At 40.3% G+C, this 144,179-nt stretch overlaps 1 protein-coding gene across 3 annotated transcripts; it reads right to left on the reverse strand.

The window, feature by feature from the left end:
• Positions 1-2,828: 2,828 nt before the first annotated feature.
• On the reverse strand, positions 2,829-80,172 carry LOC140209932 (receptor-type tyrosine-protein phosphatase R-like). Of its 3 annotated transcripts, none has more exons than XM_072278606.1 (10): positions 80,094-80,172; positions 72,182-72,432; positions 30,736-30,919; positions 23,887-23,971; positions 21,300-21,379; positions 19,560-19,697; positions 16,587-16,697; positions 14,791-14,948; positions 9,003-9,116; positions 2,829-6,118 (listed from the first exon to the last, which is right to left on the reverse strand). In XM_072278606.1, exons 2-10 carry the CDS (start codon positions 72,316-72,318, stop codon positions 6,010-6,012), a joined length of 1,116 nt encoding a protein of 371 aa, XP_072134707.1. In that variant the 5' UTR covers positions 72,319-72,432; positions 80,094-80,172; the 3' UTR covers positions 2,829-6,009. The 3 variants fall into 3 exon arrangements, with proteins under 3 accessions (XP_072134707.1, XP_072134708.1, XP_072134705.1); XM_072278607.1 differs by lacking the exon at positions 80,094-80,172 and adding an exon at positions 79,779-79,896 and having other exon boundaries at positions 2,829-5,201; XM_072278604.1 differs by lacking the exon at positions 80,094-80,172 and adding an exon at positions 79,779-79,896.
• Positions 80,173-144,179: the final 64,007 nt, after the last annotated feature.

Here is a 144,179-nt window from a genome sequence, read left to right on the forward strand (position 1 = left end):
TGGTTTTGGATAATTACTATTACTGCAATGTTATAAACTGTTTAGAATGATTGTTTTTCTTTTCTAGCAGCTCAGTCCCAAATTTAACATCCTTTTCATCTTGTATCCTCACTCTATTGTGATCAAAACTCATTAAACTACTATCTTTTCCAACCTTTCATCACTTCAAGTTTCACTTCAAAGCTTTCTTCTTTATTTATTTTAGTTTCCCTTTCAGCTTTCAATCATAATTGCTGTTAAATCTGTTTGGTAAAAAAAAGATAAAATATTTACCGCAAAGATACTATTTTCAGTTTTAATCTAAAAAAAAATCAAAAATTATTTTCTCGTTTCTTATATCATCAGTTGATTCAGCAAATTTCAAATGTTTCTGGATATATTAACCTTCTAAACTAAATCACACTCTGAAGAAACAAGTTTAAAAGTTTAATAGCTGTGCTGTGACTAAATTCTGGCAGAAAATCAATCAAATACAACTGTTTTGGGAAGTTATTATCTTTCTTATATCTCTTTTTTCCTGTCTACTAGCTGAAGCATTTCAACTGTAATGTTGAACAGTGTGGAAGAGAAGGCACCTGGCTCAGTTCGTGGTTAGGGCAGAGACAGCTAAATGGGTATCTGGAGCATGACAACTGGGTTCAGTACTGTGAGTTTGGAAATGTTAAGATTTTACTATGTAAGTGCAATCAAAACTTTCCTACATGCATGGACAACAGGAGTTACTGTCACAACTACACGGATTTTGTGTACACCAGATAAGCACTGGAGCCCCTCAAAGACATCTGCATACTCTGCCATGAGTGAAGTGTGGTCATCTTTGGTCCATGAAATCACTACAAAAACTCTTTCCAACTGGTTGAGCTTTTCACATGCATGCAGACCTAAAACCGGCTGTATTCTCTTTTCCACAACCAGTAGCTGTGCCCTTAGGCGCTGTCCCTAGTGCTTGAAGGTCACTATGCAACCTTCTTTTAGCAGAATGTTCTCTCCAGTATAGCCTGTTACTTTTAACTTCACTGGGTAAATCCTGCCCTTTACTTTGAGTCTTTGACTCCATGGATAACAGATTCACGTGGGCTCCAGTGTCAAGCTTGAATGAAGTTACTGTCACATTCAGAGTCACTGGAACAATTCCATTTTGTCTTACCAGCAGAGAATCTACAAAGACTTCCTCCATTTCCTCAGCTACCATGTGCACCTTTCTCTTTGTAGCCCCAGCTTTGAAGCATCTTACAAAAGAATTCTTCTTCTCACAATTATTACAGAACTTTCCATGAGCAGGACACATCTTTGGAATGTGTGCCTACCTCCACATTTTCTGCACTTACTGTTTGATCCTACCTCAATGCTTTGCTGTTGCTTTGGGAAATGCCTTGTGCTCTGTCCCTCTGTTTTCACAGTATGCACTATTGCTTCTGCCCTGTGCAGCTCTTGCTTGTGTGGTCTACATTTCCCCACACATATTCACAGCCTTTTCTGGCATCAAATCTTTTTCACAGATCAGGCTTTCTCAAAGTCCATTATCTGGGATTCCGCAGACTATACTATCTTCGATTAGTGAGTCTCTCAAATCTCCAAACTCACAGTACTTTCTCAGTGTGTGAAGCTCAGCTAAGTATCGGGCAAAGCTAACACCTTGTTTCTGTTCACAGGAGAAGAACTTGCATCTTTCAAACGTGAATAAAGTTGTCAATATGGTTGTTGTGATGTATCTAGTGTGGTAGTGTAGTGGGTAGTACTTGTCTCTCTCACTTTCAGCTTCCACTGCTGGCTAACAGTCTTGCAAAAAGGAGAGCTAGATGTGTAAGTCTCTCCCTGCTAGTACATAGCCTTTTCAACAGCAAGCCTCATGTAGTGCCTCTCACTGGCGACACACAGCAACTGAACTCTTTTCGGACTCAGGCTGAACTACAGAGTACGGGGAGGAGGTCTGGCTCCTGCACATGTAGCATGCAGGCCCACTAGTGTGTGGCCAGCCCTGGTAAACCAGATCCCCAACTGTAGGTAAATAGCCCCACTGCCTTGTGAGCAGCCTCAGGCGAGACCAAGTTCTATGGGAGTAAACCCAGACAGCAAATCTGGAGTGGAGACCCCAAGGCAGCTGGACATCATTGAACATCCTTCCGGCAGCTCCTGCAGCCAAGCTGGTGCCAAATGTATTGCAAATGTAAGCTTTCCTCTGGACTACATTGATGAGGTTGAGAGGGGGACCTTGCCGACTGAGCATCTCAGGATCTCTATACCTTCTGCCCACGCAATGATCATCACCCATTGTCCTTTGAGACAGATGGATGCCAACTATAATTAATTATAGTTTTTGAAAATGTTAGGCAAGAAAAAACATTTTTACAATTTTAATTCTCCATCAGGCAAAGCATATGCAATTATCATATTTATTTATGATAATCACATTTAACATGTCACATGTTTATACTTAGCATTATAAAGTATAAGCATATTATTTCAATATAATAATTATCAGCATATTTTTGAATATTTAATTAAAAATTTAGCCATAACATTAAATGACTGAAGTTTCAGATTAATTTTGGATTTACAGTCTAATTAGGAGTTAAACTCTGGGTGATTAAAAATAAAGTTGAATTCTCCTGTGCTTGAAAATGACCATGTTGTAAGGTGTAATCCATATTATTCCTAATTTGCTTTCTATACTTACCTTTCACTGTCAATGAGACACGGAATTCAATGGACTGAACATTGGAACCAATGGACAAATTATATAGTTCTCTTTCCATTGTAAAGTAAAACCAATAAGAAAAATTCAGTAGAATTTTTAAATAACCAGCCTACTCGAGGGGATTGTATCCTTTGTTTTATTGCAGAGTATACAATCTTACATTTTCATTTGCAGCATAGGCATTATTGAACATAATACAATGCAAACATGAGTGTCTTATCAGTACAAAATTCTAGCAGCAACACAAGTAATTCAAAATAAAAATCATAACTTAATCTAAACATTCTTCAATGTAATGGATTCTGAAAGTTTAAACAGAAGATTATTAATTCCAATGTGCAAAACAGATTTGGTTTCCAAAAAATAAAGTTCCTAAAAAACCTAGATCATGCAGAATAGTTGTCTTCATTCAGTGAAGTACTGAAATCTATAGTATATATAAAAACTTTTTTGTTGGAATAGTATATAAAACGTACGTATTTTAATTTGCTGTAAAGAAAGAATATATAAAGATAAAGTGGACTTTGTTACACAGTTTTGCAAAAAAGACGTAATTATATAACTTTCAGCCTCTGAGCATTGCAAAGCATTGTACAATCCATAAATTGTAATGAAGGCAACATAACGACCCGGATCTGGGCCGTACACTCCAAATATCCGGACCTGCCTCTCGTTTTTTTTGTACTACCTTACTTTTCATTTATTAAATTTTCTATTTATGATTTATAATTTAAATTTTTAATATTTACTATCGATTTGTAATCCAGGGAACGAAGTGCAGAATCAAATATCGCTGTGATGATTGTACGGTATAGTATCAATTGTTTGGCGACAATAAAGTATAATGACCAATTTGCATGTAGCCAACAGAAAGGAATGTGATAATCCATATAAGTATTACTGAATGAGGTAAACTATTTCCCAGGATCAAATAGTGTCAAGAGATGTTATACCTCTGCTTGAAAGGGCATAAAAAGCCATGGTTTGTCATCTCATCCATAAGATATCATGTCATCAGTGCACTACCCCTTTGGTACTGCACTGAATAGTCAGCCTAATTTTTTGTATTCCAGTCTCTGGAATGGAACATTAATCCAAAACCTCAGACAGAAGGACAAAGACTACCAACTGAGCCATAAATATGCATCATTCACATTAGTTTTCCATTTATCCTGGGAATAAAATATGAAGTGTAAAGCTCTATAATTTAGATAAAAGAATAGGAATTACAAATTAATGATACATCTGAATAAATTTCATTTCAGTAATTTTTACCACTACTTACTAATAGGTGTGGAATATGTACAGAGTGTGGTATTGGTACACCTCAGCAAGACATAACAATACTTTTATCTGCAGATTTGCAACATTCACAAAGTTTTGAATTTAGCCATTATAAGAAATAAAAAACATTTCTATAGGCTAAGATCACCAAAGAATGTATCTTAGGAATGTTTATGTATCTTTCAACAAAGAGTTCAGGAAAGATAGTGGTTAAGACATAGGATTTGATTGGTGACTTATTGGGGATTAAACTATAAAGGAAATGATGAAAATATATTGCAGTGTGGTTGCAAAGAAAATTGGTCCTCTTTATTAAAATGTCAATAGCTTGCACTTTTAAAAATACAATTAACTTGAACTACCAGCAATTGCAAGGTAGAACTGCTGGATAATCCAAATTCTTATTAGGCCCAATCTGCTTTTGATTTGATAGGGTACCACTATAGTATCATAAATTTTAAAAATAGGATGTTGTAAAATATAATGCTTGAAGCTTGAAAATTAAGATCTTTCTAAACTAATATTCTATTGGGCGTATTTTCATGCAAGATATTGAAATGATAATTTATTAAGTGATTCTATTAGGAAACTTATTTTTTGGAAATATCGCTGAACTTTTAGACATAATTACAGTAATTGAAAGCAAAATGTGAAAAAGCATTGCTACCGAGGGGGGTATCAATGCGTTGAAAGGCTATTTAGCATATGCCATAAATTAGTCAATGCTAAAATGCTGATTGTCCCTCCTCTGCTGATTGTTTTTATCTAACTAAATTGCACTCAACCAAAATGTAGTTATTGTAGCCAGGAATGGATTCTATTACATATATTAATAGGAATAAAGGTGGACATGATTGGAGATTTTTTCTTAGATGGCTATTTCAGGGCAGCAGGTGCAACTTCCTGATACTGCAGAAAATGAATGGTGTAGAAGTATGTCAACAATCTGACTTTGGCTCAAACAACTGGTAGAAATGTACACATAGAGCCACCGGAGAACAAATGAAGTGTATATCAGGTACAAATAACAGTATAACTTAGCTCTCTTGACAGACCTTTACAAACCTTAGCATCATTGGAAATTGAAGTCCAGTAGTAGAATTGGAATTTAAATATCTTTAGTTTGCCTGAAGTACCCTCACTGCTCATCCTTCCACTTAAGTTCTTCTTATACTGTATGTGATAGAGTCCATCTACTTCTGACCACATTAACTATGTTCTGGTGGAGTATAATTTTGCTAGTATTAGAGAAAATGTAGCACTCTGGGATCATTGATACAAATATATCCAGTATTCAGTACCATTTTATATCTGTTCACTAAATGTGGAAATGAACGACTGATAAAAACTATTCAAAAAAAATTAAGAAGTTCTTCCTTGACATTGTACTGCCTCACTGCTCCATTGATGGCCTTTAAAGCTGGGTTGAAACACTTCATTGTAACCCCTTGATGGGACTAGAAAATGCAACATACTAAAACAACTTCATTTCCATGATTAAGCATATAACAGGTAACTATAGCTCACCATAATTGATGTTCATGAGCTTTTAGTAATGCATGTTAATGAAATAATTTTAAAACTGGCTGAATATTACAGACTCCATCTATTAGAATTTCAGAGCTTGTTTCTGGATAAACAAATTTTCCTTAATTATGTTGTAATTGAATTTCAGGTTGTTTGTTCATTAATAAATTAACTATAAAGCATAAAACAGATGTGATAAATTCTCACAAGAATACAAGAGAGACTTGTAATCTGGTGGGGACTTCTGGACCAAAAAAACAACTGGGGAAGTGATCAGAATCTTGATCTGAAATGTGCTTCAGTATACCACTCATCCATCATGATATACAGACCTATGATCTCCAGTTACTATCTTATACTATGGATAAATGGAAATCTATTGCAGCATAAATATCAGAATAATGCAATTGCAGAAGCATTTTAGTTGTCATATATGGATAATCTTATACTTTTTTCTATTGAGAAACTTTATTTGGAACATCCACCAGAGTGAAGAAAATTCACTTTGAAACTGATGATGGATCTGAAATCTGGGAGTGATTTTTCTGATAGAGGTATAATGTTTGATGCAAGAATTGATACTGCTCACTAGTCTGGATCATTCCACCCCTAGAAAAGAGAAGGCAGACCATTCATTTAGTTGTCATACATGTTCAAAATAACTTAGGTAATAAAAGGTCACTGGAATGGAGGAAATGCAAAAGATTTACAAAATTAGTTCCACATTTTAATAGGAAAATGTTAATCAAAGGAATTTTTTACACAGGATATGCAGGCACATGGAAAGGGGAAAAAATGTACAAGATCTTGAATTGTGATGGATATTCACTTCTTGGCCAGAAGGCCTTTTTCTCTTTCTTTCTTGGTTGTTTGTTAATCTTGCTTTCTAAACACAGTATCTGCCACTTGTAGGATCACAAATGGTAATTAAATTTCCAACTAAGAATTGTTTGACTTCTGGTTGTAAAGAGAAGTCATTCTTGAGTTCTTGAAATGTAAATGGAAAGCACTAATCACCGCAAGGTTAAAACAAGTATTGTCTAAAGACCAGATTTGCAAACGAGCTTTGTGGATGGTAAACATTCTGTCTGGGAGAAGTAAGGTTTAGTTCTCTTTATTACTGCTGAAGATTCAGTATAATATAATGGTTTGTTTATTTCAGGTTGTTTCAAACAGGCAAGCTGACTCTTAAGTTGTTTGGTTCAAGGAAGCTTGCAGAACAATTGGATAATATTATTTAGCATATCAATAACTGTGATGTGTTTACAGTTGTAAGGTTTATGTGTTCATGGAAGTTAACTTCACAACTTTACAACATTAATGGTAGGGAGCTGAAGAACTATGTCTCCAAAATACCTTTCGACCTTTTGTGTTGAAAGAAAATCTGACAAAATATCATATTTGTGTGAAATCACCCAAGTGGTGAAAAAAGGGTGTAAGTGTAGAGCAACACACAGAAATTGCTGGAGGAACTCAGCGGGACAGGCAGCATCTAAAGAAAAAAAGTACAGTTGATGTTTTGTGCCAAGACCCTCATCAGGACTGGAAAAAAATGTCCAGACCTTTACTGTACTCTTGCTCATAGATGCTCCTTGGACTTCTGAGTTCCTCCACCATTTTGTGTGTGTTGCTTCGATTTTCAGCATCTGCAGATTTTCTCTTTAGAGAGAGGTTCAGGCTTATTAGGAGTGGTTGAAGAATGAAAGTAAGATGGGGTAAATAGAATCCATTCTAGCTTCTGTTTCCTTGATGGGTGACTTGCTCTTGACATCATAATGTTTTTTTTCATTTATAGGAATTGTACCTGTGTTTCGGAAATCCTTTGAGTGAAACAAATGCTCTGTGTTTTAGAAACAGTTTGTAATTGGGAAATGAATGTTTAAGATAGAAAACCTTTGAGTTTTAAATGTGTTTTAAGAACAAATGGATTCAAATGTGTATCACTGTAAATAAATCAACTTTGTTTTAAATTACTTCATTGGCTAGAAGTATCTTCACCTTGGTAGGAAGGAAAGGCCCACCTCTCAAATAGTGGGCATTGGCAGCTAAAACTCTCCATGGAAAATAAATAGGGAAGTAATCTTTGATTGGGTAGTTACAGTATTATCCCTCCCTTTAGTGAGATTATTTGTGGCTATTTATATCAGATAGGATTTAAGATTTTTTTTTGAGTTTATAAGCTTTGTAGTCATTAAATCCAATGCAATCACAGAATCTCTGTGCAAAAGAGTTCAGATGTATTGCATAGAAATTGTAATTTCTAATGAAAGGAAACATGACATGAAGAATAAAAGAAAATGAAGAGCAATGTATAAAGAATTAAAGTGCTGTATCTGCAAAACATTATAATAGCAGGTATCTTAAGAGAATTTTGGACTTCAGATGTTCATCAGTCTTCTCTGAAGTATAATTTCACTTTAATTTTCTTATATTAGAAGAAAAACTAGAACCCCCCCCCAAAAAATATGCTAAACAAAGACTAAAACTCTCTCCCATAAGACTGAACCCTAATCCTAACTAGAATCCTAATTGTACCACCATTTACTGGCTCCGAAATCAAATAATTCTTGTTATGACATCAACAACTCACATTTGTCACTACTTGCCATCTTTTTGTCCATTCTCTTAACCTGTCTAAATCCCTTGTGTAAATCTTGTAATTCCTTTCATGGGAGATTTTTAGAAGAATCTAAATGTGCTTGTATATGAAAAATACAAAAAAGTGGTCAGATTTGCATATGCACATTTCCACGTTCTTGGAAACATGTTCTTAGGCATGTTACAACCAATAAAACTTCTTTAAAAAAGCTGTCACTATTTTTTTAGGCAGCCACAACAATGACTTTTGTCGCAGCAACTTTCCTGAAATATAAATTATCAAATTACTTTCTTTTGATATTAGTTAGTGGATGAACTTTGACTAGGGAAACCTTCTTATGTTAAACCCAGCTTAACATGGAGACGAAATAACTGTGACAATGGTGATTGCCACCAGTACTCCATTGACTACAAAGCAAGATTACATGCAAGATAACAAGAGTTCAGAAAAGAACTCTTAAAACCACAATTCTCCATCTCCGAGATGTGTATTCTATAAACTGAACTAGGCTAACACTATTTTAATAAAGTTTAGAAATCAAATGGATATGCACTCAACATAATATGACTTGACTTGGAAAGTTTGTTGAAGAAAACTATTTAAGATTTTTTATTGTCATTCTTCAGTATACAAGTGTAATGAAGAGCAAAATGGTTATTACTCCAGATCCGGTTGATTGGTACGAGAATTTTGAAAAGTGATATGGAGTGCATGAGGTAATGCCTGAAATCATGCTGTAATATTTAAAGCTTGAAGCAAAATGAGTTGCAGGTTACTTACAAATATGTGACATTAATGCAAAAAAATTACTCTAAACTATAATAGTTTTAACCATAAAAACTCTTTAGTGTACATTATAGATACCTTATTTTTGTTACGAGCAACACTACTCACCTGTCGATCCGCATTTGGCACACTATCCCTAAAATGTCCACTTTGTTGGTTTCTTTTAATTGTTGGCATCCAATACTTGTGGCAATGAAACAGCCTGTCCTCCCAATCCCTGCACTAAATGCAAAGGCTACTGTTATTACTAAATACATAATAGATGAATTAGACTTAATAAATATTGAGTTAAAAGATGGAGTTAAACTAATTGAGGTTACTCAAATAAAGGACCAAGGGAAATGGAAATATTGAACTTAGTAGATACTGAGTTTTATTTTGGCCATGAGGTACAGAAAGACCATGATACTGTGATGCCAAGCAAAGCTATCGGACGATTGATGCTAATGAGAGAGATAAGAAAGACAATTGAGAAACATTCAAAATGCTAATAAGAGAGAAGAGAGGGACTAACAGAAAAGAAACACAATTCAGAATATTGACAGACCGGTTGCTTTGAACCTGAACTGTTTGAAGTTTGATGGGCAGGTGATACCCCAGCAGGGGGATAAAAAGAGCAGGTTTGCTAAGGCACGCAACACGCCACGAGACCACGAGACCCTGGAAAGAGCAGTGTACCCCCACAAATGGTGGGAGTTTGGAGGTCCGGTTCGCGGGAACCGACCAGAGGCTCACAAGGTGTAAAGGTACAATCGGTGGGAACCTGGGGTGTGTGTCCGCCCTTGCTTGGGTGCCGGATTCACCGTGGAAGAACGATCGTATCCGGAATGGAGGGGTCACTGTCGGTGACCACAGCGGGGATTAGAAGACATAAAAGTGTCTGCCCGAAACCAACTGCGAAGACATCAAAGGTCTGCCTGAACCAAATGTTCTCTCTCGTTCTCTCTCTCGTTCGCTCTCTCCCCTCTCTCTCCCCCTCTCTCTCTCTCTCTCCCCCCTCTCTCTCTCTCCCCCCCTCTCTCTCTCCCTCCTCTCTCTCTCCCCCTCTCTCTCTCCCCCCCTCTCCCCCCCTCTCTCCCCCCCCTCTCCCCCCCCTCTCCCCCCCTCTCTCCCCCCCTCTCCCCCTCCTCTCTCCTCCCTCTCTCCCCCTCTCTCTCCCCCCCTCTCTCCCCCCCTCTCCCTCACCCCCCTCTCTCTCCCCCCCTCTCTCCCCCCCTCTCTCCCCCCCTCTCTCCCCCCTCTCCCTCCCCCCTCTCTCTCCCCCCTCTCTCCCCCCTCTCTCCCCCCTCTCCCCCCTCCCCCCTCTCCCCCCTCTCTCTCCCCCCTCTCTCCCCCCCCTTCTCTCCCCCCCCTCTCTCCCCCCCCTCTCCCCCCTCTCTCCCCCCTCTCTCCCCCCTCTCTCCCCCTCTCTCCCCCCCCTCTCCCCCCTCTCTCCCCCCCTCTCTCTCCCCCCCCCCTCTCTCCCCTGCTCTGTCTCTCTCTCTCTCTCCCCCCCCTCCTCCTCCTCCTCCTCCTCCTCCTCCTCCCACAACGGTACAACAACAGTGATTACTGCGAACTGAACTGAACTCTGCTTCACTTAAGAATGATCATTTTACCCCTAGACTGCGATAGAGCTTGGTTGATTCCTATTACCCTATTTCTGTGTATATGTGTGTATTATCATTGCTAACCTGTTACATTGATATCCTTACGATTAGAGTACTGTATTACTTATGTCTTTAATAAAACTTTATTAGTTCCTAGTAATCCAGACTCCAACGAGCGTTCCATTTCTGCTGGTTTGGCAACCCAGTTACGGGGTACGTAACAATACCGATACATGCAAAATGCTGATTTGATGTCAACACTGCTGCTTATCAGAGAACCATTCTCTGAACAATGATCTCTCTTCACATTGAATATGATACTAGTTAATACTAAGTGCTAGTTACATAGTGTTCTGGCAAGACTTTGAATTTATCAGGGCTTCTGATCCATGGAAGTTCTCAGATAGATATTCTGCGTGAAAGATCACATGATATTTCTGACCAGTTTCTCCTATCGCTTGCCAGCTTGTACTCTGTAATCCCCACACCCCACCTTCTTATTCTTCCTTCTCCCCCCTTCCTTTCCAGTCCTGATGAAAGGTCTTCGCCAAAGTATCGAGTGTTTACTCCTCTCCATAGGTGCTCCTTGGCCTGCTGAATTCCTCCAGCATTTTGTCCATGTTGCTCATGTGATCATAATCTGTAAATTCACTATCCTTCTTCCTTGCTCAAATGCTCATTTATTGATGTCTCCGCAATGTAAATCTCGTATCAGTCATATCAACGTATAAACTGGAAGTTGCAATGTGTAATTGAGTCTTTTCATCATTACTGCTTTTTTTTAAAACTTCCACTCCTGCCTCAGTGAATTGCAGATTTAGGGCACCTTAAAGGAAAACAGGACATTGATAATGTGTTGGAGGAGAGCAAAAAGGAATTGGTGCAAGCTTATGCATCTGAATTTTATCAGAATAGATTATTGAAGAGTAGGATTTGAGACAAAGATTAGGCAAGAGATTATTTTCAGAAGATTCAGTCCTACAAGTGACTGTGCAATGGCCTCTTATTTAATGACGTGTAGCTTCTCCCTAATATGGATTCAAATAGGTATGCATGGTTCTTCCTCTATTATTGTCACTCCCTTCTCATGTAAGAAAACACAACTGTGGTACAAACCATTTGCATGATTTCTATTCTTGCAAAAATAACTGGAGACAAGTACTGGGGGGATGTGCATGTGAGATTTAAAACAGCACTGAGTCTGTGAAAGTGAGATAAAACGTACAAGTATCAAGTTTGGGTTGTAATTGAGAGAATTGCTTGCAGATTTAAGGGTGTTTGGTGAATTGAACCCTGGTCAAGTCTAATGATGTAGTCAATAGAATTGGGTATTAGAAGATGCATTCTGTAAAATTGACTTCTTGGGTGAGATACTTGAATTTCTTGTGGTCTTGTATCCAGAACCCTGGATAGAATTCATATCACTGACCTTCATAACTATCTGCTTCATGGATTTCTGACTGCGTGTCTCAAAGGGCTGCATCTGTCCTACAGATACAAAATAGCTTTTCTCTTTTCCTCCTCTGTCATCCAGGTCATGAATACAGTGATAAACTCAGAGTGAACTCACTCAATAGTGTGCCATTATTAATGGCTGATTATTCCTAGTTATCATTTAACTAGGAACCAATTCATTCTTTTAGGTGTAGGCTAGTACATCGAACATTACGGGTTGCTCTGCCAACCTATATAAACCTAATGATCATGAATTAGCTCCTCCCTCCTACACAGCCCATAAATCCCCATTTGTTCTTACATCCATGTAGCTATTAAGACTCTGTTAAATGTCCCTATTGTATCAGCCACTACTACCACCTACCAGTTTCCAGACATCTATCACTCTCTGTATAAAACATTCTACCTCTGACATCTCCACTAAACTTTCCATTACTCACCTTAAACAAATATCGTCTGGTATCTATCCTCCTTCCCTCCAAAAGCTCAATCTTTCCCCGCAATAAAACATGCTATCTAAGACCATAAGGCCATAAAACCTTAAGATATTGAAGCAGAATTAGGCCATTTGGCCCATTGAGTCTGCTCCACCATTTCACCATGGCTGATCCAATTTTCCTCACAACCCTAATCTACTGCTTTCTGCCCATATCCCATCATGCCCTGACCAATCAAGAACCTGTCAACCTCTGCCTTAAATACATATAAAAGCTTGGCTTACACATCTGCCTGTGGCAAAGAATTCCACAGATTCACCACTCCCTGGCTCATGAAATTCCATCCTCTATTCTGAGGCTGTGTCCTCTGGTCTTAGACTCTCCCACCATAGGAAATATCCTCTCTACATTCACTCCATCAAGGCCTTTCACCATTCGATAGGTTTCAATGAGGTCACCCCTCATTCTTCTAAATTCTAGTGATTACAAGTCCACAGCCATCAAACGCTCTTCATGTGACAAGTCATTCAATCCTGGACTCACTTATGTGAATCCCCTTTGAACCCTTTCAGCACATCCTTTCTTTTATATTCTAGTACTCTAGAAATGAATGCATGTGCCTTCCTCATCATAGACTCAACTTACAAATTAACCTTTATTAAATCCTGCACAAGACTCCCAGATTCCTTTACACCTCTGTTTTTTGCATTTCCTCTCCATTGAGAAAAAAGTCAACCCTTTCATTTCTTCTACCAAAGTTCATGACCATACACTTCCAATACTATATTCCATCTACCATTTCTTTGCCCATACTGCTAATCTGAGGTCCTTCTGTAGTCTCTCTACTTCCTCAAAACTTCCTGCCCCTCCACCTATCTTCATATCATCTGCAAACTTTGCAACAAAGCTATCAATTCCATCATCCAAATCATTGGCATATAGCATAAAAAGAATCTATCCCAACACAAACCCTGCGATACACCACTAGTTACGATCAGCCAATGAGAAAAAGCTCCCTTTATTCCCAATCGTTGCCTCCTGTCAATCGGCCATGCTTTATCCATGCTAGCGTCTTTCCTGTAATATGATGGGCTCGTAGCTTGTTAAGCAGCTTCATGCATGACACCTTGTCAAAAGCCTTCTGAAAATCCAAATACACACCATCAATTTATTCTCCTTTGTCTATCCTGCGTGTTACTTCAAATAATTCCAACAGATTTGTCAGGCAAGATTTTTCCTTGAGGAAACCATGCTGATGATGACTTACTTCATCATGTGCCTTCCAGTACCTTGAGACCTTATCCTTAATATTGACTCCAACATCTTCCCAACCACTAAATGGCCTATAGTTTCCTGTATTCTGCCTCTCTCCCTTTTTGAAGTGACATTTGCAATTTTCCAATCTTCCGGAACCATTTCAGAATCTACTGATTCTTGAAAGATCATTACTAAGGCCTCCATGATCTCTTCAGCCACCTCCTTCAGAACTCTGGGGTGTACACCATCCGAACCAGGTGACTTATCTACCTTCAGACCTCTCCGTTTCCCAAGAACCTTCTCACTAGTTATGGTAACTTCACACACTTCATGACCCCAGATGCCTAGAACTTTCACCACACTGCTAGTGTCTTCCACAGTGAAGACTGATGCAAAATACTTATTCAGTTCATCCACAATTTCATTGTTTTATTTCTGTTGCTTTTTAAAAGCTTTTAATCCTCCGACTTCCCACTAAATTTTGCTCTAATCCAGGCAGCATCCTGCTAATCCTCCTCTGCATCCTTTTTAAACCTTCCACATACTTCCTCTACTGTTTCAACCAGAAATGAACACAATGCTCCTAGAAGGATCTATGGATGTACTAAGGGATACAGTATGTTATATTTAGGTGTTTCTAGATCTAATCATATAGACTTTGCTAATAATGTACATGTAGCTAATTCACAGCAACTTTCATGGTCTACAGTCGCCACAAAGTTCCTTTGTAGTTTGCACTGCACAGATGGGTTGCGGTCTCTTTGTGAACCATGTTTACCCCTCTGCCCCCCACCAATATCCATTTTTGTGGATTATCCAATTTAACCTTCCAATATTTAATAAGCTATATTTCTCAAAGCTACTTAGGATGAAATCCTATTTCATAGCTGATAGCCTTGTAAATAGAAATACGACGATTCAGCACTTCCTTTCTTGCCAGTGTCGATTTTCTTTAACACAAATGTATAATATAACACTGAAGGAAAAACAGTTATTTGCATTTTTGTAAGTTATCTATAACTGATTAGCAAAAAGTAATCAGATCCATACTTTTAACAAGCCATCAAACTGCTGGAACAGCGTACTTTTATGTTGTTCCTTTCCCACATTTTGTATATTTGCACAATAATCAAGAATCTGACAAAAATGGTTTCTCACCTGCAGTGGACTACAGTGGGCCCCCTGTTGCCAGCAATCTGTCTGCTTCCTTCCACCTCTTGTACAAGATCTAGAAGTGACTGTGCTGTATCTGGAGTTTTGTGATCCGGCCAAGATGAGTACCAATAATGCTTTACACTTCGAGACTGTTTGGAATGCTGGAAAGAAGAAAATCAATTGATCCTCGGTTTCATGAAGCCTTCTTTCTAATATCTCTTTGGAGATAACTAATGGTCTAAAACAAATAATTTGCTCATATTTTTACCTTCATATCTTTACCCCTTTTTGCCCTGCACACTCCTGCTGAAAATATCAGCCAATGATTTTGTGATCTTGACAATGAATAGTGCTTGAAAATATCCTGCAGAATGACATCTTTTGTTTGAAAATCAAAACCACACTAATTCTCTATCCCACTGCGCATCTGTAGCCTCGCACACTTGTACAACGAAGTCCAACAGAAACTTGAGGAGCATTAGAGGAGAATGCAATGGGAAAATGTGCCCAGGCAAGCCTCCTTTCTCTCACCTTGCACTCTGCCATCCTGTTGCAGATACACCTATCTGGCCATCCACACTATCATCGTTTTATAAACTTCTATCAGGTCACCCATAGCCTCCTTTTCTCCAAAGAAAAACAGACTAAGGCAACCTGATCTCTCCTCAAGCCCTTCAGTCCTGGCAACATCCCTTTGAATCTTTACTGAATCCTCCCCAGCTTAATCACATCCTTATGAAAGGACAGTGACCAGAGCTGTACACGATACTTCAAGTGCAGACTAACCGATTTTTAATAGAACTGTAACATGACATCCCTGCTCTCTTGGCCCTGTGGCCAACGAAGGAAAGTATGCCTTATGTCTCCCTCACCCTCCTGTCTAACTATATTCCCATTTTCAGGAAGCTATGTCCTTGTACATCAAGGTATGTCCATTCAGCAACACTGTCCAGGACCCTGCATTTCAGTGCGTCTGAACATGATGGTTTCACATTTCAAAAGGCATCACTTTGTATTTGTCTGATTTAAATTACATATACCATTCCCTTGCCCACTTTCTCAGTCAATCTATATCCTTAGATTAACTTCTGCACTGTCTGCTCTTCCAGAACATTTTGTGCCATCTGCAACTATAATAATCATGCCACATACAGTACATCTCCATCTAAATCATTAATATATAAAGGCCCTAGCAGTAAGCCACACCAGTAGTCACAGGAATCCAACACTCCACTATCACTCTCCGCCTCCTTCCTTTACAACAATTTTGTATTCTGCTAGGAGGCTCATCATGGATCCCATCCCATGTAGTCTAACATTCTGTATTATTTCATCAAAACCTTGATCTTAAACCAAGGGTTTCCATTATTCAAAGAAGCAAGCATTTCCCTGGCTTTCCGTTTCTCTTAACCCTTTCAAAAAAAACCTTCAAAATCCGGTGAAATAATCATTGATCTTGTGACTGCAAGCCAGACATTTCGTCAATAAACATGACTACTGTAGTATCAACATAATGTCAAACCGTTCAAAATGTAATTTAGTTCCATTCCCCAGAATTTGATCTTCCTTCAATCAGCTGTTCAGCCTATTTTGAAGCATTGTCCTGTTTCTGTTTTAATTACAATCCCAGTGCATTCAACACCTCCAAGTGAATAAAGCATTTCTTGTTCTCTGTCCCAGGCATCTGACATTTAACATTATATTAATTTCTATTTGTTTTATCCCCATCAATTACTACTTATTAACACCATTTGCCACTTTTGTTGTTAACTATACTAATGTGATTATTTTACCAGTACCTTAATGCTTAGATCCCGAACACTGTACCCATCGCACTCTTTCACGCTGTTTACAACAAGATCAAACCTGCCAAAGGAACCTTGCTTTTCCGGCCAATAGACAACACATTTCTGAAATGCACAAGAAAAATGACATCAAGGTAAATAAATGCATTAAATTTATATAGTACAAAGTTTTCTGATTAAGACTTCCCAGTAATAAAATCTTAAATTGTCGCCTTGTACACAGGATTAAACAAGGTACTTTAAAATTAAGTATAAGCTTTAATAAAAACTTTCGTATTGCATTCAATATGGGAACTGACTTTACCCTCTTTTCAAATTTGTTATCACCTGCTACATCGTAAAAGTAGTATTCCTTCCAGCCACACACACAGCTTCCATTCACTTGGGCGTATTAGACAAACGCTATGGGACTCTTTGGCTCATGGGGGAGCCCCGCCCCGCCCCGCCCCACCTTGTATAGGAGGAAACTCCATGCTGAAAATGACTCTTGCCTCTATTTAAAATTATTTCAAAATAAACTTGGCTCATGACTGCTGGAAGCATTCTGCTGCATCTCCATGAAACCCATGGACAGAGCCTCATGAATATCTGAAACCAAGGATCACCACCTCCTCCTCAAAGGCAGGAAGAGTCTGTTAAAAGAACCGATCTGTCCAAGTGGCCTTGAGTCACTGCCAAGTATTTTGGACTTCAGAAAGGAGCAGTGACAAAAAGATACAACCTTGATGGCAATCAAGATATTGTTCCACCTCTAATGTCATCTCAGAAGTTCAAATTTCAAAGTAAATATATTATCAAAGTACAAATATGTCACCAGATACAACCTGAGATTCATTTTCCTGCAGGTATACTTAGCAAATCTATAGAATAGTAACAATGTCAGGATGAGTGAAAGATCAAATAGAGTGCAAAAACCAACAAACTGCAAATGCAAATGAAAATAAATAGTAGTAAATAACGAAAACATGAGATAATGAGAAAAAGAGTCCTTAAAGTGAGGTTGTTGGTGCTGGAATATCTCAATGGATGGGCAGGCTAGTGTAGTTATCCCCTTTGTGAGGACAATATATGTGAGGTTGATGTTCTGGAGCATGTTGATATTAAGGCAGAGGAGGTGCTGGAGTTATTAAAATACATTAGGATGGATAAGTACCTGGGGCCTGATGGAATATTCCCTAGGCTGCTCCACAGGGCCTCTGTGCCTCTGACTAGGGTCTTGATGTTCTCGTTGTCTACATGAATGGTACCGGAGGATTGGAGGGAGGCGAATATTGTCCCCTTGTTCAAAAAAGGTAGTAGGGATAGTCCAGGTAATTATAGACCAGTGAGCCTTACATCTGTGGTGGGAAAGCTGTTGGAAAAGATTCTTAGAGATGGGATCTATGGGCATGTAGGGAACCATGGTCTGATCAGGAACAGTCAGCATGGCTTTGTGAAGGGCAGATCATGTCTAATAAACCTGATAGAGTTCTTTGAGGAGGTGACCAGTCATATAGATGAGGGTAGTGCAGTGGATGTAATCTATATAGATTTTAGTAAGGCATTTGACAAGGTTCCACACATTAGGCTTATTCAGAAAGTCAGAAGGCATGGGATCCAGGGAAGTTTGGCCAGGTGGATTTAGAATTGGCTTGCCTGCAGAAGGCAGAGGGTTGTGGTAGAGGGAGTACATTCAGATTGGAGGATTGTGACTAGTGGTGTCTCACAAGGATCTGTTCTGGGACCTCTACTTTTAGTGATTTTTATAAACGACCGGGATGCGGGGGTAGAAAGGTGGGTTGGCAAGTTTGCAGACGACACAAAGGTTGGTGGTGTTGTAGATAGTGTAGAAGATTGTCGAAGATTGCAGAGAGACATTGATAGGATGCAGAAGTAGGCTGAGAAGTGGCAGATGGAGTTCAACCCGGAGAAGTGTGAGGTGGTACACTTTGGAAGGACAAACTCCAAGGTAGAGTACAAAGTAAATGGCAGGATACTTGGTAGTGTGGAGGAGCAGAGGGATCTGGGGTTACATGTCCACAGATCCCTGAAAGTTGCCTCACAGGTAGATAGGGTAGTTAAGAAAGCTTATGGGGTGTTAGCTTTCATAAGTCGAGGGATAGAGTTTAAGAGTCGCAAGGTAATGATGCAGCTCTATAAAACTCTAGTTAGGCCACACTTGGAGTACTGTGTCCAGTTCTGGTCGCCTCACTATAGGAAGGATGTGGAAGCATTGGAAAGGGTACAGAGGAGATTTACCAGGATGCTGCCTGGTTTAGAGAGTATGCATTATGATCAGAGATTAAGGGAGCTAGGGCTTACTCTTTGGAGGGAAGGAGGATGAGAGGAGACATGATAGAGTTATACAAGATATTAAGAGGAATAGATAGAGTGGATAGCCAGTGCCTCTTCCCCAGGGCACCACTGCTCAATACAAGAGGACATGGCTTTAAGGTAAGGGGTGGGAAGTTCAAGGGGGATATTAGAGGAAGGTTTTTTACTCAGAGTGTGGTTGGTGTGTGGAATACACTGCCTGAGTCAGTGGTGAAGGCAGATACACTAGTGACATTTGAGAGACTACTAGACAGGTATATGGAGGAATTTAAGGAGGGGGTTCATATGGGAGGCAGGGTTTGAGGGTCAGCACAATGTGGGCCGAAGGTCCTGTACTGTGCTGTACTATTCTATGTTCTATGTATTCAAGAGCCCGATGGTTGTGGGTAGTAACTGTTCTTGAACTTGGTGGTTTGAGTCAATAGTTTCATCATCTAAATGTGATGGCAGGCAAGTGGGATGAAACTAGAATGGAGATGGAAAAGGTGGATAGGCCCCTTATTCCTAATTTCTCCACAATAATCCCACAATAAAAAACTCCCCCCCCCCTTATTTAATTATTTTTTCTTTGTTTTACGAACACTGGGAAACTACGTACTGTTATATAAATCTCACAAATCCTTCATTGCAAAGTGAACCAATAAATCCATGTACCTCATTTTTTTCTTTTAGCTTTGTTATCATCACAATTATTGGACAATCTTCTTGCCATACCATCTCCCAGAAGTCATTTACTGTATTTACCATGGGGCCCTGAGTAGCAATGTAAGCTTTCTCTTTTCCTCGATATCCCTACATCAAAAAGAAAAAGGAAGACAAATAAAGTCCGATGCAATTTAATAATAGGTGTAATGCAAAAAATTCTAACTAATTTACTCAAATAGCTTGAATACAATAGAAAAACTAGAGGTTGACTGTATATTCACATTTACAGAATGCATTTGTAAAAATAGCATTATGTAGGAAAGAAATGGCATGTCAATAGAAAAAATATTATATAAAAATGAATTCCTTATCTATCCAAGTTAGAGAACAGATCTATTAAAATAGGAAATTTAAAGTCAAATTACAAACAATGGATGTTTCAATTTAAATTGAGGAAGGCACCTGACATATTAGAAATTTAAAAGGAATTGGTTGAAAAGACTGAGGTGACTTTGTAAAAGTTGGAGACAGATTATGGTACAAACAATCCTGAATATCAAAATTTAAGTAGTACTGTTGCATTAACTGAGAAGGTTAAAATTAGACAACAATATCTACTCTGCTAATTTGAGTTAGAAGGCTAAGAAGGCTTTATGGACATGAGGAGGAGGAATTTCTTTAGATAGGGAGTGGTGAATCAGTGGATTTCATTGCCATAGGCACCTATGAATGGGTATATTTAAAGAAGAGGTTGTAAAGTTCCTAAACAGTAAACGTAAGGGGTTTCTTCTTTTATGTTATTGCTAAGGCTAATAAAATGGCTTCTTTGTTGTGTTAAAAATAAAATGGCTTCTCTTTGATATTAATTGCTGAGACAGTGGTTCCCTCTCTAGCAGGTTGTTTGGGTTATATTACTGATAATGAGAATTGTATTCATTTGTTAACCAATTGGAATAGATGTTATTCTTTCTTGTGTGTCTGTAAGCTATTGTTTTTTTGCGGGCTTTGGGGCAGAAGGCGCGATGGGGACAGGGAGAGGAGACGCGATGCTGTAAGCCGGGCGACAGAATGAACCCCAAGCGGGAGTCCGAGGCCCAGGGTTTTCAGGAGGAGAACCGAAGAGGAAGGACGTGCTGGACGCACTCTGGTCGACCACCGTGGTTGGTCCCTGGCGGTGGGTCGAGGGGGTCGGAGGAGATCACATGGTGGAAAGAAGACCCCGTTCATTGAGTTCCAACGGTTGTGCACAAAGTGGTTGAACTTTGATAAGTTTGGCGCCTTTTACTTTCCTTTTATATTTTATCTCTATTTGTTACATAGTTCCAGTAAGATCTATAAAGTGTAATCATTTAGTCGTATATGGCGTGTTGTCTGTTATTTGACAGGGTGGGGTACATCACACAGCATCCTCACAAACTTGATTACCCAGTTTGGCCGGGCCAAAAGCTGTTCCCCCTAGACGAAAGTGAGCTGAGCGAGCCTGAAGCTTACCAGGAGGCTGCATAAAGGTATCAATGGATATAGAGAGAAGGCAGAAATTAAAATGGAATAATAAATCAGTCATGACAAACTGGCACAGCATACTTATTGGGTCAAATGGTCTAATTCTATCCCTCTGCCTATGGTCTTCGTGTTTTATCAGTTGGAAGTAAACTTAAATTGAGTAAAAATGTGTACTGAACACTGGAAGATTTCCAATAAAAATGATTTTCTATTGTATAGATTAGTGCGAAAATAAAGTAGTCTCACTCTTATGTAGTTAGCATTAATATAGGAGCTTAGGAGATCATCACGGTTCTCTGATGACAGGAGGACTCGGGTCTGTGTATCTAAAGAAGGAACAAAGTATTTGTTAAAAAGCATATCAGGAACATCACAGTTTGAACACCACCACACAGAAATCATCCAAGGTCTGCATAACTGTTTAAAAAAATGATTCAAAATACAGTGGACCTTTTCCCTCTGGGACTTGGGGCGAGGGCAGTGATCCTAACTGGAGAAAGTAACTCACTAACGCTGTGATTGCAGGTCTGTAGAGCCTAAATGTACTGACATGTTGAGGGTGGGGTTGTTCACAAAGTACTATGTGCAAAATTAGTCTGGCATGTCTTGGACTAATTCCGACAGGATAAAAATTCCTATTGAATTTCACTTTGATTGGACAACTGAGTGAGAGAAATGTCAGTGCAAGTTGTAACTTCGGGACTTAATTCTGGCAGGCAAAATTTCTTCAACTAGTTCTGTTGGCATAGTAAGAGGAAACCTTGAGTGGAACTGAAAATGCTTGATGTCTACAGCAGAAAGGCTTAATCTTGATCACCTCAAATATAACACATGACCAAATCCAAATCATTAATAAGGAATAATGAGGAAAATATATTAGATAACTGTGTTTCTCAAAAACCTTCATACTTTTGTAATTTGTACTTTGGTACAAATGCTGACAATTGATCTTATCATAGAATGCAATCTAAATGCTCACTCTGACACGAAAACTGGTTGATACTTGTAGAAGAAGCAGATAGAGCACTGCTTAATATTCCATTTACATCACACTGGCCTTCACATTTCACTCAACCGGTTCACCTGAACAAATACGGATTTTCAACTCAGATACTTCTGTCTTATTCTGTAATAAGAGTTTCATTCAAATGGGATGTATATAAAACACCAGAAGATGACTTTATGGAATCTTTGTCAGGTTTAATATATAAGTTTTACTGTATATGGTTTACTTTTCATATTGCTGGGGGATTAAATAATGTATTTCCTTGTTGATATTCTGTATAGTCAAGATTGAATTCTTATTTTATTGTTATCTGATTTCTGGCCTGATAGTTGGTTAATTTGTTAATGAAACACAGTACTGAGCTTTTGTTTTTGCTAATGATCTGATTTTTGTTCTTTAGGACTAGTTTTACAGTCTATGTGCTGTAAAACTACATATACTATAAAAACAGCCCTATGCTCACATTTGATAAATCCAATAAATTGACTTAATTTTCCAAACATATTTATGTTTGTAGATCCAACAGTATCCTTCTTTGTTTATTTAAATTTCTTCATAAGTTATTGTGTGTTATGCGTTCTATGGGCATGCGCTTCGCACCCTGGTTCAGATAAACTTTATCTGGTTTCTATATACATTATACAGTTACATGCGTTATATACATGTATGTAGTTAAATGGCAATAAACTTCACTTGACTTGACCAATGCGCTTACATAATGCCATAGCCTAGAACTGGGGAAAGGCACACAGGTTGCTTAAAAAAAATAGCAGCCTCTGTAGAGATTTTAAACCTATGTGTAGAAAAATAAAACAAAAAAAAAACAAAATCCACAAATATTTTGTAGGTGTGATCAGCACAGAAAATGGAATACAAAAAGCTGGAGGCCAACAAATATGAAGCATCAGTAGCATTGTTCATTTCTCTACTTGTGCAGCCAGGCAGAATTTTTATCCCAGTAGGATAAAAGTTAGGATAGGTGTGAGTTTGGATGGAAATTGGGATCAAGGGCATTTGCATGTAATTGCATGTAAATTACATGTAATTTACATGTATTTTTCTCTGTGATGGATGTCATAGAAGTTTTGATGACTGGTTGCATCTGGTAGATACTGCAAACTGTAGTCATGATGTGTCAGTGATGAGGGAATGGGTGTACGTAACAGACATTACAGGTAAGTGAATAACATTCATTAAATTGTACACCTTCCTAAACAAGCAAATAACATGATCACTAGGTACTTTTGTTTTTCTCCTTTTGTCTTTTTGATAAAACTGTCAAATGGTTAATATTTATTTAATAAAGAAGCAATACTGAGATACTCTCATCAGTAAACATGTAGAAATCAATGCAGATTTTTAAATTCATTTTGCTCAGTTGAATAACAGGAAAGATCACTGCTTTTTTAGAATATTACCAATTAGAATAATATTATGTTCAATTATTTTGCCTGTGACTGCTTTAAACAAAACGCATGAAGAAGTATCACATACGACTCCAGTGTTATGGTTGTTTGGGTAACAGAAATTTTCCCATATGGAATTTACACATTATTTCCCCTGAATCTGAGATTTGGGAAAAAAAATCACTCTCACAGAAAAAAATGTGAAAAAAAGTAAATCAATAAATGCAAAATTGATGCAATGTTGTAATATAGAAAATTTTGGTACTGAATGCATGATACAGAAGTCACCTGTACATTTATCTGTATATTAACTGAACTAATATGCTTCATTGAAATTCATGTTCTTTCAAGTTTATCAAAAAGAAGTGCAATTATTTTCCCTTTAAGATTGATTAGAAGAGTTATCAAACATCAGACTTACTTGGTAAAATAGTTTTATATCTGTTTTTTGAAGCATGACCTGGGATATTCAACTCATTGGATTCAATAAAATTAGGTGGAATTTTCTAAAAGAAAGGAAAAGTGAATTGAGGGCTCCATTATTATTAATTAAAGGGCAAAAAGAGCATAAACATTTAAGGAAAGCACACTGACAAAAATCAAATTAAATGTTTGAAATGTAAATGCAGAAATCTTATTTCAGTATCACAGTATAGATCTTCAATGTTATTGTAGGGTTGGGAACTGTTTTCAATATACTATTGAAACATCAGTGTGGTATTTGCAACTTCATTTTCTGAATATATTACCATTAGGAGTTAAGAAAAGCAGTGTATAATGTTACAGAGAATGTGTATGTCAGCCAAGTCCAGCTGTAGGAACAGCGCACATAACCCAATAGGATATAGAGACTTTACAAGATACAACTATAAAATTGTAGGTGAGCTTTGTGAAAGGAATCTTCTTACTGATGGGACCATAGAACTTAAGGATACAAAGCACCTCTCTGGCCTACAAACCTTAATTACCTCTTGTACTGATCTATCACTGAGCCCTCCTGAGCCCACAAATTGATCTACCATCTGACTCCACCTTTCCTAAAATGATCTGCATAGAGATGGTCAATTAAATTGTAAAATTGCACACTGGATATAGAATTAAGAGGTTTATCCAGAGAACGAACTGTCACAGTATAGTACCAGTTTAGTGTTTCATCTCCTTCTAAGTGATAACTTAAGGATATAGTAAGTACTATTGATCACAACTTCACTTTCATTGCACTATTTACTGGGATGTGACTTTGAACCTCTTAGCTCCAAATAAAGGCATCTTTTTTCTGTAATGAAATAACAACAAAACAAGTGCAATTCTAAATTTACTTCAGACCCAAATAATAATAGTGATTCTTCAACCATAAACAGAGCAAAGAGCCAAATAAACATAAAATATGCAATTATGATTATTTGATAGATATTTTCTTTTCATTTAGTTAGCTTACATATTTAATTCATTAATTTGATAAACAGTGACAATTGTTCGCTATTCTATGCTATGCAATTGAATTATAGCACTGTTAAACCACAGTTCAGGATTGCTGGTCAGCAGCTCATGTACTGTATTCACCGCTAACCAATGACTTAAAGAATTCTGTGAACAAAGCCAGTCAGATCCTCTGCCCACAAAGTCTTTGATGGCTGGTTAAAGCATGCTGCCTGGTCTAGCGTAAAGGGAAGTCTCTCAGACCACTACGAATATTTAATCCATTCAGAAACAAAGTATTTTTTTAAAGCTACAAAACTAGTTATAAATTTTAAACATAAAAAACAAGTTAAAAAAAGCCTAATGCCCTTTAAAGAAAATCTAAAACATGAAAGGATGCACAACTGTTGCAAAAATCTGAAAAAGCAAAAGGTTTATCTCACTCGGCAGTTCCTCGCCGGTGAACTCCCACAGTGTCTCCATCAGGGTGTTGGTTACTCACATGGATTGCCCGTGTTCAATTGCAGTTAGCTAAAATGCATTGGGAATTTTTGGATAGAAACAGAAAATGCTGGAGAAGCTCAGCAGTACAGGTAACAGCTAAGTAAAAAGAGATGGTTATCATTATAGGTCAGAGACCCTCTGTCACAACATGAAGGCAAAAGAAATTCATTTTCGAAGGTAGGGAGGTGAGACGTTAGAACATATGGAATATCTCTTTCTCGGGTCTATGTTTGTACATGGATGCACCGAAATCACAATCTTTTCGGGACGTACAAAGGCAATTATTGTAAATTGTCTGCAAAGCATTGCCTATTATAAAAACTGGTTGTCTCAGAATCCCTGGTCCCTCCACAGTTCATTGATGAAATGTTAATTGAGCCCTAAAGAGAATAATTGTGAGAGACCACTAGATGGTGCTCATGCTCAGAAGTACAATGAAAAGAGAAGTATAACTGTGCTAAAACCATTGATAGGAATGGTCTATGCTGGCCTGCAAGGTTGCATTTATTCGCAGTGAGACTAATTCTTAGTGCTTGAGTTAGTTAAAATATCTCAATCAGGATGTGAAGACAGACTCCGGCGGATTGAGCGGATGAGACCAATGGAAGGTCCAACGGTCAAGAAGACTGTCTCTGCAAGCATTGTGGAACGTGTTGAGCAGGACAAGACACAGAAGGCGTTCTGGTCATCCACTGCGCCTAGTCCCATTTCCAGCCGTCTCGACTCTGTCTTGCCACTGGATCCAGATGGGAATTGGGAAGAGAGAGTGAGGCTGACGCTGCGCAACTCTCCCTCACTTAAATCCAAGTCACGCGCTAGTCTCGACACCATCAATAATGGTGTTGAGGTCCTCATCGACGTACGATGGACGAACAACAACAACACATTTATTTTAGTAAATCTCAAGGTGTAGAGATTGCCAAGAAACTGAACTGTGTGACTCTGAATGTCTGTGTGCTACAAGTTTTAATTTCAATTTTGAGGCACTCTTTGGGGCACTCCACCGTTTCCGTGGAGGTTTGTGAAGAAAAAGAATTTCAGGATCTATCAAGCAAACTGCTTGATCAGGTTTCAATTCATGGAAGATGGAGCGGGAATCCTTCTCAATTAAAGTCTTTTTTGATCTCTGTACTTAACCTCTGTGCTCCTGTCAGAGTGACTGTTTCGTCAAATGTTTCTCTGCCAACCTGAGTAGTCTGGAGTTAGTGATTTTCATGCACCATTTTATGAAGGAGATTTTATGGATGGACTTTTATGTGTTTTTCTCCATGCTCCAGGGAGTTATCTCAGAATCGATTGTTTACTTTATGATTCAGATGCCGGGTATGTGAACAATCTGAGCTACCCTCCAAAACTGGTAGAGAGTAAATAGAACCATGTGTGGTGATGTTGGTCAAGGAGCAAACATTAGCTGCTGCTTGATAAACCATGAACTTAGTGCTGGGCTTGACATCTTACTCCACAAACAGTTGTTGCCCACAGGCAGCCAAAGTCTTATGGCATATTCAAAACAATGACGGATGAAGCCATAAATGGATCCATCTATAAAATTGAGGTTCGAGTCCTGAACTACACCATTGATAACAATACCAGTTCCCATTCCATAACAGTGTTTTGTATTATCCACTGTGGTGATTTGCCCAGAAACATGATGGTGTTCTGTGTATCCACTGCGGTAATTAGTGTGACTAATGCTAATTCTGCAATTGAACCTGAGTTAAGACCATTAGATATCACAACATGGCTGGTCAGTAATTGCTGCAATTGAACCAGCCATGCAGGAGGAGCAGGCTGCAGACTCTGCAAAGCCCTGTGGGGGTTTGTGCTGTGTTCAAGTTTGCTCACTTGCACTTATTATGCTCTTTAAGGCAGGTAAGTGAATGCTTTGGGGACTTAATAGTGAATGGGCATCGATCCTCATTGTTAGGCTGCTTCATTAATCTGCTCTGTTCTTATATGCAAACCATTTCTCAGGAGAGCTTGCATCTGAACTATCTGTTCAACCCAAACCTCATTCAACCCTGTCCTTGCTGCAGGCCACACTGTTGATGACTCATCAGATACAGACCTCAACTGTCAGCTAAACACTACAATTAGGCAATGTGTACATATTTGGGCTGATGACTGTGAGTGTCCAATTAGTGATAGGAGGTTGTCGTTTATGGTTTCTTTCTGTGCAACTTCTGTTGCTGGATCAGATTCAAAGCTGATCTGAAAAGAGATAGCCCAAAGCATAACTTTATGGTGAAGGGAGGGTGTGTGAAGTTCAAGAGTTCTACTTTCATCATCCTGAGATTGTAGAAAGGAGCTGAAATGAGATGAGATACAGAGCACCCTGCACTTTTCAATGTGCTATGCCTTTCTGCTGGCCATGGGTACTGTAATTAATTTAACAATTTTCCTCCAAGGGGGAAAATAGTGATAAAGACTTGAATGTTCCCTGTTAGTTTGTTGTTTCTGCTGCAGGTTTTGTGCAACTTCATTGTCTAAAAGAAAAGGAAGTTTTTGGACGAACCATTGTCGGTGGCGGCATCCGTACATCTTGAGAGACGATGGAGTGACACTTTTTTTGATGGTTCTTGGGGTTGTTGACTTGGGACTATTTGCACTTCCTAGAGCGGTTGTCCAACCCCACTCTGGAGTGACAGTCTCTTTCACAGCAGCTGCAGGTGAAGGAGGAATGTGCTATGGGTGACGCAGCTCTGACTTTTCTCTGAACTTATTGATCAGCATGTTGGTCCTTGCTACCTCAGCACGTTGTTCATGGCTTTTGACTGCGGCCCACCAAGTTGATCCAATCTGCAACTGTTTAATCGCATGTGTTGAGGTCGATGCCTGCCAGCTTCATATCACACTACCCAATGTAAAGTTCAATATATAGTCTGGTCAGTTTGAAATCAGTGATGAGGAAGGTACTGGAGGGAATTCCAAAGGATGGTTCTACCAGCATTTGAATAGAAATAGTTTGATTAGGAGGAGTCAGCATTCGTAACCAAAAGGGTAGATGGGAGTAGGGCTGTGGATCTCGCCTATTTGGAGTAGAGCAAGGCCTTTGACAAAGTCCTGTACAGCTGTCTGGTCTGGAAGGTTGGGTGCCATCAAATCCAGGGAGAGCTAGGTAGGTGGATTCAAAATTGACTCCAAGGTGGGAAGCAGAGGGTGGAAGTTGAAAATTGTTTCTCAGAGTAGAAGTCGGAGACCAGCGAAATGCCAGTTTTGGGACCTTATGTTGTAGTTGTATAAGTCATTGGTAAAACAGCACTTGGAGTATTGTATGCAGTTTTGGTCACCCGGTTATGGGAAAGACCTGGTTAAATGATAAAGAATACAGGAAAGATTTACAAGGATGTTAGAATGACTAGAAGGCCTAAGTTGTAGGGAGAGGTTGGTCATGGTATGTTTTTATCCATTGGAATGTAGGAGAATGTGGCATGACCTTATGGAAGTGTTCAAAATTATGACAGACATAGATAAAGTGGATGGTAACATTCGTTTTTTTACCTGAGTTAGGAGAACTCCAAAACCAGGCTGTTTGATACAAACATGACCAAAACAAGTGATCAGGCTAATGAAGCAACACACACAAAAACAATGCTGGAGGAAGTCAGCAGACCAGGCAGCATCTAAGGAAAACAGGAAATAGTCAATGTTTTGGGCCGAGACCCTTCATCAAGACTGGAGAAAAAAAGATGAGAAGTCAGAGTTAGAAGGTGGGGGGTGGGGAGGAAGAAACACAAAGTGATAGGTGAAACCAGGAGTGGGGAGAGAGGTGAAGTAAAGAACTGGGAAGTTGATTGGTGAAAGAGATACAGGACTGGAGAAGGGGGAGTCTGATAGGAGAGGACAGAAGGCCATGGAGGAAAGAAAAGGAGAAGGAGCACCAGAGGGAGGTGATGGGCAGACAAGGAGATGAGGTGAGAGAGGGAAAAGCGAAAGGTGTATGGTGAAGGGGGGAGGGGGTGCTGTGGTCATTACCGGAAATCTGAGAAATCGATATGCATGGGATCAGGTTGGAGGCTACCCAAAGGGAATATAAGGTGTTGCTCCTCCAACCTGAGTGTGACCAGCACATAATTCTCCTTACCCTCTGCCATCTCCAATGGGATCCACCACCAAGCTCATCTTTCCCTGCCCCCCACCCCCACTTTCTGCTTTCTGCAGGGTTCGCTCTCTACTCAACTGCCTTGTCCATTCATCCCTTCCCACTGACCTCCCTCCTGGCACTTATCCTTGCAAGTGGAACAAGTGCTACTCCTGCCTCTACACCTACTCCCTCACTACCTTTCAGGGCCCCAAACAGTCCTTCCAAGTGAGGCAACACTTCACCTGTATGTCTGTTGGGGTCATCTACTGTAACGGGTGCTCCCGCTGTGGACTCCTGTATATCGGTGAGACCCGATGTAGATTGGGAGACCACTTCGCTGAGCACCAATGCTCTGTCTGCCAGAAAAAGCGGGATCTCCCAATGGCCATTGACTTTAATGTCACTTCTCATTCCCATTCTGATATGTCAGTCCATGATCTCCCTGACTGTCACGATGAGGCTACACTCAGGTTGGAGGAGCAACACCTTATATTCCATCGGGTTAGCCTCCAACCTAATGGCATGAACATCGATTTCTCAAAATTCTCTTAATGCCCCCTCTCCTTCACCATTCCTCATTCCCTTAGCCCTCCCTCACCTTATCACCTTATCTGCCCGTCATATCCCTCTCGTTCTCCAACTTATCTTTTTTCCACGGCCTTCTGTCCTGTCCTATCAGATTCCCCCTTCTCCAGTCCAGTATCTCTTTCACCAATCAATTTCCCAGCTCTTTACTTCACCCTCCCCTTCTCCCACTTTCACCTATCACATTGCATTTCTTCCTCCCCTCCACCACCTTCTAACTGACTTCTCATCTTTTTTCTCCAGTCCTGATGAAGAGGGTTGGCCCAAATTGTCGACTGCACTCTTTTCCATAGATGCTGCCTGGCCTGCTGAGTTCCTCCAGCATTTTGTGTGTGTTGCTCAGATTTCCAGCACCTGCAGATTTTCTCTGGTTTGTGATCAGGCTAACGAAGCTCAGTAATGTAAGTTACATGTTTAACTCACTCATTCTCTATTCACAAATAACACATTCAACATTGCCATTTGGTTTGTTTCAATTAATTGTTAAGATTTATGCCTGCTTAGAATTATTCATAACTGTTTTAGAAAATGATACTTTATACAATACAACAAAGAAGACAACTAAGTTATCATGCTGGAATATATTGTTGAAGTTCCAGTTGTCTTGCAAAATGTTCCAGCAATATCACAACTGTTACTTAAATGTTAGATGCAGCTAGTAACTTAAAAATATTTTACCGAGAATTCAGCTTCCAGGGCTTCTGAATTGTTTGTAGCCTCCTTTAGTTGTTCCTTGTTTAGCAGAAAGCTGGTGGTTTGTAAGTATTGCAGAGTAATTTCCCGAGGAGTAGAGATTGACTTGATGGGTTCAATATTTCCCAAGGCACTTACATCCAGTGTAAGGGAGACGTTCGAGCCTCTCCTAAATATTATACAAAAAGCAACAAAAAAAATATCAGTTTGCAGAAAATGAACGCAATTGTACACACTTGTGATTCACAGCTCGCATATAAAGGTTGTTTTGCACATTTTATTTTGCACTGGTGATCTATCAAGAATTTAGCTAGGATACTATCTAGATGTACATAGGGCTTGTCTGTCTTCAGACTTGCATGTACAAATGATGTAGTAATGCATTTGACATGCAGTGAGCATTTTTAGAAGCACTGAATTGCTTGATAGAATTGGAACCTGTGGCCTGAATTTACAACGCAAGATAAAGGTAAAAGCACAGCCTGCCACAATTTGGCAAAAAGACTCGAATTAAAAGATTCTGATTGGACATCAACATTTTGCTCACTGATCCATTACTCTGCACTTCATCTCTATTCACAGCTGTCACAAACAATGGCTGCAGCATTGTTTCTCTATTTTGTGGACCTCAGTGCAATATACTAAAATCTATGGACCTTCTTGAGCTGTGAACTCACAGTGGTTTGGTATTTTTTTTAATGGGGACCCACTGGCTTTCACCAGTGTGGTGCCCAGCACACAGAAGAGCGGCATGGTCTCTCCCCGTTGCATTCCTGACATCTATGTTCTCTCACCTCCAAGTTCATCTTTTATGCTGCTGTAATGTGGCTACATTAGTGATTAGTCTCAGCCTGAAACAATCACTGCTTATTCCTCTCCATAGATGCTGCCTAACCTGCTGTGTTCCTCTAGCATTTTCTGTGTTGCATGTGGCTGCCTTGAGAATTTAATTTAAAATTGGCTTTTACTTCCCCCAGCAGATAATGTGGAATTACAACAGCAGTAAACTCTGGAGATATTTGCTGTAGGTAACTGTGCAGGAATAATCATTTTGCTTAATTCAGGGTTAAAACAAACTCAATATTTTTATTTAGTTGGCATTTCACTATATTTCCAATATGTCTGTTCAAGTCACCAATTGAGCAGTAATACTACACACAATCCCTATTCATTGGCCAAAAAAGGATGAAATCTGATTTCCAGATTTAGGTTAATTGATGAGTCACACTATGAAAGATGAGGTACAGGAGCCTGAAGACACACACGCAATGTTTCAGGAACAGCTGCTTCCCCTCTGCCATCAGGTTTCTGAGTGGACAGAAAGCCCATGTACACTGCCTCACCATTCGTTTTACTCTCTTTTTGCACTATTTTTTAAATTTAATTCTTCATATTGTAATCTATAGTTTTTTTAATCATTATGCATGCAATGTACTGCTGACAAAAAACAACAGTGACATTGAACTCGATTAAGATTATTATTCACTGAAAATTCATTTTGTCTTCTCTCAACTTGCTACCACAAATTTGGCATTTGCTTATTGGAGAAGAGATGCTTTTTGCTCAAACTCTGCTGAAGTTATGCTAAAAATAAATCCTTAAGGAAATTAACTTCGTCATTTAGAATTGTTCAGTTCCTGAGTTATACTGCATAATTGGAGTAAATTCCAAATCCTTAAAATGAACCAATTTATTTATTTTGTATTACAGATATCTAGACAAAAACTATAAATTCTTCCCATCCAATCAGAATTTGATTAACTTATTAATGAAGCCAAACACCTTTGTGCATCTAAGGTAGAATTACAGACCTGATGAAAATTTCTTTTTTATATTTCTGCATTCTCCTTCTCACCTTGCACTGTATTATATTTATTTTGTCATGTAAGTTATGTACATTTTACATTAATTTATGTTAATTTATGTCTATCATATTTGCATGCCATTTATATCTGGGTATGTATAAGTATGGCAATATATTTGAACTTAAACCTGAAGGACTGGATGCCAGACCTGAAATATTAACTGTTCCTCTTTCCACAAATTCTGCTAGACCTGCCGAATGTTTCAGGCATTTTCGACTTGCGTTTCAGATTTCCAGGATTTTCGAAACTCCTTTTGCTTCGAAGAGTCTATTTTTCAGTCTGCATCCACAGTGCATGCTGACCTTTTGTTGGTACTAGCATTTTCTATTTCAATATTTTGCTCTTTCCTTTGACTTCCAGTATTCACCCATGGCAAATGAACTCTCAATTTGAAAGTGTTCCATCCTCTGCCTGACACTTGTCAATGTGCAATAAATAAGCACTCCTACTCTTTATGGTGTTGCAAGTTTGCTTTGGCATTAAGGTTTATGAAGATCTGTTAGATTTATTTGCTAATGGAATGTCACAATGTGTGTGCCTGGTGTCTGTAACCTTATCTATAACTGTTAACAGGAAATAAAATGGCACTTGAGGAACTAAGAAGAACTAGGCAATATATACAATATAGAATGAGAAGTAGCAGTTTACTTTGAAACAAGAAAGTAACAGATCATACTATCCAACCTCACCTTCTTTGAAAATGTGTTTTGTTTTTCTGAAGGTCCCCTCTTCTCATTTACTGGCTTAGACTAAGTCATCTTAACTGTACAAGCTCAGTGAACATGTTATTTGCTGCTGCTGATATCGACTTTCCAGATGCAATAATCACGTTGCGACGTTGCATTAACAAAGTGGAAGGGTAGTTTACAACAGCGTAAGGAATGCTTATTCATTGTACATTGTTGAGTAACAGAGTAGAACCGCTTGTGACCTTGACACTCAAATTGCTGAGGGTGAATAATGAATATTCCAACCTAGCCCTTTTTGCATTACAACTTATAAAGGGGATATAAATTGGGTTTGATCTTATCTTTACATTTCTCAACCCTAGAGCAGCATTTGGAGATAGATTAGTTCATAAATTTGGCCCATATTCCTGCATCCGGATTTGCTTTTTCCTGATAAACCTATGAATCTTGATTCCACATGAACCCACTCTAAAACTAAATCATGCAGCAATTGTCTCTAAATGGTCCATATTATAGTTTTGGTCCTGCATCAAGATTCTGCCAATTCCATCACTGCTGTGAAACAGATCCCTGATGCCTTGGTGTCTGGTTGAATGGAGACCACTGATTTAAGATTACAATGCTCTAGCTCCACCACTTTGCTTATGAATTAGTTCTTGGAATAAGAGGTAATTTCCAGTAAGAGGAAAATACTTTATTCAGACACTTCTAAATTGTACATAACAATTTGTAGGACCAGCTGATGTGAAATCTATAGCTCTCGTTTCAGAAGGCAAACAACGATCAAAGCTATTACCCTGTGTTGTAGGTTTCATTGAAAAACCATTATATTTCAAAGTAAATGTATATTTTTTTGTTTCCTCTTGCTGTACCTCAGGAAGTGAGGTGCTAACAATAACAAGAACACAGATGTTTATCCATGCATCAATCTCTGTGCATTAACGTGATCTGTTTGCTCTCAGTATACATTGTGCACTGAAAAATGGCTGGTAATTTTGCAAACTTTGCTATTTTATCTTTAGTTACTTAAAGTGGTTAAACATGTACAGGTATAGTTCTGCTATTATTATTCTCCACTTCTGAGCACAGAAAGTTACAGAGAAAACTCCCATTCCTTTTCACATATACAGTATGGTAGAGGGTCAAAATGGTTACATTGTAACCACTGTCAGGGGATGTGGTCAACACCATGTTTGCCAAGACGAGACATTACTTATTGAAACATTACTAAGTGTGTTTTTTTTTGGAAGGTCTTTTCCATTCGACTTCACAAGACACCTGTCCAGATGGACTTCATCCTGAGAAATGAACTCAAATTAGGGTCCTGAAAGAATACCGGCCTGATCCTCTTCAGAAAATTCTTATTGTTGTGTCTGACAATATTTAAAGTAAAATAAATAAGTTTTGGTTGGTGCATTTAAATAATAGGGTAATTTTAAGCAGTTGAGATGAAGGGTTTCGACTTGAAATGTTGACTGCCTAACCAATTGAGTTCCTCCAGCAACCTAATTCCATATCTATAATTTCTTGAGTCCCAATTTTAATCCTACCTGACTTTAAAGAACTAACTGGTGGACAGATTGTAACCCAGATTCTAGGAAACTCAAGTTTGACTCAGATCTTCCAGGCTGTTAGCCCATAGCTAGTGGAAATCTTTTAATATAGATTTGAATGTGATTGCTATTATTGAACCTGCACTACAATTTTTTTAGGAATGTGTAAGGTAATTTTCATGGAACTAGCACTTAGATGCAATCACAAAGTAGGCATACCCACAAGTTTAAGAAGTAGGCCTGCTAACAAATACTCAAACAAGCTTCTGCAGATTGCAGGAGGCACAGAAAATGCTGGCAACACACACAAAATGCTGCTGATCTCTGCCAGAAATGTTGACTGTACTTCTTCCTATATATGCTACCTGGCCTGCTGCGTTCCATCAGCATTTTGTGTGTGTTGCTTGAACTTCCAGACATTCATGAAACACAGAGAACAAAGAAAAAAAAATGTTGGAACTCCAAAGCCAACTTCCCCCCACTACACACAAGTAGTCGCAAAGCATCAACCCTACTCCTTCTTCCCAACTATTCCAGCAGAAAGCATCAGCCTCCCCACCACCCACCAATCAATAGCAAGCATCCAAAGACCATGAGCTATAGTCCTTCAAAAATTACTGTTCATCCCATCACCTTGACATCTCAACAGGCCCTACCTCTCACTAATATGAGAGAGAGAGAGAGAGCCAGAGCCAGAGCCAGAGAGAGAGTCAGAGAGAGAGAGACAGAGACAGAGACAGAGAGACAGAGAAACAGAGAGATTGCTCCTGCCACATTGTGAGGGGAAGCATAAAACTCACTGTTTCGATGTTACAGTTGGCAGTGTCACTTATTCTGTGTTTCCCTGACTCAAGAATCAAACTTCCTCTCATCATAAGAGAAGAGAAGAGAGAGACGAGGGAGAGGGAGGGGAGAGAGAGAGAAAGAGAGATCAAACTAATGGTAGGGGTCCATTAAAACATTGAAGGATGATTTAATCAAGGTTTTTAAATGCTATACAATATGATTGGAAAATAGAGAAAATGTTTCAGCTGACAAAGTATTGCAGAGGAAGGAAATAGAATTCTAAAATTAGAATAGCGTTATTTAAGAATAAAGTCAAGAAGGTCTTTAGTAGAAATCTGGAACCCTCTAACCCTGAAATCTGCCAATGCTAGAACAAATAGCACTTTCAAAACTCAGACCATTATGTTCAGTGAAGGTTTTGCAAATCATCAGTGAAATACAGCTTAAACAGATAAAGCACTGGTTGGCTATGATGCCTCAAGGAAGTGAAAGGCCTGCAACAGAAACTGCTGGGAGCACACAGTAGGCCAGGCAGCATCTGAAGAAAGAACAATGCATAAACCATCTGACTAGCTGAGTGCTTCCCACATTTTCTAACTTTATTTAAGATTTCCAGCATTTCCAATTTATTAATTTATAGATGAATTACCTTCCCCTTTTACTATAAAATACTTCCATTCAATCAATAGGAAATAAGATAATAAAAGTGAAGAGCATCTATATTTAAACCAGATTACATTGGATCTTAAACTTCTACAGTATATGTTGAATATTGTTGTATTGCTAATGCTGAGGTTGTTAGTGCTCAAATTTCAAAGCAAAGCTGCCAGCAAGCTCCGAAATCTTTAAACATGCATTTCACCAAGTAACACCTTGTGTTGCTTGTGCATAAACTCCAGAGATAGCCTGCAGACTGCCAAGTTCAACAAGGATGAGGAATCTGAGTCAACTGGTTCTCAAGTCTGTGGGCTACTGTATGCATTGTGAACGGTGAAGTTTTTTTTGTTAGTCTGAGCAAAATCTCTCAGTTATTCCTTTCAGAGATAATCACTTTGATCCTACTTGAATTCAATCATGCAATTATGCATTTGGTATAACTTGCTTATTCAATAAGATTCCTTTTATTGGCTTTTGTGATGTTATAGTGACTCTGCTTTTCAAATTCAAAACAAAATGTCCTCATCAAGATAGACTATTGCTTAGAATGTGTTTACAATGCTCGACAGTTTATATATTTTAAAAATCACCAAGCTACTCAGCAGAAACAGAGGAGCCATAAAAGTAAAGGCGTAAGGGAGACAGAGCATATCAAGGCAGAGTGGGAGTCAGACATCTTGGATTTAAATCAAAATGGGAAACATGGGCCTTGAAGGTTTCGGAGCAATGCAGGAAATAGAGCCCTCATGGGTTGAAAGGCAATGAAACGTGGGGATCCTGTGAGTTCAGTATTGGCAGTGGGGACCTCATGGGTTCAGGAAAAGGATGAGACACAGAAGCCAGGTGGGTTTAAAAGCAGCGCAGGAGACATTGGTTAAAGCAAAGGAGGGAGAGTGATAGTGTGGAAGAGGAGCCCCTTGGGTTAGGAGCAACACAAGAGAAAGAGAGAGAGAGAGAGACAAAAGATTTAGTGTTTGTTTGTTTTTTAAAAATACTTTATTTTCAAACTTTTCAAAAAAAAAACAATAAAATCAACAAAAACATACCAGCTCAGACATGTATAAAAAAGAAATAAGCAACAAAAAAAGACATAACATTAGAGGGATGCCTATTGTACAAAGTGCTCAAAAATACTAAATATTAAATCTCAAATGAGGGCTGTGAGAAATCAGCTGGGGGGAAATTGCTCATCTGCCCCCCGGCCTCATCTCATCCAGGTAGGCAAGAAATGGATCCCAGATAGCCGAAAATTTTTTAATTGAATTGGTTCTCAAGAACCTAAGTTTCTCCATCTGTTTGATTGAGATCATATCAGCCATCCATTTCCAAAAGGAAGGGGGAGAAAGTGATTTCCATTCCCTCAAGATAAGTCTTTTGGCAACAATCATCCCCAGCATCAGAGACTGTTGTGTGGCTGCAGGGAAACAAATAGTAGATTGCGAGCAGCCAAATATAGCGAGACAAGTTTCCAAGGGGAAGGATCTTTTATGGGCCTTTGATTACCAGTCGAATATTTTGGACCAAAATCTAGTCAGTAATGGGCAAAACCAAAAGGTGTGTGACAACGTGGCTTCCGTCCCTTGGCATCTATCACACATTGGCGAGACAGAAGGGTAAATCCTATGCAATCTAAGCTTAGAGTAATGGAGACGGTGGACAACTTTAAACTGGATTAGTTGGTGCCTACTGTTAACGGAGAAAGCCTGTATCATAAACAAACACTTATCCCAGGCAGCTTCAGATGATTCAATGCCCAACTCCTCTCTCCGGGCATCTCTAATCTTCACAGTAGACGCTACAGTGCAATTATCAAACAAACGTACAAACTTAAAAATGAGATGCCTGCAGTCAGGAGGGTTCTTTAAAACATCAAAAAACATATGTTTCCCTGGAAGGATTTCAAAATTACAAATCTTAGATTGAATTTAGTGTCTAATTTGCAAATAATGAAAAAAGTGTGAATGAGGCAGCTCAAGTTTCTTTTTCAGCAGACTAAATGTTGCAAACCGTCCCTCTATGTACAGGTCTTCAATATAAACTAGACCCTTCCCCCTCCAAGCATGGTAGGTTTTATCTGACCATGAGGGTAGAAAGGAGTGATTGAAACAGATTGGTGTTTGTACAGAGATCTCTGGTAAATTCAGATTGCTCCTAATCTGATTTAGAATTCTGACAGAATTTTTCAAAACAAAACTCAAACTTTTTGAAGTCCCAGGCCTCTCTAACTTGGAGAACAGCATGGCTGGCAAGGAGAATTGACGACAGAGTTGGACTGCATACATAGCCACAAGGGAGCCCCAGGGGCTAGGTTACCCAGAGCCCCCTGTTGCCAAAACATTAAAGCCCTAGCACTGACAGCCCAATACTGTAATAGTGTCGAAATGCAGGTAATCCCAGCCCTCCTTCAGACTTGGGCTTTTGTAAATGAATTTTTGAAATCCTGTGATTCTTATAATTCCAGATATAAGACAATATTATGGAGTCCAACTCTTTAAAGAAAGCTGATGTAAGAAAAATGGGGAGATTTTGACAAAGATAGAGAAATCTAGGAAGGGAAACCATTTTAATTGAATTTATACCAACAATCATGGACAGAGGTAGGGTTTTCCAACTTTCTATATTCTGTGTAAGTTCTGAAATAAACTCCGCAAAGTTTAATTTGAATATTAATTTAGGATCTTTGGGGGTTGTCAAGCTGAGATAAGTAAAGTGATCTTTAACTACTTTGAACGGGACACTTTCCAAAAAACCCCATGTGTAGTCGTTGGAGAGGGGCACAAAGTCACTTTTTGTCCAATTGATTGAGTATCCCGATAGTCTGCCAAAAGAGGTGATTAAATCTAGAAGAAGAGGGACTGACTTTTCTGAGTTTTGTAAGTAGAGTATCACATCGTCAGCATATAAACTAATAAGTGTTTCAATATCTCCCACTATCAAACCCAGAATATTTGGGTGACCTCTTATTTTTAAGGCAAGGGGCCTACCATGACAGCAAAAAGGGCCGGTGAGCGAGGGCCCCCTGCTGGACTGAATGGTGCAGCGGAAACAGAGTTGAATTGTCACCATTAGTTATAATAGAACACATTGGTCTGGCGTATATCAGTTTTACCCAGGATACAAATGACTTGCCGAACCCAGACCTGTACAGTGACTCAAACATGTAAGGCCACTCAATCCGGTCAAAAGCCTTTTGTGCATCAAGGGGTAAGATTGATGCCCCATTAGATTTCCCATGATCAGCATATATAGTATTAAGGAGGCATCTGACATTGGAAAAAGAGAACCTACCCGGGAGAAATCCTGTCTGATCAAGATGAATGATCAGGATGACAAATGATTATTTAGTCGGTTAGCCACATTTTAGTAATTACCTTTCTATCAAAATTCTGGAGTGCAATGGGCCTATAGCTGGCCAGGTCTGTTTCCTCTTTACCTTTCTTTAAAATGAGGGAAATGTTAGCCTCGTACAATGTCCTAGGCAAGGCTTTATCTCTCTTAGAGCAAGGAAGATTTAGTGTTTGTAAAGGAGAGCAAAGATGAACAGCAGTGATTGGTAGAAGATGAAAGCAGTCAACAGTTGGGACCGACTGGGGATGGGTGAGCTGTGAAGGAGGTGGGGGAAGGGGAGCAGGAATAGGACTCGGTTAAAAGGAGGGAAGGAGACAAGGGGGGAAGTGGGCCTAAGGAAGGTGAGACAGAGGGAAGGGATAAGGATGGTGAGGAAGTGAGAATGGAGAGAGGTAGCTGAGAAAAAGACTGTGAGCTTATTTTCTGTCTGTATCCACGTGTGAATGGTCAGTGCACCTTGAAGTGGGTTCACATGTATGTGGTAAGTCTGTGCAGCAGAGCCTGATCTCCAATTGACTTGGACTTTGTTCCATTGTGTCAAGACCTCACTTTGCGAAGCTATCTCATAACTGGCTTACAATAGCCACTCAATGTTAAAATAAATCTGGCACAGGCACCTTCCAGTCATCAAAATAGGAATGGAAGCAAATCTTCGATCCCAATGCCTGCTTAAGAAGAAGGGTAATTGCTGATTAAGCAGCAGTTTTATCTGCAAGAAAAAAAATGTTGACTGAAAGATACCACAGATAATTTTTATCAATGTACTCACTAACTGATACGACTGTGAACATTGCCATCTGCAGTTTGAACAGAAAGCAAAAGAACTACTGATTTGGCTTGGCCATTCTCAAGAGCATCCACGTAGTTGTGTTTGTACATCAAATTCAATGATTACAAGATCTTGATTTGAGAATGCGTCCTTCCTCTTGATCATTCTCTCTCTCCTTCCCCTCCTTCTCTCTTACCCCCCATTTCTCTCTCTCCTCCCCTCCCCTCTCCCTGTTCTCTCCCTTTCTCCCTCCCTCTCTCTCCACTTCCCTCCCTCCCTCTCTCTCCTTCTCCTCCTTTCTCTTTCCCCTTCCCTCCCTCCCTCTTTCCTTTTCCTCCTTCCCTTTCCCTCTCCCTCCCTCTCTCCCTCCCTCTCTTAGGTAAAGTCCATTTATTAAATCTGCCTTCCATGCTACTGTCCATTCTTTCTACTTTCCACTCATTCATGTACTGGGCCTTTGTCTCATAACTTAATGCACGCAGGACATTTGAATCTCAGACACAGCCCATTTATTGTGCAAGGAAACTAACAGTTGTAGCAGAGATAGCTGGGTCTAAAGAACCATATAAGTTGCACTCCTGATTTTTTGCTAACATTTTTATTACTATTGATTGACATAAAAATAATCTTTAAATTATATATAACAGTTCTGTTCCTGTTCAAAGCAAGTAAGTACCTCAGACTATGTCATGGCCAGCAATCATATTATCATAATTACCAATGGTTGATCGGTCCCGATTTGTGCAGAAAATAGTATTAAATAGAGGAACCTAATGACCAACAACAAAACTAAACAAGATCAAGGGAGGAAACTAAATAAATTACAATCATTTTCGAGCCAGAGGAAAAAATAATATCCTACATATGAATGCAAGAATGATTACTGAGTGTAGACAAACTTACTAAATCATCTGCCATTTTAAAAATGGTTATCCATACTGGTTCATTTTCTATGCCTTCAAAAGTCGTCAAGAAGAAATCAGAAGACAAAGTCAATAAAAACCACCTCAGTTTGTTTTGACTGATTACGTTATTAACATTTGTTTACTTGATCACAGTCATTATTCCCAGAGTAGGGAAATCTCAGACTAGAGGGGATGGGTTTAAGATGCGAGGTAAGAACATTCCTTCAGGACTCGACAGGATGAAGGCAGGGAGGATGTTCCCTGCTGGAGGAGTCTAAATCCAGGGGTGACAGGCTCAGGACAATGAGTAGATCAGGAGAAACTTCTTCACTTAGAGGTGGTGAATCTTTGGAATTCTTTAGCCCAGACGGATAGAGATTCACAGTGCGTACATTTTTAAGAGCAACAGATATATTTTGAATATTAAGGGAATCAAGGGATGAATGTGTATTGCAAGAAAATGAAGTAAATTATCAGTGTGATATTGATGAACGGCAGTTGAATTTGCAAGGGACACACGGCCGACTCCTGTTCTTAATTCTTCTATTCTTGTGTGCGCTTTTAACAGTGAATTTGCATTACCATGTTAATATTCAGAGAAGCAGCATGTGATGGAAATGGGCCATAAAACTAGTAGCAATCTACCCGTCATCCCAAATGTCTTAGGGTGAAAGCAGATCTCCATATTGTCAAAGGACGAATGTGCAGCCTCCATGCAAACAGCACCAGAGGTCAGGATTGAACTTCGGTCTCTGATGCTGCAAATCTGTAGCTCTACTTGATGCCAATCCATATTTTATAACCAGAAGTGGTAAAATGGAAGTGGGGCAGCTTTCAATGCAACCACTTTGTCCTTTAAAACTGTGGCTGGGAGAGGAAGGAAAATAGATGTTTTACCTTATATCATGATTTTCTACTCCGCCACGACCCCTTACCCATAAAGTTCCACTACATTAAGAGGGAATCACGACACTTTTATAGTGACAGACTTTAGCTTTGTGTCCTCACTTTATTGGTCAGCCTTTCAACGTCAGCACACAATATGGAGACATACCCCAACTTTTGGCATCAGTGTCAATAAAATGCATAAATAATCATTTGCCATATAAAATAGGGTACTTTGCAAGAATCTTAAGCATATACATACATATTTAGGGTGCCTAAAACTTTTGCACAGTACTGTATTTTGGCTAAAATAGTAAGAAACAAAAATAAGCTTTGTATTTGCTTAGTGTTATTTGGTAACTGGAAGGATGTAATATACAGTACTGTGAAGAAGAATTGCAACTAAATATGTGCCTGAGACTTCCGCACAGTACTGTAAATAAATAAAATGAATACTCATCCTCAACTATGATGCAGGATGTTATATTCATGTTGTTCAAATTATACTAAAGAATTTATTTTGTATATTATAACAAATAACTTTACTGAAAACTTCATAACATGAAATATTTCTAGTATCCATTATAATCTGATTTTCAATCTCCCTCCTTCTGCCATGATCTCTCTTTATCTCTTTACTATTCATATCCACTCCCTTCACTTATTTATTATTCCCACCATTTGGCCCTCTGCCTATCTGAGAACCTGTCTTCCTTTTTTATAACTATTTCCCCTTTCTGTGTCCCTTGTATTCTTCTTTACTCACAATTTATTGAATAATTTTCAGAGCTAGTTGTTTATATTTGAAATTTCATTAATCAGCCTTTGTTTCCAGTTTAATGTGGAAAAAGAAACCTCTTTCCCGCACTTAATTCTACTGCATCCAACTGAATGAAGATTAATTCATTTGCTGCAATTTTTCTAATATGTAACTTGATAGCTGCTGCCTCAATTCTGACCTAGGCTATTTTTAATCAAAACAAAATTAAACACCAAATACTCAGGATCTAAAAAGCTTTGGTATTATCTAGCAGAGTTAATATTCACATTTTGTTTTCCTGTGCCATAAATCAAATTTGGTTTTGAATTTCTTCAAATCAAATTATTTTAACTTGAAATTCAGAGACAATTGCTTTGAATTTAATACGTTGCCACCAGTCATGTAATGCAATAAGTTTGCACTTTGTGATGTGACCAATAATCTTTCACAACTTAATTGCTGGAGAATTATGTGGTTGGCCTCAACTATGGAGGAACTAATTAAGTTAGGTAGCTGAATGTGTGTATTTAGTTCATGTGGAAATTATTAAGTTGCCTCCTTCACATACTGTATTATGCCTCTATATATTCCAATTTGTGAATATTTTTCAAGTAGTTCTGTAGTCTTCTAGTTCTGTCAAATATATAAATACAGTAATATGTATTGAAGTAGCACTGTTACCCTGTCCACAAGCTTTTCGTTCAAGAAATGATTTTTTGAATGCATTGTTTGTTCATCTGACAAATATAACTGCATTTCACAGGAAGCGTGATAGTTACAAGGAACATGGTGCCAGAGGGTGCGTAGGGGCAGATGCAAAACAACGTTTAAGAGGCATTTGGAACTGTACTTCTACAGGAAGGTGGGAGAGGCCTAATGCAGGCAAATAGATTAGTATAGATGAGGCATCGTAAGCAGCATGGGCAAGCTGGGCACAACGGGCCCACTTCTGTGCTGTGCTAACGGCCTTATGATAAAAATTTTGCCAAATCATTTACTTTAAAGTGAATTGTACCGAGAACACTGCTTGAAAGCACCATTCGAAATTTATGCAGACGTTTTGATTTTGTACAATTAGAATATCTTTCTTTTAAACTGCCTTGCATGTGTCACCTGCTTCTCTTTACCTTTATTTTCACAAACAAATTTTATTTCCTCATTCTTCAGGTCAAACTTAAAGTCCACATACGTGTCTATATAGCTTTGCGTACCTCTGTTGCCATTCGTTACAATACTGTGGGTTATGATTACCATGTCAAGTGATGTTTATATATTTTCCAACTTATGGACATCTGTAAACAATGAATCCCATTTGTTATAGGGAGACAGGCCATAAAGGCATAATGCTGTTTGGCTTCCAATTTGCTTTCTCTGTATCGGCATTGTTAGCTTACCATGATTCATGTGCTAAAAAGTTCAGGTTCCTTTGAACACTCAGGTCTTCCAACCAATGTGAATAACACCATTTTTTTCACTTGATTTACCTTTTATGTGTATCTTTCCAAAGGGTCCCAGACTAATGCTGTTTCATTTGGCACATTTATGGGTATTCGTATTTGGTTGAATGACAATTAAACTTGAACTATGAGAGTATCCTAACTGGTTGTATAATGACCTGGTAAGAAAACATTAATACTCAGAAATGGAAAGTATTTCCAGTAATGCAGCACAGTCATCTCCAACATTGAGTATATTTACATGGAGCACAGCCACAAGAAAGCAGCATCCATTATCAGGCAGGAGATACATGAACCTCTGGTCCCACATCACCAGCTTTGGGAACAGCTATTACCCTATATCCGTCAGGCTCCTGGACTACTTTGAACTGATTCTATGACCTACAGCCTCAATTGCAAGGACTCCTTACAAGTCAAGCTTTTTAGATGCACAGATGCCTTCTTTTGCAGATTGGTGTTTGTCAGTCTTTGCTTATGCATTGATTTTTATTTCTTCCTGTAAATGTCTGCAAAAAATAGGTAGTAAATATACAGTAACATATGCATACTTCAATGATAAATTTACTTTGAATTTTGAATGTTCTACTTACCTTCCCAATTAATCACGATACCTGTATGCTAACAACATTTCATGTAAGAGAACATCTAGATTCCTCTGCGGGGAGACATTCAGTAGTCTTTGTCCATCTGAACAATATTCGCCTTATCCATTCAACTCATAAATGTGAATAATCTGACATTGTCCAACATTAAACTCTACCTTGCAAATTTGCTTCCAGCCACTTATTTACATTACTTCATAGGCTGCCTTGAATCCCTCTCACAACTTGCTTTCTACATGTTTTTGTTACTTCAAAAAATTTGACTGCAGAGTAGTCACGAATGTGCATGACAGATAGCAATAATCGGTGGTGGTGACTGGAATTAGGTACCGGCAGAGAAGCTGGATATCAAGTTTCGATGAGGGGCAAAAAGCTAAGGGTTCAGACCAATCTCTGACCCGCAAATTTCTGATGAGTTTATAGACAAGTATAAGCTTATTAAATTTTACAGATTGTATGGGAAATTAACAAGAAGAAATGTTGAAAGAACTCATATGATTCTGTGATGAGATGAATCAGTCTCCCATAAAAGTTATAAATAATCAAGATAGCATCTCTGGCTCCCTGCCAACCGCACTATTTACACCTCATCAATCTGAAAATGACCTGTTTCTCAGACATGTCCACTTCACATTGAGCCTCATAAGAAAGTTACAGGTTTCATTCTGAGAATCATAGTATCATTTAGACACGTAGCACAGGAACAGGCCCACTGCTTGCATCCAAGTCTGGCCATTCAAATGCACAGAAAGCTAAAAGCTGTAGAGAGGAGTGAATTCTTGCCAATAAGTCACTGTCACATCCCACTCCACTGCTGGTGGTGACTACGAGGAGCTGCTTTGAGAAGGTAACATATAATATCTAATAGGATTTGGGCCATGCCATCTTCTTGCAGATGTCATTGGGCAGAAGATACAGAAGCCTATATTCCCACACCACCATGTGCAAGAAGAGCTAATTCCCTTCAACCATTGGTTTTTGAACCAAATGACATAACCCTAATCACTACAGTTTGGCAATACCATGATCACTTTGCACTAAAATGGACTTCACTTTTTTCTTGTTCTAATTGCGTACTTTCTTGTAAAAATGTGTATAATTTATATTTAATTTATGTTTTCCTTGTGAGCACTGCATATATGATGCTATGTGCCTGTGTTTTCATTTCATCTGTGCATATACAAACTTGTGCAGATGACAATAAACTCATCTCAACTTGAGTCTGCATTATCAAGCACATATTTTACTTTACTCTATTTGTTCACAAACCTAATACATTTTATTCTCCTCATTTTTCCATCAACAACCCCACCCCCAGATTCTACCACTGTCGACACACTGGAGGTAGCTTACAGTGGTGAAATAACCTAGCAACCCACACATTTCCGGGATGTGGTAGGAAGTCGGAACACCCGCAGGAAACCCACGTGGTCACAGGAGAATTTGCAAACCGTACAGATGGCACCTGAGGTCAGGATTGAGCCTGGCCCAACAGAATTGTGAAACGGCAGCTCTGGCAGGTTTTATATGTCTCAACCCATGAAGACAGACAAAAATTATTTCTTTAAATGTTCTGCCAATATAGGTTCTCCCATTTCAGTCTGGAAGGGAGCTCCATTTAACTGTCAGTGGTCTTTTTCTTTTTACACATATATAGAAACTCTTATTGCGATATACAGTATTTCTCACCAATACACTCATTTATCACCTTCCCTTTCTTACTAATTTCTTGGTCTTCTTTTGCTGAGTTCTAATATGTTCCCAATCCTTAAATATACTGAAACTTCTGCAAAATTTATAAGCCTCCTCCTTTGAATCAGCTGTCTGCCAAAAAATGAACAAACTTTCCTATTGGGCTTCTATGACATTGGCATCATATTTCACATGTTAGTTTGTTAAATGTAAGCCATTACTTCTCTATCATCCAACATTTTAATGTAGTTTTTCAGTCAACTGGATCTAAATGGCACCTCAAACCTTCACAGTTTTATTTATTTAGATTTAAGATTTTTACATTATTTCTACAGCACCTCACTATATAACTGTTACACTCTCTAAAGGCTCCTGAACAGCAAGATTAGCTAATTCTTTCTTGTGTAACAGCATTGAATCAAAACCTTAACACATTGATATAGACAGCTATAGTGGACATATTCTAGAAATTCTCCAACTCTTTACTGTTCCTTTGATTTGTCTAAATCAGCGGTTTCCAGCCTGGGATCCAAGGAGTTAGGGGTCCATAGCATAAAAGAGGTTGGAAACCCCTGGTCTAAAGTAGATTGAAGTCTTGCATCATTATTGTTTTATGCCTATAACATTCATATTGAATTTTGTGATATATGTAGCAGCGAAACCAAAACAATTGTCACCGCCGGCAACCCTATGGATTTGGTATACTTGCATGACACGCCCTCACTTCAATAATGACTGTTTCAAAAGCTGAATCCTTTTCTAGCAATCAGCAAACATACAACCTTGACACTTCGTACCCAAGTGTAAACTAAGCGTAATTGAGTATTATTGAGTGGTCAGCAAAAGATGCAACCTCTGTCAGCCCCCAGCTTCTACAAACTGCGATGAACAAAGCACAAAGACATAGCTTATTCTCTTTGCTTTGCCACACCGCAACTCATGTGACTAGTTCCCATAAAAGATGCACAACACACAATACATTACAGATAGAGCACAGATACATTATGCCAAGCCAAAGTGTATCATTATTGTTTGGTGGCCTATAACTAACTTTCATCAAGGTTTCCTATCCTTTGTTATTTTGTTGTTTTTCTTAGCTTAATGACAATTATTCTAATTCCAGGATCATATTTTATAACTCTCATACTGTATATTTTCATTACCCTTTCTAAATATCCCTTACCCTTGAATATCCGACCCCTATATTTGATCACCTTGCAATTGGATACGCCCCAGCTGGAAATCACAAGCACATTTACCTGACAAAAAGTCAACAAAGATGGAAACAACCAGAATTTCTTGATTTAATCTTTCAGTTATAGTAAATCCTTTCTAGACTTATTTTGTTTCTCAGAAGGTCCTTATTTGTTTGAGTAACGTCACTTTGTGAAAGCCTGTGAAGGCTTTCTTGATGGTCTGCGTTGCATCAGAATATCTTGCAATCTGAAAGGAAAATGTTGCCATAAACTTTTGTGCAATAAAAAAAAGGCCCAGATGCTTGTTAACTGCATACCAGACCTGCTTTTGTGGTGATTGTGTTTGCAGTTTGCCTTGACATGTGTGCAGGCTGATTAATGTCACCTATTAGTTCTTTAGATTGCGTGGCTGAAATTTAACTTTGGAAACTAATGTCATTCATGACATGTAGCTGAATTAATCAGTTGTCCTTTCTTTCTAAAATTCAGTTGAATTGAAATCAACTTAAGAAACAGATTAAACTGCTGAAATATTATTATTATTAGCACACAGTGTCAAGAGCAACTTCTATATCAGTGTCTTGAAAACAGATTTACTCTCGATAGAAAGTACAGAAGCCACCATACTCCAGTTGTGTAATCTGCAAAACGTCATGTCGTTAAACAAAAACATTGTGAAATACATGTGTTAGAAATTTTCAGTGTTAACAAAATGTGTTAGTATAATTTCAAAGGTATTAGCAATGAGAGCTTTCTTTGCTGAAATGCTGACTTTAGAGGATATGGTCAGACTTTAAAGAATCTCTTTTCATAGTTTGCGCAGATAATCTGCATGCAAGGCTGTTTTGGAGGTGAGAAACAATGTTTGTTTGAGTTTGTGTGTGAGCTAACCTCATGCCCTTAATCAATGCCATGCTGTAAGTAAAGCCATTCCATTGTGAGGTATGGAAGGATCTTTTTAACAAATTTTGCTGCATGTCGCATTATGTACAGTGGATTCCAGTTAAACAGGCCATGGGTTAATTGGGTCAGCCACTTATTTGAGGCAACTCTTAAAGAGCTCTTAAATTAGTTTTTACCAATTAAATGTTGTTCATTGAATTGAAATTCAATCCTGGCGTCCTCTGTAAGGTATCTATATGTTCCCCCCTGTGGAGGGTGTGGGTTTACTCTGGGTGCTTTGGTTTCCTCCCACAGTCAAAAGGCCTGCTGGGTAGGTTCACTGATGGATGTAAATTTTCTGTTATTAGGTCGGAGTTAAATCTTAGTTGTTGGGGGCTGCAGGGCTTGAAGGGCCTATTCTGCACTGTATCTTTAAATAAATAATCCAAAAAGTACTCAGGATCCTCTTCCTTTACATGGAACACTATGGCACTTACTTGGGGCAAGAGATCATTGCTGAACAGTTTCTAACTAGCGTTAGTCACATGCAGTTGCGTGGCCGTTAGATACAACACCGTACTTTGAGTGAAGTTTTCAAATCGTGTCAGTTGCTTGCATTTGTGTTTAAAAAGCGTTGATTTTTGTCACAGTCAGTTGACAAGAAATAAGCAGTAAGTCAATTCAGAACTGTTTTGTTCACTGAGGTTTCAAGCATTCAGGGTTGCAGATGCCAGAAACAGCCAGGAGTGATAATGAAACAATTTTTACCACTTCAACAAGCTAGAAACTATGAAGAATTTGAAGGCATCAAATTCCTTGCAGTTCCTGCTTTGAAGGTAACATTCTGAATATTACAATACAATGAAGTTTTGGAAAATTCACCGACAGCATTGTTGAAGGCAGTCCATTATCCGTACTGTATCTGCGCTGATTTTGTTTATTTACAATCTAAAGAAGGTCATACTGATGAATTCTCTGTCGATAAGTGTTAGGAACTAAAACACAGTTTTATATAGTAGTATTTACAGTGTTTTAATTTGCTATGTATTTCATTTAAACACATAATTTGTTATTCAGTTTGTCTTTTGGTACCATTTTAACTTTTCCATGAAACATCGGCTAATTGGGACAGCCACTTAATTGGATCAAAATGTACCGGTCGCAATGTGTCCCAGTTAATCGGAATCCACAGTAGACATTAAGACAACAATCTTTGAGGGAGCACATATTAATATTTCTTCATAAATAATGAGCAACAAGAAACAAGCCCAGCAGATATAGTGCATTAAACATCAATACCACTTGGCAACTTTTTAATTCATCCATCTATCAAGAACCACTGTAGGATTTGCTCCTTGTTCTTTTGTGACGGTTGTAACATTATGATTGCATCTATGCAGAAGTGGTTGCTGTGTGTGGGATAGCATTATGAGGTTTGCAACTGTCTCAAGGCTAACATAAACCAATAATTCTCCCTGTCACTTTAATCAGAGTCTACTGAAAACGTGGTGATTACCAGCATAATCTAACTTGGATAAAACTATGTTTACATGTTATCTGCATATAAAAATATGCAAACATGTTTTCAATTTCCAAGCACAAATGCCTTACAGGCAGAACTATTTATTTTATGGTTAAATGAGGAAATTATTCTCACCATTCTACCTTGCACTCATTAGTTTTAGTGGAAATTGATTATCCATGAGTCAATTTCAAAAGTAAAAATGGTATCAAATTTATTTTGAATGGGGACCTTTGACATCCATATGATTAATACATTGAAGTTCATTCCTATTAATGAGCTTCAAACACATAATTTAAAAACAGCTGAATATTCTACACTATTTCTAAAATTCAATTTGTTGAAGTCACTTGAATGGAATTTCAAAAGTGGAGTAGAATACGCAGAGCATAACATGTTCAGCCATGTTTGCTGCCTGTGGATGCATTTTCATAATAACGTTATCACTATTATCAAATGTACTTTGGAGGATTTGAACACATTGAGATGATGTGCAAGTTCAAATAAGCTTTCTTATTGACTTTTACTTTATTAATAGTAAAATTATTGAAACTACTCGTGTGTGTGTGTACACACACACACACACACACACACACACACACACACACACACACACACAGGTTTTGATAATTGTATTTTTATAATAATTGTATTATTCCCATAGCCAGACGATGGAATTTTATATGACAAGCATGTTTCAAAAGCTCTTATTAGTCTAGCGCTGAAATTGTGATTGAAATTCCATTATTTCCCTATGTATGAAAAGTAGCTTTTTTTTAGTTATTTTGATTGAGAATTAAATATTAGTAATGACAGCAATGCTAACTTCCTTTTCCTCTTAGAATATATCCCTCACAGAAACCTCAAATAGCAAACAGGCCCTTTGCTTAATATTTCATCTGTAAGCCATTATCTCTGAAAGTCCACTGATCCCCTTGTACCACACAGAAGCATCATTGTAGATTTTTGCTACTTTGTCTCTGGAGTGAGGTGGGAAACTGTGGGCAAGTGTGGTGCTGTTTGAGCCACAGCGAATACTGAAGGAAAATCCAAGAACTTTGAACTGTTTAGTAATGGGTTAACAATCATTGTTGAACACAATTTAAACCTATTCAGAGGTAGATTTCATATTTGTGCATTTTCATATCTTCAATTTTTAACACACTTACAGTAAAAAAGATTTAGCACAATCATTTATATTCCTTGCTCCGAATTGATTGCCAGCTGGCTTAAAAGCACAAAGTATAAAAATAATGTAATATTTTAATTTTTTAATATGCATTAGTATTTGTAGATTTGAGTTCCATTTTGCACAAAACTTAAGCTTTATAACTTTGGCTTTTCATTCTAGGACGAGGGAGATGTCTTCCTTTTTTAAAGAAAGGGGCTTCCCTTCCTCCACTATCAACTCTGCTCTTAAACACATCTCCCCCATTTCATGTACATCTGCTCTCACTCCATCCTCCCACCACCCCACTAGGAATAGGGTTCCCCTGGTCCTCACCTACCACCCCACCAGCCTCCGGGTCCAACATATTATTCTCCGTAACTTCCGCCACCTCCAACGGGATCCCGCCACTAAGCACATCTTTCCCTCCCCCCGTCTCTCTGCATTCCTCAGGGAATCTCCCTACGCGACTCCCTTGTCCATTCGTACCCCCCATCCCTCCCCACTGATCTCCCTCCTGGCACTTATCCGTGTAAGCGGAACAAGTGCTACACATGCCCTAACACTTCCTCCCTTACCACCATTCAGAGCCCCAAGCAGTCCTTCCAGGTGAGGCAACACTTCACCTGTGAGTCGGCTGTGGTGATATACTGCATCCGGTTCTCCCGATGTGGCCTTTTATATATTGGCGAGACCCGACGCAGACTGGGAGACCGCTTTGCTGAACACCTACGCTCTGTCCGCCAGAGAAAGCAGGATCTCCCAGTGGCCACACATTTTAATTCCACATCCCATTCCCATTCTGACATGTCTATCCACAGCCTCCTCTACTGTAAAGATGAAGCCACACTCAGGCTGGAGGAACAACACTTTATATTCCGTCTGGGTAGCCTCCAACCTGATGGCATGAACATCGACTTCTCTAACTTCCGCTAATGCCCCACCTCCCCCTCGTACCCCATCTGTTACTTATTTTTATACACATATTCTTTCTCTCACTCTCCTCTTTCTCCCTCTGTCCCTCTGAATATACCCCTTGCCCATCCTCTGGGGCCCCCCCCCTTGTCTTTCTTCCCGGACCTCCTGTCCCATGATCCTCTCGTATCCCTTTTCCCTATCACCTGTCCAGCTCTTGGCTCCATCCCTCCCCCTCCTGTCTTCTCCTATCATTTTGGATCTCCCCCTTCCCTTCCAACTTTCAAATCCCTTACTCACTCTTCCTTCAGTTAGTCCTGACGAAGGGTCTCGGCCTGAAACGTTGACTGCACCTCTTCCTAGAGATGCTGCCTGGCCTGCTGCGTTCACCAGCAACTTTTATGTGTGAACCTTGGCTCCTTATTTGATTCAATATTAATTGTAAATGCAAAAGCCCCTTCATTATTAAAAGGCAGCATTCTACCTTCAAAACATGGGCTTAATTCCAATTTTGTGTTGGCGCGTGGCCAAGTGGTTAAGGCATTCGTCCAGTGATTTGAAGGTCGCTAGTTCAAGCCTTGACTGAGGCAGCGTGTGTGTCCTTGAGCAAGGCACTTAACCACACATTGCTCTGCGACGACATTGTTGCCAAGCTGTATGGGTCTTAATGCCCTTCCCTTGGACAACATCGGTGGCGTGGAGAGGGGAGATTTGCAGCATGGGCAACTGCTGGTCTTCCATACAACCTTGCCCAGGCCTGCACCCTGGAAACCTTCCAAGGCGCAAATCCATGGTCTCATGAGACTAATGATGCCTATGTATATAATTTCAATTTAGGAATCAGAGAATTCTTTTTTTCTTGACTGTAGGAGTTCTATATCAATTACCTGCTATCATGAAGGCCACAAGCAAGATCACTAATGAACAGTGGATTCCAGTTAATTGGGCTATGGGTTAATCGGAAGCTGGGGCAACCACTTATTTAGAGTCTCTTAGAGAACCAACAGTAATCAAGATAATTGGTGGGATTCCCTTCGTTCATTTGGGCCACTATGTACTTAATTGGGACAGAAGACTGCATTGTATTGAGCATCGCATGAAGGCAGTCCATTATCTGCACTAGGTGTCCGAGCTGATTTTGCTCATTGTGTACACTGGATGAATTCCTCTGTCAATTAGTAATAGGAACTGCACACTATCTAATAGTACTGTAGTACTATCGATAGTGTTTTGATTTATTCTGTATTTCATTTACATATATAATTTGTTATCCAGATTGTGATTTTTTTACAGCTTTTTATTTCCATGAAACTTCGACTAATTGCGACAGCCACTTATTTGGGCAAAAAGGTGGGCCTTAACTGGTCTTGATGTGTCCCAGAACTTGCGCCAACAGGAAGGACAACTAGCATGCAAAAGACAACAAACTGTGCAAATACAAAAAGAAAGAGAAAAAAAGGAAATAATAAATAAATAAATAAATATAGAACATGAGATGAAGAGTCCTTGAAAGTGAGTCCATAGGATGATGGATGCTACTTTCCTCCAACAATGCTCTGTGTAGATGTGTTCAATGATGGAGAGGGCTTTATCCATGATGGACTGGGTCGTATCCACTACTTTTTGTAGATTTTTCTGTTCAAAACCATTGGTGTTTCCACACCAGCCTGTGATGCTGGAGTAAATATATTCTCCACTATCTATAGAAGTTTGTCAGAGTTTTAGATGTCATGCCAAATCTTCACAATCTCCTGAGGAAGCAGAGGTTCTGTTGTGCTTTCTTCACAACAGGAGGAAGGAGAAGATGGCGGCGCGACGCAACTTGCAACGGCCACTCCGGTGAATGATATCTGTTATTTGTCAAATAGGGTGCCGTGCACAATCCTGATTCGATGGAAACAGACGTGAGAGCATGGAGGAACATCTGGTGAAACTTCTGAAATACCTGTTTCGCTGCCGCTGCTACTGTGTGGTCCGAAATCTCCAGAGGGGAAGGCCCTGAGTCGTCAGCTTTGCTTGTCGCTCGGTGGCCGTGGAGGGGTCAAAGCGCTTGGCAGAGATGGTGCTCAGTGCTCGGTGTCGGAGGACTGGTCGGAGGCTCGAAGTTTTCGGACGGACTCAGAGTGGGCTGCTGTCGGGTGCTTCTAATGCATCGGCCAGTTTGCGGCACTTCCGTCTGCGTGAGATGATGGGGCTATCGGGACTTGAGACTTTTTTTACTGTGCCCATGGTCTGCTCTTTATCAAGTTACAGTATTGCTATGCACTGTTGTAATTATATGTTATAATTATGTGGTTTTGTCAGTTAGTCTTGGTTTTCCTGTGTTTCTGTGATATCTTTTGGACGAACATTGTATCATTTTTTAATATATGCAATTCTAAATGACAATAAACAAGGATGGAGTGTCCTCATAATCTAATCTAATTGCACCTACATGCTGGGTTCTCTGAAATTGTAGCACCAAGGAATTTAAAGTTGCTGATTCTCTCCACCTTTGATCCCCCAATGAGGAATGGCTCATTGATCTCCAATTTCTTCCTCCTGAAGTCAATAATCAGGTTATTGGTCTTGCTGACATTGAGTGAGATGTTGTTGTTGTGGTACCACTCAGTCAGACTGCCAATCTCCCTCTTATATGCTGATTCATTACCACATTTGATTAGGCCTACGACTGTGGTGTCATTAGCAAACTTAAATATGGCACTTGGGCTGTGCCACACTGTCATAAGTGTGAAGTGAGTAGAACAGGGGGCAAGCGCACAGTCTGGTGGGTCACCTGTGCTGATGGAGTTGTGGAGGAACTGACTCGGGTCTGTAGGTGAGGAAACTGAGGATACAGTTGCACAAGGGGGTATTGAGGCCAAGGTCTTCTAGCTTATTGGTTAGTTTTGAGTTTCCACTGTATATTTTAAAAATATATGTCACCTTGGCACTGCCGCAAGAAAAACTCAAGGCTGATTGCCAGCTTGTACTGAAATGGGTGACAAGAAAATGTTTTATGTACTAGATCATCAATATTGTGATATCATTACTTTTAAACATCTTTATGATTCTAAACAAATTGGTAACCTACAGCCTCTCCTTGATGACATTGTTTGCTTAGAATACACAGTACCAGTCAGTTCATTCTCAGTAAGAAAGTTTAAATAGTTGACTGAAAGTTGAAATGGTTGCTTAGAATACACAATACCAGTCAGTTCATTCTCAGTAAGAAAGTTTAAATGGTTGACTGATTCTAAATGGTTGTCTTTAAAACTTCGGTTATAATCAATACCTGTACCGGTTAGAAGCTCGAGAAGAGTTTATTAATCATACGTGCTGGGAAAGCACTAGATCCTTTTTCATTGACTGATTTGTTGCTGAAACATTTAATATTTCTGTTTACTTTGTGACAAAATTGATTGCCCTTCAGTGTTTGTGAAGTACTTTGCCACACCCTGAAATGTATCCTGACAGGGCCTTTCATCCTTGCACTAATGACATTTATATATTTAGTTGTCACACATACTTCAAAACATACAGTGAAGTACAATGTTTTGTGTCAACAATCAACACAGTCTGAAAATATGCTGGGGGCGGCCCACAAATGTCACCGTGTTTCCAGCACCCATATATCACGCCCACAGATTTACTAACCTTAACTCCTTAGTCTTTCGGAATGCAGGAAAAAACCGGAGAACCCAGAGGAAACTTATGCGGTCATGGAGAGAACATACAAACTCCTTACAGATAGTGGCCGGAATTGAACTCCGATCTTACAGCTCAAAGCATGCTTATTCGTATTTAATGAAAGTTAAATTATAGTTTCACAACTGTTGTAATGGCTGTAATGATTTCTTTACATAATTACATTCTATCTCAACGTCTGTTTTTGACTTTGACTTGATTGCTAGTTAGTCATTCTATTAATGTGAAACTGATACATGATTCTCGAATACAAGGCTCAGAAGATTCAGGGAAAACACTATTGTCACAGGTAGTATGTAACTAGCAAATAGACCACAGATTGAATGAGATGAATCTTTACTTTGATCTGTACCAATGGCAATGGTAATCTCAAACTTACAATGTTACACTTCATGTCACCATCCCTTCCAAATTTGCTCACCACTGCTTTACAATGCCCAGAACATGGAAATGTCCAGCTACCTACCCTTGTGATGGAAATCAGAAAGCTCAGTTACAGAATTTGGTTTGGGTTTGAATGCATATCAGACTGTAACATTTTATTTTAATTAACTTAGTCTCAACCCTATCACAACCCTAACCCTTTATTCTCCCTATCTCACCCCTTACTCTGCAAATAAATTCATATTTGATTTCTACGTTTTCTTAATTCTGATGAAAGGTCATCAGCTTGAAATGTCGACCATTTCCCTCTCATGGTTGCCACTTCATCTTGCAGATTTTGTGTGGCATTTTCACTTCTGATTTCAGATTTTTTGCATTTTTAACCATTATTTTTTAATGACTCATGCTTTTAATAGTATTTATTTAGATCAAACTACCTGCAATTATTTTGTAGTATGAAATTGTAATGCTATCATAATATTTCATAGAAATCCATTAATCAAAATGTTAATCTTTAATTTCAGGAGCTCCTGTCCCACTACAATAAAACGCTAATTTTCATAATCAGTATCAGATTTACTATCACTGACTTATATGATGTCAAATTTGTTCTTCTGTGGCAGCATTACCTTGCAGATGCAAAATTGCTGTAAGTTACAAAAAATAAATAAGTAATGCAAAATAAAAGACCCTCATGGTTTCATCAACAGTTCAGAAATTTAAATGCTTAATTTAGAAAAAAAGCTTAATTCTAAGCTAATGCTATGCTAAAAATGTAGTAAATCCAATTTGTATAACATATATTCATGAAGATAATATGATTTACTGTATATATACAGCATTTTCTCAAAGGAACCTTTGAAGAGGGTGATAGTGTTGAGAAGGCAATTATCTCTGCTGCACATGTTCGCAAAGGTCATATTTACTGCTGTAGACAGGCTGAGTGATTCATAAAGTATGCATAATAACAAGGGAAACGATACAACTTCCGCCCCATAATGTGAATGAGTAATATTCCTCATTACCCTGAAAATAACATGTTTAGCTTCTGCCAAGTGACCTTTGTGACTTGAAGATTCCCTTACTTTTTTGCTAGCAGCTAAGGCTGGGCTCTGGGCGGCTGTAATGGATCATGATTCCATAAGATTCATAAATAATATTTAAATGTAGTTATAACTTATGAAGAATGCATCACCATATTTACCAATGCAAACAGTGACAGGAAATCTTCTAATATCATATATTCAGTCCTTTCTGGTTCCCTTGCTTTCTTCCCTAATCATTGCATCATTGATCAGTCCTCCATGTGGAGAGGTACAAGAAACAGTCAATTGGAATCTGTTTTTCTGAGAAAGGTATCTGCTGTGTTTCACTGGTAGCAGCACATTTCTCACAATAGAACTTCAGGCAAGATATTATTGTACCAGGTATGCCCAGTCTCAAAGGACAAATTTCAAAGCAAAGTTATCAACAAAGTATGTACCGTATATGTTATCGTACCTTGAAATATGTTTTCTTGCAGGCATTTACAGAGAAAAAGGGAATACAACACAATTTACAAAATATACTATATAAACACACAAAGGCTGACAAGCTGCAAAAGAAGACAAACTGTGCAATTCAAAAAATAATAACATTGAGAGCACGAGCCTTAAAGAATTTTTGAAAGGAAGTTTGTAGGTTGCAGAAGCAGTTCAGAGCAGTGGCAACTAAAGTTATTCGTACTGGTTCAGGAGCCTGATGTCTATAGGGTCATAACTGTTCCTGAACCTTGTGGAATGGAACCTTGAGACTTTGTACCTCCTTGCCAATAGTTTTAGTGAGAAAAGTGCATGACCTGGATGGCAGGGGTCATCAATGATGGATGTTTCTTTCTTGTGGCAGCACTCCATGTAAACGTTTAGCTAACACCGAGACAATGGTAGCTCAAACACATATGCTGAATTTATTGATATGATCCCCTCATTATCTGTCCACTACTGAGTCAGAATGCACTGGTTTGAAGTTCTGCTTTCCACAATAAGCACAAGAATAGAAGAACTCACATGGGTACAGCCATTATTTGTCCATCAAGCAACATCATCAAAACAGATAAATTGGCCACGATAGCATCGCTCGTGGTCCAAGTGTGCAAGTTGGCAGGTGGGTTTCACATATTCCAGCAATGCTTCACATAACACTCAGGGGCAAGCAAAAGCTGTAAATGGTAGTATACTAGTGCAAGATTTTCCTTCCATTAATATATTTTATAGGGACTTTCCAGGAAAACCGTGGACACACATATACTGTACTCTGTGAGCTTTTGCTGCATGGTGCCTTCTCTATTCTGTTTTCCATATTCTTTCCAATTGCCTTTATTTTGTCATCTATTTATTTCAATGTTGAGTGAGTGGACTTCAATGGTCACATGCTAATACACTCATGGCTCTGATACCCCTTATTATAAAATTGTTTTTCTAATCTGTCGAATAGTCGGACATTTTACATATATTTCACATGGTGATTTTTTTTTAACTACAGAGCTAATAATTCCAGTAAACTGTTAATCAGTCTCACTCATCCTCCTATCCTCAACCAGAGTTTTCTTTGTCATATCCCAGCACAGAACTCACACCAAAACTTATTCGCCTATTATCTCTGTATTGCCGACCTACATGGGCATTCAATCATCAGTTTGAAAGGTTTCAAGTTTGCTTAGAGTCCTTCTGTGGACTTCTGCCTCTCCATTTCACTAAACCTACAACTCTTTCAGGACTTTGCTTTCCTCTAAGTCTGACCTCTTTGGTATACCCAATTTTATTTGCTTTGCCAGTTTTAGCTGGAGCTTCAATTGTCTAACTATAAGCTCAATAATTTGCTACCTAATTCTCTCTTTGATACTGTGTACATACATCTATTGATGCTTCCGGACACATCTTCAGTGATGTTCCTGGAATCATCGGGTGCTTCGGGTCCTTCAACATCTTACAACCTCCTCCAGGTGACCCAGCCAGGGCTGATCAGACCCCAGCTTGTGTCCAGATGGCTAGCTACTTATGACTCCATGGCTCCCCTCTTTTGAGCCACAGCCATCTTGAGGCCCTCTCTGCCGCATCGGTGGTACTGCGGATGGCTCTCCTCTTCCTCTCTCCCTCGATGCCCAAAATGCTGAAGGCTCTAACTAAAGAATGGGCTACGAATCCCCTACAACCAACCTCCACTGGGAGACACCTCGCTCTCCTTCCAGCCTGCTGACAGTTGCCGACCAGTCCTGCGTACTTGGAGAGCTTCCTTTTAAAGGCCTCTTCCAAGCTATCTTCCCATGGGACTGTCATACTGCCCTGACCTAATTCTTAAGTTCCAGCATATCTTCCGTTTTTATTTCAAATTTTGGGCATCTGCAGCCATTATTATTTACTTTCTGCTCCTTATTTGGCATAATGCCAAATTTTATTGGTGAACACCCTGTTTTGTACTTTGGCAGGGTTTATCTTATTAATAACTGCAAATAAGTATGTACAGAGCTTATGGAAAATCTAGCGCTGGTTGAATAAATGGTGCACTTAGAGTTGTGAGTAGATTTTTTGATGTTAGTGAGGTAAATAGTTGCAACCGAAACAATGGAACTATTCTATAGTTCATGTGTGAAAGTCAAAGGTCACTATGCATCTGGAGCAATATTTATCTTTGCTGAAGAAGCTCAAGGCCCAGTGCTCACAGCAAAGGCAGTTGAAATGTTTTTTTTATATAAGAAATCAGTACCACCCACGCTTGGAAATGGTCAAATCTAGCAGCCGCCCACATAGAGATGTAACTGTTTCAGAAACTAGAATAGCATGTATATCGGGAATAAGGCTAAGCAATACGGGAAGCTACTGATTGGCATCTAGTTGTTAAAAGAGGCAAGTTTAAAAAGTGTGTTGGTCCAGAGAGCAAAGGACTAAATGAGTAATTTTAAATCAAATGCAGGAAGGTAGATTAAAAAGATCAAGAGAAAGCTTGTGAAGGAGGCTACCAGCAAGCACTTTGATTAAATGCGTTTGGTCCAATTTAATTTTTATATACAGTATATTCAGTAAAATAATATTATTTATTTATGTCTGCAAGGGATTTGGCTTAGATCATATTAACACATACTCTAAGATCAGGACCATTTTAGGAAATAAATTCAATTAAGAGAAAGTACTTTGAAAGAAATGTTTTTAAGATAAGGAAAAGTAAACTGAGATAATCTGTAGTTTGGTGTAAACCAAATTACCCAACTTGTTTTAATGGGAATGAAAGCAAATTTAGATATAAATTGGGAATATACTGATGTTCCTTTGGAAGCCCTAATTAAGTAAATTTCTATGGATTAATAGTATTTAAGACAATCAAGATTGAATTTCGGGGTTACACAATGAAATGTAAACTAATTTGCAATTTTGATAATTATAATAGTTAATAAAATGTTAAACCTAAATATCTCAAGAGGTGATATGTTTTATTAATTGTGCTTCCTGAATAATCATGAATATTTGTAGATTTAATTGTAATTTATAACAAAAAAGGAATGAATAATATACATTGATGATTAAAATACGGTCTGCTCCAATTAAATATTTCTTTATATTTGGGCTATCATTGTAATTACAGTCAGTTATGAGTAGATCTTCTCGGAATGAAAAGCACACTTATCATATCCTATTTATGTCAGTGCCTCTCATCACAATGATAATGAACAACATGATTAGGCACGTTCTCAGAATTTTGATTCTCAAGTGAATAACATTTAATATAATGCAAAGGGAACACCTGTTGCTTCTATAATATAACAAATTGTCACAGATACATTTTTAAAGTTCCTAAGATGTTTAACAGAATCTTGAATATTTTTAAAACATGTTTTCTGATTGAGGCTTCAATAATAAACTTGAAATTGAACTTGAAACATGGTAACTTTCAGGTAATGACTGCAATTCCAACATAATTGATATTTGTGAAAGGAAAATAAAGTGGACATTTAAAAAAAAACAGTAAGAAAGGTTATTGAAATCTTGAAGATTTTTTGAGAAGAAAATTGAGGAGAATGCTTGAGAGTTTTAGGTATCAGTAAATAAAATGCATGCTATGAGGATTTATTAGGTAGAGTAAGGGGTGAAGAAAGATATTTAAGAGCTTACATTCATCTTTGGAGAATATAAGTTTCCTTTCCATACATGTAATTACCTGATTTTCAATTCACAAATTGCTGCAGTGCGATTTGATCTCATAGTTTTGAACTAATGATTCTGGTGCAGAATTACAGAAAAATTAAACATTTGGGCAATACAAAAGGAGGCAATTTGGCTGATTGTAGGTATTCCAGTCTAATCTTATCTTCAAGGACCATGTCTGTAGCCTTGGTCATGACCACATACAAGTCCATTTTAATATGATGAACATTTCTGCTTCTACCATATATTCAGGCAATGCGATCCTGCCTCCCATCATTCCCTTTGGTGAAAATGTTTTCCATATCTTCCCTCTAGTGCTTCTATCTATTACTTCAAAATAATGCCCAGTTGATGTTAGACTCCTTTGTTTTGAGAAATCCTTCCTACTTACTCTGTCTCACTCTCTCATAGTCTTACACACTTCAGTTAAATCTCCTCACAGCTTCTATTCTTTGGCTAACAGTATTGGTAAACATTGCATGGTTCATCCCTTTTTTTTCCTGTAATAATACATGTTATATGCTGGAGAATAAATGGCAATCATTAAATAAATATATTGCATCTGAAAGAGATTTGTCAAGGTGGTCTTGCTATAACTGGTATCAGTCCAAGCCATACAAAACTTAATATTACCCTACTCTGAAATAGAGTAATCTTCAAGAATATAACCATCAAAAATGCCAAAAAGGAAAATCAAATTCAATCTCGAGCTTTCTCAAATATCTGATTTTTCTTTTCAGTTTAACAGTAGGAGGAGAGAGAGCAGTGCGCCACGCGTGCGCAGCCCTCAGGTGAAAAATGATATCGTATCCGTTAAATAGGGGCCGTGGATAATTCTGATTTGATGGAGATAGATGTGAAAGCACAGAGGAACATATGGAGAAATTTCGGAAATGCCAGTTCGCTGCTGTTGTTACTGCGCGGTCGGGAATCTTCCGGAGGGAAGGCCTCAAAATCCCCGGCTTTGCCTGCTGTTGGAGACCGAGATTGAGGTTGAATCGTTCGGACAGAGATGGCGCTCAGTACTCGGTGTTGGAGTGCTGATCAGTGGCTCGAAGTTTTCAGATGACTCAGAGTCGGGAATGTGTTTGGGCATGGCAGGGAGAGTTTTTCTTCCTTCTCCCGTCTACGTGAGATGTGGGACACTTGAGAGACTTTGAACTTTTTACTGTGCTCATGGACTTCTTCATCAAGTTATGGTATTGTTGCACTGTTGTAGCTATATGTTATAATTATGTGGTTTTGTTAGTTTTTTCAGTCTTGGTCTGTCCCGTGTTTTGTGATATCACACCGGAGGAAATATTGTATCATTTCTTAATGCATGCATCACTAAATGACAATAAAAGAGGACTGCATGTCTTCATAACCTATAATCTATCTATAATTTCTTTCCTTCATTAAGTACGTTATGTTAAATTTACTGCTTATTTACTAAACACATAACTACATAGTGAAGCAATCAGTACAGCCGCTGATACCCAGAGCTCCAGTGATCTGGATTCAATCCTGATCTCTGCTGCTGTCTATGTGGCGTCTCTATATGTTTCCACAAGTTTCCTCTGTGGATTCTGGTTTCCTCCGACATCCCAAACACAGGCATATTGTTTGGATAATTCAGCAATTTAAATTAACACACTGAAAATGCTGGAGGAACTCAGCAGGCCCAGCAGCATCTATGGAAATGAGCGAATAAGTAGTCGATGTTTTGGGCCTAGGGCCTTCTTCAGGGCTGAAAAAGAAGGGCAAAGGTGCCAGAATAAAATGGTGGGAGGTGGTGGCGGGGAAGGAAGATAACTAGAATGTAATCGGTGAAGCCAGGTGGGGCGGAAAGATAAAGGATTGCAGAAGAAAGAATTTGATAGGAAAGTGGACTATAGGATAAAGGGAAAGAGGAGGGGCACTGGGGGAGCTGATAGGCAGGTGAGAAAAGGTAAGATAGATAGATAGATACTTTATTGATCCCAAAGGAAGTTACAGTGGCACAGTAGCATTACAAGTGCACAGATATAAATATCAGAAGAGAAGCAGAAAGAATAAAAAAATAAAGTTACCACAAACAGTATAACAGGAAGGGATCATCACTTTCCGGCTATATAGGTTGACTTATAATAGAATGTAATGGCTGAGAGTAATAATGACCTCATATAGTGCTCTTTGGAACAGCACAGTTCTCTTACTCTATTACTAAAAGTGCTCCTCTGCTTAGCCAAGGTGGCAAGCAGAGGGTGAGAAACACTGTCCAGAATTGTCAATATTTTCCATGGGGTCCTTTGTTCGACTATAGTATCAAATGTGTCCAGTTTGACTCCTATAACAGAGCTAGCCTTTCTAATCAGTTTGTTGAGCCTGTTGGCATCATGTGTGTTGATGCCATTGCCCCAGCACCCCACCGGATAGACAATTGTACTGGCGACAACAGATCGGTAGAACATGTGAAGGAGAAGCCTGCGTACTCCAAAGGACCTCAGTCTCCTCAGGAAGTAAGGGTGACTCTAGTCCTACTTGTACACAGCCTCTTGTATTGGTGCTCCACTCAAGGTTGTCATCTACATGCACCCCCAGGTACTTGTAGGTCCTCACCACATCCACATCCTCACCATCAAAAAGTAACAGGGAGCAATGCAGGCTTGGTCTTCCTAAGGTCCATCACTGTCCCCTTTGTCTTACTAATGTTGAACTGTAGATGGTTCAGCTTGCACCATTTGTCAAAGTCCCTCTATTCATCCTCTCGTCCTCCCTTTACACACCCAACTATTGCTGAGTCATCAGGTAATTTCTGCAGGTGACATGACTCAGCGTTGTAACTAAAATCCAAGGTTTACAAGCCTCTATTGGGCCCCAGTGCTGCTTACAGCTGTGCCTGACACACAGCTCTGAAGCCTGGCAGAAGACCAGAGTGGGAAATAGAAGAAGAGGGGAGGGGGAGGGAAATTCCTCTTTACCAGAAAGGGAAATCAATATTTAAAGTGCCTCTTCAGGTTAGTTTACTGTCACATACACCAGCAGCAGTGAAATCAAGCAGGTGAATGAGTGGTAGAAGCTCAGGAGATCTGAGGGGAATCTGGGGAGAATAACAATGGGAATAGGATAGATAAGTGTCAATTAATGCTGGATGGTTTCAGTTGGCTGAAGTGCCTTTTCCTGTGTACCAACTCATTCCAAGTTTTTTGAGAGTTTACCTACTATCGTCTAACTCTTCCACAGACAAATAATCACAGCAACCGTTTTTGAATCAAGAGACCTTCTGACAATTGCAACTGCAAACAAATGCCGTAGACACCAAAATTAATGTTCAGCCCTGATCAGGTCTATTTTGTAGGAGCTCACTGATGATCACTCTTCATAGAATTGCACATTGGCTAATGTGTTATTCTATAATGTCACATGAATGGCTATACTGTTATAAAAATGTCTGTATCCTTACATTACAGCAACAGTGGGCATGTGGCCAAGTGGTTAAAGCATTGGACTAGCGACCTGAAGGTCGTGAGTTCCAGCCCCAGCCCAGGCAACGTGTTGTGTCCTTAAGCAAGGCACTTACCCACACATTCCTCTGCAACAACACTGTATGGTGCCAAGCTGTATGGGTCCTAATGCCCTTCCCTTGGACAATATTGGTGTCGTGGAGAGGGGAGACTTGCAGCCATGGGCAACTGCTGGTCTTCCATACAACCTTGCCCAGGCCTGCGCCCTGGAGAGTGAAGACTTTCCAGGCACAGATCCATGGTCTCATCTCACAAGACTAACAGATGCCTTTACTTTACTTTACAGCAACTTCTCTTAAGTAGTGACTTGAAGCTTTTCTGTTTGACTGGTTAAGGATTGTGTTTGGTGAAATGTTATATTGTTATTTAATAGTTATTGAAGGCTTATATTTGTAAAAATAATACTTCAATTTGTATGTGATGGTAACAGTATTTCGAAGGGCTTTATCCAAGTATCAGCTTTGCAATTGCTAACTGTTAGAACCTTCAATAAAACTGAAACAAGGACCGGAAAGGAAAGAAAGCAATGATTATATACCACAACTTGTCAGGTGTTTCTTTCTTTTCTAATATATCGAGTCACCTTTTTAATTTGTTTTCCTTATTTCAAAATATACGTTATTCAAAAATAAAATTATATACAATAAACTATTCAATAACTTTCCTTCCTTTGCATACGTTTCCATTATGGTCTGTACATATCCATACTTTTGGCCACCCACGTGGCACTCCATTGGTTCACCTTACCACATCATTGTTGAGGGGTATACTCCCACTTTGTTACCTCACTTAATTTAGTTGTGTGCATGAATTTTGCTGCTCATGCATGCTTCTAGCACCAAAGTAATGTTTTAGAAGTGAATCTCTCCCTTTTTAAACTTAGTGCTGTTCTTGAGTTTCTTCTTGGTTTGTTATTCTGAGAGATTACAAGAAGACAAACTTACTAAGTCACTGAATGATTGAACTAAATAGAGTTGGTAGAGTGTAAATACAATCTGAATTAATATTGGTTATCCAAAATGGAAGGGTAATTAGCAAAGTTTGATTAGGTCCAAAATGTAGAATTTAGAAATAGACATTTAAACGGGGCTGTAATGGAAGCAGGAAGCCTTATGATAGAGTCATATAGATACATATCAAAAGCTAAAATTACACTTGTTGGAACATAGAAAATGAAAGGAAATTTCATTGAGTTGCTCAAAATTGTTCATTGTTTTAATACAGTAAATAAAGATAAACTGTTCTGTCGGCAGGAGGATTGGAGGCAAATTTATGATTGGCAATGTAACCAGAGAAAAGATGCAGAATTACATTTTATACCCCTGTTGTTGTGATTTCAATTTCACTGAAAGGATGGTGGAGGCAAATTGCTTGGTAGTTATCCAAAAGGAACCAGACATACACTTGAAAATGAAACCATTAACAGTTTATGTGCTAGAGTGGGGTTGAACACACTGGGTATTTCCTTCATCATGTAGTAAACCAAATTGCCTATTCCCTGCCTTATAATTGGATACAAAGTTACCGATTGCCTGTGCTACATGTCTAAGCAAAAGTTTATCACTTCCATAAGGAAGCGTAGGAAATTGCTTTCTTCAAGGAATTCAGCGATTAAGATGCCACCTAAAAGCAGATCGGCTACCACCCATTGAATTCAACTTGCCTCAGCTACAAACATTTTACTTCTTCCTGTGCTTAACCTGACCTATTCCTGGGGATGTAAGTGACCCAAAATTATTTGGTTAAAAAGACAAATAGGCTACAATTGCTTGAATGGAAGTATAGAGATTATAGCATTTATTTCTGGATAAAACATTGGGAAATCAATCTATAAATTATGACAGCATTGTCAGATTTATCAATTGCATTTCTCATGCACAGAAGAAAGAGACGTGATGAACTGGGGGGTTTTGTTATTACTGTCATATGTCACAAAACTTGTTTTGTGGCACTAGTACAGTACAAAACAGAAAAAATGCTTACAGTAAATAAAAAACATTATAAGTCGTGCTAAGAAAGAGCAAAATTGTGCGATAGTGTTTATAGATTTACAGACTGTTCAGCAGTATGATGGTGAAGACGAAGAAGGTGTTCCTTAAACACTGAGTGCATGTCTTCAGGTTCCTGTTCCTCTTCCCTGATGAGAAATGGACATGTCCTGGGTGGGGGGTGGGGGTCTTTAATAATGGACACCCCCTTCCTGAGGCATCACCTTTTGAAGATATATATATGATGATGTGTAGGCTAGTGCCCATGATGGGGCTTAACCAAGCAAAAGAAATGGATAGATGCAAGAAAATGGGAAATTATTCAGTAAAAGGGATGAGGAAAATGAAGTGCATGATGAAAGCAGGGAGGTTTGTAGAAGATCCTGTAAAGAATTCTCTGGATTCAGCAAGGAAATTACGGCTTCTCTTTGCATTGTCAAAAGTAACTGTAGGCTGCTGTCAGAGTACAATTGGGTGGAGTGGACAAGAAGCTAAGGTAAGATAAGTGAAATACGGAAAGATTTGAAAGTTCTTAATGTCATCTTACTGTGAAATGAGGAACCAATGTTTCCTAACTAGAGAGATGCCTATTGGGAATCTTGTATGGATCAAAAGAGTGATTTCAGCATTTGAAATGGTGGGGGAGAATTTTTGAAGAAAGAATTGAAACAGAATGTACTGGCATTAATCAGCTGGAGAGACAACATACGTGGAGAAACAGGAAAAAACCATTTCAGGTCAATAACCTTCAACTAGATCTGAGAAAAGTTGGAGATAAAACAAGTTTAAGTTGCAGAGAGAAAGGAAGGAAATACACAGAGGATATTCTGTAACTGGTAAGACTGAAGAGCAAAGGTGGCAGCTGATAAGATGCTGTCAGAGGTTCTAAGTATTTCCTGCATTTATTACATTTTCATCATCTGCAGTCTTTTACTTTTAAACTAACTTCTGGATGATTAATATATAGATTAGGTTCTAATTTGTGGAGGAAGTCGACACAGAGGAAGTGGTTAAAAAAAAAGAAACTGTGGGGAGGGGAGAAGCCTTCAGATAAATGAGCATTACATCAAAGTCCAGCACCTCCATACTTTGTGTGAAGCAATGACGTTGAGACAAAAAGATTGTAGGTGCCAGTGATGTCAATGAAAAGCTTTGATTTTACTTGACTTTAGGAAAGTTGGAGTCATTCTCACTTTAATTTTAACAAGGCAGTGATGGAGTCTAGAAACAACCTTAGCGTTGTTGTTGGAGGTCATCGGATGGAGTTCTACATTATTATTGTGCCCTAGACTCTGCTTTAGAATTATAATGTTGAGCAGTAGTGTAGAATGATGAAAGAGCAAGGGCCAGGAATTCAGAATAAAATCATATTCTTGCAACTCTGAAGTCTTCCCTTAATAAATTGCCAGAAACAAAGCTGAAAGATTTATGTCACATTGCTTCCAAATTGTATTGAGAAAATTCGGAACACTGAGGATTATTTTACTATTGTTAAGCACCAGAAATGTATTTTTGAAACTAATTGAGGTACTTCAAATAAAATAAACTGAAGTTAATTTAAATCTACCTATATATTATGTATAATTATATAGTACCATGCAAAAGTCTCAGGCACGTATTTATAGTTGGAGTGCCTAATACTTTTACACAGTACTGTAGTAATTTGTAATATTGCACAGTATTGCTGCTGCTGCAGAAAAAAAAACAAATTTCATGACATATGTGGTGATGATAGACCTGATTCTGATATGGGTTTCTATTGTGGACTGAGAGTGGGAAGAGGGCAGGGAGAGGGGAATCATGATTGGAGAAAGGGGAAGAGGGAAGGGAGCGGAAACACCAGCGAGACATTCTGTAATGATCATTAAACCAATTGTTTGGAATCAAATGGCCTTGTCTGGTGTCTCAGAGCTGTGTATGTCTGCACTCAAGCCTCACCCCATCTCTGGCACTCCTTCCCTTCCACCTCTCCCAAAACTTCTCCCGCAGTGCTGCACCTTTGCCATTCCCAATATCCTTTGCTCCCGCCACAGTTTCAAACTCCCTATCCATTCCACATTGACAAATGCAGTATGTGCAAAGGTTTAGCCTATATATATGTGCCTAAGACTTTTGCACAGTACTGTGTATATCAATTATATATATTATATTTTAATATATTTATTCAAATATAGAGTATGTATATATGCATACCCAAGACAGGTGGGTTAAGTTAAATATGTATATTTTAGATAAACATGAGCAATTAAAATGTTTATTGCCAAAACCTAGTGAATCTGTAATCTTTTAATTAGCTAAAACACTGGATAGATGTCATGATTTTTTTTAATAAGTGGAGATGCTGGAAATCTGCATTCAAGAAAAACAGATGCTCTCCGTAGGTTGTGTAGCAAGAAGGGAGAGAAATGGTTTGTGTTTCAGAATGAACACAGTTCATCAGAACTGGGAAAGAGAAAACAATTCAAAGCTGCAGAGAGGGTGGGGTCTGAACAGAGGGAGTTTTTTCTGATAGGGAGATGCCATAGTTGGTGATGAAGTTTTCTGTTTGATCAGTTAACAAGCTCAGTTAGAGAGAATAGTGGCAGGGAAATATAAAGGCTGTAAAATGCAATCTTTGAGGGTGTGCCTGTTGTCAATACTGTGTGAATGGGAAGAGAAAAATAAAGTCAATGTTACACATGGATGCCTAGAGTTGAGATGGCCAGATACGGAGAGAACAATCTGAGCTTGGGAACGCCTGATCTACAACTTGGGCTCAGTTTTTCTCTCTCCACTAGCATGCCATAACTTCTTGGCCAATGTCCTGCAGGTTTGCAATTCACACATTTTACATTTATCGATTTGTGTTCTCTCTCTGTGCATGGCCACATTGACCCATCTAACTTATTGCCACAGAAATCCTGACCTCACCTTATCGGAGACAGTCACTTTATTTAACTCTCCCCAAATTCTCTTCAATTAAAAATAACTTGTTTTCACTTTTTTCTAATTTTGCCAAGGCGTCTTTGGCCTGAGATGTAAACTTTGTTTTTCTTTTCATAGATGCTGTTGACCAGCTGAGTGTTTGCAGCATTTCCTGTTTTTATACAGACTTCATGGCTGAGGTTTTCACTTGTCATAAAGACAGAAAAAAGTAAAGTTAGTATTTCATGTCAATGACTTTTCCATAGTTTTAATGGATATCATTGATCTAAAATGTTAATTTTGTTCAAGTCAAGTCATCACTTCTTATTGTCCTTTCGACCATAACTGCCGGTACAGTACACAGTAAAAATGAGACAACATTTTTCAGGACCATGGTGCTACATGAACAATACAAAAACTACACTGAACTATGTAAAACAATACAAAAATACACTAGACTACAGACCTACCCAGGGCTGCATAAAGTGCACAAAACAGTGCAGATATTACAATAAATAATAAACAAGACAAGATGCACAGTAGAGGGCAGTAGGTTGGTATCAGTCCAGGCTCTGGGTATTGAGGAATCTGATGACTTTGAGGAAGAAACTGTTACACAGTCTGGTCGTGAGAGCCTGAATACTTCGGTGCCTTTTGCCAGATGGCAGGAAGGAGATGTTGCACTGATGCTGCTGAATTATTCCAGCTTTCTCTTTTTTAACAGCAAACTAGATATTTCCTCCATCATTTCCCATCCCATTTTTTGGTTTGATTATTTTTCAGGATGGGTCTGATTACAAATAGCTCTCTTCTTTGAAACTCTGTCCTAGAAACTAAAGAAGTTAAATGTTGTCTTAATGTATTGGTCTTTAAAGGGACAATTGAAAATGAGGAAACGAGAGGTAGGGATTAGAAGAATATTATTTGACACTTACAAGCTCATGTGATCTGACTGAAGCAAACACAAGAAGTAGAAGATGAAGAAAATGCTGGAAGAAATACGTACCATATGGAAGTACCCTCTACAAGTTTCTTGCTATTTTATTGCCTTCTATCAAGCCTTAATCCCAAACGTGTATTGCTTTCTCAATCTTCTGGGTGCATTTAATTAATTTTACACTGTGCTAACAATTAAATTATGTAATCATTGTGTTAAGAACCAATTGAGATTGACACTCCCAGATCATCCCGTCAGCCTATTAAAATAAAATGATAACCATTGATATTATCACTGCACCAAACAGTTTTATTAACCATAAAGGCACTCTGCAAGACAGTAGATGATTGTAGACTCAGCCAGTAGCATCATAAGCCCAAGCCTCCCCACCATCAGGTATATCTTCTAAAGGCAGTGACTCGAGAAGGCAGCATCCATCATTAAGGAGCCTCACTATCCAGGACATGCCACCTTCGCATGACTAGCATAAGGAAAGAGGTACAGGAGCCTCAAAACATCCAGGCAGTGCCATAGAAACAAATTCTTCCCCTCTGCCATTAGATTTCTGAGCAGTCCATGAATCTAAGAACAAATTGCTGTTCCTCTTTTGTGTGATTTCTTTCTTTCTCTCTTTATTGTATCTTGTAGGAATCTGTTATGCCTGCAGTGTCCTTCTAGTACAAAACAACAAATTTAGTAAACCCGATTCTGATTCTGAATTAAGTCAACAAATATCTGATGGACTTGATGGGATTTCTGGGATCTGAGAAGGACCCCATCAGATTTTCTTTGGCTTTCGCCAGAATTCATCAGTACAGAGGTTTCTAAGCTACACTGATGTTGGGTAGATGTTGGAAAGCAAGGAAAGTTTTTACCATCAACTGCAGGCAAGTCAAATTCTATTCTTTCCTGATATCTGCATACGTGTGTTTCTGGCATCTATTAGTAGCAGAGACCTGGCTAATTTTCCTCCTGTGACAGTTTATGAGTGGATGGCATCCTCTAGTTGAACAGAAAATGGAAATCAGATATGGATTACAAGATCTGGATAGATACAGGGCAAAACCTCTGATTCTACAGGGATCAACAGAAATGTAATTAGGATCAAGTTGAAAATATTCTTGTATGAATTTTGTCTGAAAATTATCATCTGAATTCATAATCCAACAACAGTGATGTTTTATAGTGATTCCTTTGACTAACCAGTCCTTCCATTCTTACCTCTCCTGAAGACAGCTTTGTCTCTTTGATTTGAATGATGATGAGGAAGTTGACGATTGGTTCATGATCTCTTCTGCAACTTGGCCTTGACAGTTTACAGTAGTTAACGGAATGGAAGTTAGCTCAGATTGTACCATACTGTGCACACTGTCTATACTTCAGAATGAGGCATGCATGGGCTGAAGTTACCCACAGACTCCACAATGTTCTGACTGAATTTGATGTAGTATCTCTCTTAAATGGCAATTCATCTGTAAATTATAGAAAAAATGGTATATTGATTGTAATAAAAATGATTGCACATTCCCTTTACATTTCAAGGTACAGTATACTAGTAGTTCAATCTATAGAATATTGAAATTAAATTAAAACTTTGAAGATAGAGTGGAATTCAGTTAATTGGGCCATCAGTTAGTTAGGGCAGTTACTTATTTAGGATATCTCTTAAAGAACAAAAGCTAATCAAGTAAAGAGCCAGTATTTTCTTTGTTTATTTGGGACAATATGCCACTTAATTGGGACAGGAGGCTTTTGCCCAACAGCTTCTACTAGTGTCAGTTGTGTGTACTTGTTAGGCACTACACTGCTTAGAGCGAGCAGTTTTTAAATAGTCAATTGCATGTGTTTGTGTTCAAAAAGTAGTGATTTTTGTCACTGATAGTTGGAAAGAAATAAGCACTAGGACAATTTAGAATTATTTTGCTCACTGTGGTTTTAAGCAGGAGAGGAGATGCTGGAAACAGCCAGGAGTGAAAATGAAACCATTTCACTACTTCAACAAGTGAGAATCTACGAAGAATTTGAAGGTATCGACAATCATCTTGACTGTGTTACATTAAAAATAAAGATTTGGAGGATGCAATTGTCAAAGCATTGTATGAAGGCAGTGCATTACTTACACTGGGTGTCTGCTCTGATTTTGTTAAATTGCAATCAATCAAAAGAACACAGTAATGTACATTGATTGAACTCCTCCTGCAGTAACTGTTAGGACTAATACACAGTTTTAGAGTACTGCAGTAGTACTAGTAATGTTCTAATTTGTTCTATGTTTTATTTAAGTACATGATTTGTTACTCGGTTAAATGTTGTTTGTCTTTTTATGACTTTTTAATTATTTTGGCTTAATTAATTGCAGTAGCCACTTAATTGGGCCAAAATGTATTGGTCCCAATGTGCCCAATTAACCAGAATCCACTGTATATGTATTTTTAGACACAAAATTTATTATAGACATTATAACAAATGAGTTCTGAAAAGCATAAGTTGATCAAACAAATTTAGAGAGTATTTGGTATAAACTGTATCATATTTACTGTCATTCTCTGATCAGACTAACACGCAGACTAAAGTTCCAGCAGCAATAAAAAAGGCAAGCCAATTTGCATGTGTTAGGACTGAGTCCTGTAAATCCTTCAGGTAAGGTCCCGATATTAATGTTTAGATTCCACAGGATTTCGGTATTTTTATGAATCAAATTCAATAGACAATATTCGTGTAATTTATTTAGTCATTTTCTTAAATGTCACAGAGAAATTTTTTTTTATAAATTCTAACTGTATAGTTAGCATGGTTTCCTCGTGGGAAAATCTGTTGGAATTATTTGAAGAAATAACAAGCGGGATAGACAAAGGAGTATCGGTTGATGTTGAGTACTCGGATTTCTGGAGGGCCTTTGACAAGGTACCACACATGAGGCTCCTTAGCAAATAGCCTCATGTGTGGCACCTTGTCAAAGGCCCTGGTATTACAGGAGCGATTCTGGCATGGATAAAGCAGTGTCTAACTGGCTATAGGCAAGGAGTGAGAATAAAATAAGCTTTTTCTCATTGGCTGCTGGTGACTAGTGGTTTTCTACAGGGGTCTGTGTTAGGACTGATTCTTTTTACGTTATATGTTAATAATTTGGATGTTAGAATTGATGTCTTTGTAGCAAAGTTTGCAGACGATACGAAGATAGATGGAGGGGCAGGTAGTTTTTTAAGAAATAGGGAGGCTACAGAAGGACACAGATTATGAGAATGGGCAAAGAAGTGGCAGATGGAATACAGTGTCGGGAAGTGTATGGTCATGTACTTTGGTAGAAAAAATGAAAGGTTGACTATTTTCTAAATGGAGAGAAAATACAAAGATCTAAGGTGCCAAAGGATTTGGGAGTCCTTGTGCAAGATTCCCTAAAGATTAATTTGTAGGTTCACTCTGTGGAGAGGAAGGCAATTGCAATGTTAGCATTCATTTCAAAAGAACTAGAATATAAAAGCAAGGATGTAATGTTGAGACTTTATAAAGCACTGGTGATGAGGTGTCACTTGGAATATTGTGAATGGTTTTGGGTCGCTAATGTTAGAAAGGATGTGCTGAAGTTGGAGAGGCTCCAAACGAGATTCATGGCAATGATTCTAGGATTAAACAGCTTGTCATATGAAGAGCGTTTCATGGCTCTGGGCCTGTATTCACTGGAATTCAGAAGTTGAGTGGTGACCTCATTGAAAGCTATTGAATGGAGAAAGGCCTTGATAGAGTAGATGTGGAGAGAATATTTCCTGTGGTGGCAATGTCTAAGACCAGATGACACAGTCTAAAAATACAGTGGTGTCCTTTAGAAAGGAGATGAGGAGGAATTTCTTTAGCCAGTGGGTTGGTGAATCTGTGGAATTCTTTGCCACGCCTAGCTGTGACGGCCAAGAGTTTAGATATATTTAAGGCAGAGGTTGATAGATTCGTGATTGGCCAGGATATGAAGGGATACAGGGTGGGGGTGGGGAGGTAAACGATTGGTGCTAAGAGGAAAAATGCATCAGCCATGACTCGATGGGCCAAATGGCCTAATTCTATTCCTATATCTAATTGTTTCATAGTTAGATTTATATTTGCCTTTGTTTTACTAATTGTCATTTTGATCTTCAATTTTCTTTCACTAGTAATTGTACCAGAATGGGTAATTAGAATTGAACTCTTTACTTTTGTTTAATAGCATATATATTGATCTAAAGTCTGGCATATCTAGATTGTCTAAAAAGGATAGAGTTAATTTGAAACTTAGATGAGTCAAGGTGGAACTCAGAGTTACAGTTTTACTTAGTGATACTGTTGAAAGTAATACGTTGTCCATATCCTTTATATAATCTGAAAATGAATAAAACGTTGCACAGCAGCATGTTGAGTAGAGGTTTATTTCTTCATTCACTTTCACTTGATATGACTGCGTGACTGATATCTATTGCCTGACACAAACTGAGTGGCTTACTAGCCAAGGTAAGAGCTAGTCAGCAATGTTGGTTTTTGTTCGAACTCACATGCAGATATAATTCCATTCCTAACTGACAACAGCTAGCCAGGTTGAATTTTGGTTATTGGTAACTGAGTCGTGATGAAGGGTTTCAGCCCGACACTTTGACTGTTTATTCCCCTCCGTAGATGCTCCCTGACTTACTGAATTTCTCCTGCATTTTGTGTGCATCGCATTGGTAGATTGTTTAGTCTTATCACGTGCTGAGACACACAGAAAAGCTTTTGGTTGCAAGCCTATCTGCAGTCTAATAATCTTTGTATTAGCTTTTTTAAAATTATGAATTTATTTCATCAATTGATTTTACATTACACGCCTGAGGATACAGCTGGGGCCCATGGAATTTGGACTCTTATTTCTGGAGCATTTAATCATTGCGAATGGGTCCGAATGGTTCTCCAGATCACTAGTACAGTAACATAATCACTTTGCTACAAAACTGCTCAAAGAAAAGCCTCATTAAAATGAAAGAACAAAATCTTTCAGTTTTACAGGTATGCTATTTATAGTAAATCAGTTAGTTTCTCAAGCAGTAAAATGCCAGAGCAAGATTAAGCGTATGCTCTTCATTTCAAAGTGGTGATTTCTTCTTCCTCTGAGTCTATTTTTTTCTCTATCTTTGAACTTTCTTGAAGATAGTAAACTTTTGTAGGTGACACAGAAGTGTGGCCAATAAAACGGATCCCTTACAGCTCCAGTGATCCTAAAACATCCAATGTTGCCTGAGTGAAGTTTGCACATTGTTTCTGTGACTGTGTGGGTTTCTTCCAGCATTGCAAAGACATTAGATTGGTAGTTTAATTCACCACCTTAAATAGTATCTAGTGTGGTGCTGAATAGCCTGGAGGGGAGTTGTAGGTATCAAGGGAGAATCAAATGGAAATAGAATAGGATCAGTGTAGATGCATGCTTTGATTTCAGTTGAGACTTAATGGGTAAAAGTCTTTTTCCAGACTATCTATCATTATGAATTTATGGTTCTGAAAAACAGTACAGGACAAATTTAATTAAAATTTAGAAAATTGGTTCAACAAATGTAAATTAGGATGGATTTGTTAAATGAAGGATATTTGTCAAATTTGATTTGATGACAGTTACACTGATAGTTGATCAGAATAGTGAAGCTGATGTTGACTTTACGAACCTTCAAATGTACTCAAAGCACCATTTGATGTTAGCAAAATTAAATTAAAGAGATAGTGGCAACCTTCATGGAAAAATTATTAAGGAGAATAAGATAAAAATTTGAGATTAGCAGTTATTTTTCAGGTTTAAAGAAACTATAGAGTACTCTTGCCAAAAGATGAGTCTTATTGTTTGGCCACTTGTCACCTCTGTCAATCCAATCACCATGGCTTCAGTAGACAGGACATCATTTCAAAACTTACAACAGGATTGGGAATTCAGAAACTTTCGGAAGACAGAGCAGGGCGTTGCAATATGAATGCGTTGCAGAAGAAACTTAATGCAGAGAAAAATGAAGTGATTAATTTTGAACAGAAATTGAATAGATAGAATTAATAAAGTTCATGTTTGAAGGACACACAGGAACAGAGAAAGAAGCTAGCTCAAAAACACAAGAGTGTCGGTACTAATTGTATTACTGCACAGATCTTCAGTTCCATTGATTTTAGATAAGTGGAATTAAATTTCAGAATTTGAGGTGTCCATTAAGTGTATGCTACCCTATCCCCTATTTATCATATTCTGTTTAGACCATAAGACTATAAGACAAAGGAGCAGAAGTTGGCCGTTCAGCCCATCGAGTCTACTCCGCCATTTTATCATGAGCTAATCCATTCTCCCATCTAGTCCCACTCCCCCGCCTTCTCACCGTAACCTTTGATGCCCTGGCTACTCAGATACCTATTAATCTCTGCCTTAAATACACCCAATGATTTGGCCTCCATTGCCACCCGTGGCAACAAATTCCATAGACTCACCACCCACTGGCTAAAAAAATTTCTTCGCATTTCTGTTCTGAATAGGCGCCCTTCAATCCTTAAATCATACCCTCTTGTACTAGACTCCCCCATCATGGGAAACAACTTTGCCACATCCACTATGTCCATGCCTTTCAACATTCGAAATGTTTCTATGAGGTCTCCCCTTATTCTTCTAAACTCCAAGGAATACAGTCCAAGAGCGGACAAATGTTCCTCATATGTTAACCCTCTCATTCCCGGAATCATTCTAGTGAATCTTCTCTGTATCCTCTCCAAAGTCAGCACATCCTTTCTTAAATAAGGAGACCAAAACTGCCCACAGTACTCCAAGTGAGGTCTCACCAGCGCCTTAAAGAGCCTCAACATCACATCCCTGCTCCTATACTCTATTCCTCTAGAAATGAATGCCAACATTGCGTTCGCCTTCTTCACCACCGACTCAAAGGGAAATGAAATACCTACTCATTTAGTGTTTGAAATTACAGAATTGTTGTGGCCTATTTGGCCCATGTAGTTTGAGAGAACAATCTAATTACTTTGATTCCTCGCCCTTTTCCTGACTTCCTACTAATTCAATTTTGAAGCGAGAAAGTGAATCTGCTTCCAACACCCATCCAAGATTACATTCCAAACTGATGTTAAACAATGCTATGGGGATTTCTGATATGAATTAAATGTCTAACTCAGGCACTTATAAAGAAAATGAGCATAACCGAGAAAGAACATTGGAATCAAAATTCATTCAGACACTTGCCCCAAAGTATCACATCAATACAACAGCTGCTCTACCCTATATAATAGTATTTTATCCTCAATGATAAAATTAAAGAGATGTTACAGTCAGAAGGCCTATCTTGTCTGTGCTGGTTTATAATTTATATTCAGAATCTGCTATATTTATGTTAATTATATGTTCTGTATAAAAAGTTCTTTGTAATTCAATCATTGTTGACAGTGTATTACTCAGAATATATTATTTGGGTAGGAACGTCACATGAGTAGGTTAGGCTGTGTTTACTATGAGTGGCTAGTGGCTAATCCATTATTGTTTTAGAGCCATGTCTTAGCTGAATATCCCTCCCCACACTTCACTGAAGGCTGGCAAAGTTGTGTCCATCACAAGTATGATAAAAGATATCACAAAAGTGTTCTAACTTTGAAACAAACTGAAGTAAAAAAAACCTTCATTGCTTGTAATAAGAACATGAACAAAAAAAAGGTCAGTGTTGTGAAAAGGAGATTCATGTTCAAGTTTCCACAATCCCAACTCTTCCATTATTACACCTTGGGGCAACATAAAAACCTAATGGATTACTCTAAAACTTTACCATTCTTGTTCATTTTAATGTCATATTTTATTGACTATATCCTCTAGTTGCTTCATTTGAAGCATCTGAAAGCATTTAGTGAGAGTTTTCTCTGTGTTCAGCTGCACCTACTCAAATATTTTCTCAATCCACATCTTACTTCAGTTGAGGATCGACTAATTTACTTTACCATTATATAGAATCTGATAAATCAGGTGGGAAAAAAAGTGAGCAGTGATAACTCAGGCACTGGGAAGGCATGGCTGAGAGAATCTTATCTCAAATGGGATTTGAATTTAAGATGTCAGAATCCTGGATTGCTGCCACATTTGCTTAAAAGTAACAGAAATATGTTTTCAGACATAAATTCTCCTGTACACATGGTATGGTTTGAGAATATCTCGAATTTGTACATAATCAAATGGCTGCAGTAGAAAAAAAATCAACTGATATTCAAGAGTTTATCAGCAGAAAGCTCAGTTTACAATTACAAAGTCCTGAGATTTGCAATGGGAGAGCCATTGATCAGGTAATCATATCTTAATGACAATTAGACTATTTATAAAGACTATAGTTCATTTTTTTTTGCCACATGAGTTCTTACTTCAGTTAGAAGTAGTGGTTAATAGGAGTGTTATATATTCTACATTTTAAATATAGACTTCAGTTGAAATAAGGTAAAGTTAAACAGAAGGAGCACTCCATCCATGTACCCTGCTTTCACTAGGCTGTGTTATGTACGTTCATAATTTATTAAGGCAAATAATTGGTTCTATCATTTTGGCTCATTCATTATTTTAATCTTCACCATTTATGAATCTAATAACTGCTAACTCAATACTCTATAATGTCATTTTAATTATTTGAATGAATATACCTTTCAGTGACAATGCAGAATTATGCACAATTATTTTAAGTCATCCTGCTTACCTGATGTATTTTGGCATTTTCCTAACAATATCTCAAAACAGACTGTGGCACCAGCTGAAAAACATCCATCTTTATTACTTTACTTGAATCGAACAGTAACAGAAATATCTCAAGTACTTACTTACCAGCAACAGAAGTACATTTAAAATGCAAGCAGAACAGTACTACACCACTACTGCATCAGCTGACTCAAACTGTATGCAAGAAGTTTGTTTCTTAAAGTGCAGAGTGCACAGTAGAATGAAAGAGAAAAGGGGCAGGAACAGGCATGTATGTTAAGTAGTTTCACAATGCCGTCAACATATTTCAAACTCCAAAGCTAACAGGAGGAGCCAATTTGGACTTTGAAAACCAGTTCAACTGCAAGTTTAAACCCATTCAAGGCAAATTGAATTTCTTGTACTTTGTGTTTCCTGTTTGTTGTTTCACTTAGTACTCACCTAAAACAAAAGCTGAAGTATCAACAGAAGCTCTGTGTTTCTTTCTCTCGCTCTCTAACTCTGTGTTGTAATCCTTGCCTATAATGTACAAGGCTGCATTTCCCTGAATGCTCAGGAAGCTGCTTATCAGCAGAGGTTCTTCTTGCTGCTTCCTCCCACACCACCTACACATAGGCCTACGCAATTTCATCATCTACTTCAGCTGCAAGCTAAAAAGGTGAAATAAAAGGTTGTACTAAAAGCACATAGCGGCAAAATGAGAATTGTTGACACATCTTAATAACTCTTTTCTAAGACATTGTAAAATTTTGAATGCCTGTGTTAACCTGTGCCAAATGCATTAACTTTAAATAGTTATTGCACAGTTAAAACATGAACAACACACACATTTTGTCAAACCATAGTTTCAAGCTGTCTGATTCAGTGAAATTTAAGATCTTCCTCTTGTGGTTTTGCAGTGTTGTTTGGACAAATATATTAACATTTTGAGAATATTCTTGGAACTTGTGATATAGCTAGCGTATAATGCACATATATTTTAAAAAAAGACTCAATAACAGTTCAAATTACTCCTTTTTGTGTTTTAGAGGGAAAACATGGGAATCCTGGAGTTCATGTTTCCAACAAATCAGTAAGTACTCAAATGAGTACTTAGTGTTGCTGAGAATGAGGAAGTGAGTTTTACATGGCAATTTGCAAGTACTTTTCCTTCTTATAAATAAAGATAACCTAAATAACTTGCTGCTTCTTTTGAGAGTGTAGGATCTTCTCCTTCCAGTTCATAGATGTAATGGAAGCATTTTACCACACTGTTAACAGTTGGAATCAGAATACTTGTGGAAAAGTTTTTGTTTTGTTACTGTCAGTAAACAAGTTTGAACTGCACAGGAACAATCATCCTGGGATCTGAGGCTTCATTGGCTGTCAGAATGTAATTGTCGTCATTTAACCTGATACGGCAGAACTGTAATGTGTAGGAATTTGTGATGTAAGCTCAGTAAATACTGCTTCACTGAAGAGTTTGCTAAGTAACTGAGTACGAGGGCTTATGGTTTTCCCCCCTTTTTTAAACACTGACTGAAATACTTGACTGTTTCTAAGTGCCTTGACACTGCTGCTCTCTGATTCACATCAGGGTAAGTAAGATTCAGTACAAAGCTGGGCCCAACAGTGCAGCTATTTGTAAAATAATGCTCAGGAGGGGAAGGGATCAGAAAGGCGAAGTAAAAACGAGATAGAATAAAAACATGAATCAACCATCCTACATCAACCTCTCTGTTCTGATCAATCATGAAAGCGTTTGTATTCCCAACAAATACCTGAGAGGAAATAATAAGCAAAAATGTATTTCAAATTAAAGTCATTATCATTTAAACTTGCCCAATAGAATCAAAGAACTTCTAACTGCATTTTGTATAATATCAAATAATATAATATTAATTAACAGTTATTTGATATTACACAAAATGCAATTAGAATTTCCCTGGTAAGTGAATATCCAGCACCAACTAAGATCAAGAACAGGAGTCTGAAGCCTTGATATTGAAGTTCATCAATATGCCATGTACTATTCAGCTTTACAAAAACATTTCCAGGACTATGTATTATTGACAGTTTATTAGGCCTGAAAAATTTTAAATAATATCTTGCATATGTTATTTGCTAAGTAACCTCAGTATAAATATCAGAAGCATTGGGAATTGTTAGGAATGGCAAGGGGAATAGCAGAAAGATTCAGTGACAGAAAGAAGAACTAGAATTCATACTTCAACCTTCAGATTCTGTGACGGACGACTCGTTTGACTGCAACACGTTGGTATGTCCTTCTGGTTCATACGAATTGTGCCAGTGTTTGGAAATCCTTTGTAGTTTGTAAATCTTTTTAAATTCAGTAATCTTTAATAAATCAGAAATCTGTTGTGAGTGCTAAATGTGTGTTAAGAAATATTTGTCTAGATTTACATGTGTATCACTAAAAATAAAATAAACGGTGCTTAAACTACTTTGTTAGCTGGAAGTAGCTCTGCCAGTGGGTATTGGCAGCTAAATCCTGCTGCAGAGACTAGACAGGCAAGTAAGCTAGTCCTTAAAGAGTAGGTGGATACTGTTTAACCTCCCAATAGTGAGGGTACCCATAGATATCTAAATCGGAAAGGGCTTAAAATCATATTTTGAGTATAGGACTTTGCATACCATCACAAGTTGAAAAACAATCATCAGCTGCTAGCAAAATTGATCTCCTGTGCAATTACTTATGCTGACTCAGAAACCATGATGGGAATTTATGAGACAGCGAAGGAAAATTTGCTTGAATGACTCAAATTTCCAAGAAACTATTTGAAATTATAACTTATATAACAGACAGGTACATTTAATATATGGCACATGCAAATATATTAACTTTAGAATTAATGCTTATATCAAATCAAATTGTATATTGCATTTACCATTATCCTTTCGAATATGAAACCTTAGCTTGCATTATTTTCTTGCTGCACTGTGGAATCATTGTTTTCGCATGCTTCTTCAACGAGGAAAAGGTTCAATTACTGCACCAGAAAATACAGATATAGTGGTGATATATCTCAAAGTTTAAAGTTCAGAGTAAATTTATTATCAAGGTATAGGTACATATATGTCATGCTATAAAACCCCGATATTCATTTTCTTGTGGGCATTCACAGTAAATAGAATCAATGAAAGACTGCACCCAACAAGACAGACAAGAACAAATGTGCAAGAGACAACAAACTGTGCAAATACAGAAAGAGAATGATGATAATAATAATAAGTAATCTGTAAGTATCGAAAGCATGAGATGAAGAGTCATTGAAAGAGCTATCACATGGTACAGCTGAATATTTTGAATACTAAGATGAGTCTGGGGGCCTAGTTGGGGTTAGGGGTGAAGGTGGATGAATCATGCCACAGATTCCCATGACCCTGCTGATTAAATGTGGTGCTTGGTGAGAATACATCAGCATTCCAGTCCCTTACAGAATGAGCAGTGCGTTGGCTTGTTATGTCACAGTCAGGCCAAACCAATTTCTTCAAGACTGGTGGTGACATTAAAGATCTGTTCCCATCCATTTTTTGCCAAAGACATTGGAAGCAATCCCTGAATGTGATATAATGTCATTTGGCGCATTTTCCTCTATTGACACTTGAACAGAACTGAATCTAGCCAGTAATGTTTGAGCTGTTTGGCTTAAAAAATTTACAAATATTCTAATAAGTTCTAGTATGTATATATTCTTTTTTTTTAAATCTGTTCGCTTTCTATTTTGATTTCATTTTGAGAAAATTAATCTCATGCTGTCTGCTAGATGGAGTTCTAAGCCTATCCAATGCTGGGGAAATAATCTCACAGAAAACACAATAAAAAAATAAATTCAAAAGGTCATGGTAAAATTATTTGGAGGGCTATGTAGGATGGAAGGGTTAGATTGACCTTAGAGAAGGTTAAAAGATTGGCACAACCTCATGGGCTGAAGGTCTGTAATGTGCTGTAGTGTTCTATGTTCTCTTTTCTATGTCCTAAAATGCAAAACTCAGCTAAATAGTTATATTCAGGACTGTACTGATCTCACGAGTAACTGGATCATAATTGACAAACGTGGATGTCAAATCTCACCTTTTCTGTACTAGAACATACCTATTAGCAAGGCAACCAATGATTAGTAATTTGGATCTCGGTTATCTGTTTAATGTAATTCATTAATATTCTGAACATTACCAGAATATTAATTCAATGAGGATTCAGGAATAAGATGCCAATTTTTTCTGTCTTTCTGAGCATTTGTTGAGCAGATTATTACTAACTCCTGCTACAGTGCCTCGGTATCTCTTGAATGGAATATCTTTCCAAGTAATAACATTTCCAGGAAGCAACACAAAGATCCTGACACAAGAGACTTTAGATACTAAAATCTGGGGCAAAACAATACAAACTGCTGGAAGAAATCAATGGTCAGGCAGCATCTGTGGAGTCAGAGAGGTAGTTGACATTTCAGGGTGGCTTCAAGCTGCAGGATCTCAACATGAAATGTTGACCAACCCACTACAGAGTTCCTCCAGCAGATTGCTTTCTGTTCCAAAATGTAATCCCTTTATCAGAGGTTTGATCAGTCAATTGTTTAAGATTGTGATTATTATTGATATTAGTCTACTGAATCACTTATTTCCCTAGACAGTAAGCCTAGAGCACGTGGCATTCTCAGGTAGTCTCCTATCCAAGTACTACCAGGCCTGGTACTGGTATTGGATATTTATATGGAACACAAGAATGCTTGCTGTAACAGAAATAAGAATATTTAAATCAATGCTAAATATAGATCAATGTGTTTGAGAATAATGTTAGAGTTCACTCACATCTATGTTTTCATCACAAGTAATAGAGAAAGGATTTTAGGTAATGGAAATTTAATTCCTGTGACCATTGAGTTTAGAAAAGTGTGATAAGAGTATAGGTGCAATAGAAACCTGACATGATGGTCTAATTTCTGCAAGTAATCCAAATAAGTCAGGCAGTATGTGGGAAATATTCTCAGGAAAATCTCTCTGGCCATTTGGATATTGAAATCTTTATAAGAGAGATATCAACAGCAACTTGAAGTCTGTTAACTATGGGCTTTCTTGGAATCTTGGAGCTGTGCCAGACAAAGAAGGACGAAGGAGCACTGGATATTAGTTGGGGCTGAGAAGAAAACTGTTAACATGCAAAGCAGCCTCTTGAAAACCGTGTTAGGATTTTATTCGGAAAGTCTTAGAGATAAATTTGGTGAAAATTTTGTCAGTATTGTAGTTTATTTATGACGTCTTGCAGAGAAATACACTTTTTAGAACCTCGTAACCAAATAAGCCTGAGGTCTACCACGCATTTTGCCAAAGAAGAATAGCAATCAACAACAGTCAGAGTATTCGGCATACCAATGGGCTGCATCGCAACCTGCATTTTTACAAGAGGGAGCGGAGCAGCAGAAAGGTGCAGCTGACAGAAAGTGACGTCTTTCACATTGGAAGTACAGATAGAGGATGAACTTCCTCAGAATGTATGAACACCAGCCCTCAAGAGGTTCAGGACATTGTGTCAAGTGATGGCAGACATTTGGACTATCATGTAGCAAGTCACAGTACCTGCTGAGTCTGATAGCTGAAAGAACAAACTGACGAGTTGCTGACAAATGACTAATCTGCCACAGAAACTGAAGGCTGAGGAATGCATTCTAGTTCCTCTTTCTGTCATCCCGCCTTTCTGCCATTCTCCTTGTCATTCCTATCAATTCCCCCAAGGCCTTCTAAGATTTATACTAGTTTGCTACTGGTTAAGATAATTTATATGTGATGCTTTCCATGTCCGAAAATGTGGAAGAGGTTTGATCCAAAAGCAGAGGAGCGGAGACGATTTAGCAGTAAATGGTACTTTACTAATAAACTGCAAAATAACAAGCCACGAGGGGCCACTAAATAAGAAAGAGCAGATACTTCATGCAACGAGGCAACAAGGTAATGAGGTAACTGAAGACTAAGAGCAATTGGTTGAGGTTCATATGAGTGAACAAAGATTGTGGGTGAGAGCTGGGTTTAAATGAGAGCAAGTGATGATTAGAAATGAGTGCCAATTGACTCCTGTAAGGTAAATGGAGACGGGAGGAGCATGACAGGACACTTCCCTATGGACAACACCCAACCCAAGGTGATCTGGAGGGGTCCAGTGAAACTCATGATGAGTGATGAATCCAAGATGAAATTGGAGAGCTCCCTAGCCCTCCCCTCCAGTGTACACCCTTCCCAGTATACCAAGTATTGCACACCCTATCCATGACAACGTGAATCAGTCAACTGGTGAACTGCATACATTGGGCCACCTTCCACCATCCCTGGTTCCGGAGGTGCTCGTTCAGGTGGTTTGAGTGGACAACTAGCTTGAAGCAGAACACATGGAATGTGTGTGTGATCCTGAGGGATGGTGGCAGTTGGAGACGGTAAGTGACTGGTTTTATGCGGAACCAATGAACTGCGGCGAGAGTTCGTATGAGTTGATGCACAGGGCCAGATCTCAGGTGGTCAGCCAGACATAGCCCCCAAGCCAGAGTAGTCCCACTTGGTCACCAATGGCGGTTAGCCTGGCAGAAGTAGGCATGGTCCTCCATGTCCACTTCCAAGTATTCAGGCATTGACAAATTAGGGTCCTGCCAGACAGGACCTCTACTGCTAGTTTCTCCGTGAGGAACAACAGGGGTTGATGGCCATAAAGCATGTGACATACCTGTGGCAGAGGTGGTGTGTAGATTGTGGGACAGTTTGGCCTAGAGCAGATGCTCAGAGGTGGTGAAGCATTGTAGAAACTTCTCCACCTGCTGGTTGGCTCTTTCTGACTATCCATTGGTCTGTGGAGGATAGCCAGAGGACAAACTCACTGAGGTGTAGAGGAGGGACCAGAAGGCTCGGCAGAAGCAGGAGACAAATTGTGAGCCCTGGCATGACACAATGTCCTGGGGGAAGCCATAGAGGTGGGCTACATGTTGGAGAACCAAGTCCACTGTCTCAGAGCTGACAGACGTTTGAGGAGAGCAATGAAGTGGGTCCCTTTGGAGAACCAGTTCACCACTGTACTAATCACCATGGCCCCATCAGAAGGTGGCAAACCTGTGATGAAATGTATGGCAACATTGGACCACGTCATCGAGGGACTTACAGGGGCTGCAAGAATCCAGAGGGCTACTGCTTGGTGGAATTGGACTGGGCACATTGAGGGAAGGCAGTGATGAAGTAACATACATCTGCAATCATCGTGAGCCACCAGAACCGGTGTTGCAGACAATCTAGGGTCCATCGTGTGCCTGGATGGCTAGAGAGCGATGAGGAATGGGCTCACTGGAATTCTTCAGAGCACAGAGCTGCCAGCACATGCATGCAGTTGTCAGGTGTGTTGGCCTGAGAAGGTTCATGCACCACGGCCTGGTGGATCTGGTTCTCAAGATCCTGAATGATTGGACCGAGGATCTGAGAGGATGGAATGATGGACTGGGGGTTGCTCTCAGATTCAGCTGGGTTGTATTCTTAGAGCTGAGTGGGTTGGAGATGATGTAGATGTATTGCTTGAAGAAAAGGAACCAACAATCCTGAAGTGGGTTGAGTTGGCCGGTCTGTTGAACGTATACGAGGTTTTGGTGGTCAGTCCAGATCAGGAAGGTCTCGGTGTTTCCCATTAGCCAATGTCTTGATTCCTCCAAGGCCCATTTGTTGGTGAGAAGCTCCCTGGCTCCTACTCGATAACAATGTTGTGTAGATTTGAACTTGCACGAGAAGAAGATACAGAGGTGTGTCTTTCCATTAGGTCCTCACTGAGATGGCCCAGACACCCATGTCAGATGTGTCTACCTTACCACAAAAGGCTTGGTTCAATGTTCAAAGTAAAATTATTATCAAAGTACATAGATGTCACCATATATAACCCTGAGATTCATTTTCTTGCAAGCATACTCAATAAATCTATAATAGAATAATAACCATAATAGGATCAATGGAAGACCACACCAGCTTGTGTGTTCAACCCATGTGCAAAACACAATAAACTGTGCAAATGCAAAAAGAAAGAAATAATAATAAAAACTAAGCAATGAATATCAAGAACATGGGATGAGGAATCCTTGAAATTTAGTCCATAGGTTGTGGGAACAGTTCAGTGATGAGACGAGCGAAATTATCCCCTCTGGTTGAAGAGCCTGATGACTGAAGGGTAATAACTCTTCCTGAATCTGGTGGAGAGAGAAGAATCCTGCACTGGCTGGGGACTGGACAGTCCAATGAAGACACGCTGTAGCACTTTTGCAATTAGTCATTCTAGGCTCAGGAGGGGAGGGGGAGTACGGATGACCTCGGGGAGAGGTAGTGCCTGGGAAAACGTCAATTATGCGTTTGTGTGGTCCATGAGGTGGAGCAGTGCTGGCCTCCCTTTTACTGACGGCATGGTTTAATTTGTGATATTCCTGCGGAAGTTTGGTGAGGTTGAGAATTTCCTCTGTCTCCTCGGACTTATGGGGTGGAGACAGCTCAGCTTGGAGGCAAATGGTCTGGCAGATGAGTCCCCAGCTCCGCAGCAAACGGGATAACCAAGTGAAGTGAGGCTAACCCAAGTTGAGAGGAGTGTTAGGCGAGTCAATAAGGAAGAATTGGATGGACTCCAGTATTCTGCGATGCCCACATACACAGGCTGTGTGCACCGTATGACTTCCCCAGATCCAGAAGGAAATCCATCAATGGCTGTGGTACAGAAGGGGTGAGAGATGGTCAGTAAGGAGTCCAGTCCAGAAAGTTGTCTACTGCACCAGAATCCACCAGAAACTCCTGTGTGCATAGAGCCATCAGGGTGTGCAGGAGGACAGAGAATGAGTCAGTCTGTAGTGCTGGAACAAGAGGGCAGGGGGAGCTTACCAGATTGAAGGCCCTTCGTCCCTACCTGATGGTGCTATTTAGCTGGGCGCAGTGGGCACTTGATGCATAGCTGATATCGGCAGTTCCACAGCAGGCACACAAGTTGCTCACGCTCTTGGTGGGGGTGGTGGGGGGTGGTTGGGCGTTAAGAGAATTCTCTCTACATGGATGGGTTCGGGAGGCATTGATGATGAGGTTTATCCAGCCTGAAATGGTTCTGGGAATGGAACCGGGGTTCTGGTTGATGATCCAGAGGGTCGTTCCATAACATACTTGTCAACTTGAAGGGCCAGGGTGATGAGGCTTTCAGGTTGGTAAGCATCTCCTGTGTAGGCAGCTCATCTTTCAAGCATTCCAAGAGGCTTTGATGGTATGGGCCAGCAGTGCTTCTGCACTCAAGCCTCACTCCACTGTGAGGGTCCTAAATGCCATAGTGTAATCTATCAACAAACATGAGCCTTGATGCACTTGAGGTAATAATCTGCTGCCTCACATCCACTTCCCAGATGGTCAAAAACCTATCACAGCTCAGCAGAAACATCTTCATATTTATTGCAAATGCTGGTTTTATTGTCGCAGTTAGCGTCAGTCCGGGTCAGAGCTCATCCAGACAAGAGAGAAATGACAAAGGCAATTTTAGCTCAGTATGTAACATACAGAGATGGAAGGAGCTTGAAACGCATGCCACACTGCAGTATCAGATTAGGGATCTGTCGAAGCATTCGAGCAACAAAATCGGGGGCTCCAGGGGAGGTTGCCTGACACAGTGTTGCTGTATCGAGAGGGAGAGTTGGTTGAGAGTGGCTAGCAGATGGTCAATGGTTTCCTGCTGCTTCGAGATCATGAGCTCCTGTCGACAGATGTCTTCTTTTAGGCGAGCATGCTCTGCTGGGGACGGTGGTTGTTTCACTCATCCTGCTCATCCTGTCTGAAAATGTGGAGGAGGATTGACCCAAAAGCAGAGCAGTGGAAATGATTTAGCAGTAAATGATATTTTACTAATAAGCTGCAAAACAACAAGCCACAATGGCCGCAACATAACAGAGAATAAGACTTAACACTATAAGATAACAAGGTAACTGAGTGCTGGTTCATATGAGTGAACAAGAATTGTAGATTAGAGCTAAGTTTAAATGGGCCGCAGGTGGTGATTTGGAAATGAATGGCAGCTGACTCCTAAGTTAACTGGGTGGACTGTGGGAGGTGCTTGCCTGGGCAGGCCTGACATTTTGGATACCTTTTCTTGGACAAAGTAATTCACACTGATGGTCTGAAACAGAGGTTCCCAACCTGGCATCCTTGCTAAGTGGTATTGCTCCATTGTAAAAAAGGTTGGGACCCCCTGCTCTAAAAGCTTTTGCGGACAGAGATCCCAGGCACCCAAAATTAATAGTGTGAGGGCTGACTCTCCGAGCACACAAATATGGCAACTATTGACAGATCGTTCTTATGACCATATTTGGTGTGCTAAGTAACATATCAATCTGGTCTTCAAGCTTCCTTGAACTCAATCACAATGCTGCAAAAAACCCAGCCAGTGCAGTTTGTTTGCAAAGCTGTCCTTTTAACATTAGATTGATTATTGCTTGCAATTTACATTAAGACCTGAAGAAGATGAATAAGGAATATTCGTTAGAAGTTTGTCACAAATAACACTGACTCTTTGGAAAGTTCATGCTACTGTGCTGGAAAGCTAAAGTCAGCAATAAGCCTTTCGGGCTCTGGAAACTGAATACCTTCACACATACAGATCAGATCATTGAGGCAGTTCAAGTTAAAACAATGCCAATGGAGAATAAAATGTAACAGCTATGAAGAAAGTGCAAGGCAGGTTAACAATAATGAAGTAGATTGTGAAAACAAGAGTCCACCCTATTATACAAGGAAACAATTTAATAATGGCTGTCCTTGAACCTAGCAGTCCAAGAGGCTTTTGTATCTTCTGCTCAGTGAGAGAGCGGGAAAAGAGAGAATGTCTGAGGTACAGAGATCTTTGGTTATGCTGGCTGTTTTACTGAAGCAGTGAGCAGTATAGACAGAGCTGGAAGAGAGAGACACAGTGGCATGTGGCATGTCGAACTGTTGGGATGAACAGTGGTTTTTGATGGGACTGTAAATCATGGTCTGTCTTTGGGGGCTTTGCTGTTGCTTGCATGGTGGGTGGTGAGGTGGGGTTGATGCTCTCTGCTGGAATAAGGGGGGAATGGTTAATGCTTTTGCTGCTGCTTGTGCATGGGAGGGGAAGGGGTCTTTGGGGCTCTTATGTTTATTCTGTCATTCATTCCGTAAGGTTTTTCTGTTTTGAGGATGTCTGCAGAAGGTAAAAATTTCAGGTTGTGTATTGTATACGTTCTCTGATATCAAATAGAACCACTAAATCATTGAACCATAGAAGTATTGAGAACATACACCAGCATCTTGTACAACTGCAACATCGCAAGTTGCATACTTAGAAATCTTTGATGAAGACCAGCATGCTAAAAGCCTTTTCCACACTACACCCCCCACCCATCAACCTGTGACACTACTTTCAGGAAACTATTTGCTTGTACTTTCAGGTCCCTCTGTTTCTACAACTTACCTTGAACATACAATTCATCATGAAATTTTTATCTTCGTTTGTCTCCCAAAATGAAAAACCTTGCACATATCAGAATTAAACTCCATTTGCCATTCCTTGCCCACTTACCCAGCTCATCAAGACCCCTCTGTAATTCCTGATCACCATCTTCACTCTCTAAGACACTACCTATATTAGTGTGATCTGTAAATTTGCTAACCATGCTTCATTCAAACTATTGATATTATGAGCAATAACAATGGACCTAGCACCACTGCTCATGGGCCTCCAGTTCAAAAAACAACCTTCCCCTATCATCCTTTGCTTCCTGCCGTTAAGTCAATTCTGTATCCAATTAGCCAACTGACCCTGGATTCCATATGATCTAACTTTCCATAACAGCTTACTATATCAAAGGCCTTCCTAAAATCTATATAGCCCTTTCCTCATAAACCTACTAGGTTACTTCTTTAAGAGCTCACTCAAACTTGTGAGACATGATCTCCCATGCAGAAAGCCATGCTGAATATCCCTAACTTACCCACCACAGATATCATGCTTACTGGCCAATAGTTCCCAGTTTTTCTTTGAACACCCTTCTTAATGAAGGCAAAGCTTTAGCCACTTTCTAGTTTTCCAGCACATTATGGATTGCTAATGATGATGCCAAAAATTCCTGGAACTATTGACTGCAAAAATTACAGAACAATCAGTCTTATGAGTCACATAATAAAGATTTTGTTGAAAATTGTTCTGAGTCGAATTAAAAACAAGGACAGAAACTTCAAAACTGCTATATGAGTTTATTGAGGATAGAGGAACTAGGAACGCAATTTTCATACTACGAATGCTTTCGGAAAGGGCAATTGAATATCAAAATGATGTCTTTTTATGTTTTATTGATTTCACTAAAGCATTCGACAAAGTGCAACATGAAAAATTATTTCAAATTCTCGCTAAAGTAAACATTAATGGAAAGGACCAATAACTGCTTCAAAATTAATAAAACTAAAATTCAAAGAGAAGTTAGACAGGATTGCATTGCCTCACTGGAATTATTTAATATCTATAGTGAAATAATTCTCAGAGAAATAGAAGACCTAGATGGGATAAAAATTGGAGGTGTTAATATCAACAATATAAGATATACAGATGATACTAATAGCAAGTGCTGCGGAAGACCTACAAATCCTCCTAGACAAAGTAGTACAAACTAGTGCAGATTTTGGTCTAACCATCAACTGTACAAAAAGACAAATGTATGGTAATATCAAAACAGCAGGATACTCCTAGCAGCCGATTGTACATCAGTAACCAAGAGACTGAACAAAAGGCCAGCTTTAATTACCTTGGTAGCTTTATATCACAAGATGCTAGAAGTAAAGTAGAATTAAAAACAGGAATTGCCATTGACAAAACCAACTTCCAAAAAATGAAACCCATTTTTACCAACAGACACATTTCTATGACAACAAAGCTTAGGCTACTAAAATGTTACATCTGGTCAATCTTGTTGTATGTTTCGAAAACATGGACTATAACACCAGAACTCCAAAGAAACTTAGAAGCAACAGAAATGTAGTTTCTTAGAAGAATGCTGAAAATATCATAAAGAGATAGGGTAACTAATGAGACAGTACTCCAACATGCCCATACAAAAAGATCTTTAATGAGAACATTACATGAGAGGAAACTTAAATTCCTGGGCCATGTCATCAGAAAGGGAGAAATAGAATGCCTAATATTACAAGGCAGTATGCCTGAGAAAAGCGGAAGAAGAAGGCAAAGAAGAAAATATATGGACACTGTAAAAGAACTAACAGATCTAAGTGTGCGAGATATCATTGACACTGTGTGGGAGCATTCCATGTGGAAAGCCATGATCGCCCAAGCAGGTAACACGCAAGGCACATGAAGAGGGAGAGAATGATGATGCACACATCTCAGCTAGGATTCCCATAATATCTTCTCTATTTTACTTTTGTTTGTGGATATACCTGATCAAGGCTCTGATTAGGTTACAGCATTGGTAGCCATTGAATTTTTGCCTACTACTACCATGCAGCTGTCTCCATCATCACCCCAAATTAGCTCCAGTTTTCTTTTTTTCCCTGCCTCCGCCTATTCTCCACCTGAATCTGTCCCTGTCAATCTCCCCTACATGGGTCCATCTACCTATAAACCTTCACCCATTTTCGGCACGTGGCCCCTGAATCCCTACTTCCCTTCTCCTCTTTATGCCATCTATCTTTCCTCTTTGCACTCAGTCCAGATGAAAAGCTTTGGCCCAAAAAATAACAATTCCAGTTTCCCTACAAACACTCACCATTATCATCGTCGTCATCAGGTGCCATGCCCAGTTTGAGCTTTGACTGCCATGGCCCACACACTCCTGTTTCGGGTCAAGTGGATTAATTCATTGGTATTCATTTCAGTTCTCTGGCTGCTGTCTCCATCATCGTTTGTCTTTGTCTTCCTCTTGCTTTCTTCCCTTCAATCTTTCCCATATTTATCGTGCATTCTAACTCCTCTTTCCTAATCGCATGTCCAATGAAGTTACGTTGCCTTTTCAAACACACTTTTCTACAAACACTGCTTGACCCATTAAATTCCTCCAGCAGATTGTTTCTTGCTCCAGATTCTAGCATTTGTAATGTCCTGGCTGGTTGCTCGGAATCAATGAATACTACTTTCAATGGTGGTTACTGAGGAACACAGCAATGAGGTCTAGGAGCAGTACAACAAAACCTTCAACAGAACACCATTAAACCGGCCTTGAATAAGCCAATAAAATGCTGGAGGCATGCATCATGTGCTGATATAGTTCTGAAGGCAATTCCAAAGTGCAGAGCTTAGGTCTTCAAATTGTACATCACACAAAATACTATAAAATCTTCTGATCAGTTCACTATAAACTTTTGAATTACAGGAGTTGTGTAATGCACACATTCACACTTTGGACGACAGCCAGGATGCTGATACATCAGAGGAGGAGAAAAGAGGAAGTTGGTGCAAGCGAGCTAGAAGCAGGCAAGAGGCATTTTTCATTGGGATCCTTGGATTGCGTTCTTTGTGGTGAATTTTTCCCAAGCTTCACCAATCCTGCATTATGATATGCAAAAATCCAGCCTATTTAAACCCCTCTTAATGGTTCCAAAATAAGTGGTCAGCCATTTAGGAACAGGAAGACAGCTAATGTTCCGTTGTTCAAGAAAGTCTCTAAGAATAAGCTGGGAAGTTATAGACCAGTGAGCCTGATATCAGCATTGGGTAAGTTATTGCAAGGTATTCTAAAGGAAAGAATATGTAAGTATTTGGAAAGTCAGGGCTTGATTAGAGATAGTTAACATGGCTTTGTGTGTGGTAGGTCATGTGTAACCAATGTTATAGAGTCCTTTGAGACGGTTATCAGGAAAGTTGATGAAACAAAGGTAGTGGATGTTGTCTACATGATCTTTGACAAAATCATTCATGGGAGGCAGGTCCAAAAGGTACAGTTGCTTGGTTTTCAAGATGAAGTAATAAATTAGATTTTAATATTAAGTGTGAGAAACTGGAGAGAGGTAGTAGATGATTGCCCCTCTAACTGGAGGCCTGTGACTAGGGGTGTGCCGCAGGGATCAGTGCTGGGTGTGGTGTTGTTTGTCATCCATATTAATGATTTGGAGGATAATGTGGGGAACTAATCAGAAAATTTACCGATGACTTGTGGGTGTAGTAAACAGCGAGGAAAGCTCAAAGTTCAAAGTTTAAAGTAAATTTATTTTCCAAGTACACATAGCTCACCATATACAACCCTGATATGTGTTTTCTTGCAGGCAAACACAGTAAATCCAAGAAGCACAATAGAATCCAAGAAAGACTGTACTCAAAAGGATGGACAAACAACCAATGTGCAGAAGACAATAAACTATGCAAATCCAAAAAGAAAAAAATCAAAACAGAATAATAATAAATAAATAAGCAATAAATATCAAGAGCATGAGATGAAGAGTCCATAGGTTTTGGAACAGTTCAGTGATGGGGCTAGTAAAGTTGACTGAAATTATCCTTTCTAGTTCAAAAGCCTGATGGTTGAAGGGTAAGAATTGTTCCTGAACCTGGTGGTGTGGGTCCTGAGGCTACTGTATCTTCTTCCTGATGGCAGCATCAAGAAGAGGGCATGGCATGGGTGGTGGGGGTCCTTGATAATGGATGCTGCTCTCTGGTGACGGGTTCTCGATTTGGATATTCTCTGTGGTGGGGTAGGTTTACCCATGACGGATTGGGCAATATCCACTTCTTTTTGTAGGATTTTCCATTCAAGAGCATTGGTTTTTCCATACCAGGCTGTGATGCAACTAGTCAATATACTCTCCACCACACATCTATAGAAGGTTGTCAAAGTTTTAGGTATCATGCTGAATCTTCGCAAACCTGCAAGGAAGTAGAGGCATTGCCGCGCTTTCTTCGTAATGGCACTTACGTGCTGGGACCAGGACAGGTCCTCTGAAATGATAACATCAAGGAACTTAAAGTTGTTGACCCGCCCCATCTCTGATGCCCTGATGAGAACTCGCTCATGGACCTGTGGTTTCCTCCTCCTGAAGTCAATAACCCTCCTTGGGCTTGCTGATGTTGAGTGAGAGGTTGTGGCGGTTCCATTCGGCCAGATTTTCAATATTCCTTAATATCTAAAGATGCTGATTTGTCACCGTGTTTGATTCGGCCAACAACAGTGCTGACATCAGCAAAGTTAGATATGGCATGGGAACTGTGCTTGGCCTCACAGTCATAAGTATAAAGTGAGCAGAGCAAGGGGGCTAAGCACACAGACTTTGTGGTGCACCTGTGCTGATGCAGCAGAATCTAGACCACCAGCAAAAAAAAAAGGTCTGAAAAATGGCAGGTGGAATTTAATGTACAGAAGTGTGAGGTTTTGCACTCAGGTAGGATGGAAGGGACTAGACGGAATAACAGCTCAGCATGGACTAGATGGGCTGAAGGGCCTGTTTCTGTGCTGTAGTACTCTATGATGATTATTATGAAAAGAAATGTTTCCACTCAGAGGTTTGTAGAGACTCTATCATGAAGTATATTCAAGATTGAGAGAGATTCATCTTTAGATATTAAGGGAATCAAAGAATATGGGATTAATTACTGAAAGCGATGCTGAAGTAAGTAATCGGTAAGAGTTCTATTGCATGGCAGTGTAGGTGTGAGGGGTGAATGTCCTTATTTCTTATGAATAACACTGGTGGCTGGACAGATCAGGTGCTAAAATATGAAGAAGAGTTGGTATAAGGAGTCATGAGACACATGATGGCAGACTGGGAGGATGTAAATTATTCACTGATCAGGATATAGGTAAACGTGTTACCATGACTACATATCCTGATCTGCTGAAGTGGCAGCATAGATTCCATGAGCCTGGGCCCTCCTCAGCTGCTGATTTCAACTATGCCTTCTTCCCCTCATGCCTCCCGTCAGTAGAGAAATTAATGGCCTTGTACATTTTTCATCATGGAGGAGAAGATGGTGGCTCGACACAGCTTGCGCGGCCACTCCAGTGAATGATGTCTGTAATCTGTCAAGTAGGGTGCCGTGCATAATTCTGATTTGATAGAGACAGACGTGAGAGAACGGAGGAACATCTGGAGAAACTTCTGAAATGCCTTTTTTGCTGCCACTGTTACTGTGTGATCCTACATCTCCAGAGGGGAAGGCCCCGGATCCTTGGCTTTGCTTGTTGCTCGGCAGCCGGGACGGGGTTAAAGCGCTCAGCAGAGATGGTGCTCGGTGTCGAAGGGCTGATCAGAGGCTCGAAGTTTTCAGACGGACTTAGAGTTGTAGGGTTGGGTGCTTCAAATGCATCGACAGTTGTTGGTGCCTGGAGGTTTATGGCAGAGAGTTTCTCCCTTCTGCCGCCTGCTGTCGGGGACTATCGGCAGTCGATCTGAACTTTGAGACTTTTTTTTACCGTTCCCATGGTCTGTTCTTTATCAAATTATGGTATTGCTTTGCACTGCTGTAACAATATGTTATAATTATAATTATGTGGTCTTGTCAGTGTTAGACTTTGGTTTGTCCTGTTTTTTTGTGATATCACTCTGGAGGAACATTGTATCATTTCTTAATGCATGCATGCATTTCTAAATGACAATAAACGAGGACTGAGTGTCCTCATAATCTAAGCTAATGCATCAAAAGAGCTACATGCATATTAGGAAAATACCACTTAGCTTTGGTCATAGCTGATTTGATTGTCACCTCAATGTTCACTTAAGTAAGATTCAATTAAGTATATGAGCTACAATGAAATATAATTTGCAGCTTTTACACAATAGCAGTCTGTGTCTTAATTGTAGCATCTGGAGGACATTTGTAGCCCCCTGGTAAGCCTCAGGCTCGCTCAGCTCGCTTCCGTCTAGGGGGAGCAGCCTTCGGCCCTGCCAAACTCTGTAATCGAGTTTGTGTGGATGCTGTGTGATGTACCCCACCACGCCAAATCACAGATAATACGCCATATGTGACTAAATGATTACACTTTATAGATCTTACTGGAACTATGTAATTAATAGAGATAAAACATAAAAGGAAAATAAAAGGCACCAAACTTATCAGAGTTTAACCACTTCGTGCACAACAGTTGGAGCTCAATTAACGGAGTCTTCTTTCCTCCATTCGATCCCCTCCAACCTCCTCGACCTGCCACCTGGGACCAACCATGGTGGTCGACCAGACGCTCCACATGAGTCTGTCCTCATCTCCTCTCCTCGCCGAAGACCCTGGGCCTTGGACTCCCACTCGGGGTCCATTCTGTCGCCCCGCTTACAGCATTGCGTCACCTCTCTCTGTCCCCATTGCGCCTTCTGCCCAAACCCCACAAAAACAATAGCTTACAGACACACAAGAAAGAATAACATTTCTCCCAGTTGGTTAGCAAATGAATACAATTCTCAATATCTGTAATTATAACCCAAATAAGCTGCTAGAGAGAGAACCACTGTCTCAACAGTTAACATCACAGAGAAGCCATTTTATTCTAACATAACAAAGAAGCCATTTTATTAGCCTTAGCAGTAACATAAAAGAAGAAACCCCTTACACATGAGATGTTTTTCATCTGCTTTTCTGATTGCCAGAGAAATGACTAACTCCTGGCCCGACATAACTTTCCTTGTTCCTAAAATTAGCTCATTTGCTCTGGAGGACAATGCTAGGGGATAGTCTCCTCACACAGCAGCAATTTGTGGTGATATTTTTCCTGTCCATATGGCACAAGATGTCCTTTGCACTGTCTAAAATGAAACTGAATAACCAAAAGATAACTAGACTCATAATTAGTCCTTCTTTGCACTACTGCTAAAACTAGATGTGGCAGGACCAGCTTTGAGGTGTGGAAGGCAAAGGGGTTGTAATTTAGGTGACAAAAAGTAATCTGCAGATGCTGGGGTCAAAGCAACACTCACAACATGCTGGAGGAAGTCAGCAGGTCGGGCAGCATCCGTGGAAAAGATCGGTCGACGTTTCGGGCTGGAACCCTTTGTCAGGACTGAAGAGAGAAGGGGCAGAGGCCCTATAAAGAAGGTGGGGGGAAGGGTGGGAAGGAGAAAGCTGGTAGATTCCAGGTGAAAAACCAGTAAGGGGAAAGATAAAGGGTTGGAGGAGGGGAGGCAGGGAGGTGATAGGCAGGAAAGGTGAAGAAAGAATAGGAGAAAACACAATGGGTAGTAGAAGGAGGCGGAACCATGAAGGAGGTGATAGGCAGCTGGAGGAGGGGACAGAGTGACATAGGGATAGGGGAAGGGACGGGGAGGGAATTATCGGAAGTTGGAGAATTCTATGTTGATACCAAGGGGCTGGAGACTACCTAGACGTCATATGAGGTGTTGTTCCTCCAACCTGAGTTTAGCCTCATCATGGCAGTAGAGGAGGACATGTATGGACATATCTGAATGGGAGTGGGAAGCAGAGTTGAAGTGGGTGGCTACCGGGAGATCCTGTCTGTTTTGGCGGACAGAGCAGAGGTGCTCAGCAGAGGTGCTCAACGAAGCAGTCCACCAATCTGCGTTGGGTTTCACCGATGTAGAGGAGGCCACACCACGAGCACCGGATGCAATAGATGACCCCAACAGACTCACAAGTGAAGTGTTGCCTCACTTGGAAGGACTGTTTGGGGCCCTGAATGGTGGCAAGAGTGGAGGTATAGGGACAGGTGTAGCACTTGCGCTTACAGAGATAAGTGCCAGGTGGGAGATCCGTGGGGAGCGACGTGTGGACCAGGGAGTCGCGGAGGGACGGATCCCTGCAGAAAGCGGAGAGGGGTGGAGAGGGAAAGATGTGCTTAGTGGTGGGGTCCTGTTGAAGGTGGCGGAAGTTGCAGAGGATAATGTGCTGGATCCGGAGGCTGGTGGGGTGGTAGGTGAGGAGAAGAGGAACTCTGTCCCTGTTGTGGTGGTGGGAGGAGGGGGTGAGGGCCAAAGTGGGGGAAATGGAGGAGATGCGGGTGAGGGCATCATTGATGACAGCAGAAGGGAAACCACGATCCTTAAAAAAAGAGGGCATTTGAGATGTCCTGGAACAGAAAACCTCATCCTCGGAGCAGATGCGGTGGAGATGGAGAAATAGGGAATGGGATTTTTGCATGTGGCGGGGTGGGAAGAGGTATAGATGAGAGGTAGTTATGAGAGTCAGTGGGCTTGTAGAAGATGTCAGTGGACAGTCTGTCTCCAGAGATGGAGACCGACAGATCGAGAAAGGGGAGAGAAGTGTCCAAGATAGACCAAGTGAAATTGAGGGCTGGGTGGAAGTTAGAAGTAAAGTCGATGAAATTGACGAGCTCAGCATGGGTGCAGGAAGCAGCACCAATGTTTATCGTCAATGCACCGAAGGAAAAGTTGGGGAGCAGTACCAGAATAGGTTTGGAGCACAGACTGTTCCACATAACCAACAAAGAGGCAGGCATAGCTCGGGCCCATGCGAGTTCCCATAGCTACACCCTTAGTCTGAAGAAAGTGGGAAGAGCCAAAAGAGAAGTTATTGATTGTGAGATCCAGTTCCGCCAACTGGAGGAGGGTAGTGGTAGTGGGGAACTGGTGAGGTCTATTATCCAGAAAGTAGCGGAGGGCTTTCAGGCCTTCTCGATGAGGAATGGAGGTGAATAGGGATTAGACATCCATAGTGAAAATGAAGCGGTTGGGACGGGGGAACTGGAAGTTATTGAAGAGGTGGAGAGCATGGGGTGTATCCCGAATGTAGGTGGGACTGAGCTATGGGCGGCAAATGGAGTCCAGGTAGGCAGATACAAGTTCGGTTGGACAGGAGCCGGCAGAAACTATGGGTCTACCAGGACAATCAGGCTTGTGGATCTTGGAGAGGAGGTAAAACCCAGCAGTGCGGGGTGTGGGAATTATGAGTTTAGCAGCTGAGGATGGAAGGTCTCCGGAGTTGATAAGGGCGGCGAGGGTATGGGAGACAATGGTTTGATGTTTTTTTGGTGGGGTCCTGTTCCAGGGGTAAGTAAGAGGTTGTGTCAGAGAGCTGCCGTTTGGCCTCAGTGAGGTAGAGGTCCGTCCACCAGACTACTACAGCACCACCTTTGTCAATGGGTTTGATGGTGAGTTTGGGATTAGTGCGGAGAGAGTGGAGAGCAGTGCATTCAGAGGAAGTGAGGTTGGAACGGGAGAGAGGAGTGGTGAAGTTGAGACGGTTGATGTCTCGGCGACAGTTGGAGATGAAGAGATAGTGTGCAGGTAGAAGGCCCGGGTGGGGTGTCCAGGAGGAGGAGGAGGAGGGTTGAAGACAGGAGAAGGGGTCCTCAGTAGGGGGAGGGGAATCCTTGCCAAAGAAGTAGGCTCGGAGACGTAGGCGACGGAAGAAGAGTTCAGCGTCATGGTGGGCACGGAACTCACTGAGGTGTGGACGGAAGGGGACAAAAGTGAGGCCCTTGCTAAGGACAGAACGTTCTGCCTCAGAGAGGGGAAGGTCAGAGGGGATGGAACAGAATGTAATGGAACACCTAGAAATTTAGGTGGCCTATTCCTGCTCCTATTTCCCTTCATTGTGTTCCAGTGAGATTTCTTTGTTCTGCTGCTCATCTCCTGTTCCAGGCAAGCATTTGCTGTAACTGTAGTGTAGCAATATGAATGCTTCCCTGAAATTCATGCATCTCCATTTAAAAGGGTGTGACCCAGTTGATTGAGAACTCTGAAAATAAATGTGAAATTTCATTGGGTTGCGGTTTTTATTTAGTACACTTAGAGCCACAGACCTAAAAGATGCATAGAGTGTTAAATAATGATTCAAAGATGCGTGAACTTTAATTAACACTTAGGTCATGCTTCGTTATATGTTGCAAATTTCTTGGAAATGCTTTGCATTGGACTCCACAAGCTCTTGCCACTGGCAGCCAACATAGCCGTGTAATTAAACTTTGTCCCTTAGTATCATCTAGAATCTTGGAATTGCCTACACAGAATGCACGCTATAGTATTGCAAGATGAAGGGAAGCTATAATTGTATTGTGGGACATTTGACAATCAACACTGGTGCACCTTGGGATGTGTGCTTAGCCTACTGCTCTGCTCTCTCTATACTCATGACTGCGTGGCTAGGCACAACTCAAATGCCGTCTATAAGTTTGCCAATGACGCAACCATTGTTGGCAGCATCTCAGATGGTGATGAGAGGGTGTGCAGGAGGGAGACATACCAGCCGATTGAGTGGTGTCACAGCAACTGCCTTGTACTCAAAGTCAGTAAGATGAAAGAGCTGATTGTGGATTTCAGACAAGGGAAGATAAGATGAGGGATTACATAATAACCTTCATTGATGGAGCAGAAGTGGAGAGAGTGAGCAATTTAAAGTTCCTGGCTGTCAATACCTCTGAGGATCTAACCTGGTACCAACATATCAATGCAACTATAAAGAAGGCAAATCAGCGACTATATTTCCATCAGGAGTTTAAGAAGATTTGGTTTGTCACCTAAACACCCAAAAACTTCTACAGCTGTACTGTGAAAAGTACTCTGGCTGGCTGCATCACCGTCTGGTGTGGTGTGGTGGTGGGGGTGCTGTGCTGCACAGGGTCGATGTAAGCTGCAGAGAGTTCCAAAATTAAACAGCTCCATCATGGGTACTAGTCTCCGTCATTTCCAAGACATCTTCAAGGTGCAGTGTCTCAGAAAAGCAGCTTCCATCATCAAAGACCCCCACCACCCAGGACTTGCCCTCTTCTCATTGTTACCATCAGGAAGGAGGTACAGAAGCCTGAAGGCACACAGCAATTCAAGAACAGCTTCTTCCCTCACTATGCGATTTCTAAATGAATGTTGAACCCATGAACTCTATCTCTACTTTTTTTAAAATATCTGTATTCGCACTAGTTAATTTAATATAGTCTGTGTGTGTATATATATGTGTTCGTCCATCGTCGACATCAATGAAGACCTCGACACCATTTGATGGTGTCGAGACTAACACGTGATTTGGATTTAAGTGAGGGAGAGTTGCGCAGCGTCAGCCTCAGTCTCTCTTCCCAGTTCCCATCTGGATCCAGTGGCAAGACAGAGTCCAGACGGCTGCAGATGGGACTAGGCGCAGTGGATGACCAGGACATCTTCTGTGTCTTGTCCTGCTCTACATGTTCCATAATGCTTGCAGAGAACGCCTTCTTGACCGTTGGACCTTCCATTGGTCTCGTCCGCTCAATCTGCCGGAGTCTGTCTTCATATGCTGGGATAGACAACTCCCTGTCTTACTGAGGGTTTGAGACCCGTCGGCTACCCTCACCTGGTTTAGCCAGTTTGTCGAAGCCGTTGCCTGGGGTGTGGCCGCTGTCGCATGCAAACAGCTATGGGGAGCCACAGGTGAGAGCTGAGTGCCAGGTGGGGACCAGAGGTGGACTAACTGCCTTGAAAAGGATGCGACATGTTCCCCCACCAGAGGTGCTACCCCTCCCTGACACCCCATATACTATATATACATATATATTATATATATATATATATACACACACTGTAATTCAATATTTTTTCTATATTTATCATGTATTGCATTGTACTGCTGCCACAAATTTAACAAGTTTCACGATATATTCTGGTGATATTAAACCTAATTCTGATTTGGTTACCAAATTCTGAATAAGGTGAAAGGTCAGATTAAGTTAATTATTTCCAAATAAACTTCTCGGATTCATTCTCTGAAAAAAGTTCTCCAAAAGTATTTGTTACCTTGTCTCTCCTTGCAAGTTATTTGCCATCATGCATTATGTTCAAGTTCAAAAAATGTGTCAGTTCAGCCCACTGAAATGTTTGTACTCACATTCGGGATCTTTCTGCAATGAATTTGCAAGCACCGGCATTCCAATCTGCAAGCCAGATAATACATGTTGAAAAAGCTAGAGCTCAGTAGCCATTCTAAGCCTGAATCTATTGGTATTTTCATTTCTATATACAATCCTCAGATGTTATTCTATTCTAAAGGCATAATGTGAATGCAATTGGTGGTATCGTCCGTGTAGCAGAACCTCTTGATACAGCTTTAAATTTGGTTAGGTTTTCACAGACTATGTACATAACTAATTTCTGAACAGGAAACTAAAACTTTTGAAAATATTCCCAAATCATTTTGTAGACATTATAAAATGTAGCAATTTTATACAAGTGGATATCAGACATGGAACACTAACTAATGTACTTGCACATTCAGCATAGAGATATATAACTGAAAAGCACCAGAACTCTCATGGTACTAGATGTCACACTTTAACTTTTAGTCAGGTAGAGAGCCCATTTAAATTTGTTCTGTCCGGCCCAAAGAATAGAGATGTTGGATGGAGAGGTAGTTTAGAGAGTGATGTAACATTTTCCCTACACAGGCTACATGACTTAAATAGTAGATAAATATTCATCATGCAAAATCTTTAAACTTCAATAGGTTACTATTGTGCTCAGTGGTATTTGGACTTTACAGTAGGTTCATCATGGTATGTATTGGATGTCATTGGTCCAAAATATCATTAACCAATGCTAAAGCAAGTAGCAATGATAGATTTTAGTTGCTGTGAAGTAAACAGAGGAAGGAATTGTTGTGTGTGTTGATGAGGTTAGATAAAATAGCATTGGCTGATGCTCATGTGATACTGTTGGAGTAAATAGCTGATGTTTTGCTGCCCAATCCATGCAATTTGAAGTAAAAAAAAGAAAAGCATGAGGTTTATGCCAAACAACTTCTTGTTTTGAAAGCAAAGTTCTGTGACTTATTGAATTACAACATCAATTGTTGAAGATGCTCAACATCTTCAGCAGGAGCTTTAGAGAAGGAAACTTTTTTTTAATATATTGATGCCTGCATTCTTCCCACATTCTCCATTTTGATCTTAGATTCTTGTTTCTCCTAACGGTAGAGTTGGAAAAAAATTATTTTTCACATGTATATTGAAGCATCAAAATATACAATGAAAGGAAGTCAGTTCTCCTATTTTACCAGTGAACCCGACGCTGCAATCCATGAATTATGACTAAATTACTGTTTTATCCATGTGCCTGCTTCCAGTTATTTGGAACATTCACAGCAGTTGTCTTATGGTCAGGAAGAAACATCCTATTAACACATTATTCAGCTTCCATGACAGTCAAAGAATGCAATTACAATTTGAGGTATCAGTGGATGAAATCAAAATTGGTTCATATATGGCTCAATGGAGCTGCTTATGAAAAATTATTCTAAAATAGTCTTTATTATAGTAATGGATTATGAATGTTTCATCTGGGCCTTGCAGATTTTCTTAACGTGACATCAGTTCTCAACAGCCATTGACAGAGGAAATGGGTATTATGATGACATGAGCAGAATTTGCATCGCCCACTCAGAACCTTATCACAGTTAAATTCAACCACAATCTGTTATTTTTTTTTCCATTAGCAGTAATCAGATGCCCATTCATTTCAATGAAATAAAAGATGGACCCAGTACATCAGGAGTAAAGCCCTCCTAACCACTGAGCACGTTGTAGGAAAGCAGCATCCATCACTCAGAGATCTCCACTACCTAGGTCATGCTCTCTTCTCGCTGCTGCCATTAGGTAGAAGGTGCAAAAGCCTCAGGACTCACACTACCAGATTCAAGTTATTATGCCTCAACTATCAGGCTCTTGAATAAAAGGGGATAATTGCACTCACATGGCCCATCATTGTAATGTTTCTACAACCAATGATCTCACTTTAAGGACTCTTTATCTCAGAATCTCATGTTCTCATTATTTATTGCCATTTATTTATATTTGCATTTGCACACTTTGTTACCGTTTGCACTCTGGTTGATCTTCCATTGATCCTGTTATGGATTCTGCTCTGTAAATTTGCTGAGTATGCCCACAGGAAAATAAATTGTTGGGTTGTATATGGTGACATATATGTACTTTGATAATAAAATTGACTTTGAACTTTGATATGTGTCTTTTTTACGTCTTCTTTTGCTCTCTATTTTAAGTGGGCTGCGTGTGTTTTGCTCCATGGCCCCCCGGGGAACGCAAGAATGCAAGACGGTTCCGCTCTATCCAGGTATGTTTGGGAGATAATTTAATTTGATTTGATTTGAACTTCAAATCTTCTTCAGTAACACAAACAGCAGCTTCTTACTGTTGCTAGTGAATAGCAATAACATAATTTTTTGGAGACATGAAAAATGCAGGAGCTGACATCTGGAGTGAAAGCAAACTGGGTCAAGCAGCATTTATGGGGCAAAAGGGACTGTGACATTTCACATTTCACATCAGGACAGAGCGAGAAGATAGCTGGTACAAAGAGAAGAGGGGAAGAATTGTGACAGGAGTCAATAGGTGATAAGTGGACTGAAGAGGGCTGAGGAATTATGAGCAGAAGGAGCCAACTGGGGGAGAAATAGTTCTTTTGTTCTTCAAGATGTGAACACAAAAGATTCTTTTTATTAATCTCATTTTATTAATGTGGAGAGTTTTTGTGTTTCTCTCACACCTTACACACAGTTATTTGTTGCAAAGATAAATGGAATGGCACCATCCTGAACAAATCCAACACACAGAGCACCCTCTACTGTTGGGCACTGTCCACAGAGTGAAAAACGCAGAAACCATACAGAGAGGATAGAGGGGAGAGAGAGAACAAAGGCAATATTGGCAATAGAATGGAGATTGACTGAATGATACCAGTGGTGATGGCTCTGGCTGAGAGAGGGCCATGAAGCCTTTTTCATTGTAGCTGATCTGTCAAGCAGGAGATGAATGTGAACAGATCAGAGAAAGACAGGAAAAGCAATGTGGAACTGTGAAATTTCGGGAAAACTAAAACAAGCCAGAATGCCAGAAATAATTTTGAATCAAACCTCCTCTCTCACCACCATCCAGAGACCTAAACAGATCTTCCAAGAGAAGAACATATTTACATTCACTTCCTCCAACCTTGTACATTGCCCTTGGTGCTCTCCATGTGGCCTACTTTACTTCAGTGAGATCAAGCACAGAACAGGGCAACCACTTTGCTGAACATCTGCGCTTTGTCCTTAGTGGCCATCTTGATCTCAAATTTGTAAACAATTTTATCTCCTTTGTTTTTCTATTTGTACCCTGATTGACCTTGGCTTGCTCCACTACCAGAGTGAAGTGAAGCATAAACAAGAGAAATAGAACCTCATAGAAACATAGAAACATGGAGATCTTGGAATGCCCAATCATCAAGATTCCCCTCTCAGCATCACTGGTGTAGTCCAAAGGAAAACATAGAAACATAGAAAATAGGTGCAGGAGTAGGCCATTCGGCCCTTCGAACCTGCACCACCATTTATTATGATCATGGCTGATCATCCAACTCAGAACCCCGCCCCAGCCTTCCCTCCATACCCCCTGATCCCCGTAGCCACAAGGGCCATATCTAACTCCCTCTTAAATATAGCCAATGTACTGGCCTCAACTGCTTCCTGTGGCAGAGAATTCCACAGATTCACCACTCTCTGAGTGAAGAAGTTTTTCCTAATCTCGGTCCTAAAAGGCTTCCCCTTTATCCTCAAACTGTGACCCACAGTCGCTTCATAATAATTTCATATTATGCCTCTGTAGTTTACAATCTAATGGCATGAGCAATAATTTCAATTTTTGGTAACCAAGAACACCTTTTGTTCCTTTCTCTCTCTCCTTATAATCCACCCAGTCCCTCTCACACAACCCTTTCCTTCCCATACACCCCCAATACCCAATTCCCTATGATCCAGTTTCTTTCCTCTCCCTACCTGGTTCTATCTGACTATCAGCTTCACACTCATTCACAAGGTACTCTATTCGCTCCTCTGTACTGTCCCCATCTGCCCACAACTCCTCCTTATTTGGTTCCACACACAAAATACTGGAGGAACTCAGCAGGACAGGCAGCATCTACAAAGGGGAATAAACAGTGGACATTTTGGGACTGTCAAGATTTCCAGCATTTGCAGAATCTCGTGTCTTTATTGGTTCTCCAAAATTGCAGTCCTTTGTTATCTCCACTTATCACCTTTGACCTATCCAGTTTCTATCCCTATCTCCAAAAGTGTCCCCCCTCTCCCACTGTCCTCATCTTCCCATCACCCCCTCCTCACTGGATCTACCCAGTTTTTGCCAGCTCCTGCCTTATCCCTCTGCCCCACCTCTTCACCTCTTCATACTGGCTGTCTCCTATTAATACTTGTAATCATGGTGCAGAGTCTTAACCCAAAATATCAGCCATCACCTTGCATCCGTAGATGCTGCTCGACCTACTGAGTTCCTCCAGCACAAACATGAGAAAATCTGCAGATACTGGAAATTTAAGCAACATGCAGAAAATGCTGGGGGAACTCAGCAGGCCAGGTAGCCTGCATGGAAAAGAATACAGTCGACGTTTTGGGCCGAGTCCCTTCATTAGTGGTTCTGATGAAGGGTGTTAGCCCAAAACATCGATTAAACTATTTTCCATAGAGGCTGCCTGGCCTGCTGAGTTCCTCCAGCATTTTGTGTATGTTGCTTTGCATTCCTCCAGCAGCTTGTTTCTGGTGGAAATATTGAAAAGTTCAAGCAGCATCTGCAGAGAGAAAGAGAGAGAGAGAGAGAGAGAGAGAGAGAGAGAGAGAAAATAAACAGTACTAATTCTGCAGGGTGATGACATTTCATTAGAACCTACAGATCATGATATAAATTAGAAAATCTGGTTATCTGAATGTTTTAAATTCTATTCTAAATTCTGAGAGCAATAACATGAATCATCAGGAGATGAGGGGATGACCCTCAAGCTTAAATTAGGATTTAATGTATCAGAGTAGGATACCAAAGACAAAAGTCAAACCAAAGTAAGATGGAAAATTAAATTAACTGTGGACTGAAAAGAAGCACCCTTGAGTAATTACAACTCTTCCCACTCTGATTTCTCCTGCTATAATGTAGGTTGAATGTTTGACCTTCCACTTTTGTTAAAAATATTGAAAACATTGTATACAGATTACAAGGCTTAGGTATAGCAAGCAATTAGGAAGATAAGTAGGATGTTAGCTAATATAACAAGAGAATATAGTACAGGTATATGATTAAATATATCTAACAGAAACTATATCAGATCCTGTAAGTATCACACCTAGATTATTGTGTACAGCTCTGATCTCCCAAAGGAACTTCATATCTGCTATAGAGGAATGCAATGAAGATGGACCCAAATGATTGGTTAGATCAGGGCTATGCCTAATGAGGAAAGAATAAATTGATTCGGTCAGTGTGCTGTGGTATTTAGAAAAATTAAGTGATCTCAATGAGACATATAAAATTTGGGCTTGAGTAGATTAGATGCGAAGTTAATGTTTCCACCCGTTGCTTTGTCTAAAACTAGGGGTCACAATCTCAAAACAATGAATCAGCCATCCACTACAGAGATGACATGCTGAGTGTGGTTAGCAACTAGAATTCTTTGCACAAGTTATTGATGCTCATATTGTTTACTACGAGGGATGATTGATAAGATCGTGGCCTAAGGTAGAAGGAGTCAATTTTAGAAAACCTAGCACACTTATTTTTCAACATAGTCCCCTCCTACATGTACACACTTAGTCCAGCGGTCGTGGAGCATACGGAGCTTGGATTTCCAGAAAGTGTCCGCAGCAGGGGTGATTGATAAGTTTGTGGCCCAAGGTAGAAAGAGATGAGTTATACAGCCCTCGTTACATGTACATGCAGTTCAACTCTGAGTGATTATGCAGAAAGTTTGAAGTTAATAATGCATCTCCTTCTACCGGATGCCATGAACTTATCAATCACCCCTGATGAGATATTAACTTCAAACTTTCTGCATAATCACTCAAAGAGTTGAGCTGCATGTGCATGTAAAGAGAGCTGTATAACTCTTCTCCTTCTACTTTAGGCCATGAACTTATCAATCACCCCTGCTGCGGACACTTTCTGGTGGTCCAAGATCTGTATACTCCACGACCGCTAAGTGTGTAAATGTAGGAGGGGGCTATGTTGAAAAATAAATGTACTAGGTTTTCTAAAATTGACTCCTTCTACCTTAGGCCACGAACTTATTAGTCACCCTTCATATCTACAATACGAAGAATGAAAGATTTTTGGATATTAGTGGGATCAACGAATATGTGTTTGTGCTGGAAAATGGTGTCAAGGATGAATGATGGTTCAGGCACAAAGGGTTGATTACCCTATTCTGCTTTCTTCTTCTCACATTTGTATGCTTAATGCAGAAAAACTAAGATAAACAGAGAGAAAAAAAGGAGAGTAATGAAAATAGTTCCCTGCTCCTTAATTATTCAGCCCCTGTCTAAAAGTTGTATGTTATTAAAGAAGATTCACTTCATATTCACCATGTTGTTTTGGTGGTGATTTAAAAATTATACACACAGTGGTACAAGAACCAAAATATCACAAGTCTGAGGAATAATTGAATAGGTCACCTATAGAATTAAAAAAATGTTGATGGTCACCTTAAGTGTCTTGTCCTAAAATAATGAAAAGATATAATAAAGGAGACCAAATCAAAAGGTGATAGCTGTAGAATAATACCTAACAATTGGGAACAGATGCTCTCAGGGAAATGTACGGCAGAAATGTGGTAAATGTCCAGGGGATATTTGCATGGTGTTCTGCATAGGTATGTTCCAATGAGACAGGTAAAGGATGGTAGGGTACAGCCATGGTGTAACAAATGCTGTTGAAAATCTAGTCAAGAAGAAAAGTAAAGTTTACGAAAGGTTCAAAAAACTAGGTACTGATACAGATCTAGAAGATTATTAGGGTAGCAGGAAGGAGCTTAAGAATGAAATTAGGAGAGCCAAAAGGGGCCATGAAAAGGCTTTGGTGAGCAGGATTAAGGAAAACCCCAAGGCATTCTACAAGTATGTGAAGGGCAAGAGGATAAGACGTAAGAGAATAGGACCAATCAAGTATGACAAAGGAAAAGTGTGTATGGAACTGGAGGAGATAGTGGAGGAGATAGTGGAGAATACTTTGCTTCAGTATTCACTACAGAAAAGGACCTTGGTGATTGTAGGGATGACTTACAACAGACTGAAAAGCTTGAGCATATAGACATTAAGAAAGACGATGAGCTGGAGATTTTGGAAAGCATCAAGTTGGATAAGTCACTGGGACTGGACAAGATGTATGGTGAAGGAGGAGATTGCTGAGCCTCTGGCAATGATCTTTGCATCATTAATGGGGATGGGAGATGTTCTGGAGGATTGGAGGGTTGCAAATGTTGTTCCCTTATACAAGAAAGGGAGTAGAGATAGCTCAGGAAATTATAGACCAATGAGTCTTACTTCAGTAATAGTAAGTTGATGGAGAAGATCCTGAGAGGCAGGATTTACGAACATTTGGAAGAGGTATAATATGATTAGGAATAGTCAGCATAGCTTTGTCAAAGGCAGGTCGTGCCTTATGAGCCTGATTGAATTTTTTGAGGATGTAATTAAACACATTGATGAAGGTAGAGCAGTAGATGTAGTGTATATCAATTTCAGCAAGGTATTTGATAAAGTACCTCATGCCAGGCCTATTGAGAAAGTGAAGAGGAATGGGATCCAAGGGGACATTGCTTTGTGGATCCAGAACTGGCTTGCCCACAGAAGAGTGGTTGTACATGGGTCATATTCTGCATGGAGCTTGTTGACCAGTGGTGTGCTTCAGGGATCCATTCTTGGACCCCTTCTCTTCATGATTTTTATAAATGACCTGGATGGGGAAGTGGAGGGATGGGTTAGTAAATTTGCTAATGACACAAAGGTTGGGGGTGTTGTGGATAGTGTGGAGGGCTGTCAGAGATTACAGAGGGACATTGATAGGATGCAAAACTGGGCTGAGAAGTGAAAGATGGAGTTGAACTCAGATAAGTGTGAAGTGATTCATTTTGGTCAAATATTATGGCAGAATATAATATTAATGGTAAGACTCTTGGCAGTGTGGAGGATCAGAGGTATCTTGGGGTCCATGTCCATAGAACACTCAAAGGTGCTATGCAGGTTGACTGTGTGTTTAAGAAGGCATATGGTGCATTGGCCTTCATCAACTGTGGAATTGACTTCAAGAGCTGAGAGGTAATGTTACAGCTATATAGGACCCCAGTCAGACCACACTTGGAGTACTGTACTCAGTTCTGGTCACCTCACTACAGGAAGGATGTGGAAACTATAGAAAGGGTGCAGAGGACATTTACAAGGATATTGCCTGGATTGGGGAGCATGACTTCAAGAATAAGTTGAGCGAACTTGGCCTTTTCTCCTTGGAGCAATGGAGGATGAGAGGTGACCTGATAGAGGTGCATAAGATGATGAGAGGCATTGATCATGTGGATAGTCAGAGGCTTTTTCCCAGAGCTGAAATGGCGAACATGAGAAGGAACAGTTCTAAGGTGTTTGGAAGTAGGTACAGAGGGGATGTCAGGGCTAAGTTTTTTTATGCAGAGAGTGGTGAGTGTGTGGAATGGGTTGCCGGCGATGGTAGTGGAGGCGAATACAATAATGTCTTTTAAGAGACTCCTGGATAGGTACATGGAGCTTAGAAAAATAGAGGGCTATGGGTAACCCTATGCAATTTCTAAAGTAAGTACATGTTTGGCACAGCATTGTGGGCCAAAGGGCCTGTGTTGTGTTGTAGGTTTTCTATGTTTCTGAGTCCAAAAGGGAATTGCAGAGAATCTTGTTTTTTACTATGAATGGTCAGACAATGGAATATCCTACCATGAGGAACATGGTAGCATAGCAGCTAGAGTAATGTTATCACAGCACCAGCATCATGAGTTCAATTCCTACCGCTGTCTGTAAGGAGTTGGTATGCTTTCCGCATGTGTGTGCTGGACTTCCTCTGACATTCCAAAGAGATATGGGTAAGTAGGTTAATTGTTCACATGGTTATAAGTGGTCTCATTGCGCTGCAAGGACTGTTTTCACACTATGCATCTAAATAAATAAATGCATATATGTACATACATCTTATCATAGGAGAGCAATGCAGTCAGTGGTTTAGATAATGAAGTTTCAATTTAGATGGATGCCAAATCTGATATCTACAGTAACATTGTAGATACAATGATGCAGTAATCAAATGAACATTTTTTAAAATCTAAAACTTTTACCTTAAATTCTGATTTGATGGAGAATGGATGTGAAAGCACAGAGGAACATCTGGAGAAATTTCTGAAACGCCTGTCCGCAGCTGTCGTTACTGTGTGGTCGGGAATCTTTCGGAGGGTAGGCCTCAAAATCCCCGGCCTTGCCTGCTTTTGCTGACCGAGAAAGAGGTCAAATTGCTCGGACAGAGATGGCGCTCAGTACTCGGTGTTGGAGAGCTGACCAGAGCTTGAAGTTTTCGGATGACTCAGAGTCGGATTGTGGTCGGCATGGCAGGGAGAGTTTTTCTTCCCTCTCCCGATTGCGTGAGATATGGGACATTTGAGAAACTTTGAACTTTACTGTGCTCACGGACTTTCTTTATCAAGTTATGGTATTGTGCACTGTTGTAACTATTCGTATAATTATGTGGTTTTGTCAGTTTTTTCAGTCTTGGTTTGTCCTGTGTTTTGTGATATCACCCCAGAGGAAATAATGTATCATTTCTTAATGCATGCATTACTAAATGACAATAAAAGGGGACTATGTGTCTTCATAATCTAAACGTGAGAAAGTCTGTAGATAATAAGAATCCAGATCAACGCACAAAATGCAGGAGGAACTCAGCAGGTCAGACAGCATCTATGCAAATGTGTAAACAGTGGATATTTCAGGCTGAATCCTTTCTTGAGGATTGAGAAGGAATGGGGAAGATTACAGAATAAAAAGTAGGGGGAGGGGAAGGAGGCTAGCTGGAAGGTGATAGGTGAAGCCAGGTGAGTGGGAAAGATCAAGGGCTAGAGAAGAAGGAATATGATATTTGAGGAGAGTGAACCATAGGAGAAAGGGAAGGAGGAGGGAACCCGGGGGGAAGTAATAGATAAAAGTTCAGATTGGGGAAGGGCAGGGGAGGGAGGAAATTTGTTTTAACGATAGGACAAATTCAGGTCATCTGATTAGATGCTACCCAGATGGAATAAAAGGTGTTGCTCCTCCACCCTGAGAGTTGCTTCATCTTGGCACAAGAGGAGGCCATGGACTGACATGTCAGAATGACACTGGGAATCAGAATTAAAATGTTTGGCCACTGGGAAGTTGTGGCAGATGGAGCTGAGATGTTTGATGAAGCGGTCCCCCAATTTACGACGGGTCTCACCAGTGTAGATGAGGCCACATCGGGAGCACTGGCCACAATAGATGACCTCAGCAGATGCTCAGGTAAAGTGTTGCCTCACCTGGAAGGACTGTTTGGAGCCCTGAATGGAGGTGAGGGAGGAGATCTTGATGTTTACGATGTAAGTCCTGACCTGGTTTAACTTCTCAAAATATATCACTTTGCAGTTGTCTGAGTTAAAATCCATCTGCCATTCCTTTGTCCACTTTTTGAATGAATCTAGATCTGGCTTAAACCTTCGAACTGCTTCTTCACTGTACACTGCACCACCAGTTGAGAGTCAACTTAAAACCAGAATATCTTCTGTATCATTGATACATGGGACAATGATATGACAAAAAACAGGGACACAACATTGATCCCTGTGGCACAGGAATGCTCACAAACTTCCATTCTGAAAAGACATTCCCTACTATCATCCTCTATCTCCTTTCACCAAGTGAATTTTGTATCCATCTGGCTAGTTCACCCTGGATCCTATGTGATATCACCGACTGGAACAAGCTACCACAGAGGCATTTTTAAATTCTGCCAAACACTTGTTGCTGTTTTGTTAACTTGAAGGTGAAGAATGCAGCAGTTATCAATAATAACACCCTGACTTTCCCTTTGTACAGTCCAGGATAATCAATCTTGATGGGATATTTGACCTTCCTGTCCAATCCTATTTACAGAAATATGAGACATCTTGCATATCAATTTGTCTCTTTACCTCTGGTTTTGTAATGAGAATGACCTTTCTGAATTAAGTACTTTTGTGTAGTTAGAAATGAGCTTTTTTGGACAATAGGCTATGAAACACATTGCTTGTGCTATTTTTGTACTTTAATCATGCACTTACATTCAATGCCATTTTATTAGCTCTACCTGCTTGCTAATGCAAATATCTAATCAGCCAATCATATGGCAGCAACTCAATACATACAAGCATGCATGCATGGTCAAGTGGCTCAATTGTTGTTCAGACCAAACATCAGAATGGGGGAAAAATATGATCTAAATGACTTTGACATTGTTGGTGACATATGAGGTAGTTTAATTATTTCAGAAACTGCTGATCTCCTGGGAATTTTAAGCACAACAGTCTCTAGACTTTCCAGAGAATTGGTGTGAAAAGCAAAAAAAATAACATCCAGGGAGCAGAGGGGGAATTTGCCTTGCTAATGAGAGGGATCAGAGGAGAATAGCCAGACTGGTTCAACTCTTTTCACTGGGGCGACTGGATTTTACTCTATGTGTTGGGTTTTGATGCACTTTAATACTCTATCATTGATCTCCAAAATCCAGTGACAGACGTGGTCAGAAAACTTACAACCAACCCTTTCCTAAACTTTCTAGCACCTACGCAGTACCTTGTCCAATGTCTGCTTTTTTTTGTTTTGTTGCTTTTTATTAGATCTTATTGTGCATATATTACAAAGTTCCTTCTAAATAGCACTTGCTTATTAGCTCTTTGCGACATTATTAAGATATGAAAGATCCTATAAGTATTGATTTTCTTTCTTTCATAATGGAATTCTGTGTAGATTTGTTGATCTGATGATGCAGCCAGTTGGTATCATGTCCGAAGAGTGACAACAGAGAAAGTAAGTCAACCTGATTTAAGTTGCTGTGGTCTTGCTTTAGGAATTTTAATTTACTGATTTGCAAACTAAGTCAACTAGCTGTCTACAGCCTAAAGCAATTTGATATGGCAGACTAACTGAGAACCACAAGAATCTGAATGTGCCAAATACATGAAAAATGGGAGCATCTACAACACCAATTGAAACTGGTAAATCATTTTGAATTTGATCAGATGCCAGCTCATGATATGACTCAGGAACATTTTGCTTCAACAACCAAAACAATCTGAAATCTTGCACCTGCCATTCATTATCCTTTATTTTGTATGTCTTGTTTACTTAAAGTACATCCTTGATATCACCATAAAAGAACAGCTAGAGGTATCTTCACACATGGGCCATCCTGTCAAAGCATTGTTTGTGATATTACTGTATTAGGGTTATGGTTATAATACAGTATTATAATCCACCTGCACACTCACCAAATTGATGCCCCCCACCCCCGTTGCTGAAAATCTGCTCATTCGATAAAAAGGTGCTATCTGTAACAAAAAGGAAATGAGGAAGTGCAATGTTATTAGGATAATTGCATAGCGAGGAAAGAATTGGCATTGAAATTTATAATAAAATATGATTGATAGAATAATACATCAATGAGCATCTTGAAACATTTTGGAAGAAGCAAACAGAAATTTATTTAATCTACTTTTTTTCGTAGAAGAGAGAATGTTTGCGATGGTGACGAGGAGGTGTACAGGTATGAGGTGGATTGTCTAATTGAGCGGTGTCACAACAACAACCAATGTCACTAAGACCAAGCAACTGATTGAGGGCTTCAGGAAGGGTAAGTTAGAAGAACACACACCAGTCCTCATCGAGGTTGAGCATTTTCAAATTCCTGGGCATCGGCATTTCAGAGGATTTATACTGAATCAGAGTCAGGTTAATTATCACCGGCATGTGATGTGAAATTTGTTGACTTAGCAGCAGCAGTTCAATACAATACATAATCTAGCAGAGGGAAAAAAATAATAATTAAATCAATTACGGTATATGTATATTGAGTAGATTTTAAAAAGTGCAAAAACAGAAATACTATGTATTAAAAAAACAGTGAGGTAGTGTCGAAGGGTTCAATGTCCATTTGGGAATCAGATGACAGAGGGGAAGAAGCTGTTTCTGAATCGCTGAGTGTGTGCCTTCAGGCTTCTGTACCTCCTACCTGATGGTAACAGTGAGAAAAGGGCATGTCCTGGATGCTGGAGGTCCTTAATAATGGAAGCTAACTTTCTGAGACACCACTCCCTGAAGATGTCCTGGGTACTTTGTAGGCTAGTACCCAAGATGGAGCTGACTAGATTTACAACCTTCTGCAGCTTCTTTCAGTCCTGTGCAGTAGCTCCCCCACACCCCCCATACCAGACGGTGATGCAGCCTGTCAGAATGCTCTCTGCGGTACATCTATAGAAGTTTTTGAGTGTATTTGTTGACATGCCAAATCTCTTCAAGCTCCTAATAAAGTATAGCCGCTGTCTTGCCTTCTTCATAACTACATCGCTAGGCTGGGACCAGGTCAGATCCTCAGAGATCTTGACACCCAGGAACTTGAAACTGCTCACTCTCTCCACTTCTGATCCCTCTATGAGGATTGGTATGTGTTCCTTCATCTTACCCTTCCTGAAGTCCACAATCAGCTCTTTCGTCTTACTGAAGTTGAGTGCCAGGCTGTTGCTAATGCACCACTCTACTAGTTGGCATATCTCACTGCTGTACAGCCTCTCATCACCACCTGAGATTCTACCAACATTGGCTGTATCATCAGCAAATTTATAGATGGTACTTGAGCTATGCATAGCCACACAGTCACGTGTATATAGCGAGTAGAGCTGTGGGCTAATCATACACCCCTGAGATGCTCCAGTGTTGATCGTCAGCGAGGAGGATATTGAGCCTAACATATTGATGCAATCACAAAGAAGTCACACAAGCAGGAGATTGAGTAGATCTGGCACGTTACCAAAGGCTCGAGCAAAATTCTACAGATGTATTGCATAAGACGTTCTGACTGGTTGCATTACCACCAAGTATGGAGGGTGCAAGCACAAGATCAAAGAAAAGTTGCAGAAGGTTATAGACTGAACCAGCTCCATCATAGTCACTATCCTCTCCACGATAAAGGACATCTTCAAATGGCGGTGCCTTAAGGAGATAGCATACATAATTAAGGAACTTCCCCTGCCAGGACATACCCACTTCTCATTGCATCCATCAGGGAGCAGGTACAGGAGCCGAAGGATGAATACTCAATATTTTAGTAACAGCTTCTTTCCCTTTGCCATCAGATTTCAGAACAGTCCATGAACTCATTCACATTACCTCACTATTTTGCTCCCTTTTTGCACTATATATTTATTTTTTTATACCTTATTGTAACTTATAGCAATTTTTGTATATTTCACCATACTGCTGCCACAAAGCAACAAATTTCATGACATGCAGTACTATGCAAATTGTTTAGGAACATTTATGTAGCTAGGGTGCTGAAAACTTTTGTATAGTACTGTATTTGTCCACACGGAGGGGAGAGTGAGTCTGTAAATCTGGTGGGAGTAAAGGATATTGGGAATGGTGAGGATGGATTGCCACAGGAGGGGTGCAGGTCAGGAGGCAGAGAAGACGTGCCAGAAGCAGGGGATGATGCTTATAAAGAAACACCCAGCCCTGAGACACCAGTCTCAATTGGTTTATTGATCAATACAGAATGTCTCTCTAGTGCTTCCTTCTCCCTTTCTATTTTCCTAACCATGATTCCCCTCTCCCTGCCCCCTTTTCACCCTGAGTTCACAACAGAGACCCTTATCAGAATCAGGTTTATCATCACTCATATATGTTTTGAAATTAGTTTTCATGTTGTGGCAGCAGTACAGTGTAATACATAAAATTGCTACAGTACTGTGCAAAAGTCTTGGGCACTCTAGCTATACATATGTGCCTAAGATTTTTGCACAGCACTCTATATCAGTGATAATATATCTGATTCTGATGAAGATCTAATGTGATATGTAAGAACAACGTATGAGTAGAAAGAAATATATTCTACATGTTAGAGGAGTCAAGATTAAGCTAGTTCCATTTCTAGGTCCAGAATTTTTGCTAATAAACTCTTCCTTGTTTGACAATATCTGAAATTCATTTCAGATTTCTTTTCTCTTGTTGCTGTTTTGGTCGGACTGTGGGGAAGGGCAACTGCTGGAGAGTTAATTGCAACATTCAGTTATCAATAAGAGTATCAGTTAAGTATGAGATGTAACCTCCAGCTGCTCCAGTATTTCCAAGTATTTTAAAGTCACTTAACAGCAGCCTAATGCTATCCAACTCTTAAAGGGGCTTGGATATATAAACCATTCCTTTCTTACCCAACATTTGAGATGACATTCTAAATACCATTTGACTTAATAATCACAAGACTTACAAGATGATAAAACATAAAACCATAGAAACCATAGAAACTACAGCACAGAAACAGGCCTTTTGGCCCTTCTTGGCTGTGCCGAACCATTTTCTGCCTAGCCCCACTGACCTGCACACGGACCATATCCCTCCATACACCTCCCATCCATGTATCTGTCCAATTTATTCTTAAATGTTAAAAAAGAACCTGCATTTACCACCTCATCTGGCAGCTCATTCCATACTCCCAACACTCTCTGTGTGAAGAAGCCCCCCTTAATGTTCCCTTTAAACTTTTCCCCTCTCACCCTTAACCCATGTCCTCTGGTTTTTTTCTCCCCTAACCTCAGTGGAAAAAGCCTGCTTGCATTCACTCTATCTATACCCATCATAATTTTATATACCTCTATCAAATCTCCCCTCATTCTTCTACGCTCCAGGGAATAAAGTCCTAACCTATTCAACCTTTCTTTGTAACTGAGTTTCTCAAGTCCTGGCAACATCCTTGTAAACCTTCTCTGCACTCTTTCAACGTCATTTCTATCCTTCCTGTAATTTGGTGACCAAAACTGAACACAATACTCCAGATTCGGCCTCACCAATGCCTTATACAACCTCATCATAACATTACAGCTCTTATACTCAATACTTTGATTAATAAAGGCCAATGTACCAAAAGCTCTCTTTACGACCCTATCTACTTGTGATGCCACTTTTAGGGAATTTTGTATCTGTATTCCCAGATCCCTCTCTTCTACTGCACTCCTCAGTGTCTTACCATTAACCCTGTATGTTCTACCTTGGTTTGTCCTTCCAACGTGTAATACCTCACACTTGTCTGTATTAAACTCCATCTGCCATTTTTCAGCCCATTTTTCCAGCTGGTCCAAGTCCCTCTGCAGGCTCTGAAAACCTTCCTCACTGTCTACTACACCTCCAAGCTTTGTATCATCAGCAAATTTGCTGATCCAAAAGTGGACCTAGAAGGATTAGTCATAGCACGGAAATTTCTTCCATTAATGTTAACATCACCATCTTTAATGTGATTTTCTTTGATTTGATATTTTAGTGAGGGTATTAGATAATAATAATTCCAGCACAAACCTAGGGCTAAGTTATGTGTGTGTATGTGTATATATATATATATATATAAAATTAATCATTTCAAAATTACCATCTCATATTCCCACTTTCTAAAATACCATTGCATATAGCATATATCTAACAATCAGCCTTCTGTTATAATTGTGTCATCTTGATATAATTAATCAGATGCTCAAATCTTCTTTACTCAGGATTTAAAATTTCCCTGCTTATTTTTCCACTCTCTTCCTCTCTCTCCTGTATTCCCAAATAAAATGTCTCATGTCTCAGTCTGTCAGAATCAACCTAGCTGAGTAGCCTTTCTGATGAAGAACAAATTTGCACTGAAGTTGTGGGAGTGACTATTTAAGCTGGTCTTTACACCCTGGCTATATACTATTTGTTTCATTCTGCATTGTTATATTATTCCAAAGCAAATACACCATAGAAGCCTCCATTGAACAAGATGACTGTACGTCCATCTTTTTAGATGCACTAATTCTGTATTCAGATATATGAAACCATAAAAATTCAGTTAGCAATATAGAAGTGCATTCATAACAGATCAACAAACTAAGTATGTCTGTCTCTATATAACATATATCATGCATATATGTTTGTAAGCTTTTGACTCTACCTTGATTTCTGGACCTATATTCATTTTTGCAGTTTTAATCATGTAATAAATTGTTGTCATTTGCAACCTTATTATAATTTTTACATTAATGCGTGGACTCTACGTAAGTGGTTTTAGTTCCAGGAATTGGATTATCCTGTGGGTACACTGAATAGGTACACTGTTTGATTATTTGTGAAATATCAATACAAGTAAAAAAAAATAACAAGCTAACAAGACAATCTAGAGAGATATGATAAACAGCCAGTAAGGTTCTGATTGTGATCTGTGGGCAATGATTTAGGACTTCACTGAACGACTAAGGCATTTCACAGCAGAAGGTTGGACTGGATGTAAGGTTTCACAAATACTATCTAAAGCATGGTTGCTCCTTGTGGCCTCTTCTGCCTGGTGGATGGTTTCAAATCTGAAACCATAGGATCCTGAGAAACTATGCAGCTGCATGAGGTTAGACCAGACCTAAACAGACCTGGAACTGGCTTGGGTAGATGGCAGGGTGTGGGGGTAGCGCCAGCTCAGGAAGAGAGCGTGGGCGGCAGGCCCAATCAGATACAGCTCTATATTGTAAACAGATACTTTAAACAGATAAAGCAAGCAATATAATTTGTGCTTTTGGTATCTACTTTAAAAAGTCCCAAAACCTCTTTTGAAATAATATTTTCAAATTAAAAGTAAGCCTAGATTAGATCTTTGCATAATGTAAATAAATGGAGTTGTCACACTAAATTTGAGTTCGTAATGGCAATTCCCTTCAACATGTCCTTGATGTTTCACCACTTATGCTCTCACCTATTGAGAAATCACATCTTTAAGGCCCATAGACTACCCCCACTGGTGTTTTCCTTCACAATTTCAATCCAAATCCACTCCTCCTCACTATCCACTGCCTTTATATCACAATTAACACTGTTCCAGTAACTTTGTTGATCAACAACACCATCCCATTTCATTTTTTCTTCAGCCTGTTCTTTTGGAATAGTGTATAACCTGGAAGATTGAACAGCTCAACCTGGTCCCTAGCAACCAATTTTCCTCAATACTGCGACATCATACTCATATGTTGTTATCTATCTATCTATCTATCAAACTATCTATTTTCTTGCTATTGCTGTGTGCATTCAAATAAAGAACATTGTGCCTTCATTGTTTACAGTTACTTACAACCCTGGATTAGTTTTATTTTACATATTTTCGTTTATATCTTCTGCCCTAGCTTATCAAATTATGCAGTTTCTTTTCTACTGATTTATAAAAGCCTCTGTTCCTGGAGGCCTCCCCACTCCTAGTTAATTTAAAGCCCTATCTACAATGCTTGTTATATGATTTGCCAAGACCTCATTGGTTTCAGCACAGGTCAGCTCCAATAGAACACCTCTCTACTAGTACCAATGTCCCATGAATGCTTTGAACAATGTATTTACTTCTCTAATCTTATTCACCATTTGACATTTCTTTAAGGTGATTAAGTTCAAGTTAACCTTTCTTGTGTTTTAGTCAGTTATTTTTTAACCCATTGAGTTTTGTGAAATGTTAACGGTTATGTATTTCATCAATTGATTTGAGATAGACAGGGGAATACTTTTAGTGTTAAAAGAATATTGGTAGTTGTGTTTTCTAAATTACATCTAGCAAAATATCACTATCTTTATTTTACCCCTTAAAATAACATTTTTTTTAAACTTATGTTTGCATTTACGAAATTTCAATGCTGTATGGTTACTGTTGGTTTCAGGAAGTGAAATGGAAAATAAGGAAGCTGCCTTTGCACTCACAACCCCTACTTCCAGTTACACAGATTTTAAAGGAATTTGATCACCCACGCATGGTGGTTATTGTAAATTATGCAGATGATATCTCAAAGATCAGTGGCTACATTAGCTTATAAAAAATGATGTTCATAAGATAAACATTTTAAAGAAGGAAATCAGGTACAGGTACTTAAAATATGGTAAATAACATTTGTATTCTCATGTAAGGCTGCTGGTGAATAAATAAGGTTGAAAGAGTACAGTGAAAATTTACAAAGATGTTGCCAGGTCTTGAGGACCTGAGTTATAAGGAAAGATTGAATAGGTTAGAATTTTATTCCTTGGAACATAGAAGATTGAGAGGAGATCTGATAGAAGTATATGAAATTATGAGGGGTATAGGAAGGGTAAATGCAAGCAGGCTCAAGTGGTGCATTGCAAGCTTGATTCCAACCTTTAAGAGAAGTTTGGACAGGTACATGGATGGTAGGGGTATGGTCCCAGTGCAAATCGACAGGAGTAGGCAGTTTAAATGGTTTGGCATGGCCTGGATGGGCCTGTTTCTGTGCTGTACTTTTTTATGACTCGATAACTACAATGGTTCTCTTTAGCAATAAAGTCATGGGCAGACTTAACAGATGCCAGGGTGAAATTGTTGTTCATGAGTTTGCATGTGGGTGTAAGGTGAAAAAGAAGGAAATAGCTTGTCAAGGAAGCCACACAAAAAAAAAAATCATTTCATTGCATGTCAGGCTGTGTGCAAGCAACTCTCTCAAGCGGAGACATGTTGCCAACTACAAAGTGTGGATATTTCAATCAGTGTGATGTTTACACAGACTTTGTTTGCTCCAAATGTTCCTCAAGACACTTTAAAAACAAGTGGACTGAAGTAACCTCAGCTAAATAGGGCGACAAAATCCTTGGAACTCACAGCTATTTCTGTATCCAATAGTGGTGCAAGAGCTTGCTCACACACTCTCTGTGCAGAGAATTGACACTCAGCACATGCGGCTTTGTTCTGTCATTTTGGCACTGCTTAAGCTGCATTAGATATCATATCAGGGAGTAATTTGAATAGATGTAACTCCATCAGGCAACATCTCACAGAAAGCTATACCATTGAGGTTACTGAAGTGGGATGAACGGCAGGCAGATCTGCAGCTCACTAGAACCACAACCATGTAACAGGGTACAACAAAGGCTGAGTTTGGTCATAGTGGATGTCTGCAACCTCCTGAAAAACCCTGTATCTGCTGCATCTGGTGACCACACCTTACTGCTCACAAGTACTGATTTGTTAACATTTAATATATGAATCACATAAAAAGCAAATAGCATCATCCTTGAGTGACACGCTGAAGGTTAATTCAAGTTGAAGTATGATTGCTGCATTTAACCTTCAGGCTAACATTGCAATAAAACATTTTATTGATTTAGGAGCTTTCATAATATAGAAAGCTTGTGCCCATTGCTGCTGAATGTACAGATACCTGAATGTGCTATTAAAGCCCATAACTGCAAGTATTTAATGAATAGTGATTAACAAGTATAAATATATATAAAAAGATAATGTATAGTATAGATATACTCTAGATGTAGATAGATATATAATGTATATGTAGACATAGGTGTGTGTGTGTATATACATATACACAGTATACACACATGTATATGTGTCTGTGTGTGTCTGTGTGTGTACATAATCCTTCATCTTTTCTGATAATTATCTACCAGACACTTCTGCCCAATTTGAACCTTACCTACCACAGCCTTCTTCCTGATCTATCATATCTATTGATCCCACACCAGACCCATCAGCTAGTATCCAAAAGCTCTCTGAATACTCTACTAGACTGGTCTGCCGTATCTAGTCGATCCACCTGCCCAGTCTACCACTCCAGTCCAGTCCACCTGACCCTCCAGTCAAGCATAGCTGTCACTCTACCTGAACTTGGTACTGATATTCATCGGTCCTCTTCACCTGTATGACTGCTATCCATCAACCTCTGTCCAATCCACTACGATCACATTCCTTTGCCCAATCTGACAGTATTTTTCCTACTCCTCTGCCTGGACTTCTGTGACTTATCAATCCCTTTTGCCCAGTTATTATTAAGCAGTCAGGCCAGTCTGTGTTTTCCCTCTATTTAATTTATTTTTATACATCTCAAAGACTTTAGATTTATAAAATGCAAGCCAGTTATATTTGTTACTTTGGATCCTCAAATTTGTATGCTACAAATCCACACAGTGAACAAAGCTAGATTTTAAAAATTATTTATTTTAAATACCGAGTACTACCAAGGAAAAATTGGTTATCATCCTTGTTTTGCAGTAGTCTCCTCATTTTTGACCAAATATACAGTATCATCTTACACATCCAATAAGACAGAACTGAAGAAGTGCATTGATATTCACATGAAACTAGAACTAAGAAAAAGATACTCCTTGTGAATAGGCCCCCAATAATAATAATAATAATAATAATAATAATGATAATAAGTTAATTACAAAAGGGGAAAATAAGACTTTACCAAAAATTTATGCAAACATCTCACGTGCAAAGAACTTACTTAGCAGGGATGTGAAGCAGCAACACTGGTGTTTATTTCTCTATGTACGTGATTAAATCAGCAGGTACTCATAGGTCACAAAATGGAAAATGCTTCTTATTTATTCTCAATGCATTGACACAAGAAGCGCAAGCAATGAGTCATATGGAAATTAACATTAAGTTTAATTTAAAATTGTAGCTGGAAAAATTGAATAGTGACATATAATATGGGCGCAGACTAAATAAGCAGCCATGCCCACTTGAGCCAGTGGATATTACACAGGAAGTTCATGTCCTGACATCATTGCCATTGAAGCTGACTCCTCATTGAGGGGCCAGCAGTGGAAAGAGCTTCAAGTTCTTGGGTGTCAATATCTCTGAAGGTCTACAGACCCTGTGCTCAACATGTTGATGCAACTAAGAAGAAGGCACTCCAGCTATATTTCATTAACATTCGAGGAGATTTGATATGCCACCAAAGACTCTAGCAAATTTCCACAGGTGTACTGTAGAGACCATTCTGACTGGATGGCAGCACAAAGACCTGCAGTGGGTTGTAAATACAGCCAGCTCCACCGTGGACACCAGCCTCCCACCATCAAGGGCACCTTCTAATGGTGATGTCTCAAGAAGCTGGTATCCATCATCAAGGATCCTCACCACCTCACCTCTTCTCATTGCTACCATAACTGAAGGCACATACTGAACATATTAGGAACAGCTTCGTCCCCTCCGCAATCAGATTTCTAACCAGATTATGAGCCATGAACACCATCTCACTTTGCTCTCTTTCTGCATGACTGATTTACTTCTTATATTTTTCATTGTAACTTATTGTTTTTATGTGTTGTACTGTACTGCTGCCACAAAGGAAAACAAATTTCACGACATATATTTGTGATAATAAACTTGATTTGGATTCTGAAGGTACTGGCCATCCAATTCTTTCCTCTGCTCTGATTGATGGTTTGTAATTTCTAGAATCAGCCAGTGATACAAATTCCACACTCCATGTCTTGAAGGAGAGACTTGGATATGAGATTAAAATTCAACTATAATCATGGCTGGGATTGTCCTGTGAGGAGAGGTTAAGCAGTCGAGATGTATGCACTCTGGGGTTTAGAAAAGTATGAAGATAAAATTCAAATGGATCTTTCCCAGTTGGCAAGCATAGTTAAGCTCTGAAAAGGTGCAATCTATAGATTCCTGGGCCATTGTGCAAAATTCTTAGAGAGATATATATAGCTAGAGTGCGTACAACACCTGCACAGTACCACAGTAATTTTATGTATTGTACTGTACTGCTATTACCAAAAAAAAACAAAGTTCATGACATATGTGAGTGATGATAAACCGGATTCTGATGCTGGGTCTGGATTGTGAATTGAGATTGGCAAGGTGGCAGGAGAGAGGCATCATGGTTGGGCAAAGGGGAAGGAAGAGGGGAGGAGGCCAGAAGCACCAGAGAGGCGTTCAGTAATGATCAATAAACTGATTAGCTGGAATCAAATGACATTGCCTGGTGTGTCAGGGCTGGGTGTGTCTGCACCATTGCCACCTCCACCCATGGCACTCCTTCCCTGCCACCTGTCCCATACCACTCCCATGCAAAAGTATTATGCACCCTAGCTATATATGTATATTTGTGCCTAAGACTTCAGCACAGTACTGTACAAAAACCTGTCATATTCACAAAATCCGTCTTAAGACAGGACCAATTACTTAGTGAAGAAACTAATTTACAGACCACTCCAGCTCAGTTCTTTGGATAAAACTGTGCCTGCAGACAGCATTTGGGAAGAGGTCATCTTGACAAGGAACACTAAGTTTCAAGTGCATGTCTATATTGTGTAACATGTTAATTGATGTGAACCAGTTTTCTAAAATTGGTATCAATTCAATGGATCTCTGTGGTTTACATATCAACTGACTGTATAGCTTCTCACATACACACTAAATATAATGTACTTTCCGAATTATAAATCATGACGATAAGCTCTGAAGAGACTCTGAATATCAATGGAGCAAGAAGCAACTGTGGAGGGAAATGGACAGGCAATGTTTTGAATCACGACTCCATTCCTTACATCTGTGGTGGGAAAGCTGTTGGAAAAGATTCTTAGAGAATCATGGTCTGATCAGGGACAGTCAGCATGGCTTTGTGAAGGGCAGATCGTGTCTAACAAGCCTGATAGAGTTCTTTGAGGAGGTGACCAGGCATATAGATGAGGGTAGTGCAGTGGATGTGATCTACATGGATTTTAGTAAGGCATTTGACAAGGTTCCACATGGTAGGCTTATTCAGAAAGTCAGAAGGCATGGGATCCAGGGAATTTTGGCCAGGTGGATTCAGAATTGGCTTGCCTGAAGAAGGCAGAGGGTCATGGTGGAGGGAGTACATTCAGATTGGAGGGTTGTGACTAGTGGTGTCCCACAAAGATCTGTTCTGGAACCTCTACTTTTCGTGATTTTCATTAACGACCTCGATGTGGGGGTAAAAGGGTGGGCTGGCAAGTTTGCAGATGATACAAAGGTTGGTGGTGCTGTAGATAGTGTAGAGGATTGTCGAAGGTTGCAGAGAGACATTGATAGGATGCAGAAGTGGGCTGAGAAGTGGCAGATGGAGTTCAACCCAGAGAAGTGTGAGGTGGTACACTTTGGAAGGACAAACTCCAAGGCAGAGTACAAAGTAAATGGCAGGGTACTTGGTGGTGTGGAGGAGCAGAGGGATCTGGGGGTACAAGTACACAGATCCCTGAAAGTTGCCTCACAGGTAGATAGGGGTAGTTAAGAAAGCTTATGGGGTGTTAGCTTTCATAAGTTGAGGGATAGAGTTTAAGAGTCGTGATGTAATGATGCAGCTCTATAAAACTCTGGTTAGGCCACACTTGGAGTACTGTGCCCAGCTCTGCTCTCCTCACTACAGGAAGGATGTGGAAGCATTGGAAAGGGTACAGAGGAGATATACCAGGATGCTACCTGGTTTAGAGAGTATGCATTATGATCAGAGATTAAGGGAGCTAGGACTTTACTCCCTAGAGAGAAGGAGGATGAGAGGAGACATGATAGAGGTGTACAAGATAATAAGAGGAATGGATAGAGTGGATAGCCAGCACCTCTTCCTCAGGGCACCACTGCTCAATACAAGAGGACATGGCTTTAAGGTTAGGCGTGGGAAGTTCAAGTGGGATATGAGAGGAAGGTTTTTTACTCAGAGAGTGGTTGGTGTGTGGAATGCACTGCCTGAGTCAGTGGTGGAGGCAGATACACTAGTGAAGTTTAAGAGACTACTAGACAGGTATATGGAGGAAACTAAGGTGGGGGCTTATATGGGAGGCAGGGTTTGAGGGTCAGCACAGCATTGTGGGCCGAATGGCGTGTAATGTGCTGTACTATTCTATGTTCTATGACTCTTTATCAGAATTAATTTTAACAAAATATTTCTAGGGATTTGGCAAATATCCACTGTGACTTCTACCTTCCTCTTATATGAACTCAACTTGCTGAGCTGGGGGCACTGGGGGGGCTAGAAACAAGAACTTACTTGTTTTTCTTAAAACAGTATTTCTTCTGATTAACATCACAGTGGCCTTTTTTGATTCAGTTCCTTCTGTTCAACTTCAGAGGCTGAATTTAGTCCAACATGGCTTAAGAATGTCTTCAATCTTCAAAGGATTTGCAGGTGTGTACCCCATGGTGACGTGCGTTTGTTTTGTAATGAAGTGGGAAATTAGCGAAGATGTTTATACTGAACCTTGAACACCTCTGAAATATTTCCTTGAAAACTTTGTTAATTATTTTGACTGAAGCTCCAATTTTTGAAGCCGGGCACTAAGAAAGACGGAATAAGTTCATCCCATTCCTTTTCATGGAAATATCAAGCAGAATAAGTCAAAATTGAGGGCAATTGGTAACAAAGTGCCCTTCAGGTAAGGTGTGACATGTATATATAAAATTCCTTTCAATTGTATTTAAGTTTCATAATAATACAATAACCCACGTTTTATTTCAGTCCACTTTGAGAAACCATTAATTTATCAAAATAAAATTATCATCACCGTGAGGGTGAAAACCAAAGCTTTTTGTAAAGGTTTTCATCCTGATTATTTTATCTTCAACATAAAGCTCAAAATCTTTCCTTTCAGCTGATCTGCCTGAACCCTCTGTAATCTCATATGATAAAAGATCATGACAATTATAGAAGCATTTCAGTTTCATGTCTGTTTCCCGGTGAGCTTATCTCCTACTTTCCAATGTCTATTCATAGAACATTTTCTATACAACACACATAAAAGTTGCTGGTGAACGCAGCAGGCCAGGCAGCATCTCTAGGAAGAGGTACAGTCAACGTTTCAGGCCGAGACCCTTTGTCAGGACTAACTGAAGGAAGAGTGAGTAAGGGATTTGAAAGTTGGAGGGGGAGGGGGAGATCCAAAATGATAGAAGACAGGAGGGGGACGGATAGAGCCAAGAGCTGGACAGGTGATTGGCAAAAGAGATATGAGAGGATCATGGGACAGGAGGCCTAGGGAGAAGGGGGGGGGAGAACCCAGAGGATGGGCAAGGGGTATAGTGAGAGGGACAGAGGGAGAAAAAGGAGAGTGAGAGAAAAAGAATGTGTGTATATAAATAAATAACAGAGGGGATACAAGGGGGAGGTGGGGCATAAGCAGAAGTTAGAGAAGTCAATGTTCATGCCATCAGGTTGAAGGCTACCCAGACAGAATATAAGGTGTTGTTCCTCCAACCTGAGTGTGGCTTCATCTTTTCAGTAGAGGAGGCCGTGGATAGACATATCAGCATGACAATGGGATGTGGAATTAAAATGTGTGGCCACTGGGAGATCCTGCTTTCTCTAGCGGACAGACCATAGGTGTCAGGCGAAATGATCTCCCGGTCTGCGTCGGGTCTCGCCAATATATAAAAGGCCACATCGGGAGCACTGGACGCAGTTTATCACCCCAGCCGACTCACAGCTGAAGTGTTGCCTCACCTGGAAGGATGACCTTATATTCCAGCTGGGTAGCCTCCAACCTGATGGCAGGAGAGAGGAAATGGAGAAATTCTTCCCCATCCCTCCTAACTTGAGTATACTCCTTCGCTGAAATACTAGTTTTGGGCTTCACCATGAGAGGAAGCAAACTACCTTGTCAAGCCTTTCTATCGCTTCATCTTAAGTACACCCTTCTGTTTTGTAGGTATCAAGGAGGTTTGGTTGTTGGCATCTGTCTGTCTTGAAGGATAATGGGTGATGAACACCGCAAGCCTCCGTGGAAGGTATGGAGATCCTGAGGTGCCCAGTCATCAAGATCCCCCTCTTGGCCTCACCAGTGTAGTCCAAAGAAAGCTTATGAAGCAATACATTTGGCACCTGCTTGGCTGCAGGAGCTACCAGAAGGATGTTTAATGATGTCCAGCTGCCTTAGGGGCTCCACTCCAGATTTGCTCTCTGGGTTTACTCCTATTGCCTTCGTCTCTCCCAAGGCTGTCCACAAAGCAGAGGGGCTATTTACCCATAGCTGGGGATCTGGTTCACAATCACCATGGCATGTGCACACACCAGTGTGTCCACATGAGTGCAGGGACTGGACCATCTCCCTGTCCTCTGTAGTTCAGCCCGAGTCCAAAAGGAGTTCAGTTTCCATGTGTCACCAAAGAGGTTCAAGAAGCTAGAAATTAGATATTTATTTTGGGTATTCATATATTTTGTCATCATTATACACAGTAACTTTGTTTACAACCATATTAGAGTATATAATAGTTCAATTAATTTTGTCTGCTAGACAATTCATTACATACTCATAACTCACCTATTGAATCATATCAATCAATACTCATCTTTACTATTCATATATGTAACTCTATTCCCCCACGCTTGACACTGTTGTAAGATTCATACCGGAACTCACAGCTTACTAACATTGCCTACTGATCCACTTCTGCTACCTATCACCAGACAGACTCCGTGGTCAGTGGCACTGTTATCTACAGAACAGGTGACAAATCGCAGTGTGAAGCAGAAGAAGCTGGAAGAGCACCACCCCTGACTCTATGGAGAGATTGGGGATCAGCACAGGAAGGTGCATTATTGAAATTGCATTGTTAGTGAGATTAATAATGATGACACCCACATCCTTAATCCTCTTGCTTCAAACAATTCTGACCCAAAAGCTGTGGAAAGTATTAGAATCTGGTTCTCACTTTCTCCTCTCCCTTCACAGTAATCCTGGTTTCTTTTTAATACACACAAAATGCTGGAGGAACTCAGTAGGGCAGGTAGAATCCATGGAGATAAATAAACAGAATATAGAACAATACAACACAGGAACAGGACACCTGGCCCATAATGTTGTACTGAACCAGCTAAACAGCAAATCAAAACTACCCAAATACTAATCACAAATACCTACATGATATCCATATCCCTCTATCTTCCTTACATCCATGTGTCTATCCAAATGTCACTTAAAAGCCTCTAATGCATTTGCCTCTACCACCATACGTTACAGGCATCCACCATTCTGAGAAAAATATTTACCCCTCACACCCCTTTTGAACCTACCCTGTCAGGACACTGGAGCAGGGATCCAGTCCAGACCCAGTCCTGTGCACACAGTGATATTAATTGAGTAACAAATCCCGAGGTGCAAACAAAGTTAGTATCAAAGTTCAGGCAGAGATCAAAACATCCAGAGAAATCCAAAACCCAGAATCAGGAAACAGGCAGAGTCAATATTCAGACAGACAGAGCACAATCCCAAGGTGCAGACAAAGTCAGTGTCAAAGTTCAGGCAGAGATCAAAATATCCAGAGAAATCCAAAAACCAGAATCAGGGAACAGGCAGAGTCAATATTCAGATGGACAGAGTACAGATACAAATGCTGGGAAGTCTCAGGAAAACTCACTAGCACAATCTGGCAAGAAACAGATGAAAACACAGGACTGAAGTACACTGAGCAATAAACAGAGAGACAGATGATAGGTGGAGCACAATGAGACAGCAAAACAGGTAATAATGAGAAACAGGTGAGAGGCAGAATACTCAGTAATACAGGGGCCGGAGTAGGGCAGGAGGAGGGACAGGAGCACATGGGGCATGAAAACAAACAAGAGCACATGGAAATACAAAACCACAGACTGACAGCTAGGAGGAAAACACACAAAAAGACAAGGTTCAACTGGAGGTACTGACAGTACCATCCCCCCCCCCCCCCCACCACGGACACCTCCTTCCTTCACGGCAGGTAGAGCTGGCTGGGTGCTGACGATGAAAGTCCCCGATGAGAGAGGGGTCCAGGATGTTACGGGCGATGACCCAGCACCTCTCCTCAGGACCGTAGCTCTCCCAGTCCACAAGGTACTGGAGGCCACGGCCCCGGTGACGAACGTCCAGTAGTTGACGCACCATGAAGGCCTCTGACCCATCGATGAGCAGTGGGGGAGGGGAGGGTTTGGGGACAGGACACAGGATGCCTCATGAAAGGCTTGATGCAGGACACATGGAAGGTGGGATGAATGCAGCAGAGAGTGGAGGGGAGCCTGAGATGGATGGCAGCAGGGCTGATGACTTTAGCAATGGGAAAGGGGCCAACGAAGCTTGCGGGAATCCACCTTGAAGGGCAAGTCTCGGGTTGAAAGCCACACATGCTGTCCCTGGCAGTAAAGTGGGGCCTTGGAGCGATGGCGGTCAGCTTGACACTTGATCCTAGTAGAGGCACGGAGAAGGGCAGAGCGAGTGGGCCTCCATGTCCGCTGACAACAATAGATGAATGTCTCGACAGATGGAACGCCAACCTCCTCCTCCTGGGCAGGAAACAGTGGAGGTTGGTAGCCAAGGCAGCACTCAAAGGGGGACAGACCGGTCGATGAGGGCAGATGAGAGTTTATGGTGTACTCAGCCCAGGGTAGCTGCTGACTCCATGCAGAGGGGTTCTGGGAGACCAGACTCCGTAACACAGTCTCCAGCTGTTGGTTGGCCCACTCGGTCTGGCCATTGGTCTGTGGGTGGAATCCTGAAGACAGACTCACAGAGGCACCCAGAACATTACAGAATGTCCTCCAGAAGTTGGATGTGAATTGAGAGCCCCTGTCTGACACATCTACAGGTCATCCATGTAATTTAAAAACATGCAGTACTAGTAATTTGGCAGTTTCTTTGGCCGAGGGGAGTTTAGGTGAGGGAATGAAGTGTACAGGCTTGGAGAAACGATCAACTACTGTGAGAATGATGGTGTTACCATCTGATGGGGGAAGACCAGTGACAAAATCCAGGACCATGTGGGACCAGGGACCCTTGGGGATAGACAGGGGTTGTAACAGACCAGCAGGCTGAGACAAAATTGCGGATGTCAGCTCCCATGGAGGGCCACCAGAGCTGCCAACTGATGAAGACCTGACTACGCTTGGTTCAAAGGTGACAGGATAACCTGGAAGAATGACCTCACTGTGAGTGGACAGAGCTGGAAACATAAACACGGTTAGTGGGGCATTGACTAGGGGCTGCCTCGCTCTGTTGAGCAGCTTGCACAATGGATTCAATGTCCCATTGCGCTGCACCCACAAGGCAGTGAGCAGGGAGGATGACATTGGGGACCTCAGGGGTCTCAGAGGAGGGAAATCTTCGGGAGAGGGCATCAGTTTTTCCATTCTTGGAACCGGGTGGAAGGACAGAGCAAAATTGAATCTTGAGAAAAACAGGGACCAACAAGCTTGACGGGAACTGAGATGCTTGGCAGTACGGATATATTCCAGATTCTTGTGATCTATCCAGACTAAGAATGGCACCTTGGCTCCCTCCAGCCAATGCCTCCACTCCTCCAGAGCTAGCTTCACAGCCAGCAGCTCCTGGTTTCCGACATCGTAATTCCGCTCCGTAGGAGTGAAGTGGTGAGAAAAGAAGGTGCAGGGGTGTACCTTCTCATCCTTGGCTGAGCGCTAAGAGAGAAAAACTCCTACGCCAATGTCAGATGTGTCCACCTCCACAATGAACTGCCAGTTGGTGTCAGGTTGAATCAGGATGAGGGCAGAGGTGAAACGTTTCTTCAGGTCAGAGAATGCTTTTTCAGCAGCAGGGGACCAGGAGAATCTGACAGCCGATGAGGTAAGAGCAATGAGTGGTGCAGCCAGTGTACTGTAATTTCTGCTGAAGCGGCGATAGAAGCTAACAAAGCCCAAGAAGCGTAGCAACTCTCAACAGGTCGAAGGTTGCGGCCATTCGACCACCGTCTTGACCTTCTGTTGGTCCTTCTGAATGGAACCACCTGAAATTACATACCCCAGGAAGAAGACTGTATTGCAATAAAACTCACATTTCTCAACCTTCACAAAGAGCTGGTTCTCCAGAAGGTGCTGGAAAACTCTGCGGACGTGACCTGGGTGTTCAGCAATGGTCTTAGAAAAAAAATCAAGATGTTGTCGAGATACACGAAAATAAATTGGTTCAGCATGTCCCTGAGAACGTCATTTACCAGGGCTTGGAAGACGGCGGGGGCAACGGTGAGACCGAATGACGTGACCAAATACTCGTAAAGGCTTAATGTGGCGTTGAAGGCCATTTTCCACTTGTCCCCTTTGCGAATGCGGACAAGATGGTAGGCATTACGGAGATTTAGCTTGGTGAAAACTGAGGCGCCTCGTAGTAGTTCAAATGCCAAGGTCATGAGCAAAAGAGGGTAACGGTTCTTAACAGTGACTTCATTCAGTCCCTGGTAATCAATGCATGGAGGTAAGGATCCATCCTTCTTTTCAACAAAGAAAAAACTGGCACCAGCAGGGGAGGAAGACGGCTGGAAGATGTCTGCAGCCAGAGACACTTGAATATATTTACTCATGGCTTCTGTTTCAGGTGCGGTTAGGGAATACAGGAGGCCCCTTGAGGGAGATGTGCCAGGCAAGAGGTCTATGGCGCAATCATATGGATGATGAGGTAGTGGGGAAGTGGCCCGGGACCTGCTGAACACAGCCTTGAGGTCCATGTATTCAGGAGGGGTGGTACTAAGGTCCAGAAATTCCTCAGGGGGATATGGGCTTGGAGATAAGGGGATCCGAGCATGATGGAGGCAGTGGGAGTGACAGAATGGGCTCCAGACTACAAACTTGTGACTGAGCCAGTCGATGTGGGGGTTGTGTTTAACTAACCAGGGATGTCCCAGAACAATAGGAGAGTCAATAGCATAAAGGATTAACTGTTCATGATTCTTGCCGGATTAGTTGAGACCCACTGGGGCCGTGACATGGGTGATATTAGCCAATCTCTGACCATTCAAGACACTGGCCACCAATGGTGACTGGAGAGCAGACATGAGTAATCCCCACGGGGTAGCCAAGCCAGAATCGATAAAACACCCCTCTGTGCCAGAATCGACCAAGGCGGAGACTGCTCGCTGTTGGATGTCTCATTCCAGAGAAGCAGGTATGAAAGTGAGTGGTGTCGAGGAGAGCCGGACAGGGGTCATGCTCACCAGTACTCCTCATCTTACTGGCGAGCGCTTAAATTTTACTGGGCAGGTGGAGATGAAGTGGTCTGGTTGGCCAAAGTACAGACAGGAATGGGTGCTGATCTTCCTTTGTCTTTCAGTAGGCGTCACGTGGGTACAGTCAACATGCACAGCCTCGAGCTCTGGAGTGGGAATTGTATATGGGAGGAAAATAGCAGGGCAATGTAGACTGACAAGGAGCTTGGAACTCACCCAGTGCCCCCAGGGACCCTCTGGAACCCCTCCCTCTGCAGCGCTGCTGAAGGAGAACATCAATACAGATGGCCAAATCCACCAGAGCTTCGAAGGTGGCAGGAAGGTCCTGGGTGACCAGCTCAACTTTAGTGTCTTTGGAGAGGCCATTCAGGAAGGTGTCGTACTGTGCCTCTGAGTTCCAGCTGCTGGAGGTGGCTAGGGTCCGGAACTCTATGGAGTAATCTGACACAGATCTAAGCCCCTGGAGCAGGTGCAGCATTTCACAGGCAGCCTCTCTCCCATGTTTGGAACAATCAAACACTTTTCTCATCTCCTCAGAAGATAACTGAGAAGTGATGCAGAAAGGTGAGTCTGCCTCCCAGACATCTGTTCCCCATTCTCTCACCCGACCAGACAGTTGGGTGATGACGTAGGCCCCCTTGGCTTCATCAGTCAGAAGGATTGTTGGTTGCAATTCAGAAATAAGAGTGCACTGGGAAAGAAAAGAGTATTTTTCTGGGAAAGAAAAGAGTATTTTTCTGGAGGAGGCAGATGGGGCTCTTGGACAGGAGGAGTGAACAAGGAAGATGCAGTCGCAGAATGTTGATAGGCGCTCTCGGATGGCTGGAGTGACTGAGTCTGGGCCACAAGATCGGCTACATTGGCAGAAAGTGACCCCACTGTCCTGAACGTGGAGTCCAGCTGGTTCTGGTGTCTCCCCAGCATCATTCCCTGTTGTTCCAGGGCAGCTCTCAGATGACCGGGGTCTGCTGGATCCATTCTGGTCAAATTGTACTATCAGGGTGTTGGAGCAGGGATCCAGTCGCAGACCCAGTACTGTGCACACAGTGATATTAATTGAGTAACAAATCCCAAGATGCAAACAAAGTCGGCGTCAAAGTTCAGGCAGAGATCAAAACATCCAGAGAAATCCAAAAACCAGAATCCGGAAATAGGCAGAGTCGATATTCAGACAGAGTACAGATACAAATGCTGGAAAGGCTCAGGAAAATTCATTGGCACAATCTGGCAACAAGCAGGTGAAGACACAGGACTAAAATACACTGATAGGCAGTGTAAAATAAACAGAGAGGCAGATGATAAGTGGAGCATAATGAGACAGATATGGTAGTGAAATAGGTAATACGTAATGAGAAATAGGTGAGAGGCGGAGTACTTAGTAATACAGGGGCTAGAGTACAGCAGGAGCGGGGACAGGAGCACAGAGGGAATGAAAACAAATGAGAACACACGGCAATACAAAACCACAGACTGACGGCTAGGGGGAAAACACACAAAAAGACAAAGTTCAGCTGGAGGTACTGACACTACTCCCTCTCATCTTCAATGTTTGCCTTCTGGTATTAGACATTACAACCCTGGGAAACACATACTCCCTGGCCACTCTATCTATGCACCTCATTATTTTATAAACCTATTAGAACCCCCCCTCAGCTTCCACTGCTCCAGAGAAAACAACCCGTTTATCCAGTCTCTCATGATAGCACATGCATTGTAACCAGGTAGCATCTTGGTAAACCTCTTCAGTCTCTTCAAAGTATTAACATCCTTCCTATAGTGGGGTGACCAGACAGTATGCAATACCTTTGAACTCCGTGCCTCAACAAATAAAAGCAAGCATTCCATAAGCCGCCTTAACCACCTTATTGACCTATGTAGCTACTTTCATGAACTTGGATTGCAAGATCTCTCTACTCTGCAACACTATTAAGGATCTTGCCCTTAACAGTGCACTGTATCTTTGCATTTCCCCTACTGAGGTGCATACATCACATTTATCTGGGTTAAGCTCCATCTGCCATTTCTCAGCCCATATCTGTAAATTATCTATATCGTGTTTTATTCTTTGCCAGTCTTCTACACTATCCATAACTCCACCAATCTTGATATCATCAGCAAACTTACTAACCCACCCATCCACATTTTCATCCAGGTCATTTATATTCATCACAAACTGCAGAGGTCCCAGCACAGGTTCCTGCAGAACACCACTAATCATAGAGCTCTAGATAGAACAAATCCCTTCAACCACTAGCCTCTGTCTTCTATGCATAAGCCAGCTCTGAATCCAACAGCAAATTCACAGTGGACCCCATGTGTCTTACTTTTCTGGATTAACCTCACATGAGGGATCTTGTCAAATGCCTTACTAAAATCCATGCAGACAATATTCACAGCCCCACCTTCATCAATATCTCTCAGTACCATGTCAAAATAGAGAGTAGATATTTTGGGCCAAGACCCTTCGTCAGGGCAATCTCTGGTATATTGTTTCTTTATATTATTCATCTTGTTGAGTTTTACCTGGAGTTCTTGATGCTGCACTCAGTAATACTCTGTTCATGACAATCGCACTTGCAGCTCTTTTTTTAATAATATCTTCCTCTTATTTCAAGTTCCCAACAAATGACGCCTTCCAAATCAAAGGGGAAAGAGGAAGAAGAGAGAAAGGACTATCATTCTAAGTTGTCTCACAAACACAGCCAAAAACTAAGAGACTGGCATCGCATTGATTTTGGGACTAGGATTCAGGATAAATCTATTTGTGTTGAGACACTGGGACCCAATACAGAAGAGTCAGGGCGTGATGCAGAATAGTAATGGGAGAGCCAGCATGTGTATAGGATAAAGGAATTAGTGCATGGTGCAGAAGAGGGGCAGTTCCTTCTGCAAAGGAGTCCAAAGTGAATTTTGTAGAGTCAGAACACAGCAAGACTGCATGTAACAAGGTGCTTGTTGTTGAGGAATAACTGCCTGGAAATTTGCATTTATTGTAAGAATGGCATCCAAGCAACAGATTGGCATGGGGTTTATGTGCAGCTTATCCTTTCTAACATGGTAAGATAGTCACCTTCATCTTCCATATTGAGGAAGTCCAAAGAATGATGCCTTAGCTTCTATTGCAACACAGGTTATGTTCCATTGAGAGACAAACAGTATTCAGTGGTCTGATCCCTGTAATAGAGGTTCAGGGTGCTGCCATCGTGGCACTAAGGGAGTCTTCCAGACACAACTGGAGCATGGAAATGATTTCTTGGATCACAAACCCTGCTGTCTTCTCTTCTGTTGACAATATTCAAGTTCCTCCCCCACCACTCAGCCAATGCTTTTGTTTCTGTTGGTTCAGTCAGCCAAGAAGAATCGATCATCCTTGTTCAGTATAGTGGAGTTGAGGCCAGGCTTTCTTCTGATCTGCCCACTTACACCTCCTAATGGATTATACTGTGTGGAATGCAAGGATAGACAAAGCCCAAGTACTAAAAGGATCCACAAGGATGGTAAGATCAGTTTGATAAGCAGTGTTCGTTTTTAATGAATCAGAATGTCTGATGCATTTCTTCTCAAAAGAAGTCAACAAGATAGTCAATGATAATGGAAAAGTAAAGAGTGAAGATCAGCTGGTGAATCGAAATGTATGAATTAACCTACAAGAATAATTGATAGTGAAATTATTACTATGTGATTCACCTTTATCAAGATAGTCCAGGCATAAATTAAACTTTTATATATTGCCTTCCTGTTCCTCCATATTGTTTGTGTTTGCTTGTCTTCCCCTTCCTCCACCTCCTTTTCCTTGCAACTTTGATTCACAATCGCTGACTAGACTGGTGGTATCACGAGAAGGGCTACTATAGTCATATTCATGGTCATAGTCATACTTTATTGATCCCTGGGGGAAATTGGTTTTCATTACAGTTGCACCATAAATAATTAAATAATAATAAAACCATAAATACTTAAATAGTAATATGTAAATTATGCCAGGAAATAAGTCCAGGACCAGCCTATTGGCTCAGGGTGTCTGACCCTCCAAGGGAGGAGTTGTAAAGTTTGATGGCCACAGGCAGGAATGACTTCCTATGACGCTCTGTGTTGCATCTCGGTGGAATGAGTCTCTGGCTGACCAGTACATTATGTAGTGGATGGGAGACATTGTCCAAGATGGCATGCAACTTGGACAGCATCGTCTTTTCAGACACCACCGTCAGAGAGTCCAGTTCCATCCCCACAACATCACTGGCCTTACTAATGAGTTTGTTGATCTACTCTCAGCCTGTCGCCCCAGCACACAACAGCAAACGTAATTGCACTGGCCATCACAGACTCGTAGAACATCCTCAGCATTGTCCGGCAGATGTTAAAGGACCTCAGTCTCCTCAGGAAATAGAGACGGCTCTGACCCTTCTTGTAGACAGCCTCAGTGTTCTTTGACCAGTACAGTTTATTGTCGATTCGTATCCCCAGGTATTTGTAATCCTCCACCATGTCCACTCTGACCCCCTGGATGGAAACACGGGTCATAAATATCAGGTTATACAGGCAGTTCGCAAGTTACGACAGGATTCCATTCCTGAGAACTGTTCATAATGCAAACTGTAAGTCACAAAAGAACAACAATAATGTGTGGGTGAAGATCACAGAAACAGCTGTGATGGGAGCATGAGCTTGTACAGAAAGAGCAGCCAGTTGACACACTGACTCAGTGTGTGAGTAAGGACATCTGCTGAGTTCTCCTGGCTCGATCTAGCCCTCTATCTTTGCTCTTGGGACAGGGGTGGGAGATGTGAGGGGGTGAAGAGAGAAGTCACACAAGAATGTCCCATTCCCACCCAGCAGAAGATGCCTGCAACCTTTACAGCAGCCAGAAAAACCACAAGCTTCCCCCCCACCCTGCCCTATCCATCCTGTGGATCTCCAAAACACTATTTTGTGTTTTATTTTAATTAGAGAAGCAGTGTGGTAACAAGCCTTTCTGGCCCAATGAACCCTCACCATTGAATTAAATCTAGGTGAACAATCTAGGTATATCTTTGGAACGTGGGAGGAAGGTAGAGCACCTGGAAGAAACCCATGTGGTCATGGGGAGATTGTCCTTTCTGACTGCAGTGGAATTGAACCTGGGTCACTGGCATTGTAAAGCGTTGAGTTAATTGCCATGCTGCCATGTATTATGCACTGTCTTAAGTTGGCATTCGTAACCTAGAGGGGACCCATATAGGACTTCACTATAAATTCCATTGTCATTCACTTCAATCATTTTTTTTCAGTTACCCATGGCTAGCTTTCCCCAAAGTCGTCTACGCTATTGCCAGTGGACTCAGAAGGCATGCAGCATGGTCCTTACGAAATGCTTGCTGTGTTCTCATGCTTGATGGTGGAAATGAGCCTGGTTGAAGGGACAGGATGGGATATTGACCAAGCTTATTCATTCTATATGAAGCAGTGTTTTGCTATGACTAGACTGTGGAGGTTGAAGATGGATGTCCTGGCCCCAAAAAAAAAATCATCATTATGCACTAATTAACTCCATAATCTGCTCACATTGTCTATTATTTGTAGCTGTGAAGGACAAATCGCATGATCAAGCTGCTGGACAGCACCCTTTAAAAGTAACACACATAAAAGTTGCTGGTGAGCGCAGCAGGCCAGGCAACATCTCTAAGAAGAGGTACAGTTGACGTTTCAGGCCGAGACCCTTCGTCAGGACTAACTGGAAGAAGAGATAGTAAGAGATTTGAAAGTGGGAGGGGGAGGGGGAGATCCGAAATGATAGGAGAAGACAGGAGGGGGAGGGATGGAGCCAAGATCTGGACAGTTGATTGGCAAAAGGGATATGAGAAGATCATGGGACGGAAGACCTAGGGAGAAGGAAAGGGGGAGGGGGAAAGCCCAGAGGATGGGCAAGGCGTATAGTGAGAGGGACAGAGGGAGAAAAAGGAGAGAGAGAAAAAGAATGTGTGTGTGTGTGTACATATATATAAAATAAGCAACAGATGGGATACAAGGGGGAGGTGGGGCATTAGCGGAAGTTAGAGAAGTCAATGTTTATGCCATCAGGTTGGAGGCTACCCAGACGGAATATAAGGTGTTGTTCCTCCAACCTGAGTGTGGCTTCATCTTTACAATAGAGGAGGCCGTGGCTAGACATATCAGAATGGGAATGGGACGTGGAATTAAAATGTGTGGCCACTGGGAGATCCTGCTTTCTCTGGCAGACAGAGCGTAGGTGTTCAGTGAATCGGCCTCCCAGCCTGCATTGGGTCTCGCCAATATATAGAAGGCCACATCGGGAGCACCGGACGCAGTATATCACCCCAGCCGACTCACAGGTGATGTGTCGCCTCACCTGGAAGGACTGTCTGGGGCCCTGAATGGTGGTGAGAGAGGAAGTGTAAGGGCATGTGTAGCACTTGTTCTGCTTAAGTGCCGGGAGAGAGATCAGTGGGAAGGGATGGATGGGGGTTGGGAATGAGGCTTTTCATTCCAGGACGAAGGAGATGCCCTCTTTTTTTTAAAGAAAGGGGCTTCCCTTCCTCCACCATCAACTCTGCTCTCAAACACATCCCTCTCATTTCATGCACATCTGCTCTCATCCCTTCGTCCTGCCACTCCACTGGGAATAGGGTTCCCCTTGTCCTCACCTACCACCCCACCAGCCTCCAGGTCCAACATATTATTCTCCATAACTCCCGCCACCTCCAACGGGATCCCACCACTAAGCACACCTTTCCCTCCCCCTTCTCTGCTTTCCACAGGGGTCACTCCCTACGCGACTCCCTTGTCCATTCGTCCCCAGACAGTCCTTCCAGGTGAGGCGACACTTCACCTGCGAGTCTTCTGGGGTGATATACTGCGTCCGCTGCTCCCGATGCAGCCTTCTATATATTGGCGAGATCTGACGCAGGCTGGGAGATCGTTTTGCTGAAGACCTATGCTCTGTCTGCCAGAGAAAGCAGGATCTCCCAGTGGCCACACATTTTAATTCCACGTCCCATTCCCATTCTGATATGTCTATCCACGGCCTCCTCTACTGCCAAGATGAAGCCACACTCAGGTTGGAGGAACAACACCTTATATTCCGTCTGGGTAGCCTCCAACCTGAGGGCATGAACATTGACTTCTCTTAATGGCCCACCTCCCCCTTGTACTCCACCCATTATTTATATATATAGATAGATAGATAGATAGATTAATATGTATGTATACACACACACACACACACACACACACATACACATACATACGTTCTTTTTCTCTCTCTCCTTTTTCTCCCTCTGCCCCTCTCACTATACTCCTTGCCCATCCCCTGGTCTTCCCCCCTCCCCCTTTCTTTCTCCCTAGGCTTCCTGTCCCATGATCCTCCCCTTTCTCCAGCTCTGTATCCCTTTTGCCAATCAACTGTCCAGCTCTTGGCTCCATCCCTCCAGCTCCTGCCTTCTCCTATCATTTCGGATTTCCCCCTCCCTCTCCCACTTTCAAATCTCTTACTAGCTCTTCTTTCAGTTAGTCCTGACAAAGGGTCTCGGCCCGAAACGTCGACTGTACCTCCTCCTATAGATGCTGCCTGGCCTGCTGCATTCACTAGCAACTTTTATGTGTGTTGTTTGAAATTCCAGCATCTGCAGATTTCCTCGTGTTTCCCTTTAAAAGTATATGTCTGAGGATTTTGTGAATTTGACACAAACATAGAACCTAACTAAAGGATGTTAACTAAATCCTGCACCCCTATTTTTGGACTAAAGACCCATTTTTGTGTACTAGGTGGACTACTAAATGCTTACCTACCTTCATACTGGACATTGGCCAACAAAGAGGAGCCTTTATACTGAAGTAACCATTGGAGCTTTTGCTAGAGCAAATGATATCTCCTCGTTTTCATGTGTGCTCTGAGTACATTTGGCAACTGGAAAATCTGCCCTGCAGAAAGCTTGTACCATCAGAAATATTCACTTTTTTTCTGAATATGGAACCAGGGGCAACAAATCTTGGTAGACATTCTTCTTCAACCACTTCCACCCCCGCCTCCAGAATAAAATCACACATTACAATTTATTTCTGCCTTTCATGAATTTGTTTTTTTTTAATGACAGTTCTAACCAGCATATTGCTGCACAAATTGAGACAACTTTCCTTTTGTTGGTGAAATGATTTTCCACAGTGAATCTGAAATGGAACGCTAATTGAATGCTCTGAAATTTGCAGGACAGAACAAGACAGAAATAAAAATAATCATCCTAGGTATAAGGTGTGAACATTTCTGTTTACTGAGAGAACTTGGAACACCTACCCCTGGAGGCCATGGTATTTCCAAGTAAAAGGCACAGTTCATCTTTTACTTCATTTGAGCCACAGAGGAAAACATAGACAACTGTCATTCAAATGAGGCTTTGACAGGAACTTTTTCTGGGTTTCTTACTGCCAGAAAATACCACAACTTGGAATGGGGAGGGTTGGGGGGTGGGTTCCAATGCTCACGTAATCACGAGATCATGAGAGGCTACAGGGGGTTGTAGGTCAGTCAGCTCCAGTATGAGCACAGCCCTCCCCAAGAACATCTTCATGAGGCAGTGTGTATGTGTATGTGTGTAGTTGGGAGTATTTGCTCACAGGGTGTGTCTGAAGCGTCTAGTGCAGTAGTGTAGTAGTGCTTGTAGTTAGTGCATGCTGCATGCTGTATACTGCATAGTGTTCTCTGCTTACAGCTATTGCCGCTGCCTAGCCTTCTTAATGGGGGGTGAAAAGAGGAGGCCAAGTGCGTAAGCCTCCCCCTGCCAGTACAGAGCCTCTCCACCACCAAGACTCCTGCACTGTCTCCTCGGGGCCACACACAGAAACT

This window comes from Mobula birostris, chromosome 14, assembly GCF_030028105.1.
Source record: "Mobula birostris isolate sMobBir1 chromosome 14, sMobBir1.hap1, whole genome shotgun sequence".
In the NCBI taxonomy this organism is placed as follows: domain Eukaryota; kingdom Metazoa; phylum Chordata; class Chondrichthyes; order Myliobatiformes; family Myliobatidae; genus Mobula; species Mobula birostris.

Excerpts from the sequence above, each read along its gene's own strand:
- LOC140209932 (XM_072278606.1), bottom strand. The coding sequence starts at position 72,318 with ATGGTACAATCTGAGCTAACTTCCATTCCGTTAACTACTGTAAACTGT. Across the intron at positions 23,972-30,735 it reads CCCTGGAAGCTGAATTCTCG|AAAATTCCACCTAATTTTAT; the intron begins GTAAAATATTTT and ends CCTTTCTTTTAG. Across the intron at positions 6,119-9,002 it reads TGCCAAATGCGGATCGACAG|GGGTGGAATGATCCAGACTA; the intron begins GTGAGTAGTGTT and ends TCTCTTTTCTAG.